This window comes from Astatotilapia calliptera, chromosome 4 (assembly GCF_900246225.1).
Source record: "Astatotilapia calliptera chromosome 4, fAstCal1.2, whole genome shotgun sequence".
Classification (NCBI taxonomy): domain Eukaryota; kingdom Metazoa; phylum Chordata; class Actinopteri; order Cichliformes; family Cichlidae; genus Astatotilapia; species Astatotilapia calliptera.
The window spans coordinates 24,738,149-24,862,710 of NC_039305.1; the positions used below are offsets into that span (position 1 = coordinate 24,738,149).

The 124,562-nt window shown below is 42.3% G+C and overlaps 9 protein-coding genes across 17 annotated transcripts; 7 read left to right on the top strand and 2 right to left on the bottom strand.

Moving 5' to 3' along the window:
* Nucleotides 1-2,727: 2,727 nt before the first annotated feature.
* Nucleotides 2,728-19,290, top strand: LOC113021174 (caspase recruitment domain-containing protein 11). Its single transcript, XM_026165659.1, has 24 exons — nt 2,728-2,918; nt 6,074-6,319; nt 7,444-7,581; nt 8,694-8,880; nt 9,596-9,734; nt 11,298-11,468; nt 11,581-11,700; nt 11,796-11,921; nt 12,040-12,219; nt 12,319-12,423; nt 12,815-12,851; nt 13,015-13,052; nt 13,140-13,228; nt 13,312-13,358; nt 13,481-13,601; nt 14,398-14,575; nt 14,726-14,849; nt 14,975-15,215; nt 15,429-15,498; nt 15,612-15,714; nt 15,831-15,989; nt 16,085-16,197; nt 16,681-16,796; nt 18,419-19,290. Exons 1-24 carry the CDS (start codon nt 2,912-2,914, stop codon nt 18,624-18,626), a joined length of 3,063 nt encoding a protein of 1,020 aa, XP_026021444.1. The 5' UTR covers nt 2,728-2,911; the 3' UTR covers nt 18,627-19,290.
* Nucleotides 19,291-23,189: 3,899 nt separating this feature from the next.
* tnrc6bb.1 (trinucleotide repeat containing adaptor 6Bb.1) lies at nt 23,190-41,761 on the top strand. Of its 6 annotated transcripts, none has more exons than XM_026165665.1 (21): nt 23,190-23,542; nt 24,884-24,971; nt 25,795-25,816; nt 26,070-26,504; nt 26,786-29,587; nt 29,727-29,873; nt 30,074-30,264; nt 30,395-30,457; nt 30,883-31,038; nt 32,379-32,516; nt 34,753-34,944; nt 35,120-35,236; nt 35,508-35,715; nt 36,089-36,241; nt 36,388-36,555; nt 36,821-36,967; nt 37,867-37,959; nt 38,138-38,353; nt 38,469-38,539; nt 40,581-40,720; nt 40,817-41,761. In XM_026165665.1, exons 2-21 carry the CDS (start codon nt 24,915-24,917, stop codon nt 41,388-41,390), a joined length of 6,090 nt encoding a protein of 2,029 aa, XP_026021450.1. In that variant the 5' UTR covers nt 23,190-23,542; nt 24,884-24,914; the 3' UTR covers nt 41,391-41,761. The 6 variants fall into 6 exon arrangements, with proteins under 6 accessions (XP_026021450.1, XP_026021446.1, XP_026021449.1 ...); XM_026165661.1 differs by having other exon boundaries at nt 23,191-23,542; nt 29,721-29,873; XM_026165664.1 differs by having other exon boundaries at nt 23,191-23,542; nt 29,721-29,873; nt 30,077-30,264.
* Nucleotides 41,762-45,260: 3,499 nt separating this feature from the next.
* On the top strand, nt 45,261-59,033 carry LOC113021177 (casein kinase I). Its single transcript, XM_026165669.1, has 11 exons — nt 45,261-45,537; nt 48,033-48,123; nt 48,396-48,506; nt 48,707-48,855; nt 49,622-49,850; nt 55,359-55,529; nt 55,709-55,857; nt 55,970-56,165; nt 56,293-56,432; nt 57,365-57,432; nt 57,531-59,033. Exons 2-10 carry the CDS (start codon nt 48,048-48,050, stop codon nt 57,395-57,397), a joined length of 1,254 nt encoding a protein of 417 aa, XP_026021454.1. The 5' UTR covers nt 45,261-45,537; nt 48,033-48,047; the 3' UTR covers nt 57,398-57,432; nt 57,531-59,033.
* An 822-nt stretch (nt 59,034-59,855) lies between these two features.
* Nucleotides 59,856-75,247, top strand: LOC113021176 (transmembrane protein 184B). Of its 2 annotated transcripts, XM_026165667.1 has the most exons (10): nt 59,856-60,371; nt 62,740-62,973; nt 66,673-66,838; nt 71,421-71,511; nt 71,697-71,772; nt 71,995-72,086; nt 72,200-72,369; nt 73,204-73,398; nt 73,719-73,745; nt 74,260-75,247. In XM_026165667.1, the coding sequence occupies exons 2-10, from the start codon at nt 62,740-62,742 to the stop codon at nt 74,487-74,489; spliced, it is 1,281 nt and encodes a 426-aa protein (XP_026021452.1). In that variant the 5' UTR covers nt 59,856-60,371; the 3' UTR covers nt 74,490-75,247. The 2 variants fall into 2 exon arrangements, with proteins under 2 accessions (XP_026021452.1, XP_026021453.1); XM_026165668.1 differs by lacking the exon at nt 73,719-73,745 and having other exon boundaries at nt 59,859-60,371.
* Nucleotides 75,248-77,113: 1,866 nt separating this feature from the next.
* Nucleotides 77,114-84,493, top strand: LOC113021180 (probable ATP-dependent RNA helicase DDX17). Its single transcript, XM_026165671.1, has 13 exons — nt 77,114-77,507; nt 77,631-77,790; nt 77,887-77,983; nt 78,087-78,220; nt 78,327-78,392; nt 78,534-78,675; nt 78,819-78,979; nt 79,122-79,294; nt 79,424-79,534; nt 79,892-79,953; nt 80,120-80,179; nt 82,894-83,124; nt 83,345-84,493. The coding sequence occupies exons 1-13, from the start codon at nt 77,458-77,460 to the stop codon at nt 83,767-83,769; spliced, it is 1,872 nt and encodes a 623-aa protein (XP_026021456.1). The 5' UTR covers nt 77,114-77,457; the 3' UTR covers nt 83,770-84,493.
* Nucleotides 84,494-84,538: 45 nt separating this feature from the next.
* LOC113021179 (ADP-ribosylation factor-binding protein GGA1-like) lies at nt 84,539-92,064 on the bottom strand. Its single transcript, XM_026165670.1, has 17 exons — nt 91,959-92,064; nt 91,031-91,115; nt 90,601-90,676; nt 90,398-90,496; nt 90,161-90,284; nt 89,821-89,921; nt 89,638-89,718; nt 89,115-89,252; nt 88,926-89,007; nt 88,071-88,184; nt 87,803-87,958; nt 87,608-87,681; nt 87,323-87,510; nt 86,879-87,108; nt 86,601-86,770; nt 86,339-86,449; nt 84,539-85,800 (listed from the first exon to the last, which is right to left on the bottom strand). The coding sequence occupies exons 1-17, from the start codon at nt 91,999-92,001 to the stop codon at nt 85,690-85,692; spliced, it is 1,983 nt and encodes a 660-aa protein (XP_026021455.1). The 5' UTR covers nt 92,002-92,064; the 3' UTR covers nt 84,539-85,689.
* A 2,778-nt stretch (nt 92,065-94,842) lies between these two features.
* Nucleotides 94,843-102,847, top strand: LOC113021181 (MICAL-like protein 1). Of its 2 annotated transcripts, none has more exons than XM_026165672.1 (15): nt 94,843-95,108; nt 95,511-95,559; nt 95,655-95,796; nt 96,036-96,124; nt 96,209-96,351; nt 97,449-97,822; nt 97,968-98,013; nt 98,704-99,319; nt 99,449-99,571; nt 99,806-99,932; nt 100,036-100,126; nt 100,212-100,285; nt 102,054-102,168; nt 102,245-102,288; nt 102,460-102,847. In XM_026165672.1, the coding sequence occupies exons 1-15, from the start codon at nt 94,966-94,968 to the stop codon at nt 102,582-102,584; spliced, it is 2,301 nt and encodes a 766-aa protein (XP_026021457.1). In that variant the 5' UTR covers nt 94,843-94,965; the 3' UTR covers nt 102,585-102,847. The 2 variants fall into 2 exon arrangements, with proteins under 2 accessions (XP_026021457.1, XP_026021459.1); XM_026165674.1 differs by having other exon boundaries at nt 96,039-96,124.
* A 926-nt stretch (nt 102,848-103,773) lies between these two features.
* On the top strand, nt 103,774-107,264 carry polr2f (RNA polymerase II, I and III subunit F). Its single transcript, XM_026163731.1, has 5 exons — nt 103,774-103,936; nt 104,124-104,193; nt 104,327-104,457; nt 105,938-106,009; nt 106,127-107,264. The coding sequence occupies exons 1-5, from the start codon at nt 103,917-103,919 to the stop codon at nt 106,215-106,217; spliced, it is 384 nt and encodes a 127-aa protein (XP_026019516.1). The 5' UTR covers nt 103,774-103,916; the 3' UTR covers nt 106,218-107,264.
* A 2,524-nt stretch (nt 107,265-109,788) lies between these two features.
* sox10 (SRY-box transcription factor 10) lies at nt 109,789-118,236 on the bottom strand. 2 transcript variants are annotated; one of them, XM_026165675.1, is made up of 4 exons: nt 118,079-118,236; nt 115,161-115,986; nt 112,822-112,982; nt 109,789-112,582 (listed from the first exon to the last, which is right to left on the bottom strand). In XM_026165675.1, exons 2-4 carry the CDS (start codon nt 115,595-115,597, stop codon nt 111,786-111,788), a joined length of 1,395 nt encoding a protein of 464 aa, XP_026021460.1. In that variant the 5' UTR covers nt 115,598-115,986; nt 118,079-118,236; the 3' UTR covers nt 109,789-111,785. The 2 variants fall into 2 exon arrangements, with proteins under 2 accessions (XP_026021460.1, XP_026021461.1); XM_026165676.1 differs by having other exon boundaries at nt 112,714-112,982.
* Between the last annotated feature and the right edge of the window lie 6,326 nt (nt 118,237-124,562).

Sequence of the window (124,562 nt, forward strand, 5' to 3'; positions counted from 1 at the left end):
ACTTTTCATAAATTCAACTAAAGAAATGGGAACAAATTATTTTTAACAGGCTGCTAATTACAAAGTGTCTAAAAGTTATATTTTTGATAAGTTGACACAACACTGGTACAAACCTCGATGTGCCACGTCAGGTACAAGGACTGGACTAAAAAAATGAGTGAAAAGCAGCAAATGTCTAAAGAAAACTGTCACAGACTTTCAGGAAACCCAGAGAACTATTGCTCAAGACGCCTTGAATAAAGTATAACAAAGTCTGGCTCCTTGGAAGCTAAATATAAATGATGTGTGGCACAAGACCTTTGAGCAGCACTGTGTATAATAATATTTTACAAAAGCAGGTCAGTTTAAGGCAATTAAAAATACCACCATAACAAGAAGGTTATCAGATGTCATCCCACACATTGTTTTTCTAGGCATGATGTTTGCTTTGCTAAGAATTTCTTCCTTCACTCTGATGTTCTGGTGATTATCGATGTTGATTCCATGCTAAACAGGAAATTGCATATAACTGTGGGATATTTACAAGATCTCATTAAGCTATGCCGGAGTTCCCACATTAGAGGAAAAGCAAGTGTATTTCTTGGTCGTGGGAATCTAATCAGGCTTTTTTTTTTACAAATCTATCTTCCTCTTTACCAGTAGGGAATAGTTGCTACACATCATTTAATATTAACCTAATATTAATTTCTCACTTATAAACTTTATCTTAAAGTATCCCTTATCAGCAGCCTGATCAGTCAGGGGATCTTCTGTCACAATCTTCTGCCTCCAAAGGAAGCATAAATCACATGTCATCAGATTTAAATCTGTCTCCGTTACTCATGCCCCCGCGGCTCGCTTTCTCTGCCTCTGTTTTCTAAAAAAGCCAGAAAAGATGCATTCTTTGTGGACACAAAGGGGTGATTCTGTGCAGCCGCCAGCCTTGAGTCATCGGTGGGGTCAGCTGCCGGGTGAAGAGCCAGGCCTGTTGTGTTCTGAGCAGGAGCGGAGAAGAACAACACAGATGAACCCAACAGAAATCAGCATTTTTGAGATGTTTTCATTCTGTTCTGGGTTCTTATTGCTTTAGCTGAAGTTGTTGGATCAGTACCGCATTCTTGTGGTCACGATAGTGCATTTTGCTTTTCAGATGTTGAAGCATGCACTTTTTTTTTATTCATAAAAGAAAAAGTCAAAGAGAAGAAAAATTAAATATGTGTAGTGAACGTAGGAACTCTACGCAGACTATTTCTGTCTGACTGAACTTCCACAATATCACACATTCCGGCATGAACAAACTGTGGGGTCCGGTGCCGTCATCAATGGCTCCTCTGTGCCGCTGTCACCTCAGAAACAACAGGAATGCTCATTCACTGCAGCCCTCCCTCACGCCGCAGGCCAAGGCCTGAACCGAGAGTTAGGGATTGGGCTGTCTGAAGAAGAAAGCTGATGACAGACAGGAAGGCGAAGTGAAAGAGAAAAGGGAAGAATAGAGAAGATAAAAGAGTGGGCAAGAGGGAGCACAAAAGAGGGGGTCAGGAAGGCAGACAGGCAGAGGCAAGATATGACTTTTTGACCTATAAGTACAGACGGGTGAAACTGAAAGTCAAAGAAAAATGATACACCAGAAGATAGAAAATAGAGGGAGGAAGCTGATTTCCCCACCTAGCTTCCTGTAATGTATGGGTGTATGAATACATATTTTGGTATCTCATTTACAATCCCCTGTCTGCATTAACCCACGCTGTCTCTCAGCAGGACCACAGAGACCCCAAGCCCAGAACTGGGGACGGAAAATAACCTTCTTCTGCCGGCCCCCTGCATTTCCTCTCTGAATTATACTGTAACTGAAGGACTCATTTCACATGACAATCCCTGAGTGAGCCCACTTTAAGTGTTAGCTGCCCTGAAAAAGAAAAGAGTCTATGGGTGGCTTTATAATCATATGTTTTGTTTATGTCATACATGTTAAAGATGTACTTAAATTTAGTTTAAAGGGAAAAATGAACACAGATGTCATAAAGTCTTTTACTGCTCCTCTACTTCCTTATATATGACTGGTAATTGCCACCTATCTACACACTGATTTTCCACACCTCCACACCTTCCACAGGCTTGTTACCTCTTTTCTTCCTGTATGGATGAGTCAGGGTTCCCACTTATTTGAAACCCTGATTCATTAGACTATATTTACTAAGAGATTTGGAAGATACCGAGGACAAGCCCAAACAAAAGTTTGAAAAAAGTCTGAGAATGAAACTGTGCGTCACTGTATTTTGGGCAAAATGCTCTCTCAGGTGTCCCTTGTCTTGGTGACTAACCTGCTGAGCTCCAGGGCAGGGCTTCCTGCAATAACAACCGTCTCCCCTGTAGTTTTAAAAGGTAGCAGGGTTTTTTTCCTTTTACTCTTGTAGCACCTGGCGGTTAATGACTAGTGTTTTCTTTATGACAATTGTGTGGCAACTAACAATTTGACGCAGCAGTGAGAACCTAAGGTAGACTGTCTAATTTTTCCATCTGACAGCCGTGGAAAGTGTGAAATGCGGAGTTTATACGTGACAGCTGTGTGTGTGTGTGTGTGTGTGTGTGTGTGTGTGTGTGTGTGTGTGTGTGTGTGTGTGTGTGTGTGTGTGTGTGTGTGTGGACAAGCATTGGTTGAAAGCGCCATCTAGTGCCTCCGGCCTCTGCTACACTGACATCATAAGTCCCGATAAGGAAATCCGCCGTGATTTGGAGAGGAGTGGGACTTTTCCCTCCTTCCTCTTGCCTGACAATTGGATGTTGTGGTTGAGGGTGGAGGAACTGGAGCAGAGTGCGCAAAGGTGTGCGAGCGTGTATCGTGCGCTCCTCGGCTGTGTTTGTGGACCTGACTGGGATGTAAAGACTGGATCGCAGTGCGGTTTACTGGGACTCAGATTCACAGGAGAAAATTATGAGTGGTAAGTCAACATTTAAGATTAAAGTAACAGATTTTTAGTCGCTGTTTAGCGTAATTTTTAGCTTGATTAGCTTGAACGGTGTTACTAGTAACAGGTTACCAGACTTTTCTAGCAATCATTAACCGAATAAACAGGTGTTACCGGGCAGCAGGAGTGTGCTCCTGTTACTGGGTTATTATCAGTGGTACGCTTTTATGTCTGATTTGTGTAAACAAGCATAACAACTGCTGAAGTAGTAACAGCTGCAGTGACAGTCTCTGCAAGTTTATTATTCTCATTATTTATTTATTTTTGATTTTTTTTTTTTTAAGGCCAGTTTCTTGCAACAAAATAATTTCAGACCATGGTGATTTATGAACACTTCTAGTATATTTTTACTCATTTCAAATACAAACTAAGGATTTCCCCAAAGTCCGACAGAGTCACTCCTTATTGCTTTATGTTTTAATCGGAAAACTGAAAATGGTTACAGCAGTTTAAAAAATATGCAAACATAAATGGAAATACACTATAAGGCAAAAACGGAGTCTGTATAATTATAACATACTTGAAAGTCAATATTTGTTATGACCACCTTTAATCTTTTAGTCAGATTTCTTGACATTTCTTTAAGTTCTTCAAGAATAATTCTCCAGACTAATCCAGACTCAACAGTGTGTTTTTCTATCCATTTACACTTTTACTGTATTGGCAGTCTGTTTGGCATCATTTATTGTTGCCAAAAAATGAAATTGTTTCTAATCAAATGCTTCCAGATAGTACTCCACTATTCTGCATTCATAATTCTATCAATTCAGGGAGGATCACCACTGACTGACAGAGTCTCCACCGTGTTTTACTGATAGATTTATAAACTCACTTTTGTACCTCTTTCCTGATCTTCTCCAAACTTACAGACGATTAGCCAAAAATTTCTAACTTGGATACATCACTTCATAAGACCTGCTTTCATTGCAGTTCTTCTGTAATTTGGCTACCTCGGCCTTTATTCCCCTTCATTAAGAATGACTTTGTTACAGTAAGCCTTCTACTGAGATCATTTTTGGTTAGGCTTCAGCGGTCTGTTACAGTCCATGGAGCAACGGAAGGGCCAGTTGCATCTTTCAGGTCCTGTGTCGGGACTTTTAACAACAGGACTTCCAGGTACTGTTTATCTGCTTTAAATGGTTTTGTAGGCCCGCCAGTTTTTCTTTTTTTATCTACTTCTGAAGTTTTTTATGGACACACTGCACACCACACACAGCACATACTGCCGAGATATCCCAAGTTTCCTAATGGCTCTTTAGCTCTTTAGAGTACTACTACTTGGCTGTCAGACTGTGTTGTCTTTTTGTCTTAGACATTTTCCATAGATTCAAAAAACAAATGGGAACAAATGATGTGGGACATGCTTCTAGTAAAAAGTGCCTTAAGATACAACTTTAAATTGGCTCTTTGCCGAATTTTCTTTTATCTGTAGACACAACAAACACTGTTTCATCCCTCGAGTTAGCCTGAATGCTTCGAAGGTCAGTGCTAAGCAGCTTAACAAACAAAAAAAATATTCCCCTGAAAATTGTCAGGTACAAACACTGGACTGAAAACAAGTGGGAAAAGCAGCCAAAGAAAGAAAGAAAAACTTTGAAAAAGCTTCAGAAAGCTTCAAGAAATATTGATCAAGACTGCTTTTTATATTTACAGGAAAGTCTGACTCCTTGCAAAATATAAAAAATCAGGGTTGACTCAAGACTTTTGCACTTTACAGAAGGTGTGGGGGTGTATCGCATTTCCAAAACAAACAATAAGTGAAATTTACTGAAAGATATGGAGATGAACCCTGTGATAAACAGGTTTCAAGCATAATCTTCTCATTGAACCAAACGATACTTAATTTTATCTTATCGGTGTTACTGTGTGCCGCTGTTTTTATTTACTCTGAATATAAAACAGGTCTTTGGTTAGCAGTGCAGATGAACTACTTCCTACAGCTAATGACTATCCAGTATTTGTTTTCCTTGAGTGTAAGGAGTTGCTTCGTAATCCCATGAAAACAGATCAGCCAAGCCTGCCTCAACCTGCCTGTTACCTCAGACTGCTTTGATCACCTGCACAGAGTGGCAGGAACTCCCATTATCACTCAGGCATCAATATGGGAAAAATAATCTCTCTTTTTTGTAATGGATCAGTTTGTTTGCCTTCCTGGAAATATAAACCCCACTATATTTGCCCCCCAACAAAAATGACATATGTCTGCGATCCATGCAGCTTTTGGGGGCCTTACGGTATATTTTCGTACTTTATAGTTCACTGATAACTGAATCACCGCCCTTTATGTTGTCTCTTCTTTAATATGGAGGAATTCTGTGTGACAGTTTCTATTCACTTTCTCCCCTTGTCTGGTGAAGTGAATCAGGCTGAGAAAGCTTTTGTCTGTGGTCCCCTGGAGTGTTTGTTGATGTGCAATATGAGTCACACCTATCTTTGCATTCCTGTCCTCTGAGCCCATGATTCGGAGTCCTCCCTGCTACTTCAACAGCAGACCCTTTGCTCTACAACAATTTAACTACTTCTGATTTGTTATATTGAAGTTCCTGTTCACTTACTTCATCAAATCAGTTTCTCTTTGTCTCTTTAGTCTTTTTTTGGAGACTCAGTTCCACAACAGACCTGTCAGGCTGTTTTGTAGTGAGTAGACTCTTATAAGTAAAGGAGCCCCATTTCATTTAATCGCTATGCAGCAGATTAATCCAGTAATCCTACCAGGATTTATAGCCTTTCAGTGTTAGGCACAGCGAATTATGGCATGAAATTATATTAAACTTGCTCTCAAAAGGTTTTTGTTATTATTATTTGTTAAAAAACAGATAGTTACTGTTTAGAAAGCGCATAAATGACACAATGTTTGACCTACTTTGATGTTTGAAGGAATTCAGATAAGAGGGGTCAGACAAAAACAAATTCACAAAGGAATTCTGCTTGGGAAAATATTTAGTCTGGGAGTGGACATAGGGCATGTCTGGAAATCTGGCTCGTAAAGTTGAAGTGGGACATGAGCAAGGCCCGAGGCAACAAGCATATTTTCGGTAAATGGAAAAAAAACATGAACTAAGGGACATTGTTTTATCTTTCCAGACCAGGCTCTTTGCTGAACTGATACGTTTTTTGGTCGTGCGCAGGTGTCACCGTCTGGATGGAGGAGGACGACGACATCGCTCAGGAGGAATCACAAGCTTCTCCCTCGTGGTCAGAGGAGCGCTGCGAGGAGCTGTGGGACCGCGTGGAGGGAGTACGACACAAGCTCACGCGGATCCTCAACCCGGCAAAACTCACGCCGTACCTGCGCCAGTGCAAGGTCATCGACGAGCAGGATGAAGATGAGGTGCTCAACTCCACGCAGTACCCCCTGCGCATCAGCAAAGCTGGTGAGAGGAAGAAGAGCTCGGCTGAAAAGTCAAATCAGTGATCAGCACCTACAGATTTATAGAGACATGAGGAAAAGATGGTGCTTCAGAACGATACGAACATGCCATACCACAGGGGTTCAGAAGTGCTGTAGCTTTCAACAGTGCACTCACCCACCAAAACCATCAGCGTACATCCTCCGCAGTCAGTGCGACGCCCAATAACAAGATATGGGTCACATCCCACACTTCCTAGTTTTCTTTCTTAATCCGCTTGTACAGACTTGTACTGCCACAGCTGAAAGTGCAGTAATCCAAGCTTTAGTCACAACCAGCAATGGTCTACTACAGTTCATGGGAGTGTAACATAACACTGGGCCTTTCTCCGTTGCTCAGAGAATTTGGCCTGCTCATTTGGCCCGTTAAATGATTGTAACTGAAATATAAATAAACACATTTAAAGTCTCAGTGCGAGCGACGCCTTGAGGAAATGATTCATAAATTGTCATTTTCAGGTTTTCTTTAGAGTCAAAGTGACATCTGTGCTTCAGCATCGTTTCAATGGTGTCAGAGCACTGAAATTTAAGCAAACACGTGATTACTCATTTGACGCTGAGCTGCAGTCTTAAAAGACTACAAGAAGTGGGTTCTTTGGTGAAACTTCAAGAGGATAAACATTAGATGTGAATGTTTGTCTAACAGTTCATCAGTCAGAAACAGGAAAACTGAATAAATGCTCCAGTGAGAGAAAAGAGCAGGAACTTCATTGCTAAGTCGAGGCAGGCAGAGAGAAGGATGAGGATAAAGATGAAAGGTATGTTGTAAATGAAGAGACACTGAAGGCAAACACCTGGTCCAACCCCCGGAGAATTTTGTTGTTTCAGTCTTTTATCATTGTCGTGTTTGAAATACCAACAGCATGTAACTACAGAGGTAATGACACATACATCAAAGAGGTAGCATTCTTGTGCTGAGACTCTTTAATCTGTTAGTTAAACGTGCTGCTTTACCCTAAGCTGACCTTTTGTCATTGCACCTATCTTTCAGCATTGTCACTGTATAATGTCATGCAACGGAAAGTAAATTATTCCACACTTGCAGTGTTACTCACCTTATGTTTTCTGTTCCCTATTTGTCACAAAAAGGCCGTTTGCTGGACATCCTGCGCGGTCAGGGCCAGCGAGGTCTTCAGGCCTTCATGGAGTCACTGGAGTTTTACCATCCAGAGCAGTACACACAGCTGACCGGGCAACAGCCAACACACCGATGCTCCCTCATACTAGGCAAGCAGAGATTTTTTTGTGGATAGAAAGAAGAATGGCATAGTAGGGGGACTTAACCATCAATTAACCTTAAATTAAAACTTTAAAGTTAAAGTAACTCAGGCTTAAGAAAAATCCCCCAAAGCATTTACGTGACATGGAAAATGTTCCATGTATGGGGATATTCTAGATTTCATGATGAACTTATACACTCAAATTACTGTGGGTGTGTTTTTCTTAATGCATTTTAGCTTAATTCACTATAAATTTTAAAAACAACTGAGTGTTTGTGAAGACTACTAAAGTATTTTGATGATTACATTTAAGGATTTAAGGTTTATACTTAGGCAGTACAATGGTTAGTCTGTCACGTCACAGTCATTCAGTCCCAAGTGTTAACCCACTTATGTTCTACCCGTGATGCATGGGTACTCTGAGTTTCTCCCACAGTCCAAAAACATGCACATTGGGCTGAATGATGATTCTAAACTGTGACTTTGAACTTTAATGGTTGTCTATCTCTCTCTGTTAGCCCTGTGACAGACAGATGTACCTGACATCTAACCCCTATGGCAGCCAGGAACCTATCCCAGCTGTCATAGGGGTTCTCACAGTGGTGCTATGACAGGATAATAACATCGATGGTTGAATACACTCATTTTCACATAATTCAGCTCTGGACTGCAAAAACTAGCCTAGCCCAAAGTGATGAGTTCGATGAGTTCTTCTTTACTGACAACCAAATTAAAGCCAAGACATTTAAATTTAAAAGGGGCCGTATGTGAATCTTAACCGCAAACACATCTAATTTACTTTCATTGCTGACGAACAGAAATGGTTAACAAATAACTGGAACATAAGCGCTTTCTTTGAAAGTGAGCATATGATTATTTTACAAAGCTATTATGTTGCCCAAGAGCAGAGAAAAGAGTGAACACATTTGCACATTTGGCATTAATGTTCTCTTGCGTGCCATTTACTGACAGCCACAACACATAAACATGTATTTGTCCTTTCTCCCCACACATTAAAGCCAGTTTCTCTGGCTCACAATTCAGTTTACAATTTCCATTGATTCACAATACCCTCCTTCCATGATAATGACCTCCACGTGTGATTCTCTTTCTACGCAGATGAGGAAGGTCCAGAGGGTTTGACTCAGTTTCTGCTGCTGGAGGTGCGTAAACTGAGGGAGCAGCTTCGAAACAGCCGCATGTGCGAACGGCGCCTGTCTCAGCGCTGCCGGATGGCGGAGGAGGAGCGAAGCCGCGCTGAGCGTAAAGCTCAGGAGTTACGCCATGACAAACTACAGCTGGAAAGGTTTGGGCTTTTCTAGTTTCCAGTTTCTTCCTTTAAAGCTTTTCTGTCAAAGAATCAAATATGTCATAGAAACCTGTAAATTCACATGGGGTGAATTTACAAGGTGATATTAATAATCCACAAAGGCTGTCAGAGCTACAGGGGTCAGGGCACCATTGTTCCCGCCTACTTTCCCTCTACTTTATATCCCAGTGGGAAGAAACCTGATGTGCTGCTACAGCGTTGGCTCCAGAATGTGTTTCTCTGTCATTAAACAACTTTTGAACAATAAAAAAACACTTTTAAGAACATTTCATGTTACTTTCTTCAAACTGTTTTACTCTCATTCTGCAGAAATCATTTTAAACACTGAGAAAAACAAAAAAAATAAACATGTTGGTTGTGGTGGCATCTTCCTCTGAAACACCATCTCTCCACGAGTCTTCCTCCACTACATCTATGAGCTTCCTCTGTGGACTTCCTCTTGTCCTCCAGCCTGGCACCTCCAGCCTGTGACTTTGTCTTTGCACCACTTAATCTGGTCTGTCCACCTGATGTTCATTTCTAATCTTGTCCATCCTGCTCACTCCAAATTCAAATCTCAACATCTTCACCTCTGCCAATTCCAGAGTTATCTAAAATTGTTGAGCCACGAAAATTCATCTTTACATTTGTAGAAAAACAAGTTGGTAACAAAAAGTGAAAATGTTTGATCTGGATGGTTTTTGATCTCAAGGCTGCGTCAAGACTGGGAGTTAGCCAGTCGAGAGCTGGGAAAGCTGAAAGACCGACACCTGGAGCAGGCTGTGAAGTACTCCAGAGCCTTGGAGGATCAAGGCAAAGCCTCAACCAGAGAGAGAGAACTGCTGAGTCAGGTCAGTTGGTTTGGGTGAAAGAAAAATATATTTTTATATTAATGTTAGTTCTCTTGCATTTTGCATCTGTTTGATTTCACTTTTAAGCTGCTGTTTTAGGTGCTCCATGTCAGCCAGAAAGAGCTTTGTTTGCTTTGATACGACTTCGATACCTCTTGCTGCCATGCATATAACAGAAACAAGCGCTGTTCTCGGAAGTTATGTGGTGTCTGAAGGCATAAAAAAGGGAACAAATAAAAGCACCTGAGGCAACGAAACTTCTTTGGATGGCACGCAGCAAAAGAGATAAATGAAGCGGCTCGAGCCAGCAGGGGCAGATGTTATCAGCCACCCCAGGATTTGTTACAACATGTTGACAGAACCACTGAGGAATGAGCCAGCTGGCTGTAAAAATAAGGCGATATTAATAGCTGCAAGTCAGTGTATGATCTACAGTCTATCTATGATCTTTAAAATCCTATATTTTTATTAGAATAGTTTGAAATCATCATTATTTAGCCCTGGGTTTTTTCTTATTATTTTAAGTCCAAAATGGCAAAACCAAGAGAGGTCCACCCACCCTATAGCCCTTCCTGTCATCTTCTGAAGAGCCATAGTGGACCAGTTGACACCTTATCACGAGTCCCAGCCTCTGAATTCAGATTACTGAAAGATTTTCACAGAAACGTAAACTCTGAAAGAAGCAACTTGTGGAATTCTCTTTGGTTTTTGCATTTAAATGTTCCACCTTAAAGCTTTAAGCTCATTTCCAGCTGTTTACTGAAAGTCATTCTTATCTCAAAGTGGGATCTTTTTGCCAGCGGCTGCTGTCTACTGTCTAAAATGAGCCATTTAAGGTTTCTCTCCTTTGAAGGCCACACACCATTTAAGCCACTTTACTTCTGTTTGCTGTCCCTCGTAAACACAGAGTTTGTTTAGCGGTGGGTGGGGCTTCAGTGCTCCCAGCCTGATCTGTGTGACCATATTAGGTATGCCCGCTTTGACCGACATCATGCTGACCTAAAAGCAGCAACGACTATTTTAAGAACCAAGTGGTTAAAACATTTCAGTGACATCATTCCCTTTTTAATTTTTTTAATTCTCAGTTAGGTCACATCGTTATCTATTTCCCTTCCTGTTTTCCATCCTTCGTGGCTAGATGCCCCACATTATCGTTCTTGATACCCGTTTTTAAATAGCCAATCACCCTGCCTCATATACACACCTCCACCTTTGCACTGCCAATATCATCTTGCATTATATTCATTTTGTCTTCTTTGTGACTTTCCTTGGGTCTCACCTTTTGAACTGGTTGTGGATTACGAGTGTAACAAGTCCCCTTAATGGATAATATTTGTAGACTTAGAGATACTGCTATCAGTGGGACCTTTGTGTTATTGTTCACATATTTGCCTGAAAAACAAAAGATCCCTGGTTCAATATCAGGGGAAAAAACATTTGTCGTGGTAACCCACTGTCAATAAAGGAGCAGCTGATATTAGCTCCTGATATTAAAATATAAAAGAGTCCCACACTAGCAGGTTATTGATATGCTTATTATTTGCTTGTTCTCCATACATGCAGGTAGAGGAGCTTAAGTCCAGGCTGGCAGCAGCAGAGAAAAAAACAAGTGGTGCCCCTGATGCCTCTAAAGCTGTAACTGGTTCTACACCTGCTCTACCAGAAAACCTGCCTAAGAAAACTGAGACTACAGGAAGTCAGATGAAGAACTCGATCCCACCCACTGGAGTCGTTGTATGTTTTTGATTGCATATTGTGTATCATCTGAAATCATGTTTTTTAAGCTGTTATCATTCTTTGTTGTATTTTTTTTTATCTGTGTTCATTTTGTTTTGGTTCACCTCAGGCTCTGATGGATATCCTGAAGCAGGACCGCAGGGAGGCTGCCGAGCAGAGACAGGAGTTCTGCGATATCATCACCAAACTACAGAGCGAGCTCCAAAACACTGAAGAGCAAAGGGACAAGGTGAGAGGTTGTCTGCCATCATATTATATAATACATTATAACATTATAATGACCTTTTCCTTCATGATACTTTCTTTTCTGGACTGTACTTGCAGTTGGAGTCTCAGTGCGAACAGCTACAGCTGAAGGTGAGGACTCTCCAGCTGGACTGGGAGACAGAGCAGAAGAGGAGTGTGTCCTATTTCAACCAAATCATGGAGCTGGAAAAGGAGAGAGACCAGGTTAGTGAGAGCACACTGTCTAACCACAAAGAGTTCATCAGTCACTTTAGCTGCTCTGGCTTATTCTCGCACATCACCAACCTATTCACTTTCTGCACTTCTGTCCTCTCATCTCAAGGCCCTGCGCAGTCGAGACAGCCTGCAGCTTGAGTACACCGACTGTCTGCTGGATAAGAACCGTCTGCGTAAACGCATTGCTGAGCTGCAGGCCAACCTGGAGCAGCAGCAGAGAGAGCTGGACAAAGAGAGGGAGAGGAGCCAGGAGAAAATGGAGCCAAACAGCTCCTGCCTGCACTGTGTGAGTTCAAACACTAAGTCATGAGGGCAGCGCTCACCTTCCCCTGCCTTCTACAGAAACTTTTTAATGCAAATGTTGTCCTCCATCTCTGCCCCCCAGTCCCACCTGTCTCTGTGTAGTGAGGAACAGTGCTTTGGCCCCTGCTGTTCCCCCGGCCTGGATCTGAGCCCGCAGCCGAGAAGAACCAATCTGTTACTAAGAAAGGTCAGTGCTGCGGTTAATACCAGTAGTTTAGTTATTATGATGAGAATGACAATAACAACAGAATCACAACTGCCCTGTTTGATTAAATTAAGATCAGAAGGAATCGAAACAGGCCTTACTGACCTAACTGCTGTGTAATCACCACTTCATTTTATATCATAGGAATTCCCACAGGATAAAAACTTGTTTTTTCATGCTGTTTGTGTGCTATGCAGAGAATGTATCTTTCTGACTGAAACATTTCACTGCAGCTAGACAAGGCAAGGGGTCCTATTATGAGCAGGAAATGTTGCAATGCATTCTTGTGCAACTCTTTGCATGTTCGTGCCTGTACCTTACATCTCATTATCTGCGAGCTCATACTCTGTTGAGCATCTTTTCTGTGTCACAGGTGCCCTCTAGTGGCCCAGCCAATGAAAACTCAGAGGGTAAGTCAACCACACTGGCAGCTGGATGATGCTTATCTAGTGTTTCTTTGTGCAATCCTTTTGCTTTTGTACTTTTCATTTACACAAAGTAGGAAGGTCGGTGGGGGATTTCATCACAAGTGTTTTAGGTTAAAGTAAACGGTGTTTTTCTGCTGATTCACAGATTCTGGTTCAAACTCAGAGGAGAACCTCTTGCTGTCAGTGAGTATCAAAGCCCTGCTTATAATAAAAATAATAAAAATAAGATTCTAAAGATCTGCATCTTTATGTTTACCTCCTCACCCTCAGACAGAAACCAATGAAAAGGAAATAAACCGCCTTTCCACATTCCCCTTTCCTCCTTGCATGAACTCCATCAACCGTCGAGTCAACACAGAGTGAGTTCATATATTTTTCACCCTGCAATTTTCCCCGTTATTCTCACGTTGATTACCATTTTCCTCGTTTTGCTTCCACAAAGGTTTGACTTGGACTCATGGGGCAGTGATGAGAATGACAACATTCCAGGTACATTTGACTCTTGCATTTACAACCATTTTTTTTTAATCAATGTGTTGGTGATTAATCATGTTCAATCTAATAATAACAAAAATGTAAGTGTACATTAAAAGGCTCTCTGGTGTTTTCAGGTGAGCAGAGTGAGCCTTCTTTGTCAGATTCGTGGAGCTCCTTGCAGTCTCATTTTTTCCCCCCTGACCTGGTCAACCTGCCCATAGTCTCTGCACAGCAGCCCAGTCCCAAAGTGCCCAGGTACAAACTTACAGCTTTGATGCCTGTCACTGAAACCAGTAAAAGCTCTGTTAAACTGTCATTTTTCCTCCTTAATTACAAGTAATATTAATTTCTGCAGGGCAATCTCTTAATCTTCGTAGGTGAGAATGATGGTCCTAAAAGGTCGTAACATTAACATTAGTATAGAAGAGCATTAACATTTCTTTTGTCAGAGGTACGTTGTGGGTATTAGGCCACAGACCATTACACAACTCAAAAATAACTTTATTTATTGTAAACAAACAGGCGAGAACAAACCAACAGAGCTAAGAAAAAAAAAGGAAGAGCAGATGTCAATCTACAGCTTCAAAGGAAAAAATCTTTCCAGCACATGAAGTAAAATTTTCAAATTTAAACAATTAAAGAAAAAAACTTCATGGTTTAAATGTTTAGATGTCTTTAAAATGTATCTGGTTTGTCCTTCATTTTATTTTCTCCTGGTGGATTATTATTATTATTATTGTTATTATTATCATTGTTATTGTTATTATTATTGTTGTTATTATTGTTGTTATTATTATTATTATTATTATATATTATTATTATTATTATCTTTTTGGTATTAAAAAATGGAGTTCATTACATAATTACTGTATGATAAAAATTTAAACAGTTTTGAATGTGATTAATATTATATAAGTGCAATTTTCTGTCATAGTGTACAACATAATGTAAAGAGCACAAAAGTGGCACCAAAGCAAAGTGAATGCCATCACAGACTAGTGTTATGTAATTTCATCCTTACTGCTTCTGACGGTCTTCTGCCATCTCTCAGGAACCTACACTGCTCACCATCTCCAAGTCCCCCAACCTCTCCAAAGCACAGGAGACCAAGTCTTGCCGATGACATCACCATCATTGGAGGAAGCCAAACGGGGATATTTGTCAGCCATGTGAGAGCAGGTTCCCCAGCTGAACAATGTGGACTGAAGGAGGGCAGCGAGCTGCTGGAGGTTGGCGTCTGCATATGCGATTAAATCATATATGAGCACTTTTAATGTGTGCATGTGGAAATACGTGTACCACAAGGACAAGTGTGTGCCTTTGCTTCTATGAAAATGAGGCTGTAGAATGACATGCAGTTTTTGTCCTGTTGTTTTTAGCTGGAGCAAGTCCTGTTTGGTGGGGGAAGTGTGCTGCTGAGTCAGTGCACTGCTGAGGTGGCCCACTTTTCTCTGCAGTGGTGGACCGAGCCGTCAACACTTAAATTCCAGAGCAACCCAGAGGGTGAGTCTGTTACTTCAGAGGTTTGAAAAATTCATATGAGGCCGGTCAGTCTGCTCTTGAAATCTCCCCTCGTGGTGCAGAAAGGTGACGCTAAGGTGCCCCCTCTCATGCTTTCTCATCCTCAGGGTACTCAAACCTGTCCTCGCAGGTTTCATCGCCAACTTTTTTGGGTCCTGACTCTTTCTATGTGCGTGTTAATCTCAGCATGGAGCCTCATGGTGACCCGCCATCTTTGGGTGTTTCTTGTGATGACATTATACATGTCACAGATACAAGGTACAATGGAAAATACCAATGGCGCTGCTCCCTGGTGGACCCGAGCACAGCCAAGCATTTGCAGACAGGATCCATGCCCAACTACAACCGGTATGTCAGTCAGACTTTGACGTGACTTTGCTTTATTATTATTTTAAAGGCACAATTCAGTCCTGAAAGTTCCACAAGGCCAGTGTTATTTAGTTCAAGTACATATAAGAGAAGGTAGATATATTTACAAAACTGGCGAATAAATTTAGATTGATAACAAAATAGCTGTGTGACTAGTGTAAATAACTAAGAATATATCGACTTCTCTTTCAGGGCTCAACAGTTGTTACTCATAAGGTTACGAAAAATGTCAGTGGAGCAAAAGGACTCTAAGAAGAAGATGGTAAGTTGATGCATATTTAAATTACATGATCAGCATGCACAACGGCTGTGGTGCCTCATATTACAGTTTTTTCCCGTTTCCTCATTGGAAGATGTATATTTTTCTTTGCGTAGTTCTTAAAGAAAACATCAGGCCGTGTACGATTGGTCAAAGCGGTGGATCCAAACTGCCGTGGGATTGGTTCCACACAACAGGTCCTTTACACGCTCAGCAAACGTAAGTTGAAGCCCTGTCGCTCCCTCAATGAAATAGCATGTTTGTGTCATAAATGAATTGTTTGTGTATGTGCACACTTTGTGTTGATGTATTTGTACTTGTTTTTGCCATGTCAGGCCATGAGGACCACTTAATCCCTTACAGTTTAGTACAGTCAGTGCAGGTTCAGACCAAGCGGCCAGTCATCTTCTCACCGTCTCTGCTGTCCCGTGGTCTGATAGAGAAGCTCCTGCAACCAGCACAGTCTGGATTAAAGTTTAACACCTGCCAGCCAGGTATCTGTGCAACACACAGACCTATCCACTCACAGTGACCCAACAGTGCACAAAGTTTGGTGCTGATTTGTTGATCATACATTAAATATTTTCAGAGCCCATTCCAGCTTCAGAGAGACAAGACAAGAGAATATTCTTGTTGGATTCTTGCAGTCCAGAGAAGGCCCTTGGCATAAGGCTGCAGTCAATACAGGATGTCATCAGCCAGGTAAGGTCAGCGGTGTTTTCTGGGGGTGTGGTTTTCAAAAAGAAGCTTTTGCTTTGCCTGACGAAAATGCAAAAATGTCACCACATTTTGCTTTACAACCATCCTACTAAATGTCTTCCTCAAGGACAATGAAGAATGCTGTTTTTAGGACGATTAAGTAACCAATAAAAGTCAATTACCGACAATCGCGGGGAGAAATTTCCACAGGACTCTGAAATCCTTTAAAAAACTAGGCTCAGTTAGCATGTTAAATGTTAAAGTTCATGAGAGCATGATTTAAAAAAGACTAAACAAGGATGGCTTGTTGTATGACAGCATACATACGGAGATGTTTGGTTATAATGGAAGGCACCACGTTTGTAGAAAACCAAACACAGCGAGTTTTGCAATGGCCCAGGCAAAGTCCTGACCCAACCTGATGGAAATGGTGTGTTGGGACCTTAAACGAGCTGTAGATAAACAGATGCCATCTCTTTGTCTCAGGATAAACACTGCCTGCTCGAGCTGGGCTTGTCCAGTGTTGAAGGCTTATTGAGACTTGGGATTTACCCCATCGTCATCCATATTCGCCCCAAGAACAAAAAACACAAGAAGCTGAGGTAAGTGCACACACAGGCAGTTTTCAGTTCAGTGCTACAGTAAGTTCTGGTCTCACCATAGCAGCACTACTGTACTTTATCCAAGCTTTGTATGTATTTAATGGCAATCCACTTTGTGGAGTAAGGAGCGTTTAACTTCTCTAGAGTGATTATTTCTTACCTTGAAATTAGAGCTGGGCGATAGAACGATAACGATATGTATCGCGATATAACTTTTACTCGATAGAGAAATTAAGCTATCGCGATAGACCTCGCCGCTCTTGTCCTCTTTAAAAAAAAAAAAAAAAAAAAAAAAAAAAAAAAAAAAAGGTCAACCAATCACAGCCGCAGCGTCACGTCGCGTGACTTGTTACGTACAGCACAAGTGCCAAGCCGCACGTGTGTTTGTTTGGGAAGCAGCCAGCAGGTAATGGAGCCAGCGTATAATGGAGGAAATGAGTGTGCCGACTAGAAAAATCAACCGAGCGTGACCGAAGAGAAAACAGACGATGGTTCCAATGCCGGAGAGATTGTCGAACGGAAGAGCCAAAGAAGTTCCGTAGTGTGAAGGTATTTCGGCTATTTCAAGTCTGACAAAAAACAGAGTAGCGTGCACTGTAAATTGTGCCGAAAGCAAGTCTGGAAATACAATAAACTGGTGCATGCGTCACACTGTGCGCCGCGTTATTGTTTCGGTGAAATGAATTTCTACAATACTGTTACTGTTAATTCTACTCTCTGCAGTGTTTAAATGCTTACACATACACACAGTTACTGTCCGTCCACACATACAACTCGGTTCTGCTTCTATGCCGCAGCTTTGTTTACTTTTTCCCACCGAGGCTTCTAGACTTCTGATTGGCCAACATTTCTGCACGGTTAGGAATCTAGCGCCACCTGCTGCTTTGGCATGTTCATAGCAGCGTTTTCCTTCATTTCTGCCTTTATGTGTGGACGGGATTATTTTTTAAAACGAAAACGGAAAATCTCAGTTTTCAAAAATACCCGTGTACGTGTGGACGTAGCCTCAGTCTCTGACTGGAAGCGCTAATTCGTCATTCGGCTTTTGTCAGACTAAAGTAACTGTTAAAACTGTTTGAAAAGCTAAGCTATACAACAAGGAGAGATTGAGAATTTCCTTTTAGTTCTCAGTTTATTTGATATTGACAAAAGTTAGTCAGTTTTGTCTGTTCTTCTGTAAAACAAACTAAGATTTATTTTTAGAATTAATACTTTGTTTCTAAGTGGAATTGACAATTTAGTCTGTTTCATTTGTTCTATTTTGAAACTTAAACGCTTTAGCGGCTGCCTTTTGTGTAGTTTGCAATATTTGCCTTTTATTTATCTGAAAAAGTCTCATGTTCCTTAAGTACATCTACCCTGTTGAACTTATTATGGGAAATAAATATTTAAAAACAAGCTGCTGATTATTTCACATTTTACTTGTGAGCAACGGCACATTTAAATCTTACAAATATAGTTATTTGGCTTATATCGTGATAGATATCGTTATCGCCTGAAATGAAAAAAACATATCGTGATATGAAAAAAATCTCATATCGCCCAGCTCTACTTGAAATACATATATTTGGAAAAGTCATGTCTTAGATACTCGGTGATTATTTATCCATCACTTGAAACAGAAAGTTTTTTCCACGTTGTGGGGAGGACAGTGTGATGGAGGAGCTGTGCCACGCCGAGGAGCTGCAGCTGGAGACACTGCCCATGCTTCACTACACCCTGGAGCCCAACACCTGGAGCTGCACTGATGAGCTGCTGGCTGCTTTACGTACCAACATCCACAGCCAGCAGAGGGCGATGGTCTGGGTTGAACTGGATAGGCTGCAGTAGAAGAGAGAGAGAGAATGTGTGTGGTACCATGTATGACTAGTGCATGTGCCAGTATCTACTAAGAATTTCAAAGGAGCCCACACTAGGCTTGTGTACATACATTTTAACATAATTTTGAAATTCTCATAATTATAGGTCTCTATAATAGCCAAGCTGGACTGGCTAGAATAAATAAAAAAAACTGCAACTTATTTGAGCCGCACAAGGAAGGTACATGTAAGTACAAATGTACTTACCTCATTAAAACTGCAATCTTCCCTTCAACTTACCACACCTAAGGTTTTATTATTATACTTCTGTACTTCAAAACTATATTCAATAACACAAGGAGCCTACTTTTTGGTATTTAGGCCACGGGTCATTTAATTATGTTTTAAGTGAAAAGCTGAAGCTGTGAGAATATTAAGTGTGACAGATGTTGTAGGTTAAGGGAACTGAAGCTTTTTTTCATACAATATTATCTGTGCATTATAGATCTAGGCCAGTGTTTGTTTGGACAGTTACATTTTATGTCAGCCTGTTTTCTTCAGCTTTTTTCATTTGAAGTGAAATAATGAACGCTCCATTAAGGTGTCGAGTTTAGACGGAGTGGATTCATTATTGTATTTCAATCTGAATGTACTGCAAACTGAACTGAATGCAAAGCAAAGAGCCTGAAACAATAGGTTTAGCTGCTCAAATGTCTTCTTTTTTTTTTTTTTTTTTTTTTTTGTGTCCCGTTTGGATCTTTAGCTGTCAGAATTGTTGTCTTGAGGCCAAGAAAGATGCCAAGCGGATTTATTTTACCAAGTGGATCATCATGGCCTTGCCATATTGGTCCATTTGATTGACCTTTATTATAATTATGAATTTATTTTATTTTCAGTTGCTACAAACGGGACAGACATGACTGGGGGATAGGACATGGAGAAAGAATGAAAGAAAGAGAGGGAGAGAAAGAAAACCAAAGGGGAGAAGAGACGGTGAGAAGGGGGGGAAAGAAAAAAAAAAAAGAGAGAAAAACAAACAAAACACCTGGATCACCTGTATGGAGAAAAAAAAACAGAAGAGAAAGCAAACAACAAAGAGCAACATAATAAAAAAACCAGCACCATCACAATAAACTAGCTAGCAGTAGATACTAAATAATAAACGATATTGTGCAGCACGCAAGATAGACAGCGCACAATGTGCTTTGAGGCAGCAGCCAAGAAAGGTGTAGTCCGAGTCTGTGAACACCCGTGTGCACACCTGTGTGGATCAGCATGCTTTTATTCCAAAGGTTTCTCCATGTAATGATCTGCTAGGGAGTGTGGGGAGCCATAGCCCCGTCCACCAGGGTATGAAGTAGGTATGGAGGAGATCCAGGCCCCAGATATCCAGAGGCCCCAGAGTACAAGGACCCGAGGAGGACCACCAAAGGGGGGGGGGAACCGTGCCACCCTCCTGGGAAGAGCTGAGTAGAGCCCCAAAGGAGAGGTCACCCCGCAGCTACGGAGCAGAGGCCAGAGGGGGTTGCAGTGGCGTGCCCGCGGGCTCTGCCGGCAGCTAGCTGTGCCAGAGAGGACCGAGCTTCAGGCCCAGAGGTCTGAGGGCATCCCACCCCCCGGAAGGAGCCCAGCCGGGCCACAGGCGCCCGGCCCTGCCGGTACATACATGAGCGCACAGCCCCAGACGACAAGGACCACCAACACACCAACGTCTGAGGGCATCAGCCACCGGCAGGGAGTGTGGTGAGGGGAGATAGGCCTCCGTACTTTAGAGGACCTGAGATGTACCCAGAGAGGTTGAGTCCAAGACCCAACCTGACATATAGACACAGCCGAACAGGCACACGCGGACACAGACGTGCATTCCCACCCCATATTGGGGGCGACCGTGGCTCAGGGGGTTGGGAATCGCATCTGTAACCGGAAGGTCGCCGGTTCGATCCCTGGGCTCTGTCCGGGTCGTTGTGTCCTTGGGCAAGACACTTTACCCTACTTGCCTACTGGTGTTGGCCAGAGGGGCCGATGGCGCGATATGGCAGCCTCGCTTCTGTCAGTCTGCCCCAGGGCAGCTGTGGCTACAACTGTAGCTTGCCTCCACCAGTGTGTGAATGTGAGAGTGAATGAATAGTGGAATTGTAAAGCGCTTTGAGGTTCTCGAAAAGCGCTATATAAATGCAATCCATTATTATTATTATTATTATTATTATTATTATTATTATTATTATTATTATTATTATTATGCACAACCAAATACTCGGCACTCATCCAACGTGTAGACAGACACAAATAGACACTGCACAGACAGTCGCACTCCCCAAACATACTCTATATCCCAGGTCCAGGTACCCCCGCCCTCAGAGGGGCAAGCCGCACCTAGACCCAGGACATGTAACCCTTCTCTCTGGGGTGGAGGCAAGCGGACCACCTCCTTATCTGCAGTAGCAGGGAGGCCCCGCATCCCAGACCCCAGTCTGACGGCCAGCACCTCCTCCCAGCCCCCCAGCCCTGACGGCTAACAGAACCGGGGTGAGGAAGACCTCAAACCTCCCTACGCCCGCTCATATGTAGTGTTGCTGTGTGCTGTTCTAAAGTGCATTTAAAACTCAGGAGAGCATGGTACTAGCTTCCTCTCAGAGAGCAGCACAGCTCTTCCTGAAAACCCTTAGTGTCTAAATGCATTTAAAATTGAGGGTAGGGCACCAGCGCCAAAGGTGGGCTGGAGTACACCGACCATCCTCTGGATGCTGTAAAACGTGCCCACCCCCAAGGCCCTATATGTATGTGTTATGTGAGAGTGTGAGTAATGTGGATGTCTAGGTTGCCGAATAAAATTGAGGCACAGGCGGCCAGAAGGGGACAGAGGGGGAGTGCCTCCCCTGCACCCTGGTGACATACCTGCACCCCAAGCCATGCGTGTGTGGGTGGGTGTGGTAGAGCGGGAATAGGGAGGCAGCTGAGGATGGGGAGGGAAGAAAGGGAGGGGCAAGCGGCCCCTCCCTGGGGCCAGCTCCCCTGCTGACCCCAGTAGGCACCCCCACACTCTGGAACCCACCAGGGCAAGGGGGCCCAGGCCCATCCGGACCGGGGCCCGCAGCAGCAGCACCGCCCAGCCCCACAGAGTCCGGGGCAGCCCACCCGACTCCACCCCAGAGAAAACTGCACCCACCCCATCATCCAATCATCTCCCAAACTACACAAGACAATAGACACCCAGGTTGAGTTCATTCTCCACCTCTCCTATATCTCTCCCCCCACCTGCAGAGTGAGCTCCTGTAGTGAGGAGACCACCTGCAAAGATATAACAACCTCCCCACCAGTTAGAGAGCCCCCTAGTAGGGCCGATGCACCGGAGGTCCCCTGCACTGGGGCTGAGCCCCCCTGCACCCACCCGCCCACTGCTCCGGCGACACAACAGCCAGGACCCAAGCCCCCAAGGCCCGGCCAGCACCCCAGACCGGGGGGCGGAGCACCCCCAGACCTCAAATGTCTTCTAGCATGGACACTAAACAACTATACATATCATATTTCGGTGTTAAACAATGTGACTTTATGTGAACACATTTTAAAACACAAACTGTGCATTTTTTGATCATTTTAAGTGGATTGTTTTTGACTAGTCAGGGAGTACTGCATTTCTCTGCTATAGTGTACTCCTTTTAACTGCTTTTTGTATCCATTTAAAAAAATAAATGAATTAAATTTCACTCATGTCTAAAGTGATTTGTTTTCTCTTTAATTATTGAAATGCGCATATATATATATATATATATATATATATATATATATATATATATATATATATATATATATATATATATATATATATATATATATATATATATGAGGCACAGGCGGCCAGAGGGGGAGTGCCTCCCCTGCACCATCCAGAGGATGGTCGGTGTACAGTGTGAAACAAATGTAGACAAAGTAATAGAAAGTAAAGGCAGATAATTTACATTTTAATTTCTACTGCAATACATATATATACAATGCCATAAAATGTGACATAATACAGTGTGCAAAATGGTTATAGCGTGGTCAGCACTGTGGGCTCACAGCAAGAGGATCCTGGGTTTTAACCCTGCTGGGGGATCTTTCTGTGTTGAGTTTGTTGACCGTAGGTGTAAATCTGAGCAGTAATGGTTACCTAGAGCTTGTCACATGTGCTATAGAACAGATGTGATTTAAGCTCCGGGCCTCATCCTGAATTCGATGAGTGTAAGAAAATGGATGGGTGGGTTGATGGATAAATGTAGTGTGTCACAGTGTTAACCATTTTAATGTATAGCTCACAGGAATAAGAAAATTCAGTACAAGCTCCAAATAGTACCATATCTTGTACAATATCCTATTACAGTATTAATTAAGTCATTATTAAATACTTACATCTGAGCACATTTATTATTTTATCTAAACTAATTAAATGTCAAACATGGAAAAGGGGGGGGGGGGTGGGAGGCGCTTGCTGTGTTGTTGTTTTTTCAGCACATTTGTTTACTTATTTATGCATGACGTCATGTTCCAGAGTTATCATGTTCCAGAGTTAAAGCGCCCTCTGGTGGACAGTTTAGGCGCGAGCTCTGCTCCTCCTCCCCTCTCTGATCAACAACGAGCCTGGTGATATAATACGCTGCCTAAAAACCTCCACACAGAAGCAAAATGGCCGATAGTAAACTAACCGATCACAGACCGTCTGACAGTAATCAAGGGGTTATGCATGTTTTGTTTACAGCTTGAGAGCTACAGTCGCGCAAAAAAGGATACTCGCCTTTCTTCAGTTTTTCTACGATTAACATTTCGCCTTTCGGTGATGTCATTTCTTATTCAATTTAGCCTTGAAAGCCTCGAAGAACTAGCTCGCTAGGGTAGCTACCTTGCTAACCTGCTAGCGGTAGGTTTGCAAGAATTTTTGCACAGAAGCACTTTATGTCCTGCGTGATTCCCGAGGTGAGTACTAAAACACGGACGTTTGGCCTTCACACAACAGAAGTACCGAGTAGAAACGCGAAGTATTTATTCACTCACACGGCGAGCATTCGAGGTTTCTCGGTTTTTGGAATAGGCTCGCTTGTTAGGCGTTGAAAAGCTGGGGAAACGTCACAGGTTCGTCGTGTGTTTTGGCCCTGTCGACCCCTTGCTACGGACTGGTTTTCGGTGTATTCGCTGACATGTTAGTCCTGGGTTTTGCGCCCGCCGTGACGTTACGAATTATAAGAATAAACCGTGTAAAAGGAGGGGGCAGCGTGTGGAAATAATGGGCCTGACGTGCCTCAGCAGTCAACTTCGCTCAGGTTACGATCGCGCGGAGCCACAGAGGCACCTTCCTCTGTGACAGCTCACCGCCGCGAGCCCGGGCTCTCGGGTCAAAGCGCGAGAGCTCACCTGCCTAGCTGCTTTAAAACCCGCTACCATTAGCCAGTTGCTCTCCCGGTGCCCCTTCGTGACTGCAGGTCTGTTCCCTACCGACCGATATTTACATGAGGTGCAGGTTGTTTGCTCCCAGTACTGCGCAGATGTCCGGCTGTGCTTCTCATCATTACCTGTAATGTCAGCGAGCGACATTAAACAGTGAAGGGTCACGGCTGTAACTTGTCGGGTTAGCATTCAGTAGCGTCTTGTGTCGTGGGGCTAATTATCAACAGCTTGGCTAACAGAATTACTTGGCCTAGTCACATTTACAGCTCTGTAGAAGCTGGGATCCCTTTATGTTTCCCTCTGTGGCCGTTTTTGCTATTTTAATGTCATCTGTTTTGTTGTTAGATGCGAGCTGTGCGTTTGCATATGTCATTTGTTTACTTCTGGCATGGTGAGGAGGTCATAAACAAGTGTCTCCTTCATAACAGTGGACAGGTCGCTATTTCTTTTTCTTTTGTACCCCTTGGGTCATTGCAGCCATTTTACTTCCTACTTTACTGCCTGAAAAAAATCCCAGTTTTTTTTCCCTTTTTTCCCAGAAATGCCGTAGACTATAAAGTCATGTTTGTTTGGCTGCTGCTCTGTTTGTCCACTGGTTGAATTGCAGTTGCTTGCTGGTTAATGAATTATGCAGTGAGAAACAAGACTACCAAGGGCTGTTGTCAAGCTGTCTGCTTCTGGTTAACGTTACAGTTCTTACAACACTGACTGTGTAGGAGTACATTTGGCGGTGATCTCGTGATGGCATGTTATAAATTTCGAGCCAGAATTTATGTGTGTGAAACAATGGTATGCTCTCTTTTTAAGCAACAAGCCAAATTCATTGAGGCTTTAGTTAGATAAATAATTGAACATGTATATTTCTCTTTTCAGACAGGAGAATCAAGAAGGGGAACAGTAGTTCATGGAAGACAAGAAAAAGAAGAAAGAAGATAAAAAGAAAAGGGAAACCTCTCAGAAGGTAAGCTGTGCTCTGTCTAGTTTGCAGAAAGTCTGTTTCTGTATCACTAACTGTTTGTGTTGAACAGGAGTTGATAAAATTTACAGTTTATTTGCCAGATTTTTGAGCCCTAATAACATCATTTGAAATTTTCAGAGCTGAAATTGCTTTAACATGCTGTAACTTGACAAGCTGCCTATCCCACACATTGGTATGACTCTTGAAAGTTTAGCCGAAATGCCCTGTTTAGATAAAAAAGATTTAAAAAAAAAAAAAACACACACACACACACACACAAAGAAATAAACCCCCTCCCAAAAACCAAGCATGCCAAACGATTGTTTTTCTTCCTTTGTGTCATAGACATTGAATTGGTAAATATTTGCTAGTGAAGCTATTATATCCCATTATATATTTTGTTAATGCTGGTCATAGAAAAATGTTGAGTCGACCAGAAATAAGATTTTGGCTTTAGATTGTGACACTTGAAGCAGATATAAAATTGCAGTTTGGTTTATTGTGCACACATGGCCAGCTTCCTGTATTGTAGAGGACTAAAAAAGGCTGGAAAATAACACTCTAAAATCAAAATCAAAAGTTATTTATTTCAAGGGCCTTTACCTCATAAAAGTTTGAGAGTATTGTGGCAGAATCTCCCATATCTTCCATAAATAAACTTAAGGTACTGAACAAAAATCTGAGCTTCTCAGATGGGTATTTTATATGGAATGTCCCCTGTGGACATAGGTAGTCACATGAATGCAAACCTTTTTTTGCATTAAAAAAAATCTAATTATCTCCTGCTTTACATCTCAGTTTCTTTTCTTTCTTTCTTCTTTTTTAGGTGCCAGAACAAAAAATCAAAGGTATGTGTTTTTCATGTCACTCTTCCTTCCTCCATCACTGAGTATTCCACATGTCAGTTTAATGACTTTGTTTCTTCTTCTTAAATATGCTGTAATGAACTTCAGTATGAGGTAACGACGTAGGGAATTTGTTGGATGTGGTTATGCACATGCATACATATATGTTAGACCCATAGTGAATGTTATTAAACTAATCATAAATTGAGTAATGCACCTACAGAGTGATGGTTTCTCTCATTTGTGTCTCTGCCAGTGCCAGAATCAGCCAAGCCCTCCTGTTCCCAGCCACCTGTCACCCCAGGCTCAGTGTCCCCCAGCCCTGGCCCTGTTGCCCCCTCATCCCCCAGTCCTGGTGCAGCTGGGGGTTCTGCCCAAGTTCCTCCTGGTGGTGGGAACAATGCAAAGCAGCGGACTGCTGTGGCCAACGGACAGCCCTCCACCTCACCCTCTGGAAGTCAGACCACCCAGCAGCAGCGATACATGTCTCGCGAGGTTCCACCAAGATTTCGCTGCCAGCAGGACCACAAAGTGCTACTGAAGAGGGGCCAGCCACCGCTGTCCTCCATGCTGCTGGGTGGAGGTGAGGGGGGCTCTGGAGGGGCTGAAGGAGGCAGCGGCTGGGGGGCCGCCCCACCTCTTCCCTCACAGGGAGCAGATAACCCCAATGCAAACACAGCTGGAGGCACAGGTGGGTTAATGTTTCAGAACATACGATCAAGTTTAATAGGTAGTCCAGTAACCCAGTAGTAGTCTTGTCCTACATTAGAACAGAAACTTTGTTTTAAGGTGAATTTTTACAGATAACGCAATGAAGAGAATCAATCAGTGGCCTTTACAATTAATTTATTCATTATAAAGTTGTTCATGACAGTAGTGATATACGTTCACTGTTCTTATTAGTCAGGTAGTGTTAGCAACATGTAGTAAACTCTGAAAGTTTTGAGTGTTGTTCATGATTTTTTTCCGTAGATTCCAACCTGGGTTCATCCTCCCCTTCACCCCCAAACTCCTCCTCATCCTCATTATGTGTCGCTGCTCCGTCGTCTTCTACTACTACTACTTCAACTTATGCAAATTCCACATGGGGGGCAGGCTCTGGCAGCCAGTCCTCTTCTCAGGGCTGCGGGAAGGTGTTTGTGGATGGGACTGACCTGGAGGACTGGCCTACCATTATAGGGGGGGCCAAAGTGAGTTCCGATGGGGCTGGAGGAGGGGTGCAGGACTGCCCCGGAAACAACAACAGTAGTGCCTCATGGAGTGAGATAAGCATCCAGCAGAAGGGAGGAGCAGGGAACATGGACAATCCTTCCCCCCCTCGTTCTTCTCCTCTATCCTCCACTTCCTCACTAAACGAATGTGTTCAGTCAAGTGGTGGTGGTGGTGGCGGCAGTGGTGTATGGGTCTCTCCCACCTCATCTCAGGTGGATGCGGGGCTAGGATTAGCAGCATTTTACAATTCCAAAGTCTCCCATCTTCTTCCTAGCCCTCAGGAGAGCCCTGTAGGTGGCAGCAGCAGCAGTGTCCCTGGTGCCAATTTCAACCCTGACATGAACCCCTCCGCTTGGCCCGCCCTGGTGCAGAGTGGGACATCAACTTCGGCTGGGGACAGTGCTCCACTACACTCATCCGTTACTTCATCTTCCTCATGTTCCGCCAACACCACCCTCATCACCACTCACACTTTTTCATCTGTGAATCAAACTGATCTTTATCAGCAGCACACTGAAACAGCTGCAGGTGCCAGGAGTGGAGAACAGCAGCAGCAGCACTTAGGAAACCCAGGACAGGAGCTGGGTTCAGGCGGGGCGGCACGAGAAGCAGGACCAAATCAAGAAGGTGGCAGTGAGGGGGATTGTGGGGCTGCTAGTGAAGGAGAAGGGAGCAGTAATCTTTCTGGCTCTACGTCTTCCTCCTCTGCCAGCTCTTCTTGGAGATCCATACCCCCAGTGTCCACTGACCTCAGTGCAGGGGCCTCACAGGCAGATGGGTGGGGTGGAGGAGGGACTGGAGCTCAGGGGCAGGAAGGGAATGTTTGGGGCTCTGGTACCCCAGGTAACAAGACGGGGTGGGGCAGGAGAAATGGTGGTGGTTCAACTACCCCAGTGGTATCTCAGGGACCGTGGGAAGGAAGCAGTTCAGATGCAGAGTGGGGTGAAACTGCAGGAAGTGCAAGTTCAAGTAATTTAGCAATAGCCAGTGGAAGAGGAGAAGAGGGGAGCAGCATCAGCAGTAGTGCAGGCAGCCTTGGTGTTGTTGGCAGCAGTTTGGAGGATTCTTCCTCACCAAAGTTTGCAACTATGACAAAAGCTTGGGACAATCAGAAAGGGATTGATACTGGGGACGGGGCAGTTATGGAATGGGGTGGAGGCACTGGAGGTGAAGGACCATCCTCTAGTGGAGGAGGATCCATAGCTGGAAGTGGTGGAGGAGGGAGTGGTAGCGAACAGAAACAAGAGCATTCCTCATCTGGGCACCACCACTCCCATCAGACCTCCAATGCTGAAGTGGCCTTACTTAGCTTGCTCAATCGGCCTGACCTGGACCCCAAGGTTCTGTCAAACACGGGCTGGGGGCAGACCCAGATTCGACAGAATGTGGCCTGGGACCTGGACACCTCATCAGGAGTCGGAAACAGAAATGAAAGAAACACATCATCTTCCTCTGCGTTTTCATCAGCAACCATGAACACTACCACTACTCGCAGTCCTAGGTACCCATCTAACACTGGTTCAGTAACTAATGATACATCTGGTGGCAGCCATGAAACCAGCCTGAACTCTACAGTAAGGGATGGCTGGGATGGTGGCGCTGCACAGTCCACCTGTGGTCCTCATATGCCAAGTAGCACTATAAGGAAGCTGGGATCACCAGAAGAAGATCTAGAGGGCAGCCAGGGGAAGGCAGCTGGAGGCTGGGGTGATCTCCCACCTGAAAGCCAGGGCAAAACATGGGGGGCTGAAGAACAACAATGGGGGGATCAAAGAGGAGGTAACTGGAGAGACATAGGAGAACAGGGTAGTGGGTGGAAAGATGGTCCAGAAAATAAAGGAAAAGGGGGGTGGAAAGGAGGTGGAAGAGGGGAGACAAGTGGTTGGGGGGGAGGAGACTGGAGACAGAGAGATTCTACACCTGGAGGTGGGTGGGGAGATGGGAGGAGTAGAGGTGGGAGCAACTCTGATGAGGGATCTTCCTGGGGTGCATCGGATGAAGGAGGGTCTCAGCGAGGAGGATGGGGAGATGGGGGTGGCGTCAAATCCCACCCGGACTGGGGGAGTACAAAGCCCCATACAGCAGCAGCACAGATACCAAACAGCCAAGCGACACCAATGAAAGCCCCAAATCAGCAGCAGCACCAATCACAGGGTCAGCAACCACCAGGAGGTCCCATACAAGGAGGGTGGAACAGCCGGCCAAATGTTGGAGGTGGAGGTCCACCTTCCAAGAATCAGAACCAAAGTTCAGGCTGGACCTCTGGCCCGATTCCCCAAATCTCCGGAGGTGGCAGTAGTGACACCCTAGAACCCAGCGGCTGGGAAGAGCCCTCCCCTCAGTCCATCAGCCGCAAAATGGAAATCGACGATGGCACATCAGCCTGGGGAGACCCAAACCGCTACAACACCAAGAACGTGAACTTGTGGGACAAGAACAGTGCAATTCCAGGCCAGAGCCACAGTCAGCAGGCCCCACCACCATCCATGCAGCAGCAACAACCACCTAGAAGACAACAGGGGATGCAGTCCAGCAGCACAACTCCTGGCAATGGCGCCATGGGTAAGAAAAAGCTTTTATTTCACAGTGTCAGCCTTGTTAACAACCTTATGGACATTTGCTATTAAAATCATAAACGATTAAGCTTCTTTTACGTAGTACTTTCTTCTAAACAACAATGTCTAATTTTATCAAGGTGCAGGCATGTGGGGAGGAGGTGTACAAACTGTGGATAATGGTACGGCAGCTTGGGGTCAGGCTTCAGATGCAACATCAGGTTGGGTTGATCCAGATGAACCTGGTAAAGCTTCTGGCTGGGGGAATCCTTCACCCAACCCTGGTAAACCTGGTAAGGATTTAAAACAAAAAAAAACAACAAAAAAAACCCCAGCATTTTGTTTTTCATGTGTTGATGATGCCTCAACCACATATCAGACATTTAGCAACATTGCACTTCTTAGTATGACTAGGCTTCATGAATGTTAACTCCACAATCCCCAAATAGAGAAACAGCTGACTTTATCATAACCATCTGTTTTGTTTTCACTGCAGGTGCCAAGTCTATTGAAAACTGGATTGGAAAAGGAGACTCTATTTCAGCTTCCCGTCATCCAAGCTGGGATGAGGAAGAAGATGGTGGTGGCGGAGCCTGGAACAGCACAGGCTCACAGGGAAGCAGTTCTTCCTTCAACTCTGGAGGCTGGGGTCAGACACATGGGGGGAAAAGAGGAAACATGAAGGTGGGGAAGAAAGATTCAAGGACACACAAACGGCTATAAACTACAAATTGAAGTTCATTGTACTGCAACAAAACACTTTGATTTTTGTTTAGCACTTAAAGGGTAATGTTTGGATTTTTTTTCCTTAAAGGCCGGAGGAGGGGACAGTTGGATGAACCCAGTGTCACGCCAGTTTTCAAATATGGGCATTCTGGTAAGATACGAATAAGATAATTATTTAAGAAAAAACATTTTTTTAGCTCTCCTCTCACGCAATTAGTGGAGTTCAGTTAATTGGTAATTCTAAATTGCCCATAGGTGTGAATGTGATTGCGAATGGTTGTCTGTGTGTTAGTCCTGCGACAGACTGGTGACCTGTCCAGGGTGTAACTCGCCTCTTACCCTAAGACAGCTGGGACAGGCTCCACCCACCCTGACTCTGAATTAGATAAGGGAAGAGAGTGGATGGATTTATAGCTTTCATGTATTTAGTGCCATTGCTGCTGTATGATTTGATATGATTTTGTTTCCCCCTCTATCACTAATGTTGTTATAATGGTTACATTATCAGTGAGGGTGCTATCACTGTACTACTAAAGAGTGAGGTCATTTTCTTTTCTTTTTTCTACCTCTCTCTAGGATGATCCAGGTGTCGACAAAAAAATGGAAGGAGACAAGAGAGGAATAACTGACTATAATGGAGAAATGCGGAGGGGAGGAAGAGGTGGAGGTGGTTACCGCATGCCTAGTTCCAAAGATATGGGCCCTGTTGACATGGGGCCCTATGGTGAAAAGGTGTGTTGGGAGTGTTAAGTAGTCTTTAATTATTATAAGAACAAAGGTAGCTGTCAGTTTGAATAATTTGAACTTTAGTACTCACAGTATCGACTGAGTGTTATAAAATATTACCACAAATAAAGTAAGGGTTTTAATGACCAATTAACCCTTTAGAGCCGATCGGAGCGGGCACGCTCTGTTTTGCGTAACTATTTTTAAATCCCGGTAGCACTGCAACCACGTAAGCTAGCGCAAAAATTTTTTTTGCATATGAAACCGGAGGAGTTGTACTTACATCTCATGCCATCAGCTTGTCCTAGGTCACGGTTTCCTTCCACATAAAGCTTTGCAAAAACTGCATAAAAAGCGCTTGCAGGAACAAAAACATAATATTCCAGAAACACGCTTTGCCGATCCGATCAGCTGTTCATAACACTTCCTACGTTGGAATAGACGTCAGCGCGAACTTTTGCATTTCCGCCATTACCTGCCCGAAACCGGAAGTGACGTCATTTTCGCGGAAATGTAGTCTTTTTTACCATCAGGGCCTCAGGGCCTATACTGGTCTTTTTAAAAGTTATCTTTGACTTTATGACTTTCTGTGTCGTTTCTGGGATGCTTAGGACTCATATTGCACTGCTGGAAATAGTTTATTTTGATGCATATGCTGCTTTTTTGCAAATTTGCAGTATAATATTTATTTTCGTTTTTCCTGCATAAATTGGTGTATTTCAAAAATAAAACTATGAAGACACTTAAAATAAATTTCCTGTGGTGGGAAACTATTTTGTGCAACTTTTTTGTATTTACAGTTTTGAGGGATAAGCCTCTTAAATTTCTCTAACTACAAATATATGTTAAAAAAGCAAAAACGATTTTCAATTTTTTTGTAGTTTATTGCACTTTTTTGCAATTTATGTAATTACTATGCACTTAATGAATACATATTATTAAAATCTGGGCTATAATGGTTGTATTGATGTATATCAACTTGAAATGCTCCCAAAAATGGCTCCACAGCATGTAAAAATATAATATAAGCTCTGGCGGACTTGGTTCTATGGTAGGTCTTAAAGGGTTAAGGAAGCTGGAAAGTTTTTAGATGTAAAGTGGCACTTCTACACTTTGGCAAGCTTTATCAGTGCTATGTAGATTTAATCAATTATGGCAGGTAGAACCATGGAGCTGAAATTGAAGAGAAATGCTCCTTTCCTTTTAAAGATAGGATGATATGAATTGTGGATGCTTCGTTTTCTCTTGCTGTGCTCAGGGACTGCACAGAATGTTACCAAGGGCCTCCACTGGCCACACTTCGAGAGCCCTGGCTTTAGTTGTAAATTGTTTCTATTCTGTTCCAGATGGGTGGCCACGGAGTGTTTGTCAGTGGTGGTGGAGGGATGTCTCAGCCTCGAGGGATGCACCAGCCTGGCATGCATTCGATGAACCCCTCCCAGGGGTTACGTGCACAAGTGCCTCATCCGTTCCTGTCTGCTCAGGTTTGTTTCCTGTTGTTATTAATTATGATGAAGCTGTTTGTACAAGGTTTGGTTTGGTTTTTTTGGTATATTGGATATCTTATACAAATGCAGAGCAATGGGTCATCAAGGTCAGCTAACCTCACACATCTGGTGGTCTCACAAGTTTTTTGAGAAGAGTTTATACATAATTATTAAATATATATAATAACATAGTCCATTAAACTTTGTGCCAATTTTATGAAGGTAACTGAAACCTGTACGTGACATTAAGTAAAGAAAACAATTGATTTTCACTATACATGACATAAACAAATTATAGCATTACAGTTGGTTAGTTAATATTAAATTATATATAATATAATTATATTATTTTTAACAACTAATTAAACTTTAGCTTAGTTATTTTACTGACTACTCCCACCACTTATTAAAGTAATTATAATGGCGTCGCCAATAGGGCTGGGCCATATTATACCGTTCACGGTAATACCGGTATAATGTTAGGCAACGATAGGAAAATGAAATATCGCGATAGAATGGGAGTAAAACGCACATGCGCAGTGCCTTTGTTTTCATATGCACATGGCCGATTGTTGAGTGAAACAGATGAACCAGAATTGGTTTGTAAAAATGGTGCAACTTCAGTGATGTGGAACTGGTTTGGTGTTTGTCCGTCAGATACACAACAAAGCACATTTTTTTGCAGAACATGCAAGCGGCCGTTGTTATTGTCATATTTGTCGGACTAAGATGCTCTTAAATCTGGGAGTAATCTGGGTCCTAAACTCCGTAATTCTTCAGGTCAAACGAACACTGCAGCATCACTGAGAGTTAAAAACTGTCTAAATTCTTTCATCTTTAATAAAACGATCAGCATTGCTGCTTTACCAGGTGTAACTATAAAGTTTAACTTCCAGGCATCCATGAAAACAAAAGTTATTACATTTAACGGAGTTAGAAGTTAGCAGGAAGCTAGCGGAAGTTAGCTCGCTAGTTTCGCTAGTTACCTAAGCATGATATAGCTGACGGAGAGATTTCTGAAAAAAATCAAACGTACAGCTCTGCTATCACTTCCAACATAAATGAAGACAGGAAACTAAACAGCAGTGACGTTTGTAGGGTTACTGAAGTTGGGCTAGCTGGTATATAATGATGTGCTACGTGATCGCTAGCGACACAGCTATGTTAGCATAACATAAACAGTGAAGCTGGAGGACGAACACTAACACTTTTCCACTTATAAAAGTTAACGTGAAGGTTCTTCATGGTTAGAGACAAATGCAATCGCATGGCAGGATACTGTAAACGGACCAAACTTCAGTCAGGAGAACAACTGAGATAATCCATCCACAATACGAGGTTAGTCATTAATATACTGCAACAACATGGGAATAGAGCAGCTGCCAGAGAATTCAACATTAATGAATCAATGGTACAGAAGTGGAGGAAGCAAGAAGAATGAGTTTAATAAAGTTTGATTTATCTGACTGCTTTGTTTCGCTTAATGTGCCTTATAATCCCGTGCACCTTATGGTCCGAAAAATACGTACTGCACACTGCAGTTTAATGTTGCAAAGCACCTCTTTTTAACTTCAGTGGATATTATACATGGTTATGCTCAGGATATGTCAGCCCATTTCTACTGGAAATGCCTTTTGGTTAAACTTTCAGCAAGGAATTTGCATTTGCACTGTTACATTTTTATAAAGCTTTAATGTACATAAAAACCAGCTTCTTGTTTAAGTGAAAATAAATGGAAGGTTGTCTTTTTGCGCTAGTAATGTTGTGGAGTTGTATTTTGTCTCGCATCAATTATATCGTCGGTTATATCGTTATCGCAAATTTTCAAATATATATCGTGATAAATATTTTTGGCCATATCGCCCTGCTCTAGTCGCCAACTAATATTTAGTCATATTCTGCAATCACAGACTATAAAAATTTCAGTTTTATCGAACTAGAAGCTGCCTGCCTACAGCGTGCAGAGTCACTGCAGTATGCACTAGCACATGTGATACAGGCACATAATCTGCCTCATGTAAATGTGACACCAATTTGAAATGTTTTTAAACTGAATATCAGTTTTTGACAGGGCTTTCATACATTTCTTGCGTTTGGTTTCGATGCTCCAGCTTATCCTGCACTGCTGGAAACCTGACAGGGCTTATTGATAGAGTGTCCCTGTTTCTCATAACGTGCTTTGCCTGGAGTGTCTTTCAGCACCCATATACTTGTGAATTCTTGTGGCTTGCAGGTGCCGGGTCCTATGCTGAAGCAGATGCCCTCTCCTGGTGGAAGTGTGGGTGGTGTAGTTGGAGGAGTAGGAGGTGTCGGTGGTGTTGGAAGTGTCGGAGGGGTTGGCGGAGGCGTGTTCCCTCCCCAGATTTCCCCACAGCAGCTAGCAATGCTCAGCAACATTTACCCCCCAATGCAGCAGTTCCATCTGGTAAGTGCCTGAATGATACGTCATCGATTGATTGTCAGTAGTTTTTCTTATTAGTTTATAGTGGAAAACATTGATGTCGAAGCAGAAGATGTAGACTAAATAATGTCACTTTGTAATGGATTAAAATGTTTGTGAAAACAGCTGTGTTTTGTTTTGTTTGTCCGCCAACACACAGGCTTGTCAGTTCCTGCTACAACAGCAGCAGCAGCAACAGCAGCAGCAGCAGTTTCTGCAGAACCAGAGGAAGTTCCCTCAGCCTCAGCCTCTCAGGCAGCAGCCAGACCCACAGCAGGTGAGCGTGCATGCCAATAAAATGCCATCAGAGCAGTAACAACACTATAAATAGTACTCTGTAAAATGTGGTCAGAAATACTCAGAAGTTCTGTTAGGCTAATTAGCTGAGGTGTAGTTCAGAACCATCACTTTATTTTTAACCTTTGGTGACAGATGTGACACTAGTGTTTGCTTCAGTCACGTCAGACTAGAATATGTGAAACTATGTAATATAAATATAGATTAGTGGTGACTATTCAACTGTACTTTTTTAAATTTCATCTTGTCAGCTGGCGAGGATTATGGCTATTCTGCAGCAACAGAGACAGCATCAGCAGGGTGGAGTTGGAGGAGCAGCACCAGGAGGGAGTTCCAAACTGTCCCCCTCTCACCTGGGAGGAGGCCTATCCAAACAGGCCATGGTAGACCCTGTTCCACATCCTGGAATTGGGGGAACCTTATCAGACCTTCACACCAAAACACCAGGGATGTACTCTGGTGAGTGCTTGTGGTTAGGTGTAAATTCAGCGCTCCCCGGATTTGCATAATATTCAGTTTTATTTAATTTTTTTATAGCACCAAATATCACAACAGTCACCTAAAGGCGCTTTATATTGTAAGGTGAAGACCCTACAATAATAGACAGAAAATCCCAACAATTGCCTTGGAAAGGCAAATCCATCTGCTGTGACCAGTAGTGGGTGAGGAGAGGGAGACGGGATAAAAGGCACACTGTGGAAGAGAGCCAGAGATTAATAATAACAATGGTTAAATGCAGAGTGGTGTGTAAATATTGAGTGAAGAAGAAATGCTGAAAGCTCAAGGTGACCCAAGCTGACACTTTTTTTTTTTTTTTTTCCCATCTTGCCAGGGCTTACTCCTGGAAGTAACCTGTCAGGACTGGAGCTCGGTCCCATGATGGGAGGGATGAAGGATCTAGGAGGACAGCAGTCCCGCTTTAAATGGATGATGGAGGGACACTCGCCAGCTCCCTCTCCCCCCGACTCAACCATTCACAAGAACGGTAGGTAAACAGATCGTCAGCAACTGGTCTGGTAATCATCTTTGTTCACAGTGTATCTGAATGAGCCGCTGTGAACCAAAATGTTGCGAAACATATTCATGTCAGTCTGTCTGACCTCCTTTCTCTGTCATGTCCCATTTTTAAAGGCCCTTTACCCAGTGCTGTAAAGGTTAGAGGAGGGTCTCCTTACTCCCAGTATGAAATGCTGGGAAGTGATGGTTTGGGGATTCCCCCTCAGGGCTCTGCAGACAGCTGGCACCGGACCCCTGGTAGTAAAATGGGGAACAAATCTGCTACATCAAGCTGGCCTCCAGGTGAGTGGTTTTTTTTCTGTTTTTTTTTTTTTTTTTTTTTTTGTCTGCTACTTACCAAAACAGCTGTTTTTCATCTTAATAACTAAAATAAATAATTTGCTTCTAATGCTGGGGACATCCAGTATGTGTAGTACTTAAGTTGAAGACTTGGAGCCAGCATAGTTAACAAACCCTGCAGGCACACGGTTATTAAGTTGGACTGTTTTGCACGGCATATTTGTTAATCGGGGTTTTGTTTTTTGTTGTATTTCCTCCGTAATTACAGAATTCCAGCCCGGTGTGCCCTGGAAGGGCATACAGAACAGTGGAGACCCAGAGTCTGATCCCTATATGACCCCTGGTAGTGTCCTTGGCTCCCCAGGATCCCCAAGCCTCAACGACTCTGACCACCAGTTACTGCGAGACAACATAGGTATTTGAAGTTTTGACGAGCATAGGTGTTGGTTTTGACTCTGGTATTATGATTTGTATTACAAGAACTCTGCTTCTGTCCCAAATAAAGCCCAGAATAGATTACAGGGACTCACTGTGCTAATGATTAGTCATTTTGAGAATGAACATGAATCTGAAATTCTGCCGTCTAATCTGCTATATCACTAAAGGTGCAGTTGTTAATAGACTGCATTACAATCTAAGTTCCCCTTTGAAGGCTGCAGCTCATCCCTACGAGGATTAAGGCTAAGTACTAAATCTTTTCACCACTTACTGTTATAGCTGTCAGCTGGTGATTATTTTATATGGCAGGCATTTCTTTTGTGTTAGTTCTTACTACAGAGCTGTTAGTTTGGCTCTCTTTCACAGATTTCTACCAACTAAAAACAAAAAATCCCAGAAAACAGGGACTCGGATCTGAAAATGACATTTTTATTTTGTCTGTTTCTCTTGTAGCCTACAGTTGTCTGCTATGCCAAGCTCAGGACCGGATAAAGCAATTTTAAGCATATTGCTGCTTTTTCTTAATCAGTATAAGTTATAGTGGCTGCATCCCCTAAGGTTCCTAGTTCTGCATTTGTCATATACAACAAAAAAAGCTGCACTAGTGCTTTAAACAGTGTCTCACCCTGTATAGTATAAAATAGGAAAAACTACTAATAGTAGAAGAGATGAGAGGAAAAAAATGGAGAAAATAAGCAAATAAAAATTCTCTCACACAAAGGTGGTAATTTGAGGTGGTAGACTATGCTTTAAATATAAAATGAAAGACAATGATTTGGCAATGACAAAGTCACAGCATTCAGGGTGGCGATGGCCTTTGTGTATAAACTTTTCAGAAGTGTAGTGGTGTTTAGATAATATTGTAATGTTTTGTAGGGCCAAATCCTTCTCTCAACACCTCGCTGCCTTCACCTGGTGCCTGGCCCTACAGTGCCTCAGACAGCCCCCTCAGCAATGCACACAGCACAGGTGGGTTTTTGATTGGTGGATATTGTTAAACTGTATTTACATTTTGACTTATTAGCTTCATTATATTGTTTCTGTCATGTGTTAGCACTGTGTTTTACAAGTTAAGAGTTTGTTTGTTTGTTTTTTGTTTTTTTATTTTTTTTATGCCTCTTTCTTCCACTCACCTTTTCCTTCTTAGGAAAGTACTCTGATTACAAGCCCAGCTGGCCTCCAGAGCCCATTGGACAGAACAAGTTGTGGAAGACCAGTCGCAACAGCTCCCAGCTGCCACGCCCCCCTCCTGGCCTAACCAATCAGAAGCAAGCCTCACCCTCGCCATGGGGTACTGGTGGCCCTCGGTTAGCCCGGAGCTGGGGAGGGGGTGGGATTAATCAAGAGTCAAGATTTGGGCAAGGTACCTCTACAGGGACCTTACTTCATAGTTTACAGCTTAACTGTTTATGATGTAGAGGATGAAGTCAGTGTAAATAAAGAAATCTTACATTTGTCATTTTATCCCTAATTTATAGGCTCAGCTTGGAGTGATGGTGCAGCCTCCAGAGGCAGCTGTTGGTTGCTGTTGAGCAACCTGACCCCTCAGGTAAGGAGGAGGAGAAGCAAACACTGAGAAACGACTAAACAAGGCAGTTATTGCCATCTTCAGAAACTGAACTTGTGCGAAAGGGTGATGTAAAATCGTAACAGGACCGTGTTGTATGAGCAGTGTGTCTCACACTTCATGCATTTGTTTGATGATCGCCACGTCATTCATATAATTATGTGAAAAAATAATGATCGACAATTTAATAGCTTGAAGGAATTTGGATGAGCTTTTCTTGTGAAACATAAGAGAAGGAATTTAAAGGGGAGGAGGGGGGGGGGATTTGTGATGGCATTAATGAACACCCCCCCCCCCCCCCCCCCCCCCCCCCGATCAAGCTACAGCTGGAAAACCTTAAAAATCAGTGAAGCAGTCACATGGAAAATTTATTATGATGATTCAGTAATAATCACACTCTAATATAAAAAAATTTGTGTAATTTATATATTTGTGGTTTTTATTACATATTCCAAAAGGAGAGTAACTGTGCCATTACTTTGTTCGCCCCTTATTCTTCTTCTGGCTTTGCAATAAAGGCGTTAACAGGCAGAGAGGTGCTGCTGCTGCTGCTGGTGGTCAGACCAGGACGAGCTTTCCCTGCCATCAGTAGCAGAACTATATCATCCGGTTTAATAAAATGAATGTGATCTTTGCACAACCTTTAAAGGTGCACAGTGAAGCAGACAACAAAGAAGAGAAACGAGTGCAACAGTAAGTGGCACAACAAAGGGTCCTGTTAATTTGAGACTTGTTTTGAGAGTTGATGAAGGAATAGGTTGTTTAAAAAAAACAAAAAAAAAAACCCGAAGTGTATAGACTTGTTTGGTAAGAAAAGAAACCTGGAAGCTATACAGTACTATACCCAAAGCCAGTGTAGCTACTTTCAGCTCTTCCCTTATTTAAAAGCAGGTGTCTGTTTGATTTGGCAAGGGTTTTTTTTTTTTTTTTTTTTTTTTTAAAAACACTGAATAACACTCTTGACAATGATCCCAGTGGGATTTGTCTCCTGGGTTCAAACCAGGGATCTTTGTCTCATTAGGCAGGTATCTAAACCATAGCTGTTTACATATGCAACATGAAAATGTGCACAATTGACTTTGTGTAGTATAAAATAGTCATGAGGAATAATGTACGCTATGATAAAATTATAGATGCGATTCAAATTATTTAAAGTGTTTTTTGTTTTTACCTCGAATGGTTCATTGAAGGCCTCAGTTTTAAAAATCGATTTTCTTAAGTACTTCATGTGTTCACGGGTTAAACCTCTTTGACACAACAGAATTGATCATGGCCATAAATACTTAGACCATATTAACAGCTACATGTACAGATCGGTCAGGGTTTAGGCACTTTAAACTGCTTTTCTCATTCATTTGCATTCCCCTTCACTCTGTCCTATGCAAATTACACGGACCCATGAATGACCCAGCTGTAATTTGATTGCCAAGTTGGATGAGCCATTTAAGCAATTAGAGCTTGTATAAATGACACTTCCACGACTTCCTCTGTGAAAATCATAGAAATTAAAGTGTTTTCCAGAGTAAGACCAAGTTTGTTCTTGTTAGAATCTCCCGTGCAGGCTTGCACAACTTGAAGATCTTACTGTAAATGTAACTTTATTACATGTCATAAAGCCACACCTTACCACTCACATTATTTATTAGTGCACAGTTTTTCATGTACATAATCATTGTTGTGTGGCCTCCTTACCTGACCTTTCTCTGGCCCGATAAGTGATCACTCAAGATAGTGGATAATTGCCCTATGAACGTTACATCACACATCCACGCGTTCTGCTGAGGACATTGGTCGATGTAATATAACTCCTCGCTCCTTACTTTTACCTCTACCATTGCAACAAAGTGACTATCAGTAATCTTTTCTAATCAAAAGTCTTGCGTTATGTTTGGGTTCCTCAGAAATCAAGAGTCTCTTCACAGTAACAGATTTTTCACCAAAATTGGTCCTTCTAAATATGACAAACACCCTCCAGAGTCTAATCCTATACGGTATCTATACAATTATTCCCTCTTCCCTGTAGATTGATGGCTCCACGCTGAGGACTATCTGTATGCAGCATGGCCCCCTGCTGACCTTCCACCTTGGCCTGACCCAGGGCAGTGCTCTGATTCGTTACAGCACCCGGCAGGAAGCAGCCAAGGCCCAGGGTGCACTGCACATGTAAGTTTACCTATACCCTCACTGCTCCGCGTGAAGCAAACGGTAATTCTGCACATACTGACCTGAAGAACCTTGTCTTATAATTTTCTTAAACAGGTGTGTCCTGGGCAACACCACGATCCTGGCGGAGTTTGTGAGCGAAGAAGAGGTTGCTCGCTATGTTGCACATTCCCAGGCCGGAGGGGCAGAGGGAGCCAGCTCAGGAGGGGCAGCGACCGGTGGGGCACAGGGTTCATCCGGAACAGGCACAACTGTGGTGGCCAGCAGTGGAGGAAGTTCTCCGGGGAGCGAGCGGGCAGCTGTGGGGGCAACTTCAGGTGGAAACGGAAATGGCAGTGGAGGAGAGAGTGGAGCAGCAGTTCTAGCTGGAGTTAGGTCCTCTGGCTCTGGCTGGCAGAGTCTTGATGGTACAGGTAGTTCTTCAGAGAGCTCCTCAGCCCAAGGACCCGGGCTGGGGATATTTTCCCAGTGGAGCACCAACGGGGCTGGGGAGGGAGGAGGCGTCGGGGGAGTAGAGTCTGGGAGGTCTGGGCTTTGGGGAGGCATGACTGCAGGATACCCCAGCAGCAGCCTGTGGGGGGCACCGCAGATGGAGGAAAGGCACCAAATGGACAGCCCTGCTGGATTGTTGCCTGGCGACCTACTGGGGGGAGGAACCGATTCCATCTGAGGATTCCCCCCCCGCTTCCATTTGTACGTGTAGGTTTGGACACACTGATACAGCATACACTGGGATTCATATGTACTTACTATGGCACACGCGCACACACACATATACACATACACACACACACGCATTACATGGTATGCATATAAATGTACTACACATATACACACGTGTGCATACGTATACGTAGTATGCAAATTTATGTGCACACACAAAGCAGAAATGTGAGACATGCTTACACACATTCTCGTGGCCAGACTTAAGCTATTATATAAAACAAATGCAGGGACTGTTAGATGTGTATACAGCCTTTTTTCCACAGATGAAGATTTCAACTGCTTAGACTTGAATCCTGAAAAAAAAAAAAAAAAAAAGAATGAAAAGTCAGTTGGTCTGAAAGACTTGACTGGATTGCAATGTGCTTAGTAAATAGGTGACTTTTCAGCAGATTTACATACACATGCACACACCAAATACAGAGAAGCCTTCAGACAGATAGGCACTGTAAACAGCATTACTTTCATCGTAAAAGAGAACTTAAAACTACTACATGATGTGAGGTTTAAAGTGCAGTTTGTATTCACATCCCCTTAAAGATGGAGATCGAATCCAAACCCATGCAAACAGCTCTGATTGACAGCAGAACTGTATCTTACTGTGTATGTTAAGTTTTCTGTTTTGTTTTTGTTTGTATGGTTTTAATTTTTAAACAGTGAAAATACTGAAATGTCATTGTTCTGTTTTCAAAATGCTGACCTCCTACTGTTGTATCTCACGCACTCTTTTTCTCTGTTATTCTCTCTTGAACATGGTTGTTACTGTTGCAGTGATAAATGTTAAATTGCAGGCAGTTTGAGGCTATGATGCATTTCTCCATGTGTTGATACTGTGTGCACGCGTAGTGTCGTACACACTGAGCGTGAGTGAGACTGAGACCAAGTAAGTGGATTAAACCACCGCAGTTGTCATGCGTGAGTGCGCGTGTGCGTGAATGTGAGGATGTGTGTGCATGTTAATGCCTGTCATAATGTGGGCAAGGCTGCTTACTTATACAGAAGGTCTATACAAAAATGTTTTTGAGTGCATTCAGTATACTGCTGACTGTGTGTTAAGAAATATTCGCACTAATGCTTTTCTCTCTCATTTGAAGTTGTTTTTTCTTTTTTTTAAAAGCAGACTTGTCTTTTTTTATTGTCCGACCTGCAATAATAAAAAAAGAACATTTTGATGACACAAAGAGCTGAAGGCATACGCGTCGAGAAAAAAAGATGGACATGCCAAAATCTTATCAAACTGTGTAGAGCGGGAGGGAGGGGTGGGATGGGTTGTTTACAGATGCAGAGTAAGCGTTACCGTACGTTTTTAATGTTCTGTTGTTGTGTATTCGTTTTAAATTAAGACAGGCTTTAACACTCCTGTTCAGTGTTTTCGTTTTGAGATTTTACAAATAAAAAATAAAAAAAATTTATTTAAACAAAATGAGAACAAGATTAATAAAGATGAAAGTATTGGCTTCTAAACTTGTTCTTCTTCTTTGTTATGTCATTTGTGTGTGTGAATTCAGGTGTCTGTCTGCTGTAATCCACACTTGGCTCAGCAGGTGATCATGACTAAAGAAAAAAGGTGTATGGACTGGACCACATGTCAGTCACCCTCTCATCACTATTGACAAACCAATCCTATTTAACACTTGCGTCAGTCTCTGGTAAGCCAGTGCTTACTGAATGAAATTATTTACCCACACTGATAACCTTTATGGGTTCATCCTGTGTTAAACCTGTATGAGGTTGTCCATGTAACCTTTATTATACACCTTAAATTTTATGGCTTGATATAATTTTCAAGTGCCCTTGCATATAGTCCCGATCAAAATTTAAGACCACTTGGAAAAATGGCCAAAAAAAAATCATGTTTTGCATGGTTGGATCTTAACAAGGTTCCAAGTAGAGCTTCAACATGCAACAAGAAGAATTGGGAGTGAGACAAAACATTGTTTTGAGCATGCAATTTATTGAAAACAACACGGAAACAAACAGGCTGATTACAGCTGATCAAAAGTTTAAGACCACATGCCTTTAAAGAGACAAATCTGTGCAAACATGTGGCTTCATTGTAATTTTCTGTCAGGTAGGCACACTGTCATGACAATCTGACAGAAAAGGCAAAATATTTCCCTTTTTAAACGTGGTTGGGTTGTTGAACCTCATAAACGGGGTCTCTCGCAGCACACCATCGCTGGTGAGGTGGGACGCAGTAAGACAGTCATTGGAATTTCTTAAATGATCTTGAGGGTTATGGAACAAAAAACTCAAGTGGAAGACCCCAAAAAATTTCACCAGCACTGAGCTGGAGAATCCAATTGGCTGTCCGTGAAGACATAGGCCGATCTTCTACCCAAATTAAGGCCGTTACTGGTGCCGACTGCAGCACCTTAACCATCGGATGGCATTTGACACTGAAGGGCTTTAAAAACAAAAAACGTCTTCAATGGCCTTGTCTCCTTGAACGCCACAGAACTTACTGTTTGGACTTTCCAAGAGAGCACCAAACATGGGACATTGAAAGGTGGAAGAAAGCTTTATTCTCTGATGAGAAAAAATGTAACCTTGATGGCCCTGATTGTTTCCAACGTTACTGGCATGACAAGTAGATCCCACTACTCAAAACGGCCTACTACGTCAAACAGCCACTGGCTATGTCCAGATGTTGCAGAGAGCATCCCTCATGACTAAGGGCCCTCGTCTGTGTGGTAATGACTGGGTTTTTCAACAGGACAATGCTACAGTAGACAATGCCTGCAGGACGAGGGACTTCTTCCAGGAGAATAACATCACTCTTTTGGACCATCCTGCGTGATCGCCTGATCTAAATCCAATTGAGAACCTTTTCAGATCAATGGCAAGGGAAGTTTACAAAAGTGTACAACAGTTCCAGACCATCTTCCTGTGACCATCTTCACCACTTGCAGAAATGTTCCCACTCACTTCATGGAAATGCTTGCATCAAGCATGCTGCAACAAATTTTTGAAGTGATCAACAATAACAGTGGAGCTACTCATTACTGAGTTCATGTAGGGAACTTGATTTCTGTTTTGGGAGGGTTTACAGGTTTTTTTGGTGGTGTGGTCCTAAAGATCAGCTGTAAAGCAGCCTGTTTCCATTTAAGGGTTGTTTTCAATAAATTGCATGCTCAAATTTTTTTTTTGTCTCATCTCCAATTCTTCTTGTTGCATGTTGAAGCTCTACTTGGAACCTTGTTAAGATCCCACCATGCAAAATAGGATTTTTTTTTTTGCCATTTTTCAAGTGGTCTTAAACTTTTGATTAGGACTGTATGTAGGATGAGCTCACTCTCTCTCTCTTTCCCAACTGGTCCTAGCTGACCCCTCCCTGAGCCTGGTTCTGCTGGAGCCTGGAGGTTTCTTCCTGTTAAAATTGTCACCAAGCGCTTGCGCTAAAGTCTGACTGTTGAGTTTTCTCTGTATTATTTTAGGTTCTTTACCTTACAATACAAGGTTCCTTGAGGCAACTGGTGTTTTGGTGCTATATAAATAAAACTGAATTGAAAATGATTGGATTCAAGAAACGCCCTTTGGCATCAGATTTTAACACATGGAAGGTAGGAACAAGAATAATGGCAAAGTGAAAAACTGTGCAGGGACATAACCAGGGATTTAAAAAAAAACAAAAAAACTCTTGCATAATTAGTAGTAGTACTACATAATTATCTCATTATTAATGCAGGAGTATGCACACACTTGACTATTTACACTAAAAACGAATGACAGTAATAATGGTATTGGATAGTTATTCGTGAATGGTAAATTTGCAGATATAGGAGTCGTTATATGTGGCGTTTTCCTTTAATGGCAGTGCACTGACATTCAGGGAATGACATCATTGCGCTGTGAACACGCACGTCGTTAAGTAACGAGAGGGGGAGACAGACTCGAGCGGAGAACGGCCGTCGTACTGCCGGAGCATCTCAGGGACTATTAACAGGGAGTGCAGTCGACGACTGAGCTAAGAGCTGGGGGTATGAGAGCCACCAGAATCCGCTTCCATCCTCCACTACCCGGGCTCTTGTCCGACTGACAACCATCGGATCAGAACCTTCACCAACCCAGCTCTCGGACGAACCTAATATCGGGTGAGTGCTGGGTCAGGGAACCGGAGAAACCAAGGGGGAAAAGGGGCCAGATTCGGCCGAATCAGACGCTCCTATTCACGGCTTCCAAGAGAGGGGGAGGGGGCGCGTAGTAGGGATCTGCACAGGCTTGTCCAGTGACATACATGGGTGCGGTTATAATATAAAATGTGACGAAGTATAATATTAAATATTATTAGCTTTCTTTATTTTATTTTTTACAGTATTAACGGGGCTACGCGTATCACGGTTCCGTTTACGTATTTATCCTAGCTTACTCTTAGCAGCTAACTCTTAACTAACGTAGCAGCCTAGCGCTGATGTTTTTCACTAACGTTACTCGAAACGTCCTCAAATTATACAGAAACACTCAATAAACACTCAGTAAATACTCAGTAAATCTTAGCAATTTTAAAAAAACGTAACTGAAACTACGGCAGATTTGTTGCTCTTGCCTATTCGCCACTGGCTTGCTACTTGTCAAATTGCAAACAGGAAAGAGAAATGTAGCGTTGCCGTTATAAAAAAAACAAAACAACAACAACATACATTTTTGTTGCAACTTTAGGCGATATTAACACACGCATTCAGCGTGGAGTCTGTAACACGCGAGTTGTTTGTGTAGTAGTGACAGCTGTCCGTGTGCGAGAGGCATAACGTTAGCTCTGTTCTTCGTGTGATTGTGAAATCTTTTGGCTCTGTTACAGTACTTGTTTTGTTTGTTTTAAAAGAGCGATAATCATTTCCAAGTATAGCACTTTTTTAAACATCCATCTAAACGATTACATGTACGGAAAACGCACGATAATTTAACTTCAGATTGAGGTCATTTTAGTGATATATTGTCTGTGTGTGTGATTTTTCAACCACAGTGTACAACATCCTCAGGACATCCTGTCTCAGCAGTCACCACTAAGACTCCCCCCAACCAGCAGATGTGTACTGTACCATCTTAACCAATCCACTCTCGTGTAGACGATTACTACCGTAATAGCACATGGTGTTTTTTCCAGTGCAGTGTGACAGGCTAATTCCACTTGCTTCACTTCACACAAGGCACCTTTGAAACCTCAAATCACAGACTCTTCACGTTACTGCAATAACTGCATTTGCTGTACTAAAGTCTGTCTTAGTCTTTTAGTAGCTCATGAGAAAATATCTCAAATAATATGGGTAGAGTCTTATATTTAGCGTCTTGTGCCACTGTTCCTATATGAAGTAATTAACCATTGGCACTTTCGTTGTACCCTTTAGATGTAACCTTGTGTTAGTGTTCCTCCCTAAATCGGGAGACCTGGCTGCAGCACATGAGACATGAACTCTCACTCTTTAATGACCCAGATCCATCTGCCTCTATCACATCTCCTAGCAGGCTGTCCTCATCAGGTAGAGTTCATCAGGATATGTACGGTATTGTGTATTGTGATGCAGTTGCTGCTGATGAAAAGCAAGGTTCAGTTGATCCATGATGGTGATTCCTGGGTGTTTTTTAGAGCTTGTGTCTGCGTTCCAGCAAAACTAATATGTGGAGTCATTTAAAGTTGGGATTTTATAAAGGTTCTTGAGTTGGCAGATGCAACACAGGGATTGGTGAAGAAGATGCAGGGCGTTCTGTGCTTTGCAAACGTTCGGTTGGAAAGTTGAGGGTTGAAACTCGAAAGCGACAGCATTTTATAAACGAGCGTCAGTGTAATATGATGTTTTGTTGCAGTAGTGTTAAAGGGTGGCGACAGTAGAAATGTCCATGCTGATAAAGTCTGTGCAGCGCTTTGTGGAGTTCATCACACAGAATTGTGTGAGGGCCTTGACATAGATAAAGCCAGTCAGTGGCTGGCTGCTCATGCCTTCACTCGCTTGGCAGTGCCAGCGCAGAACGGCAGAGAGCTTAGTCTTGCTTTTGCAATGGCTGCACAATGTGGCGTGGTGGAGCGAGCACTAAATAAGTGATGATCCTGCTCCGGCATCACGTGCAAATCAGCTCGACACACACGCACACAAAACCCCCCCCAAAAAAGCTGTTTCATTTCCTCGTGTGTGCCAAGTCCGTTGATTCTGGTTCACTCCACTTCCAAGTGGAAACTGGCATTTGTGCATGGCCTCTCTCTCTCTCTCTCTCTCTCTTTTTTTTTTTTCCTGTTTTTCTTTCTCCTCCCTTCCATGTTTTTGCTGATCTCACTGCAGCCGCCTCTCTCTCACCCCTAGCTGCCCTACAAATCTGATCTTGTATTTCTGGGCACCAGACAGCTGTTTGCTGATCAAGTGGCCCTGTTTGGGCCACATTCTGTCTCAAAAACATGTGAACACTTGAGTGCTGAGGGATCGGTACACATCATGTGAGCAGTTGACTGACCCTTGAGGATAAATTCCCTCTTTCTGCCTTTAGGGGAAAGTTCAGGAAATGGTCATGGTTATAGCTGAAGTGGTGAAAGAGGAGCGATGATGCTCAGTTTGTATGTTTGTTGCTTTATTTTAATATCTGTGTTTTCCCACTGTGACAGTGACAAGTTGGAAGCATGGAGCTGAGAGTTGGGAACAAGTACCGGCTCGGGCGAAAGATAGGGAGTGGTTCTTTTGGAGACATTTACCTCGGTAAGTTGAAGCATCCACTTTCTTTTTTCTTTTTTTTTTCTTCAGTTCTTAAACGCTTTACCCAGCTTTCTGCCCGGTGAGGTTCTTTCCACATTAGTGTGTGGAGAGCCTCTCTTTTCAAACTGTGCCATTCCTTTTTTTTCTTTTTTTTTCCTCCTTTATCCGGGGACTGAACTCAGATTTTCCTTTATGCTCATTCGTCTTTGGTCCTCGTACATGCAAAGGTGCAATTGTCTTGACTGCTGTGGGTATTTCTGCACGTGTCTCTTCAGGTGCCAACATCGCCACTGGTGAGGAGGTAGCCATCAAGCTGGAATGTGTGAAGACCAAACACCCACAGCTGCACATTGAAAGCAAGTTCTACAAGATGATGCAAGGAGGAGGTAAGAAATTAGAGCTTGGACATGCTTGTCAAGATTTTTCAACACATTCCTTCTTGAATTTATTGGCCAAGACGGCATAGGAGATGCAAATCCTATGAAATCTGCTAAATGTGTAAAGTGAAGATGACGATAAATGTCCAACCAGCAGTGTGTGCGCCACGATTCGGGGGCTTTGTTCTGATTTGATGTGTCTTCACTAGTGGGCATTCCATCTATAAAGTGGTGTGGCGCAGAGGGAGACTACAATGTGATGGTGATGGAGCTGCTCGGCCCTAGTCTGGAGGACCTCTTCAATTTTTGCTCCCGCAAATTCAGCCTAAAGACTGTCCTGCTTTTGGCTGACCAGATGGTATGCTACGAACCTTTCAGTTAAAGTCAGGGATAATTTTGTGATATGTGTGTTTTGTAATATTGGCCTTTTTGTAGACTGTGCTGGCCTAGATGTTAGATTTTATTGGTGGCTCTCTCTCAAGCACAACTGATCTCACCTTTTGTTCCAGCTGAAGCTTCTCTTTATACATCCTCTGGCACATTTTGCCTTGTTTTCATATCAATGGAATGAGAAAGCCAAGATGTATTGAGGGCACTAAGGGTATGGCTGGCTTTTTAGATGGGATGAGAACACATTTTGTCTACATAGCTTTCATTGCTGGTTGCAGGGATTTTAAAAAAACAAAAAACAAACTCCACAGGAAGTGGTGACGCTCAGTCTGTTGTGGAGATCATTTACACCAGTAGCTTCAGTTAATAGATATTAATTGCATATGCTGGGCAGGAAGTCATAAAGTGTAAAGGACAGCCGGAAGGTGACATGCAGTCTCACGCTGGTTGTTATGACACATTCATAACAACCACAAATTGTGAAATTTTTGGATTCCAGAACTTTTTGTTTTTGCATATTTATATAGTGTTTTGATAGTATATACTCAGAAAAGAAATGGTCATGTGACAATAACTGTTTTTCTGAGTCGGGGAAACTCCACAGGGGCAGTGCTGAACTCATGGGATGTAAAATATAAGATGACTTGTCATGTCCCATTGTAACCTTTGTTTTTACCTAGAGGCTTTTTGTGCTGCTAACATTGTTTCACCACTCTCCCACCTTTCCTCTCCAGATAAGTCGCATTGAGTACATCCATTCCAAGAACTTCATCCATCGAGATGTAAAGCCTGACAACTTCCTGATGGGACTCGGCAAGAAAGGCAACTTGGTGTACATCATTGACTTTGGGCTGGCCAAGAAGTACCGTGATGCCCGCACACACCAGCACATTCCTTACCGGGAGAACAAGAACCTGACGGGCACAGCGCGCTATGCCTCCATCAACACACATCTTGGGATCGGTAAGACTTGGAGGAGACACGTGAGCCTAATTTGCCTGCATTTTAATGAAGGCTTTGGTGTGTTGGATATGAAACCATGGTGTTAAATTTTGCAGAGTACTGCTGTTATTGAGTTATTTAGACATAATCTGAAGCATTTATCTTACAGCTCTGTATTGTGATTAATGTTTCTTACTGATATAGTAGAGAGAGCTTCCCTTAAGCAGAAAGAACTGTATTAAGGTGCCATGTTAGTTCAAGTTCAGAGATTTTCTGATGCACCAGATCTTTCCTTTTAAAATAATCAGTTATATGATTTAAACTGATACAGTCTCTCTGTAATGTTGTTCTTATGCTCGCTGTGGCCCCACAGTGTTTGTGGTCGTGCACCTCTCGAGTACTTAGTGCGCATGCGCCAACCAGCGTGCAGCCTGTTACAGTCGCTCTTGCTTTTCTCTTAGTTTAGCTTTTTTTTTCTACGTATTCTTTTTTTTCCTGACTTGTATTTTCCTCCGTTTTCTATCTCTTACTCAATCATGTGGATTGAGAGAGTTTTTGTTCTTCTGGTGGCCGTGGAACTGTTACTTTTATCAAGGAACGGGACCGCGGCACATCTCCTACACGCACGGACTGTTTACTCCAGAGATCAGCTGATCGCCCTGATGCCGGCCGGTTCGCTGGCCAGGCCCGCAGAAGTACCAGCTGAAATTTGGAGGAAAACACATCGGGGATGCAGAGGTCAAGGACAGAAGAGAAGAAAAAAGGTGACGGTGAGACAGTGGAGGCTCGAAGCGAGGAGGAGGTTTAAACCGTGTCTGCCGTCTATCGTGATGGGTAATGTGCGATCGTTGGCAATTAAAATCGACGAGCTCTCAGCACTGGTACGGAGTCAGAGGGAATACCGAGAGTGTAGCCTGATGTGTTTCACCGAATCATGGATGCACCAGGACATTCCCGATGAGAATGCTTCCGTGGAAGGCTTCCACACTGTTCGGGCGGACAGGGACAGCATCGCTAGCGGTAAGCGGAAAGGAGGTGGGCTTGCTGTTTTAGTTAACCGGTGGTGTAACCCTGCCAACATAACAATCAAAGAAAGGATTTGTTGCCCGGACACTGAACTGTGTGCTGTTGGACTCAGGCCGTATTATTTACCCAGGGAATTCTCTCACGTCATCTTGGTGGCTGTTTATGTTCCCCCCTCTGCTAACCCCACAGCTGCATGTGACACTATCCACTCTGCCATAGCTTGGCTACAGACTCAGCACCCGAGTGCCTTTATTGTGATCTCGGGTGACTTCAACCATGTATCACTGGACAATACACTACCAACATTCAAACAATATGTGGACTGTCCCACCAGGGGAGAGAAAACTTTAGACTTACTGTATGCTAACGTCAAGGATGCATACAGCTCCTCCTCCCTCCCCCCACTTGGTAGGTCAGATCATAACCTGATTCACCTCACCCCCCGCTATGTGCCAATTGTGAGGAGGGAACCTGTGACCACCAGGACTGTCAGGAGGTGGTCAGAGGAGGCCTTAGCAGAACTACAGGGCTGTTTCGAGGTGACCGACTGGGAAACACTCTGTGAGCCTCACGCCGAGGACATCAATGGGCTTACTGAGTGTATCACAAACTACATAACTTTCTGCACCGACTCCATTGTTCCAGCTCAGACTGTTCATTGTTACCCAAATAACAAGCCGTGGGTGACTAAGGACATCAAAGCCCTCCTCAACAACAAGAAGAGGGCTTTCAGAGGGGGCAACAAAGAGGAGGTGAGGAAGATCCAGGTGTTACTAAAGGACAAGATCAGAGAGGCTAAGGACAATTACAGGAGGAAGCTGGAGTGGAAACTCCAGCAGAACAGCATGAGAGAGGTGTGGAGGGGCATGAAGACCATCACTGGATTCAGGCCAACCAACAGCAGGGGAACTGAGGGAGGTGAGAATAGAGCCAATGAGTTGAATCTGTTTTTCAATAGATTCGACACCACAGTGTCTGCTCCCACCCCCACAAGCTCACCTGCAGTCAGCCTGGAATCCAGAACCACACCACTGTGCCAGCCTCTCTCTTCACATGGCGCTGTTGCCTCCTGTGAGATTCCTGACACCCCTCCCCCACCCATCACCTTCACTCAATACCAGGTTGAGATGCAAATGAGGAGACTTCACTCAGGCAAGTCTGCTGGACCAGACGGAGTGAGTCCCCTTGTCCTCAAGACCTGTGCCCCCCAGCTGTGTGGAGTCTTTCATAAACTGTTTATGCTGAGTCTGAGTCTGCAGAGGGTCCCGGTGATGTGGAAGACATCATGCCTCGTCCCTGTACCAAAGACGCCTCGTCCCAGTGGCCCCCAGGATTACAGGCCCGTGGCATTGACCTCCCACATCATGAAGACCCTGGAAAGGCTCATCCTGGACCAGCTGCGACCCATAGTAAGACCACATCTGGATCCCCTTCAGTTCGCTTATCAGCCTCGTCTCGGAACTGAGGACGCCATCATCTACCTGCTCAATCGTGTCTACACCCATCTGGACCAGCCGGCGAGCACTGTGAGGGTCATGTTTTTTGACTTTTCCAGTGCTTTCAACACCATCAGGCCGACCCTCCTGGGTGATAAGTTAGCAGCGATGCAGGTGGATGCTTCTCTGGTGTCCTGGATTGTTGATTACCTGACAGGAAGACCACAATATGTACGTCTCCCACAGTGTGTGTCTGACAAGGTGATCAGCAACACAGGGGCACCACAGGGGACTGTCCTCTCCCCCTTCCTCTTCACCCTCTACACCACAGACTTCAGCCACTGCACAGAGACCTGCCATCTTCAGAAGTTTTCTGATGACTCTGCGGTGGTTGGATGCATCAGCAGGGATGATGAGACAGAGTACCGGGCTGTGGTCGACTCCTTTGTCACGTGGTGTGAGCAGAATCATCTGCAGCTCAACGTGGCAAAGACCAAGGAACTGATCGTGGACTTCAGGAAGACCAGGAAACACTTGACCCCTGTTTCAATTCAGGGGGTCAGTGTTGACATTGTGGAGGACTATAAATACCTTGGAGTACACATTGACAATAAACTGGACTGGGCTAAAAACACCACAGCACTTTACAGGAAGGGCCAGAGTCGTCTCTATTTTTTTGAGGCGACTGAGGTCCTTCAACATCTGCCAGAAAATACTGAGGATTTTCTATGAGTCTGTTGTGGCCAGTGCGATCCTCTATGCTGTTGCATGCTGGGGGAGCAGGCTGAGGGTCGCAGATGCCAACAGACTTAATAAACTAATCCGTAAGGCCAGCAATGTTGTGGGGATGGAGCTGGACTCCCTCAAGGTGGTGTCGGAGAGGCGGATGCTGTCCAAGATAAAGACAATGTTGGATAACACCTCCCACCCACTCCATGACATGCTGGTCAGTCACAGGAGCACGTTCAGTGAGAGACTGAGATTACCGAAAAGCACCACTGAACGACACAGGAAATCTTTCCTGCCTGTGGCCATCTCCCTGTACAACGCATCCACTTAACACACTGTTTGCTGCTACAGCTACACATGTTTCTTTTCCAGCTATTTATTTATGAGTGACTTATGTATGTATGTATGTATGTATGTATATATATGTATATATTGTACTATTCTTAGTTAGTGTATTGTCCGTCTTGTCTTAATGTTGGTTTAAAATGGAGCACTGTAACAAAAAATAATTTCCCCCAGGGATCAATAAAGTATTCTGATTCTGATTTTGTAACCTAGCATGTTGCACTGCAGCCGCTGTAGTATGATCATGTTGATTTTCACTACTATTTTAATGATACTCAAGTACAGAAGCTCAGAGATGCATAGATACACAGGAGCTGTGCAATAGTTTGAAAACTTGAGACTTTGGACAGTGTTCATTGTAAAAAGTTTTCAACAAAGTCCTTGTTTGCAGTTTAACAACTTCTCCCTTATGCTACGGGGCGATCGTGGCTCAAGAGTTGGGAGTTCACCTTGTAATCGGAAGGTTGCCGGTTCGAGCCCCGGCTTGGACAGTCTCAGTCGTTGTGTCCTTGGGCAAGACACTTCACCCGTTGCCTACTGGTGGTGGTCAGAGGGCCCGGTGGCGCCAGTGTCCGGCAGCCTCGCCTCTGTCAGTGCGCCCCAGGGTGGCTGTGGCTACAATGTAGCTTGCCATCACCAGTGTGTGTGAATGGGTGGATGACTGGATGTGCAAAGCGCTTTGGGTCCTTGGGGACTAGTAAAGCGCTTTATAAATACAGGCCATTTTTATGCTATCCAGCTATCTGGTGCTATCGTCTGAGTGGCGATACCTATTGTTCAACAGCTTCCTGTACCCTAATGGAGGGCAAATAGAAATAATTGTGTGATCATGACCAATGGAGACGATATACCTTAAAACGGGTTTATCCTTGTAAATATATTCATCTGCGTACACTTTTTGGTCAGACAGAAGGGAGAGAGGTTCTCACCCATGTGAGATGTGCGGCCATGCACCACTCCAAGATCCTAACTGCGTGCCATTTAAAGCAGATGATGTATGCGACTACCGAATGTTGATTGGTTGACAAGTGGGCAGGAGTATAGTGGGGTGCGACAGTGGAGTTGATCAGGAACGGGAAAATGGCGCAATAAAAAAAAAAAGTAAAAAATCTTTAAGAGTCCTCTGTCCACACTTTAGTATTTTTTTTTTTTCTTCATCTGTTTCACTTCAGCTCATTCAATGCTCTTCTCCGTGGCCGGCTAACGAACCAACAACAACATGAGCAAGAGTGTGTGTGTGTGTGTGTGTGTGTGTGTGTGTGTGTGTGTGTGTGTGTGTCCTCCATCTGACCACAGAGCTCACAGCAGGCAGGTGGGCAGGCTCCACAGTGGAGCTGACAGCAAGTGCACTCTCTCTGTCATAAGGTTTACATTTCATTGAACTGGTGTGACTGTGTTAATGAAGATGTGGTCTCAGTAGCCTTAGACTTGTGACTCAAAGAAATCTCATCAGCTCCACAGCAGATGTAGAGATTTCATCTAAACATTACTTTAAATGTGATTCTTTAGAGCCACTCTATGGCACTCATCTCTTTTTAAACCCTCTAGCACATACCTGGATTTGTGGAATACTTGGAATCTTACAAATTACTATGATCTTTTCCCTTTCACCAAATCGTAACATGATTGAGTTAAAGCACCCAAAAAAAATTTATGTTGTTTGAAGTTCTTCCTTGTGGTTAATATTTCTTCTGTGTAGAAATTTACTGACTCTAGCTCTGTTTTCTGTTTAGTGAAAAGTCCCTCTTATTCAGCCATTTAATTTTGGATGTGCCTCTTCGCTGCGGCATCGTTTTATCATCACTGTATCTGATATATATACAGGCTGTAAAGAAGGAAGAGTTATCTGGGACTGTGGGGATAGGGGGGAAGGGTTCCCGTTGCTTTGTAATTTCATTCTGATGCTCTTTAAACAAATTTACAGGCCTTTTTGTAATGATTGTTATGATGACTAATGATCTTTCTTCCTCTCTCTCATGCGTTCTGTCTACAGAGCAGTCCAGGCGTGATGACCTGGAGTCTCTTGGCTACGTCCTCATGTACTTCAACCTGGGGTCACTCCCGTGGCAGGGCCTCAAGGCTGCCACAAAGAGACAGAAATATGAACGGATCAGCGAGAAGAAAATGTCCACACCCATTGAAGTTCTTTGCAAAGGATACCCATGTAAGTGAGGCTCACAGGGCGCCTCTGCGTACTACACATACCTCTGAAATTATTTTAAGATGTTGTATTGTATTTTCTCAGTATGAAATTGAATGCTAACAATTATCTAATCACACAAAGTTTACCGCTACAGTGAACTTTCTGTTCTACTCTCATTATTTTTATTTACCCTCTTACAGCTGAGTTCTCCACATACCTGAACTTTTGCCGCTCACTCCGTTTTGATGACAAACCAGACTACTCCTACCTTCGACAGCTCTTCAGGAATCTGTTCCACCGACAGGGCTTCTCTTACGATTATGTCTTTGACTGGAACATGCTCAAATTTGTAAGTTTATATCTACAGTTTCTAACTTGAACTTTGATTTGTATTTTCACCACATTATAATACGGCTACCTGTCAGTAGTTAGGCTTGAATGTGGCTTATCTCATCTAAAAGGGTGCCAGTCGGACAGCTGAGGATGGGGATAGGGAGAGGAGGACTGCGGATGAGAGAGATGAGCGGATCGGAGGAGTCCCTAGGGGGTCTGCATCACGAGGCCTCCCTCCAGGTCCAAATCCTGGAGCTCCCAACAGAGTCAGGAACGGCCCTGAGCAAGCCATTTCTAACCCTGCCTCTCGGGTCCAGCAGTCTGGTGAGTTTTCAGCCAACTGCTGCATTACAAGAAAAAAAGAGGAAACAGAATAAGACGGACACCAGAGTATTTTTCTTTTTTCTTGAATATTTTTATCTAATCTAGGCGTTTTTTTATTGTGTTTTAGGTAACACGTCACCACGTGCAATTTCTCGTGCAGAGCGAGAGAGGAAGGTGAGCATGCGGCTCCACCGTGGTGCTCCTGCCAACGTATCATCCTCTGACCTCACAGCCCGCCACGACCAATCGAGAATTTCTACGTCACAGGTGAGAAAAGGCCCTGGGGTTGATCAGGTAACCCACAAGGCTGGTGATGATAATAATTTGTTTTGCTTGTTTTTTTACCTCTACATTTTTATTCTTGAGCCCTACTAAAGTAGCTTTGTTTGATTCTTATACTGGGACTTTTTGCAACATCTGTGTTCATCCACAGTCTGTAATTAGCCATTTTAGTTCCGTTCGGTTAAAGATTTCTTCTTTTAGGCTTAGCTCTGGCATCATAAACCTCTAAGAGTAGATAGCAGAGTGTTTAAAGTAGTCTGAAGCTTGAGCTTTTGACTCAGGCCTGATTATTTAAATAATATATATAATGCCACTTTGTACAGCATTGATTCGTCTAAACTGGAGTCGCCAAACTTCGACATTGAGAGAGACATTTTAGCCCCTCCTACTTAACAGAAGAAAAAACGGCATACAAGGGTGACAGAAGGTTAGACTTTGGGGGTAGGACAGGCAGATAGATGACTGATGTAATTGGGAGAGGATAAATTAATACATGGTATGTAGGGCTGCAAGGATTCGCCCATATATGTTTTTGTAACTGCAATACACTACAGGACGCTATGGTGTAGTATCGCCTATACTGTCTGCCAAGACTGCACTCAATACTAACGAAGAAGAACAGCAAGGACAGAACGAGATTTAAAAAAAATACGAAAGCATTAACATTGTAATTAGCTTGCAAAGTTATCAGTGTTGTTTGAACTGTATCTAATGGGGTTAGGACATGATTCAGTGTGGGATAATTTTGTCGTGTGTGTGTGTGTGTGTGTGTGTGTGTGTGTGTGTGTGTGTGTGTGTGTGTGTGTGTGTGTGTGTGTGTGTGTGTGTGTGTGTGTGTGTGTGTGTGTGTGTGTGTGAAAGAGAAAGAGAGCTGTAATTGCTGACTCTTTATCTTGAATCTGTACTGTCCTCTGCAGGTCAGCGTGCCATTTGAGCACATGGGAAAATAGAATTTTCCAGCTCTGCATGCAAGTAAAACTGACAGGTGAGGTGTAGCGTGGTTTTTGTTTTGTTTAGTTTTTTTAAATATTTGCTATTTATCTGTAAATTTCTTCTTTAATGACAATACATCTCTTGTTTCAGGGCTTCAAGGTATAGTTGTTGCTACAGTTTATTTTCCTTCATTCTTACTTTGTTCTAAGAAAAGATGATTGCAAATGGACACATGGGTCTTTGGAAAAGGACTGTAACTCTTTCAGGATCCAGGAAAATACACGAAGGTATCCAGCAATTTTTTTTATTTTATTTTTTTTTACTTTTTTTTTTTTCTGCTTCTTCCTTCCTTCTCCATGAACTTTCTTTACTGAACCCTGGATTATCACTACCACAATACAAATGACAAAGCTGCACCTTGACAGTTGCTCATACCTGCCCTCCTCTTCCTCAAAACATTCCCTCAGCATTCTGAAAAATGTGAAGAACTGTTGGCATCAAAGGAGCAGAAGGGTATCCGGGACATGCATGTGTTTAATCAAAGGTTGATTATAAGCTGACATTATTTTCCCCCCAAAAAATGTATTTTTCAATTTAGACACAGCAAAAACATCTTTTGATTTTCATAATGACATTGGAGTACTCTCCTGTTCTTAAAGGGGGCCTCTTATGCTCGTTTCCTGCTCCATATTTGAATTCTTTGAGCCTACTAATAGAAGTAGCTTTGCATGATTCACAGTTTATAATAATCCATGTTTGTCTTACACTGGGTCTTGCAGCCTCTTTGTTCATCTCTTCCCTGAACGGCTTCCCCCTCTAAGTCAACTTTTCTGTTTCTGCCAAACATAACAACTTTATTAGGATATGCCCTCTCTATGACATCACAAAGAGCCAAGACTAGAGAGAAACTGTCTGAAATTGGGCATTCAGAGCAGTCTGAAGCCAAAACATTTAGCTCATGGATTACTTATACAGGGAAACTACATACAGACTATGGAAGAAAATGAAGCATAATAGGTCCCCTTTACTGTTTGTTTTTAATAACCTCTTAAATAAATATAAATAAATGGAGACATGTAGGTCAGGTGATAGAAGGCAAAATGAAGAGTAACTTTGAAAAAGGAATAGTAAGTGATGTTTTTAGCTGCTGTAATGTTTCTGGTGAAGTAGCATTTGGTGATTGCTTGTCCTTCATCCCTTTTGTGATTACTTGCTGCCCCTCAAAACGTAGCCATGGAAGTCTTCGCCACCCCTTACTTGCCTGTTTTGAATCTTTTTTTCTTTTAAAAATGTTAGTGGAAATGGTAAAGAATGACGGTAGATGACAAAAAAAATTAAAAAAAATAAAGACAGAACTCTGAAGTCTTGAGGGAAGCTCCTCAGGAAATTTTCAGCAAACTGATTATATTCGACCAGAGACCACAGCTGCCTACTTTGGCTAACAAAAAGTGGCTGCAATTTTTATGATAGTTCTTAACATGACCTTTTTTTATTCTTTTATTATTGAAGGTAATAGGGGGTACTGGGCAGGCTCCTTCAACATTTGGGATCACATTTCAGGGTGCGGTCTGGGAGGGGGGGCATCCAGTAATATACTATAACTATACTTTTTTTTTTTTTTCCCACACCCAAGTTTGTTTACTCCACTGTAAATATTTTTTTATTTCAATGTAAAGCCAAATGTGGTAATTTTTGTTTTAAAGTGTAAAGTAGAAAAATGGAAACTAACAACAGAAATAGGCATTTGAAGTTTGGGTATTTAAAATGCTAAATTGTGGGATGGATTACTGTTGCTGTGCCAGCTGGGTCATCCAACATTTTGTGTATGTGTGAAAGGAAGCGTGATACAGTGAATCCCTGCAAAGAATAATAAATTCCCTTTGTCTTAGTTTGTATGCAGTTTTTTTTAAATAACTGTATTTATGTTAAACTGTCACTCATCATCCTGTAATTTATCGGACGTACCTTCTATGTTTTTTGAATGCCTTTGTTTCTCAGTTGTTCAAAGCCTGTCCACCTTCATCGTTATTCAATACTTAGGGCTTTCAGTATCCTGCAAAAATAAAATGCCAATAGTGTGATGTCACCTTTTGGATTTTTATTTTTTTTTTAACTTCCAGAAACCTTGACGATGTCATTAAGAAGAAAGCTTAACTGATGCAATTTGCAGGGATTTGTAAATAGCAGTGTACTGTGTGTAATTACCTTTGTACAGGCCACCATGACCCAGTGGCATTGTAACTGTTGGGTTGGGGATGGTATGGAGAATGAGCCTATTTGGGGGGATTTCACTTTATGTATTGTGTACTGATATCATGTACAGTTCTTAAACACTCTTTATTTACAGTATTTGTGTATATTTTATGAAGTAATAAAAATTAATAACGTTGCTCACAATTTCTGACTTTTCATCATTTTGTTATCGGGTGCTGGGTGTGGATAGAAAGTTGCGTTATGTTCAATGGCCAAGCACGGAGAACGACAAAGGCGTGACTGCGCATGCGCTGAGCGGAGTCGCTGCTGTTGATACAGAGAACTGCTGCTGCTGATGTGGGTGAAATAACGGCGTTAGTAGTCCATTAGCATTGGATTGGAAATGGCAAGCTAATACCAGTTATTTTCTCAGTTTACACCTCAGCGTCGTGTTTTATTTAAAGCTTTCTAAAACCGTGTTATACGTCTTTGGTTTGTCTCTACTGGAAGAAGTAACTGCTAAGTTTGTGTTAGGCTAGAAAAGGGCTCGCTAACACTGGTTAGCAGCTGAGGTCGGCGTCATTAAAGCTCAGCTGTCGACTCTTCCTGCAGAAGAAGCCAGTTTCCGGAATTGAAAGAAAGATGCAGTGATTACATACGTGGCTTTCCCTCGTTTGAATGCAATAGCTTGGCTCGGTAACTTTTTATACTCCCGAAAGGCTCGAGATTGGATTCGAGACGATGAGCTAAGTTGATGCCTGGATTCAAATCGGCGCACATCAAACAACTGCAGAGGAGGTAAGCAAAGCGGCAGCACGGAGTCATGAGCGCCGATCAGCGGCTGTAATTTTCCGCTTTTATTGTGTCTTTCCTAACACTCATAACGGAATGGCTCAAATACCTTGTCATAAATCAGCATTTGTGTGCTAACTGTTATCCCGCCTGAATTTTTCACCTGTCTGATATTGCATGTATAGCACGGCTGTGTGCACTAATACGAAGGGTTGAAAGCTGGGAAGCTTGACTTCTCGTCCTTTGTGTATTTTCTTTAATCTGCTCTTAACACTATAAAAATGACTTGTAACCACTGCTGAATCCTGTTGTGTTCACTTCATCTGGCTGAACACAGCCTCGGTGCCCTGGTGTGTTACAGTATGTTTCAGACAGCTTTCCTGGCCTGAAGTCTTAATTCTTGTCACAAAGACTGCCAATTCGATTGATGTCGAAGTACAATGCATGTTTTGAAATCTTTCCCCGGGTGCAGTCAGCAGGACTGATGATCTGTCTTGTCTGTGGCCCACTGGGAACCAGCGAGGTGTAAGTGCAAGGTGCTGATCATCTCCATTGCGTATGCACAGCAGTGAGCACAGACTTTAATACGGATAATATGCAGATCATTTGTATGTTTATTTTAACATGGCATGTTTTAACTGATTTACATACTATAAATAAAGTCATTTTCTAACTGTTTACTTACCAGAACATGGCAAAACCAAACATAACATTATCATTTTGGACATAGAAATTCAGCTGTTAAATCAACGTGATCCTGATCACACTGAAACCTCTTTAATTACTCAAATAATAATATTTACTAGTACAACTAAAATCAGTAATAATGCTAATAACAATATTCTACTTGTGTCTTTGTGGTGGTATTAAAAACAAGCAAAGCATTTAGACTGAATTGTCTGTAGGGTTCTAAATTTATTTCTGGGTTTGTTTGTTTTTTGTTTGTTTGTTTTGTTTTCAACTAAAACATATTCTGGTGTGTGTGTGTGTGTGTGTGTGTGTGTGTGTGTGTGTGTGTGTGTGTGTGTGTGTGTGTGTGTGAGAGAGAGAGAGAGAGAGAGAAAGCGACACACTGGCTCATTCCCAGTTGCTGCATTGCCACAAGCTGATTTAGGCTTTGGCAAAGTGGCATGAGTCATCCATGACAACACTGTGCAATCACCCTATATTTAGCTGGTGTTTCAGGAGGCTTTGAAAGTCATTGTGAAATTAGTTTTCACTGCAAACTATTAGATTATTGCCTTCCTGAAAATCTGTGCCAAGACATTGACGTAGGTGGAGAGATGACGGTTGCAGGGAGATGTAATTTGATGATTGGGGGCGGGGGAGTGTAGCAGAGCATCTGTCTCGATGTGTGTGTGATGTTGTGAGTGCCGGTTTGGCCGGTCGCCTGTCTAGTTTTCACTTGTCCTCATCAGTCCTGTGTAATTATGAGATGAATGCCACTTCTGCAGCTCATAATTATGTCATTATGAGCTGCAGAAGTGGTGTACTCAGGCAGCTGTGTGGAGTTTGTGTGCTCCCCCTGTGCCTAAATTGGTTATAGGTGTGAATGAGAGCATGGATGTGTCTGGCCATGTGATGGGCCTGTTCAGGATGCACAGCCTGGATACCCTCCAGCCCCCAAGATTCTGAGGCTGTTCCATTAGCTTTGTGGAATAGAAACTTCAGAACACCTTTATCCATTTTCCTAATGTACATTTGCGTGCAGTTGTTTCCTTTAATTTCTACTGCTTTCAGCTTTCACCAACCACATGCAGCCACAGGCATGATCGTGTTAGTTCTGCGTTTTTTGACTAATTTGTGCAAAGGTGTTTCACTACTCTCATGAGATATGTTTGTGCATAGTGCTATTTCTAGCTGCACTCCACTTCATTCTGCCCAGAGCAGAGCACTGGGAACAAAAAGAGGAGAAACTGGGTCACCAGATCTTACGGATCTGTCACTGTGTGATTTAGGGATTTTTCAGCCCTCTGCTCCATGTCTTGATGTGTGTGTTTTTTGCCCGTTTTCACCAGTGCCTCCTCACCCGCCTACCTTGTGCTTCCTCTTTTCACTCCTTCCATTTGATCTGGCTTCATACGTCTGCCAGCCGTGCAGTGTCATTTGCACTTTTTTGTGCACTGTCCTACTTTGCTCTGCTCTTTATCTTTTGCTGTTTTCTCGTTCCAGCTTCGGCAGATATTGGCATGAGATTTAGGTCGTTGGCCGCACGAGCCCACTGAGATGCATTTACACATCAAGAGTGTTTTATTCAGGCTTTACAAACTGGAACATGTTCTGTTGATCGATGCATGCTATTAAAAATGTCGAGGGTAAATTAAGTGTGATACAAGAAGCATATTTGTTGATGAAGTGTCCTTTCTTCATTCAGATGAGTCAGCTTTGGTGGCGAGTCAAGCGGCTGTCAGAGAGGTTGGAGAATGACTCTCCTAGCGGCCTCACCCTGGGGTCCCCAGCCACTACAGCCCCACAAGGATCCAACACATCATGGGTGCCTAAAACCCCAGTGGTAACACCAGATGAGCCAATTTTCCTCATGACCTCCACTGCCCAAACTATATCAGGGTTTTTTGTTTGGACAGCTCTTCTGATCACATGCCACCAGGTAAGCAGAGTGGTTAAATGGTCAGCGGGTTTAAATGAAATGTTCCACTAACAGCTACCTGTGAGAGGGTAAACTGTGATCTAAGAGGTTAAATAATAATAGTTACAGGGTTTTGAGAGTTCTTTCTACAGTCCAAGGGTATTTGGGAACCTGTTGACTATGTGGTGGTTTCACTAAAGGAATAACCAGGTTATGCTTTTTATTTGGTCAAAATATGTCACTAGGCAAAACTCAAATGCACTCTTTGCTAACATGTTGTTAATGGTTTCATTCAATGTGGTTACATCTGTTTTCCCGTCTTTGCCCATAGCACTTACCCGAAACATTGATCTCAATGTCAGTGTTTTGGGTAAGTGACTCAAAACCCAAATTTGAATCATGATCATGATTGTTTGATTTTATTTAGACTTAATTAAAGGTTGGTTGACTCTTTATGTGGATGTTCACACACCAAGCACATGTAGTGTTATGTGCTTCATATGAGGAAATATTCTTCTTCCAAATATTATGGGATTTTCTGTCTGCAAATTTGTTTTGTTTTTGATGTGAAGGTGATAAATAACATCCCATTCCCATGAATTGGCTACACTGTGTTCGTGAAGAAGTTAAATAAGTACTTATTCTCATCTACAATCTGCTTTCTAAAGGCTCCTACACATGGTGAGATTTCAGCAACATTACAGGTTCATTGCAAGCCAAATTGTGCCACGTGGATCTAATTTGTTGTTGTTTGGAAAACAAGTTTGATGCATCTAGGCTGTATACTGACAATTCCTGCTGAAATGTGGACTGACACAGACAGCTAAACCTACTCTGCTGTTTGTTACCATGCCCAGTTGTGTTAGCTGCAGGAGACATCATATGAAAAAAGCTCCCATTGCCACAGCTCAGAAATATTTACTTCTTTATGGCTTTAATTCCACTGACTTGCGGGGAGCAGGGAGACAGTCATCCTAAATTGCTGACATTGAGTTTTGTCCTAGTCTAGTGTCTTTAGTCACCGAGCCACATTTAAATCTTTAAAGCAGCCTTTAGGAGCCAGGTTTAAGATGGCTGCAAGCATTAAACATTAGAAACAAGTAAAACGAATACGTCTTTGTGTTTTATTTGGGGCTGGCAGTAGTACGATTACATAAGTGCAGTGAAAAAGAGATGGGCAAAACAACATGCTATAAATTTTCCTTGCAGGCTGTAAAAACTTGGAATATTCTAGTTTGTGGCAACCTTGAGCGCGAACACACGAGAGTGCCAAGTTTGATTGACTGAATTTAATCTGGCCCTCTTAAATTTATCCAGCTTGGGACAATTTACGATGGCTGTATGGCAAGACCTCAGCAGTACTAAAAGCCTGTGGAGTGCTGTGTGCGAGCCCTGCAGAGAACTGCAATTCATGGAATAAGAGCAGTTTACCTTGTCAGGTTTCTTTGTTTGTCAGCCCTCATGTTACACTGAAGCATTCAGGTAACATCCCTTTTATGTAAGGGGGATCTATTGTACCTCGAGGCATAGTTGAATGATTTCTCTTCCATTGTTTGCCGATGCTCTTCACACACTCGGTTAAAGAATAGCCTTGTGTCGCTCTGGCAACAGGTGCTCCTGGCTTGAGTATAACACTGTACAGGAGCAGGAGATGTGTGTGCTGAAAGTAGGGTCACCTAACAACGATTGCCTGTGAGTGCACTGTCTGGCCTGGTGTGTTGTCCCCCCCTCCCCTTTCAATGTTTGTTATTTTACCAGAGGTGTGTCTGTTTACAGGCCAGGAAAGGTGATAGGTGTGGACATTGTGTAAGTGGAAAAGAGCCACAGGGCGCAGACAGAGGTGCTGGTGACAGCAGCCCACCCTGTCCTTCCTGCCATCTGCTTCTCTGAAAAGGAGTGATAAAAGCTCAGTATCAGTTACCCCCATCAAGCACACACTCACAACACACACCCTGCAAACTCACTCTATTCCAGTATCAGACTCTGGCAAGTGTATACTGACTGCACACATGCAGGTTTCATGAGGTAGCCATTACTTTGGGCCACCCTGATTACCTAGCACATTTTGAACTGTGGTTTTGCAGTGAGAAAACTGATCCATGTTGATCTCATGTTGTGCTTTTAGTTGTTTTTTGTTTCTTTGTTGTTGTTTTTTAATGTGACAACTACTAACCCGTTTTTTTTCAGTTACAATTTTTGGCTTCAATTATTATAAAAACAAGAAAATCAAGATAAAACAATTATTGGGTCACATTTCATTTTTGCATTGACGCTTTTATTTGGTCAGTACCAGCACGCCCTTTTCCATGACACTGATAGCTTTTGTCTCACTCTATGTGCAGGCCCCAAACACGCTCCCTGCCAGACTTTACCATGTTTTAGTTTAGGTCCTATTTTTTTTTTAAACTAAACTTTAAATAAAGTTTAGGAAATTTAATCATTATATAGGCAAGTTTAAATACAGTATGTTTGCATTTTAAAAATTAGAAATATTACGTGGTACATTAGGTTGTTGGTGGAAACCTGATACCATTTTCCTTCTTTGTTTATGCAGCCCATACATATGTCAACAGGGTTTTTCATTATCTCTGTTTTTATAGGTGTAGATGCTCTCATGAGCAGGTTTAAATTTACTGACCATTTTGTTCGGTACACGTTGCTAATACCTGGTTGGACCTGCTTTTGCCGTCAGAATTGCCTGAATTCTTCATGGCATTGATTTTTAGCAGAGATTTTGGTCAACATTGACATGACATCACACAATTGGTGCAGATTTGTCAGCTCCACATCCATGATGTGAATTTTACATTTCACCACATCCCAAAGGAGCTCTATTTGATTGAAATCTGGTGACTGTGGAGACCATTTCAGTACGGTGATCTTATCATGTTCACGAAACCATTTTGAGATGATTTGAGCTTTGCAACGTGGTGCGTTATCCTGCTGGAAGCAGTCATTAAAAGATCGATATACTGTAGGCTTTCACCTTTAAATGATGCGCAGTTGGTGGTCCAAAGTATGTCAAGAAAATAACCCTGAATACCTTTACACCACCACCACCAGCCTTAAACTTTGATACAAGGCAGGATAGGTCCATCCATGTTGTGTGGACCTACTATCTGAATGTTGCATCAGATCAAGCATTGTTTTTCCAATTTGCTCTAGCTCATCAAGGTCGACCGTATTGTGCCTTGGCTGTAACAAGTAGTTATTTGAGTTACTGTTGTGTTCCAATCAGCTGAAAGTAACCTGATCATTCTTCTCGGTCTTCTCTGACATTAACAGGGCATTTTCACAGGATGTTTTCTCTTTTTCAGACCATTCTCTGTAAACCCTACAGATGGTTGTGTGGGAAAATCCCAATAGATCAGCACTTTGTGAAATACTCAGCCCATCTGGCCTTAACAACCATGCTAAGTTTAAAGTCACATAATTTACATTTCTTCTTCGTTCTCATGCTCAATTCGAACTTCAGCAACTACCTAACTTCAGTAACTAATCAAATGGGTGGTGAGTGTAGATACACCTTTGCCAGTGCTGCACAATATTTACTTGCTCGTTTAATTTTGTCTTTAAGTTATGGAGGCTTTTTCCAGCATATGGAGCTCCTTGTTAGATGATGGTGTCTTTTATAGGAGCAGTTTAATCTTAGATTTCTAAATAAATGACTTTATATGTTTAGATGAACTTATGTTTCTCTAACCTCTTTTTCTTTTTCAGATCTACATGCACCTACGTTACTACAGCTCTCCAAACGAGCAGCGGCACATAGTTAGGATCCTCTTCATAGTTCCCATCTATGCCTTTGACTCCTGGCTCAGCCTGCTTTTCTTCACCAACGAGGAGTATTACGTGTACTTCGACACAGTCCGAGACTGCTATGAAGGTGAGTGGACAAAGTAACAGAGTCAAATTAAATACACTAGCCTATTATGTTGCACGCAGGAATATACGCTGCCACATGTGCCATCACAGTATGGTCAGCATTTAACACAACAATGAGAGTAAGTGTGAGGGTGTAAGAATTTATGTGCTGTGCCCACTAACAGAGGGCCTTTACAGTGTGTTCATTTACAAAGGTTGCCATCTTTGTTCTCATGTCTCCATGGCCTGTTGGGATTGCAGGGAGGGGGGACAGGTATCCTAGCAACTGAGTGGAAAAAGAGCAAATGCTTGAGAAGGCATCTCACTTCTAAGCAGATAAATCATGATGTATCCCACCATTATTCAAAGTGCTTTTTGGTATTTTCTGTCATTTATAGTATATTGTTGGTAACTAGTAGTGGATGCTTATAATAAACATAAACAGAGTTTTAGGTTAGGATGTCGGTGTACGTGCACGTAACCCCAGTGAGACAGAAGCTCAGATTTCAAACTGCTCTAAGGACTCCATGTCAGTTTTTTTGTACCCTTTATGATGATGACATTGTGATCTAGGCACAAAAGCCCAACCCACCCACTGTTCAAACCTTAGGTTTACGTGGAGAAGCCATTCAAAAGAATATTAGCTTCTTCGTATGTTCTTGTTTCAGAGTTAAAACATACTGTATCTGTAATTATGCAGTACTGAAAAACCCAGGACCCAATTGTCGTCCATGTGCTGCAATCACAGGCTTACTTTTAAGCTCAGCAGCTTTCAACTGTAAAGAAAGCTGAGGCAGCAGGGAGCCTGAGTCTGTGGATTACCCTTAGATTAGCCGACAAACACCTGGGCCAGCAGGAAAACTGCGATCACTGTGCAGCCCAGTCAGTTTTTTTAAATTGCGTGTTACTCCTCAGCAAAATAGAAAGTAAACCACTGACCACCGCACAGAATACAGTGGGGCAAAAAAGTATTTAGTCAGCCACCGATTGTGCAAGTTCCCCCACTTAAAATGATGACAGAGGTCAGTAATTTGCACCAGAGGTACACTTCAACTGTGAGAGACAGAATGTGAAAAAAAAAATCCATGAATCCACATGGTAGGATTTGTAAATTATTTATTCGTAAATCAGGGTGGAAAATAAGTATTTGGTCACCTCAAACAAGGAAAATCTCTGGCTCTCACAGACCTGTAACGTCTTCTGTAAGACGCTTTTCTGTCCCCCACTCGTTACCTGTATGAATGGCACCTGTTTGAACTCATCATCTGTATAAAAGACACCTGTCCACAGCCTCAAACAGTCAGACTCCAAACGCCGCCATGGCCAAGACCAAAGAGCTTTCGAAGGACACCAGGAAAAGTATTGTAGACCTGCACCAGACTGGGAAGAGTGAATCTACAATAGGCAAGCAGCTTGGTGTGAAAAAATCAACTGTGGGAGCAATCATCAGAAAATGGAAGACATACAAGACCACTGATAATCTCCCTCGATCTGGGGCTCCACGCAAGATCTTATCCCGTGGGGTCAAAATGATCATGAGAACGGTGAGCAAAGATCCCAGAACCACACGGGGGGACCTGGTGAATGACCTGCAGAGAGCTGGGACCAAAGTAACAAAGGTCACCATCAGTAACACACTACAACGGCAGGGAATCAAATCCCGCAGTGCCAGACGTGTTCCGCTGCTGAAGCCAGTGCATGTCCAGGCCCGTCTGAAGTTTGCCAGAGAGCACATGGATGATACAGCAGAGGATTGGGAGAATGTCATGTGGTCAGATGAAACCAAAGTAGAACTTTTTGGTATAAACTCAACTCGTCGTGTTTGGAGGAAGAAGAATACTGAGTTGCATCCCAAGAACACCATACCTACTGTGAAGCATGGGGGTGGAAACATCATGCTATGGGGCTGTTTTTCTGCCAAGGGGACAGGACGACTGATCCGTGTTAAGGACAGAATGAATGGGGCCATGTATCGTGAGATTTTGAGCCAAAACCTCCTTCCATCAGTGAGAACTTTGAAGATGAAACGAGGCTGGGTCTTCCAACATGACAATGATCCAAAACACACCGCCCGGGCAACAAAGGAGTGGCTCCGTAAGAAGCATTTGAAAGTTCTGGAGTGGCCTAGCCAGTCTCCAGACCTCAACCCCATAGAAAATCTGTGGCGGGAGTTGAAAGTCCGTGTTGCTCGGCGACAGCCCCAAAACATCACTGCTCTCGAGAAGATCTGCATGGAGGAATGGGCCAAAATACCATCTACTGTGTGTGCAAACCTGGTAAAGACCTATAGTAAACGTTTGACCTCTGTTATTGCCAACAAAGGTTATGTTACAAAGTATTGAGTTGTATTTTTGTTATTGACCAAATACTTATTTTCCACCCTGATTTACGAATAAATTCTTTACAAATCCTACCATGTGGATTCATGGATTTTTTTTTTCACATTCTGTCTCTCACAGTTGAAGTGTACCTCTGGTGCAAATTACTGACCTCTGTCATCATTTTAGGTGGGGGAACTTGCACAATCGGTGGCTGACTAAATACTTTTTTGCCCCACTGTATGATGCAACTGCCCTATATGCTTTGTTGAGATTTTTCTAAAAATATTTAGATTTTTAAAGAATAATGGATATTAAATCCAGGAGAATGTTTTTACATTTTTGATATCAGATAATGATGAATTACACAATGGTCTACATATATAACTGTAAATTGTTTTTTTGTTTTTTTTTTAATTTCTGGCAAAAAAATGTTCTCTCTCAGTCAGATGGGCAGTAACGCGTTACTGTAACCCAATTACTTTTTTCAAGTAACGAATAAAGTAAGGGATTACTATTGCAAAAACGGTAATTAGATTACCGTTACTTTCACGTAGGAACACTGCGTTACTAAAACCATGATTTATTTTTTATTTTTTATTTTTTGCGAGAATGTCTCATGACAGTGACGTAAGCAAGTGCGACGTTTGTGACAACAGTTGCGTGCAGATCAACAATGGATCATATATCGAGTGCAGGAGAGAGTATGAGCGTGCAGAGTTTAAAGCGTGGAAGTACTGACCTTTGAGTTTGATTCCATAAAAAGTGACAAAAACATTAGCGTCCGTTGTGCGTGGGAAGAAAACTTCTTTTTACAGCGAAAAAAACCCTTAAACTTCCGAGCAAGCATTGAGTGCGCAACGACGTAATGGGAAACTCACAGAGAAACTCGCGGATTCTTCAACTGACCGCGGCTCACCTGCACCAGGGTAAACCTCCGCCTACCCCACTCCTGCTTTACAGGTGAAAATAGAGCAACAGGACCGCTAGTCTTTGACTCTATTTATTGTCTGTTGTGTTTTACTTGCATCTATTTGAAAGAGTGAATGTAAACACAAAAAAAAAAAAAAAAAAAAAAAAAAAAAATATATATATATATATATATATATATATATATTTATTTATTTATTTTATGTGCTGGAATGTGCAGAAAATAGGTTTAAATATTAAACAAATTTCTTCCAGTCAGAGAATGTTGCATATAATTAAATTTTTGCTTGATGCATAAAGTTAAAAGATTAAAACTAATAAAACAAGTTTTAAAAAGAGACTTTTCCATTTGATTACATTCTGTATGATGGATTATGTAGAAAAAGTAGAATTGGGCTGAAAGATCTATCACTTTATCACCTATTCAGGTTGTAAATCGTGTTTTTAAAAAGTAACTAAGTAATTAATTACTTTTGGAAATAAGTAATCAGTAAAGTAACGGGATTACTTTTTTGGGGAAGTAATCAGTAATTAGGTATTACTTGACCAACACTGCTCTCAGTAAGCGTTTACTGTCACAAGCTTTTACTGTTGCAGGGTGTTTTTTGCTGCATAGAAGAATTACTGTGCCTGGATGCACAGTCAAAGGCTCGTTCTGTGTTTGCTAGTCATTCATAAGACTACTGATAAGTTTCCCTTCCTGTCTAGAAATGGCAGTCTCAGCAGTTCTGAAATAGAGTCAGCAAAATCTAACTGTTACTATTAGAGTTACACAGAGTTATTAAAGCATAGTAATTCCTTTACTAGTGTGATAGATGGACTGATTCTTATATCTCACTAAATGAGCACTCAGAGTGCTTTACAACTTGCCTCGTTCACCCATTCACACAAGTACTTTTTTCTATGTCTTTCCTGTGTAAGTGTTTTCTACCTAACATTCACACACAATCATACTCTGCTGGATAACAAATTGGGGTTAGTAGTATGTTGCCCGTGCAGACTGGAGCAGCAACCACCAACCTTCTGATTAGTAGGTGAGCTACTCTACTGCCTGAGCTCTACCACTGTGTGTTGATCACATTGTATATCTGTCATTTCAGTGTATTTTTTTAGCTTGTTTGCTTAGTTTTTGGAGTTCTAAATCCTGCAAGATTATGAAGGTTGCGGTTTCTCTTCCTGTCATATCACTGATATGCAGTTCCTTAGTTTGATGACGCAGTTTCTCATTTGTGCTTTCTGATGCAGCTTAACTCCAGTTAAAAAAAAATAAAAAAAAATTAAATCTGGCAATTGTTTTCCAGATGCAGAGAGCCACTTTGGAAAACTGTAACCTTTTCTCTGTGTCATCCTCTCCAGCTTTTGTCATCTACAACTTCCTGAGTTTGTGTTACGAGTATCTGGGAGGAGAGAGCGCCATAATGGCTGAAATCAGAGGGAAACCCATCGAGTAAGTCTGATTCCTTTTCATAGTATAACTGCCCATATAATTGGTTACTTCAGTTGTTTCATGTTAAGAGTGTGTGTGTGTGTGTGTGTGTGTGTGTGTGTGTGTGTGTGTGTGTGTGTGTGTGTGTGTGTGTGTGTGTGTGTGTGTGTGTGTGTGTGTGTGTGTGTGTGTGTATGTCACTTTAGGTCAAGCTGTATGTATGGGACATGCTGTCTGTGGGGCAGGACCTACTCCATTGGCTTCCTCAGGTTTTGCAAACAGGTATGAGTGTTTTAGTTTGGGTGGAGGTTTAGGTTGTACTGACTCTGTTTGAGTGTTGTGGTGTCCACTGTGACAGACAAGTATTAATACATGTTTTCTCCATTTACTAAAAGTGTAACGTGTTCGTAAGCATACCCAAAATATCTACTTGCAAATATTTTAAGCTTGAATGACTGTAGGTATCACACATCACCAACTGTTATGTCTTTCACTTCTGTGCAGGCAACTCTCCAGTTCTGCGTGGTAAAACCACTGATGGCAGTGATCACTGTCATCCTTCAGGCCTTTGGGAAATACAGAGATGGAGACTTCAAGTATGTTTCCACAGCACTGTCAACCAGAGCATCAGCATCTTAGTGTTTAGCTTTAGTTGAAATGACTGTTTGATTTTGCATTTATATAATCTTTTTTTTTCTGTCTCCTCCAGTGTGGCTAGTGGCTACTTGTATATCACAATTATCTACAACATCTCTGTGAGTCTGTCCCTCTACGCTCTCTTCCTCTTCTACTTTGCCACACGTGAGCTGCTCGTCCCGTATAACCCAGTGCTCAAGTTCTTCATGGTCAAGTCAGTCATCTTTCTCTCCTTCTGGCAGGGTAAGTGTGTGTGTATTAACTTTATACATCCTCTCTTAATTCACCTTGGAAGTAGCTTGTTATACACAACTGGAAACCTAGCAAAGGTGACCAATGTAAACTCAGACTTGAAGAGTTGCGAGTTGGAACAAGGAAGACTGCTCATTCTAGTCACTATACTGTAGATACTGTAGAAACAGTCCCAGTGAGAGGTGATCTCTTCAGTCCCCGGCTCCCTAGCCTAGGCTGTATATAACAGATGGATATAGCCACTGGTTCTCTTACATTTTGAAGCCTTGATTCTTGCATCATTTCTGTTGCCGCTGTGCTTTTGCCAGAATGGACAATTTTGGATGATGTGGTGGAGTGCAAATTTTTCATCTAACCCTACCAAGCTTGGTTAGACTCCATGAAGGGTTCATACCAACACAGATACCTGCTATTTTGTGCTAAAAACAACCCACCAAAACTGGAGCACAGAATTCTTTGATGGGTTGTTTGAAGAATTAATCACAGAGGAAACTACAATATATGTCATATAAGGAACTGCAACCTCAAACATAGTGACTTTAATTAATGGAAAAGAACCCCAGTAGACAGCTGCTCATTTTGTCTCTCAGTATTCACTAATCGGTGTGGCTCTGGCGCTAACATTGAAAGAGTTTTTACTGTTTAAAGCAACCTGTCTGTTAGCTTTACAGACCAAAAAGGTTTTTTGTGCCAGGTCCAAATATGTTTATTTTAGTGCCAGTTTTGGGCATTTCCATGCACAGATTCAAATGTTGCTGAACTCTCATGGAGTAATACATCAGTGTTTTGATTTATGTTTTCATATCTTATCTTTGTATATTTCAGGGATGTTGCTGGCCATCCTGGAGAAGTGTGGCGCTATCCCCCAGATCAACTCTGCTGATTTCTCTGTGGGGGAAGGAACAGTTGCTGCTGGCTACCAAAACTTCATCATCTGCATTGAGATGTTCTTTGCTGCTATTGCTTTGCGCCATGCTTTTACTTACAAGGTCTACATGGACAAAAGGCTGGATTCATATGGTAAGCGGCATGTTTATGTGTGTGCGTTGATGTCTGGTTGTGGTAGAGAGTGAAATGTTCAAAGAGCAACTAACAGTATTATAGTATTGTTATTATGTGATTAACAGAGGGTTCTTGATGAAGTCTTTCAAAGCTAATCTGACCTCACTCTTTGTGTCCCTTCCTCTTTACTTTGATTCCTATCTTCAACAATCTGTTTATTTTTGAGTTGTTCTCTTTTCATCTGCCCTCTTTTCTATTCTTTTATTTTCATCTTGACCTTCTTGTGTTTCTTATCTCTTTCTCTCCTTTTCCTCCTCCTTCACTCTGCGGCACTCAAGGCTCATTTCCTATCTATGGACAGTACGGTACGTCTGATGTTAGCTATGTTTTGTCTGTATGTGACTCAGTTGTTTATGTTAAAATGGAATTTGATGTCTTTTTTTTCTCCTTGATTGTGGTTTAAAAAAATATTGCATTTCCATCGCTTGTGTTATGTGTTTCAGTTCAGTGTTTCATTTTCAGCATTGTATAGAAAATACAGATATTTATGTTTCCATTAGATTTTGAAATGATGGATATTTCGCTGTGTTGTTTTGTGTTCTCTCATTTATTTTGCAGTCAGCTAATTCCACCTTCCCACTTTGTTCAGTCTGTGGTCCTACCCTTGTCGTAAACCCTTGCCTTGATAATAAATATGCCAGATGGAGGGATAATATTTATCTTAATATATTTTATATTCTTTGCAACAATGCTTAGGTTTATTTGGACAATCCAGCTGGCAGTTGGGATGGAAACTTAGTTTCTTTCCTTTTTCGCTCATGTATTGCTTCCATTCAGTGTCTCTTTTTAATATTTACCACCTTCCCATCACACCTCCAGGTCGCTGTGCCCCAATGAAGAGCATTTCCAGCAGCCTGAAGGAGACGATGAATCCAGGAGACATGGTCCAGGACGCCATCCACAACTTCTCCCCAGCTTATCAGCAGTACACCCAGCAGTCTACGTTAGAGCGAAGTGGAGGGCCACCGCTCTCCCGCAGTCACAGTAACATCAGCACCCGCGGGGACAATGAAAAGACCCTTCTACTCAGCTCTGATGATGAGTTCTGAGACTCAAACACACACTCAGAGGCTAACCCTTACTCCTGTAGCCCTTCTCAAGTTTTTAGCAGCCACGGAAGAATCGGATCTTTTTTCCCCGACCTCAACATGGAAGTTCAGGCTGTGGTTCTGGTTATTTCACATTTAGATAACAGTGAAAGATCAGATTTATGTCACATGGTTGCCAGATTGCTGAAACCGAGGCAGGGCAGAGTTCTTTCTAAGGAAAAAGGAAATGTTTGCTACAGCACGGAAATGAGGAGCGTGAAAAGAATGTAGATGTTACAAATAAAGTGAGGGAGGAGTGAGGTTGATTCTTTAACTGTCCAAGCTATTATTTGTGTTGTTTTAGTTGTGATTTTAGGCCATCGCTGAAAGAAATGCATTTTTTGTATTCACCCGTGGAAAATGGATTCGTACAGATAACCGTGCCTGCATTATACCATCTTAATCCTGCACTAATGACACTATGGCATTAAAAAAGTTAGATATGAGCTGGAGAAAATAAGTGCCATTTTCTTCTGAGACACGTGGCCTCTTTATTCTTTACTCTTTACACTGATTCATAATCAATATCAATATTCCTCCTCACCTCTCTGCTAGCGCTCTCGCTCTTTGTAATTATATATTGCCAAATAGCACCCTTTGCTCCAAATAACAAGACACTGTCTTAAAGTTTAGGTTTGTTGTTTTTTTCAAGTGACCTTTGAATTGCAGGGGTTATTTTTAATATATGACTTCAATGACAAATAAATATTTTATCTAAATGTTGTTTGAGCTCGAAGGTGTATGTTATTGTTATCCTAGAAATTTTATGAGTTTACTGTGGATGTCATCATTATGTAATGTAATGGCATTCCAGCTGTTGGCCAGACTCTATATTGTTTGCGGAGAAGCACGGTAACAGCTGTAGGAGAGATTTTTAGCGTAGGCAGGAGGACTGACGGAAGGACAACGCCCACACAGATTACAGATTACTGATGGAGCAGCACTTTCCTGCATAGTCGGCCCAGCTGTGATGCGCCCTGGATTGTGATCTCATAATTAATGGCATTACGTGCTGCACAGATCGGCCCTGCCTCTGCTGGTGTCATTTGCAATGGCATCACTACGACAGCAGCGGCAAATAAGTCACGTTGTTAGCCGCTACAGATAGAGAATGCAAAGATATGCTGGTGAAAACAAGGCTTTAAATCAGATTGAAATCACATTTGTACTTGAATATATTGAGCATTTTAAAATTGGTTGTCAGTACATTTACAGGGACACGAAAAGTGACTAAACTCCTTCGGGCTGGCCAGAAATCCTCTGGTTGGCATTATGTTTTCTTTTTCCAAAAGATGGCTGGAACTGTTTAAGTTATGCATTCATATTTTATCCAATTATGTTTAATATGCTGGTATGGTATGAAACTTGCATGTGGTTTGTGGCTCTAAATGTTTGAATGGCAGAGCACAGCTGTATAAAAGCTGAGATTCTGTTTACGTTGAGTGTATATTGATTTAACAGACTGGAGTTAGTGACTGCGGGTCGACACATAGTACATCACAGCCCAACCTTTTGTGAGAAAAGGAGTCAAACCAGCCAAAGTGATGTGTGCGTTTTCAGTTTGTCCTAATGAGAAAATCATATTCAGCCAATAGAAGGTGGGTGAAAGTGTTTGGATTCCATCTGTGACCCACATCCCATCCAGCCGCCTCCTGCCCCAGTGACCGCATTACTTGTGTATCTTTCTACTAAACCTGCATTGCTTCAGTTAAAATCAAGGTCGAGTGTGTTTGTTCTGAGCGTTTCATACTTGAGCATTTTCTTCAAAACACTGTCAGATCATAGTTTTGCAAAGCTTATTGTATTTTAATCCAGAAAATACTATATCCAAATGGAAGGAACGCTGTAAATAAAGTCAAACTTAGTGCTGCAAAACCTTTATGACGACGACTGGGACGCCATTGCTTGGTATAGTGCTCTGTTTGAATATATTTGTGTTTTAATGGTTTCATTTCATATATACTCCTGTTTTATTTTTAATTTTGTGTTGTATGATATTTTTTTGTTTGTATATTGGTAATATGACATGTTTTGATGCTATATCGATTTGTGTTGATGTTTCAAAAATAAATAAAAGATGAATAGTAAAATAAAAAGACATTTCTGGCAGTTTTTGCAGGCTTGTAGACTCCATCATTGTCATTAGCAGAATATTAGAACCCCTGCAAACACCATTGACAGAAAGACGATTGTTCAAGTAATGTTTTGGACAGTTTTTGTTTTTTACTCAACTTTTGGTATTTAGTAGTTATGCCCCCCTCCCTCTCTTTCTCAGACCATTCTCTGTAAACCCTAGAGACGGTGATGTGGGAAAAACGTAATATTTCACTATTTTCTGATATACTCAGATTAGCCCGACTGGAAGCAACAACCATGTCATCTTCCAAGTCACTTAAATTGCCTTCAATTCTAAAGCTCGGTTTGTAGTTCAGCGGCTCATCTTGATGGCCTGTTTGTTTTAAGGAGCAGCTGACCACGTGAACTGGCCAGTGAGTGTATTGCATTAAGTTTCCAAAGCTGTTTAATAAATGGCCAAGTAAGTAAACAGACGTACGCGTGCCATGAATATGTCACTCACAGTATGGGGGCGGGGCTTATCCAGCCGCCAGCCAGTCACAGCAGCTTCCGGTTCTGTGTTAAGCTAACAACAACACAACCATCTCCTGCGTCTTATTACTATTGCAACCCTAACGACGCTTGTCACAACGGAAATATGGCGGGTTGTGCTACTTAACTTTTCAGCAGGCATTTACGAAGACGACATTTTAATTTATTTTTGATTTAGTCAGTTTTCCAAGCTAATTCACGGTCTCGCCGAGTGAAGCTTCTGGAGTTTTCAAGCAAGGCCAGAAAAAGTATCTGTAAGCAAAAGCCGTACAACCTGTAGAAGATAAAGGTCCATTAGCAAAACTTAATAAGAGCCCTCAAAATGAGAGGTTCTTACGGAGACAGAGACCGAGACCGTGGTCGTGACAGAGGGTAAGAGGACTGCTAAGTTAGCTTGTCAGCTAATGCTAGTTAGTTATCATAAAACCCTATTATATGTTTTTATTGTGACTAGCAGCGGTTGCATTGACCTTACAGTTCGTTGTCATATTCCAGCAATCCCCGATTCGGATCAAGCAGAGGAGGACCACCCCCGGGTAAGAAGTTTCGGAATCCTGGGGAACGCTTACGAAAGAAGAGATGGGACCTGAATGAGCTTCCTAAATTTGAGAAAAACTTCTATAATGAAAATTCCGAAGTGCAGCGAATGAGCCAGGTATTATGTCCGTCATGTCACAGTCTGACCTTCAGCTGCACCTGTTGTGTTGTTTTGTCTGTCTTCACTTGTTGCTTTTCTTCTCTTTGCTCTCAGTATGATGTTGAGGAGTATCGCAGAAAGAAAGAAATCACAGTCCGAGGCTCAGGCTGCCCAAAACCTGTCACCAGCTTCCATCATGCACAGTTTCCTCGTAAGCACATGCACTCATGGATACACTTGCAGCACTGTGGACAGTTTGCAGACATACATAACCAGATACTTTATCGTCCCTTATTTTTGCTTCTTCCGACTAGAATATGTAATGGATGTACTGATGCAGCAAAACTTCAAGGAACCAACAGCCATTCAGGCTCAAGGTTTCCCTCTGGCACTCAGTGGGAGAGACATGGTGGGCATTGCTCAGACGGGTTCTGGGAAGACTTTATCGGTGAGATGTGTCTTCCTCTTCACCTGTACGCACCACACAGATGAATTTCACAGGTGAAAGATGTGAAAGAAGACTGAACCAGTCTTCCATATTTTTCTTCTTTCAGTATCTCCTGCCTGCAATCGTGCACATCAATCATCAGCCCTACTTGGAGCGTGGAGATGGACCCATTGTACGTGAAGAGAAAAGGAGAGCACTAATCACTGAGTAGTCTGCCTTGGAATAACCTAATTATATTAAAGACCTCAAAGCACAACGTAAAACTAAAACACTAAAGAGAGGATTGATGTGGCTTTATATATGTGCTGTGCAGTGCTTGGTGTTGGCCCCCACGAGAGAACTAGCTCAGCAGGTCCAGCAGGTGGCATATGACTATGGAAAGTCATCACGCATCAAAAGCACTTGTGTGTACGGCGGTGCTCCCAAGGGACCTCAAATACGAGACTTGGAGAGAGGTGAAGACTACTAAGACTACTAGAGCATGCAACCATACAGTTGTGTCCTTTTGGGAACCACTTTCGATTAGTCTGTAACTTATTTATTTTCAGTTTAACTGATTATATTACATACTGAAACATGCTAACATTGTCTTGTCCAGGCGTTGAGATCTGCATCGCCACTCCGGGTCGTCTCATTGACTTCCTAGAAGCTGGAAAGACCAACCTGCGGCGCTGCACATACCTAGTTCTGGATGAGGCTGACCGCATGCTGGACATGGGTTTCGAACCACAGATACGCAAAATTGTGGATCAGATCAGGGTAAAAGCTAATACTCAAAGGCTGTATCTCTGTCTTTTTGGTTTTTTTTCTTTGTTTTTCTGTTTTCTGCTGCTTACTCTTATGTTTGAAGTCAAAGCTGTTTTAGTGTATAGTTTTTTATTTGGTGGGTTCTCTTGCCCAGCCGGACAGACAGACTCTGATGTGGAGCGCTACCTGGCCTAAAGAAGTTCGCCAACTGGCAGAGGACTTCCTGAAGGACTATGTCCAGATCAATGTTGGAGCTCTGGAGCTCAGCGCTAACCACAACATCCTTCAAATTGTTGACGTTTGCGTGGAGAGCGAAAAGGACCAAAAGTAAGAGTTTGGTGATCTGGTCACATAGGAATTAACTTCTCACGTTAATAATAACAGCATCTGCTGTGTTTGGTGTGTGCGTTTACATCCCTTTAATTATAATGCATTTGCTTCTTTTGCTTTTCTCAGGCTTATCCAGCTGATGGAAGAGATTATGGCTGAGAAGGAAAACAAGACCATCATCTTCGTTGAGACCAAGAAACGGTGTGATGACCTGACACGTAGGATGAGACGTGACGGGTGAGTATACCAACTCATCCCAGCATCCGTTTTAACTGCAGACTGTAATAAAGAATGGACACCATGATGTCACCCAGTCGTATGATCTATGCTGAAGTTGGGCAGTTTAACACTGGAGTGTGTATATGGACTGGAGCTATTGGAGCTTTTTAAGCTATTCCACAGCCTTAGCTAAGCACAGTCATTTAGGAGCAATAATTGAAGACTTGTCAAATTGGTCCACTGTAAATATTGAATTGTACTTTTGCTTGAATTGCCCATCACTGGTTTGTAGTACATCAGATGAGTGGTTGTAGAGAAAATCAAAAGAGCAGAGACACACAGACGCACTGTTAAAGTTGCTGATTTGTCTTCTAGGTGGCCAGCGATGTGTATTCATGGTGACAAGAGTCAGCCAGAGAGAGACTGGGTATTATCAGGTACAATAAACACACTCACTGACATTTCATTGTACGACAGTTCTTTGTACTGTTGTGTTGTGCTGCCCTGAACCATGTGTTGGCTCTCCTTGCATAATTATACAAACTGAACTGAATTAAATTAATTAGCTGATCCTAATCACCTCTTATTCATCTCATGTTGCAGAGTTTCGGAGTGGCAAAGCACCCATCCTCATAGCTACTGACGTCGCCTCACGTGGGCTTGGTATGTCATGTGTGCTCAAGTATAAAGCAAGTAATTTCCTAAGTATAGCCCCACATACATGCAATATATTTCCCTCTTCAGTATTTAGAATGATAATGATCAGTATATATTGATCTGGCTGTTGTCTGCATTTTTATTCACAGTAAATTTATCAAAGGCCAACCACAAACACATGCGCTGCTTCTCAGATAAAGTGTGTATCTAAGAAGTATGTCATTGAAGCAGGCTTTCCTCCAGACACTGAAGTCTCTTTGCTTTATTAAAGAAACACTAAGAAAGCCGAACGAAGGATTGATGTTGAATGAAGTGTGACGATGTAAGGGGAGAGGCTAGCCAAGCAGCCCCTTACAGCACAACAGTCCAACTTTGAACCTAATTCTGTGTTCATTTGTTTTCTTTTCATTTTGTTTATTTGTGTTGTTTTTGTTTCAAGTCTCTCTTCTGGCAACTAGAAGCACACAGGCTCTCGGGAGCCTGCAGCCGGACCTAGGCATGACAAATCGAAAGCTGTCTTGGGGAGAAAGACAGCCTGATTAATCTGATTCCCAGACACGGCCGTCTCTGCTGAAAACTTAACAAAGAGCCCGCTAATGAAGCTCTCCCCCCGCCTTCCAGGACACTGGCAGCCTGGGTGATGACGGGCGGGGAGGGAGTGGCAAGCGCAGGGTGCCGCTGGGCTTCCAAAATTTGATCGTATGCTCGAGGGCGAAGAAGGGGGCGTGGAGGAGGCTGGACTCTTATTTGGCATGCCATCAACAGAGGGATGAACCCAAAGCACTTGCTGATAACATTCACTCATATTCACAGCCGGTATTCAATCTAACGGCTGTAACGGATTAAGAAAACTTTCCCGTAAAGTCCTCGAGGAGATTCAAGTCCATTCAATAACAAACTCATAAAATTGTGCCTAAATTTGAACTTTCAGCTAATGCACTTAAATAGAAAACAGTTTTGTGAAGATGTGCTGCAGTGGTGTGTCACAAGACGATAAAGACAGAAACACCTGCCAGGAAATGAGGGTGGAAAGCAGCCGAGCCGGGCACGGGCGGCTATTCTGGAGACTTTCCCTCTGAACTGCCCCCTGATGCCAGCCCCCAACACCACCCCCACCACTGGCTGTCCAGGCCAACCTCTCCCTCTGAGGACGTCATGTCTGGTCCTGGCTGGCAGGAGTCCTGGAGGAGCCACCTCACTGTGATCAGTCTCCCTCCTTTTCACTCTCCTTCCTTTTTATTCTGTCTTTCTTAATTTGTCTGCCTGTTTCTCTCTCATCCCTCCTTCTCTTCTTCTTTTTTTCACTACCCCCCCCCCTCTCATTTTGGTCTCTTATTTATCTATTTGTTTGCCTTTAAACATTTCTGACTTGTCCGTTTTTGTCCCTTTCACCTCTATCCCTGAACCCACAGCTTTCACTTTCCCCTTTGTCTTGAACTCCTTGGCCTGTTGTCTTTGTATACATCACACCAGATCACCAGGTCAGACTTTCTAAATACCATCATAAGAACTAGAGCACATTCCCTGGCAGAGCCCACTCCCAAATCTCTCTTAAAGAGAACGTCCTCCCTCCTTTAGTGTCTGTTTCTTGTTACGAAAATTGAAAAGCTGGGCTCGGTAATACCACTGCCCTTTGACGTGACCTAGGAGGCATTTGGAGCAAGCAGCACTAGTCAAAGCCCGTTCGAAAAAATCTACTTCTTTCACTAACCAATCTCTTAATTAGAAGTTAGTATCACCACTTCTTTGTAATCTAAAAAATGGCAAGGATACGAGATCCTTGAAGTTGACATAAAAGAATCTAGAAGGCCTCTCCACTGACCTCTTCCTCTAGAAACATACATAAGCCCAGCAGTAATGGTTCCAGGCCGATCACGGCTAGGACACACGAAGAAGCACAGTTAGGAGTAGGGTAAGACCGCAACCCAGCACAGTCCAGCTGGAGCTCTGGCCCAGACAGCTTCCAGCTTTGGGAGGGTTGTGGAGGAGTGGCGAGGTTGGAGAAGGGACTGCATTTGTCCGGTGCGCTCTCCTCCTACCCCTGCAGACCTCCCATGACTGGTGATGGGTGGGGGGACAGAGAGGGAAATCCCTAAATCTCTGATTACAGGGTAAGTACTGTACCTAACCCTTCCCCCTTCCCTATTTTTCCTCCTCCGCCAGTCTTTGTCATTATGCTTCCAAAACAAGACGTCCATTTTCTCTAATCAGCAGCGTTTTCTGAGCCCTTCATCAACTGTAATGAGAAACAGACCTCTTAACTTTGAGTTAATCTTTTCTGTCAGAAATTTCTCTACATCATATATTTAATTTTAGGGTCACAGCCTTTGAAAATTTGTTTCTTTTTTAATGTTTATCCAAATTCTCATACTGCAACTTTTTCCTTATTTTTGCAGCTTATATTTGACTGCATGTAACCTGTTTTCATGTGTGCACATACTTTATTTCTCTGCTACATTATTTGTTTTTCTAATTGGCACGTTAGGTCATTTTCTAAATGCGTGCAGAGTACAAATAGCCGATGATTTGACTGGTAAGTGATGCTTTCAGAGGACGATGGGTGTCTTGCAGTTATTGTCTGTGTGACTGTTCCCATTTTAAAAGACAAAATTAATGAACACTCAAAATAATGTAAAAGTCAATTAGCGTTAGTTTTGATCTGACTTCTGTTTGCATCTTTTCCCTCCCTGTTACTGACCTCTTCTCCCCTGCTGCCAAAGATGTGGAGGATGTCAAGTTTGTCATCAACTATGACTACCCTAACTCATCCGAGGATTATATCCACCGCATCGGGCGTACAGCTCGCAGCACTAACAAAGGCACCGCTTACACCTTTTTCACTCCGGGGAACCTCCGGCAGGCCCGAGAGCTGATCCGGGTCCTGGAGGAAGCCCGGCAGGCGATCAATCCCAAACTGCTGCAGCTGGCCGACAGTGGACGCAGCGGAGGAGGTGAGGAACGGTTTAAGCATCATGTGTTGCTTAAACCGTTTAACTGCTGAGCTCTCTGCACCACAGAAGAGTCTTTATTGATTTGCCTAAATGGGGATGAGCTTTGGTAGTATGTGAAGGATAGATTGACTGTATTTAAGGGTGCAAGTGATTGATCACATAAACAAATGCTTGGGTAAATGAATGAGCTAGCAGTTTCATTACAACTTTTAATTCCCAGGTGGCCGTTCCCGTTTCCGCAACTCCAATTCAAACAATCCCAACATGATGTACCAGGATGAGTGTGATCGTCGGATGCGTTCTGCTGGTGGGGGCAGCAGCTCAAAGGATGGCCGTGGCAGCAGCTACAGCCGCGGCGGAAACAGCCGGGATGGGGATCAATCTTCTTCTTACAGAGATCGCAGCAGCAGGGATGGAGGACGTAGTTATAGCTCCGGCTCCTATGACCAGTACCAGAATAACAGCAGCTCCAGAGGTGGCTCCAGCTCAGCAGGCAGCGCTGCGGGGAATGCCCCACCTCCTTCATCAGGCCCTCAGCCTCTAATGGCTCAGCAGTTCAACCCTCCACAGCCTATGATGGGTTTGATGGGGCACTCGCCATTCCAGTTTGCGCCTCCTCCGGCATCTCTGTCTGGGAGGAAATGATGTCGTATGTGCATCAGTGTTACACAGCACAACACAAACTACACCCGGGCAGATTTGTGTTGAATTTTTCATTTTATCGCTCTTCCAACATTCCAGTTAAAAGCATGTTTTAGTTGACTGAGAGATCTTCATTTCTTCAACATTAGTTTTCGACTGGCTTCAGGTGTTTGCGTGGAAAACTTTTTTTTTTCAGCTTAAAGTTGGTTTAAAGCAATTCTGTGTTCGTTTAGCTTAGTTTGTTGCAGCTGTATTGGATGGAAAAAAGCAAAGCTGCTGTTTTGTATTGTGAATCTCTTTGTGAGCTACTTCCAAGAGGTTGATAGTGTTATTTTCTGTGTAGGTATGGCAAAGGTAGGTGTTGAAGTTAATTTTGTTTTTTCTGTTTCAGATCATTGTTGGAAGCCAAAAAAATCCTTCTGAAATATTAAAAACAGATCCTGATGTGATTTAAAAAAAAAAAAAGTGGGTTAAAAACCTTTACCACATTGGAGTGTTTTTCTTTGAGCTTTACCTCGATCTCATTATGTAGGTGCAAATTGAGGCCTTACCAACTAGTGATTTCTAAGTTTGTATTTACTAACAAATCTCCTGAGGCTTACCTGTTTAGAGGATCACCAGTGTGGTCTGGTCTTTGCAGCAGTGATGAATGAGATTTCCTAGCAAACAGTAAGTCCCCTTTTTAAATTTGTTTTTCATGTTTAATAAAGTTCTTTGGTGTACAGGACATGTTTGTGTGTTTCTGTAAACACTTGAACACTTCTTTTGATCACCAAGAATAAATTTTATTTCCCCATTTTACCAGTGTTATGCTCTCACACATTTCAAATGTACATAACAGAACTGCTATATCTGGCATTTAACAAAGCAGTCTTACTGGAAATTAGTGCAGTGGAATGTGATCGGGATCCTGTGGGAGGAAGTGTTCAGCATGGCTGTCATGCATCGCAGATTGTAGAAACGATCTGAACACGTCTGAGACGGACACCGCGCTCAGAGCACCGGAGTGCAGCTCAGTTTGCATATGCTCAAGTTTTCCATTTTTCCGAATAAATGCTTACACAACAACTCAAATGTCAAACTAATCTCAAAATTGAACTCATAGCGTATTAAAGATGACTATATTAATACGTATCTGAATCTGCACGCCTCAGATGACAAACATGTAACAGATGAGAAAAAGAAAACTGAACTTTAAATAATATTAGAACTGCAAAATAGGCACATATGGCAGAAAATACACAGCTTTGATGTTAACAGTAAATTTTGTTCATTACACAAGATTCGAGGGGTCAGCTAGAAAAACAAAAGTGTTAAAACAATCATTCTCTGTGATCACAAAGTGCACTCAGTCAATGTGAAAGAAAAGCAATCAACGTAAACAGACACCACAACAAGTTGATTCAGTTCAGCCTCGTTTTGCAAACTTAAGAGTCGCTTTGTGTTGACGTTGGGTTTTGCAAGCACTGTGTCCCATTTTTCACCGACCGCAGCATGCTGATGTGAAGGTAAACGGCTGATAATGGATTTCGACTGCCTGAGGTGAAAAATAAAGTACACCAAATAACCTAATATGCACACAGTTGTTGTAGTTTACTTCCTTTGTAGCACTGTGTTTAAAAAAAACAAAGAAAGAAAAAAAAACAACTGCAACAACTATGAAGCAGCTGTTGCAGGTTTGTTTAAGCAACCACATACAGCAGACTAGACCTAGACACGTGACTTGTTATAGCAAAGCGTACACACATTACACTGACTGCGCATGAGTGTAATCAGAGGAACACAATCAATACCAGTCAAAGAAAGTACAACATGACTGCAAAGGAAAAAGGTTTCAGCAGGCCTCCAGCCCAGGAGTCAGTTTAGGGGGTGGGGGCGAGTCTGAGAGCAGAAAGTCTGTCAGGTTGTGGTTGTGTTTAAATGCTATAGGTTCCCCCATTTCTCCGGAGGCGGAAACTGTTCTAGACTGCCGCTCTCGCTGTGCTCCTGCTCTCCCATGGTGAAGGTTAATCTGTACTGCAGCTTCACTTTCTCCTGAGACACAAACACATGCAGAGAGAGGCTAAGTATGACAGCTTGGATTAATGCTCTGGGACAAGAGGAATGACAGGCTCCTTGACCTTCCCATCAGATGACGGGATTCAAATGGACCCATTATGCTTTTCCTTATTTTCTGTCACATCTGTAGTTTTTGTTAAAATTCATTAATCATGGGCATGAATGTCAAAATAATTTTGGGATAGGAATTTCTTTTAACTTCTTGTTTTTAAAAGGCTAAAAAGTGGAATGCTGTACAAAAAGAACAGTCCAAAGAAATAATTAAATGGGGTACAGCCCAGTGCAGAGTTGCTTTCAAGCTTGTGTTTAATTCTGCTTTCTCATTAAATTAAGTTGGGGCTTCATTTTTCTAGATCTGTAATTCTTTTTTCCAACCTTGGCCAAGATAATCAGCACTGAAAATATGCTGCACTTATCTATTGCTGAACAGTTTAAAGGCTCTTTTTTTCTGGCCTTTGCTCAGCCAGACATCACAAGGACATTTCTATCTATTCTGTGAAATATCCGGACCTACCTTGTTTGGATTTGCTAGCAGCAAGATCTGTGTGACAGCAGCAGGAGGGAGGATGGGGTTAAAAGCGGGGAGCTCCGTCCCTGACGGGGGCTGCAGCTTCACGGCCATCGTCTGCAGTTGATAAATAAAAACAACATTAGGTTTTGTTTTGTTTCTCTCTCTTTTTTTTTTTTTTTAACTGAGACACTAAATCAGCAGCTGTGGATCTCATTTACTCCATCTGACAGAGGGGACAAAGGCCTTGGACTATATCAGTGCTGACCTTTGGAGCAGTAGTCTGGAAGTTTATGTTGGTGACAGGCACAGGGGCTGACGAAAGCATGGAGATAATCACCACCAGAACATCGGGTCGAGACAGAGGAGAGTCGCGAGCGAAGTGAAAGAGAACCCGCAGACTGTGGCTGTCAAACACAGTTACAGGTAACAGACTACCTGCAGAAAGACAGGAAAGAAAGGAAATTAGTTCATCATATACCCAAAACACTCAAAACCAAACAAGCTTCCTTGGTATAAAACCAATAAGTGATCTCGTTTACTTACTGGGCTTAATGGATTCTAAGGGTACAAAAACGTCAGTCAGAGAAACGTCTGCAGAAGAAGCCTCAGTGTGAGAGGGAGACACATCCAGCAGTGTGGCTTTAAGGCTGGGCTGGGAGTTGGGAACAGGTGCAGGAGGTTCAGCGGTAAAAGCTGGAATTGGATTTGGAGCGATGTTTGTCCCGGTCTTGTTCTGGAGGTCTCTCAGAGTCGGTTTAGACTGCTGCTTGTCCCTTAGAGAAGAAGAATGAGCAACTCTGCGTCAACTTTTGCTCTGAGCTCTTAAATGATTTTGATCTGCTTTTTCCAGAAACGGTAGTTTAACCAACTCCTGACTCAATGTTGATGCTGTCCAAACTACAAAACTACAAAAGTATTATGGCCATCTAGAAGCCTTTTCCTATGAATTCAGCAAAAATGTGATCGTGCTCAAATCCTGTTAGGTACCATTTGACCTGCAGGCCCTCTGGAGGTAGAGACTGCTGCAGCAGGGTTTTTCCCAGCAGGTCCAGTTCATCCAAGGCAGAGTTCCCAGGAGTGGAGCCAGATGAAAGAGGCTGAGAGTGGGGAGGCGGATCTGGACTCAAAAGGAGACTGGGCGCAGTTGCGATATCTGTATCTATGCTGTCAGAGGACTGAAAGTTTAAAAAAATAAATAAATAGAAAAAATGAGTACAGGAAAAAAATATGAGAGCTTCACAGATGCAATAATAGATTTTCTCCACCGCTCACCTGGAACGAGTCCCATGCGGTGGAGTCCTCAGGCTGTGAGGCGGGGTTAGAGGTGTGTGTTCCTTCACTTAAACCTGTGTGAGGTGCAAAGTGTTGTAGTATTTAGGAACAAAAGTTTTCTTTCCCTCAGTTTCCATTCAGGACTCTGAGATTTAAGTTGTATGCTACATACGCCTGTCTGACGTGTTTTATTACCAAGCGACATGAGTTCGTCATCAAGGAGACTAATCCCCATGTCCCCATGTGAGGGAGGGTTTAGGCTGTCTGTGGGAGTGGGAAACTCTGGGAAGGAAGGCGGCGACTGTGGTGACGTGTCCAATCCTGACAGATCTAGCAGCGCTGTGCCTCCTCCTGTGAGAAATCCATCAGTACTGTTGATCCGTCACTAAAAGATTCTTTTAGACAGCTCATTGTAACACAGTAAAATCTTTTTGGCTTCTTTAGTGTTCAAAGCTTCACCCACCGGTTTGTTTCTGTGTGTTTAATGTGTTGTTTCCATTTACAATCTCCCCTTTCACCTGCTGCTTGTACAGGTTGATGACTTGAGTCAGGCTGTCGTTGGCCTGCAGGATCTCCGCTGAGGAAAGATGACAAAGTGCTCATCCTTATCACTGGATTTAATCAGAATCGCCTGCCTCTGTTAGAAAGACTGCTCATAAACTGTTGAACCAAAAAAGAAAAATAAATTCATGCGCTAATAGAAACCATCACTTTATTTCTTTAAAAAAAAGAAATACTATGAGAGAGATTTTTTTAGACCATCTATAGGTCACCCTTGTTCTTGAAAAAGCAAGAACACTTCTCCATTCCTCTGAGATCCGACCTCACTGTCCAGGGTTGTGTGGTCAAAAACTCCACTTCTCTCTTTCCTAGACATCTCTACACCTCCACAATTATGTCATCTGGACCAACTCTTCATAGTTGCCCTCACTTCCTCCTCTCTGTCTCCCATTTTCTACATTCATCAGCTCCTCAAAGTACTCCTTCCATCTTCTCAACACACTCTTCACTTGTTAGGACATTTCCCCTAACCTGACTCACACCCTTTCCAGGTCGATCGCTCCGTCCAGTCAGTCGGTACAAACCTTTTTTCTCATTCCACAGTGTCCAGCCTCTTATACAACTCACTACAAACATTTGTCCCTGTGTCTACTTTCCTCACTTTTTCTTTGGTAGCTTCCTTTGAAAAATTTCCCTTACTTCCTCATTCCATCACCATTCCCTCACTTTTCATTCCATCCATCACTTGAGTGATATGATAGTGGAAAAAAAGGAGAGAGCTCCTATTCAGTGGCAGATGAATAATAACTAAGCTCACCCAGAGCCTCGTCGTTGTCCTCCGTGTCACTTGCCAGTCTGAACAGTGTTGGCCTCATTTTCTCACAGCGCTGATACAGGTCCTGACCACACAGCACACACGCCACGTTAAAAAATACTTTAAATGGAGATGGCTTCAGGTTGATTTACAGTGTGATCTTTTGATTTAAAGCATCTGTCTTTTTCTCACCTGAATGAGTTCAGCATTGCTCTGATCCGTAGCCGTGCTGTCGTAGTCCTGCAGAAGCTGGGTCAGTAAAGTGACGCTCTCCTTTACCTCCTGAATGGCATTCACCCGCTTTGACACCTTCTCTGCACGCCTCTGATCCTAAAACCAACGAGACACAAACTCACAAACTGCACACATACCGGGTTTTGGCCAAAAGCAAGTGCACATGTAGGAAACAGTCATGAACAGACCAAACTGTGGTGACCTGTAACACAACAAACACAGCCAGAGGCAGTAAAGCAAGAGCGCAGCAAGGTCAGGGAGAAATCAGTTCAGGTTCATGGATGAGAGCAAAGACTAATTCCTGTTAGACATGAAATGAGTACAAAAGACGGAAACACCCACAGGGCAATTTCCCAATTTCCTCTTTCAGTTATTGCTCCGCTCTGAGTGCACCATTTTACTCCTGTTCCTAAAAATCACACATCGCTGCACCGAATGAATGTGGTGAAGAAAATAGGAAGGAAAAGGAAAGAGTGTTTACCTCTTGGACCATTTCCTTAATGAGTTTGTTGGCGGCTTTGAGGTCTTCGGGGTGCGAGCTGTTCAATAGGCGAGACAACATCTGACAAAGTAGAAAGTCAGAGTTCACATGAGGAAGAACATCAGATGCTAGTTCATCACATCTACATAACTCATTCATATATTTTAGTACGAAAGTCCTTACTTTGGATTTCTCTTCATCTTCAAAAATAGCATTCTTGGGTCTGGGTGGAGGAAGGTTGAGTAGCTTGTCAGGTGGCAGCTCAGGATCTTGTTTAACAATACCTGATTAACAAGCAGAGAACATGAAGGTTTTGAGTTATTTAAATGTGTCTAATCATTTTCATTAGTTGATTTACCTCATCTGTTACAACGTAAGGCATTTTATCCACGTGGGCCTATTACTTTAATTTTCAGCTCCAAATGTTCAACTCTATTACAGCATCTTCATCTTCAAGTTCAGCATAATTACTCTTTAAAAATGGGTTTTGACAGGATTCATCAAATGACAGATCGACTCTTACCTTGTTTTTTCAGCATTTGATAAGCGTCTGAAATCTTGGCTTCATCTGGTAACGCCAAAGTCCAGCTATAGATCAACTCCAAAACTTTTATCTTAACTGGCTCAGGGGACCGTGTTCCAAGGTACTAAATTGGAGATGAAACCCAGGTCATTTGCACAAAAAGCTCAACAACAAGAGAGAAGGAAAAAAAAGACCTGTATCAAAGAGGCACAGACACAAAGAGACCTAAAGTCCTACCTTGGGAGAAACAACTTTGATGAGTTCATTGAGAAAACGGAATTTGCCCACTTCACTGTGAAACCTTTTCCCGCAGTTTTTCATACAAGTCTCCAGGACCTTGAAATTGAAGGGTAGGAAAAAAAAAAATCTAAAAATGGCAAAAGCTGAAACTAAAGCATCTGAAAATAACTGAACAGATCCTGATTCTGATCTGAACTTACAAGTAATGCCTGCATGGCCTCCCACTCTTGTGGAGACTGGATCTTGTGGGCCAGGAGCCTGGTGGCCAGCTGCGGTCTATGAACATGTCACATTTTTGGGGGTGGTTTATTTAAAATAAATGATGCATAAAATTATTCAAAATTCTAAAATGACTGCTGACAAAAGCTCTTTCCTAAACAAACAAAAACAACAACAACAAAAAAAAAAAATCTGTGCTCAATTTCTATTACCCTTGCCATTTTCAAAAACAACTAGAAATTGGCATAATATATGTGTTGATATAGCTACAGTTACCAATGTTGTAGAAGAAAAACTGTCCTTTTGTAGAAAAGATGAACATATCTCTGAAGACATGATCACAAGGCTCAGTAAGACTATAATTATGTAATGATGTGTAAATAATGTCTTGGCCCTGGGGCCAGCTCTTACCCCTCCAACTCATTGTTGAGCTGGTCACAGAAGGCATGGATGCTACTCCAGTCTGTGTCTCTGTTTAGTGGATTTGTGGCTCTGTCTGAAATGGGATATCACATAAAAATGTATAAATGTTACCAACCTTTCCGAATCTTATTATTTTTTATGCTTAAATGCTTATGTTTTCGGATTTTGTTACTGCGAGTTGTTATAATGTCCTAGTATCTTCCTTCAGTTAATTACACCCATATAAAACTAATGAAATATAAGCACAGCGACACAGCCTATATATAGCCGCCAAAATGCCTCTAAAACGCTTCTTTGTGGCAGTTTAAGTAAACATTACAACCTTTATTAATCATTTTTGGACGTTTATGCTATGTTCATAAAAGAACTACAAATATTTAACATACTGGCCACGGAGTGCATGAGGTCTTTCACTAAACATAAAGGTTGTCTTGTCGAAATATAATGTACAAAACTTGGACTAAGCAGGCTAGAAGTGTATCCCAGCATGTCATCAAGCAGACTACATGGGACAGGTGCTAACTGAGTGTAAGGTTAGCTAGCTTGCTGTCGACAGTCACAGTCGTGACAGTGTCTTCTCGAGCTTTTCCACGAAGTCACAGGTTTGCTTTAATCACAGTCTATCCTATGTGAATGCAAATTCTGGGTCCCACGATCTTGCCCCCAGCATCCCGGTTTAGCTATAGAGTCGTAAATCCAAAGCCAGCATGTCTGTGCTGTGTTGACAGCTGGAAGGTAGAGCTCCGCAGCTAGGTTAGCATCCTGGGTGTTACGGCGGGGTCCGAGTCCCCTCTAACGGGACAAACGCAGCTACGGTGAGTTTTCATGTCATCTACAACAACTCACGGATAGTAACTTCTCAGTGTCGGGGTCCCCGGACAACACGGGCGCAGGAGAATAAGTTTAAAACACTCACTGATACGTGACTCCAAACTCTCTGCATCGGGAGGCGCAGCCATAACTGCGAGATTTATGTGGTGCCTCGATCTCGCGAGAAGTGGATGGACACGTAGAAAACAGAGTTGAATGACATAGAAAGCACTACGATATTTGTAATACATCAAGTAAAGGATCTATCTCATCTGTATTATATATATATATATATATATATATATATATATATATATATATATATATATATATATATATATATATATATATATATATAGTAAAATTAATAATATTTGGTATGCAATACATAATTCTGACTACAGTGGGGCAAAAAAGTATTTAGTCAGCTACCGATTGTGCAAGTTCCCCCACCTAAAATGATGACTGAGGTCAGTAATTTGCACCAGAGGTACACTTCAACTGTGAGAGACAGAATGTGGAAAAAAAATAAAAAATAAAAAAAAAAAATAAAAAAAAAAATCCATGAATCCACATGGTAGGATTTGTAAAGAATTTATTCGTAAATCAGGGTGGAAAATAAGTATTTGGTCAATAACAAAAATACAACTCAATACTTTGTAACATAACCTTTGTTGGCAATAACAGAGGTCAAACGTTTACTATAGGTCTTTACCAGGTTTGCACACACAGTAGCTGGTATTTTGGCCCATTCCTCCATGCAGATCTTCTCGAGAGCAGTGATGTTTTGGGGCTGTCGCCGAGCAACACGGACTTTCAACTCCCGCCACAGATTTTCTATGGGGTTGAGGTCTGGAGACTGGCTAGGCCACTCCAGGACTTTCAAATGCTTCTTACGGAGCCACTCCTTTGTTGCCCGGGCGGTGTGTTTTGGATCATTGTCATGTTGGAAGACCCAGCCTCGTTTCATCTTCAAAGTTCTCACTGATGGAAGGAGGTTTTGGCTCAAAATCTCACGATACATGGCCCCATTCATTCTGTCCTTAACACGGATCAGTCGTCCTGTCCCCTTGGCAGAAAAACAGCCCCATAGCATGATGTTTCCACCCCCATGCTTCACAGTAGGTATGGTGTTCTTGGGATGCAACTCAGTATTTGTCTTCCTCCAAACACGACGAGTTGAGTTTATACCAAAAAGTTCTACTTTGGTTTCATCTGACCACATGACATTCTCCCAATCCTCTGCTGTATCATCCATGTGCTCTCTGGCAAACTTCAGACGGGCCTGGACATGCACTGGCTTCAGCAGCGGAACACGTCTGGCACTGCGGGATTTGATTCCCTGCCGTTGTAGTGTGTTACTGATGGTGACCTTTGTTACTTTGGTCCCAGCTCTCTGCAGGTCATTCACCAGGTCCCCCCGTGTGGTTCTGGGATCTTTGCTCACCGTTCTCATGATCATTTTGACCCCACGGGATGAGATCTTGCGTGGAGCCCCAGATCGAGGGAGATTATCAGTGGTCTTGTATGTCTTCCATTTTCTGATGATTGCTCCCACAGTTGATTTTTTCACACCAAGCTGCTTGCCTATTGTAGATTCACTCTTCCCAGTCTGGTGCAGGTCTACAATACTTTTCCTGGTGTCCTTCGAAAGCTCTTTGGTCTTGGCCATGGCGGCGTTTGGAGTCTGACTGTTTGAGGCTGTGGACAGGTGTCTTTTATACAGATGATGAGTTCAAACAGGTGCCATTCATACAGGTAACGAGTGGGGGACAGAAAAGCTTCTTACAGAAGACGTTACAGGTCTGTGAGAGCCAGAGATTTTCCTTGTTTGAGGTGACCAAATACTTATTTTCCACCCTGATTTACGAATAAATAATTTACAAATCCTACCATGTGGATTCATGGATTTTTTTTTTCACATTCTGTCTCTCACAGTTGAAGTGTACCTCTGGTGCAAATTACTGACCTCTGTCATCATTTTAAGTGGGGGAACTTGCACAATCGGTGGCTGACTAAATACTTTTTTGCCCCACTGTTTATCAAATAATTCATATATTAAAATATTGCTCTATTTCACATCAAAACGTCCGTTCAAACACAATAAATTAAAATTTTCACTTTATTTCTGAATGAAATTACAAAGTCTATTTGCATAATAGATTGTATCAAAGTATTTTAAAATATTTTTTATAATTTGAATACGAACCTTTCTAGTAAAGTAATTTTCATAGGACAAAGAGCTCGTGTGAAGAACATACCGGAAGTTGCGTTCCCTCAAACCAAAGCATTAAAAAAAATAAGCCTAACCTTTCACTTAGATGTTTATTTATTTATTTACGTTAGGTTTACACACTTTTCCTCTTACTTTCTTTTTTTCAACAATACCAACTCATGTGACTGAGTATCTATTTGTGGTCCGAGACTAAGGAAAGCTTCTCTTCCATAAAAAAAATTGGGGCGGGGAAAGTAGTAAAAGTGGATTGGAATAAGCAAAAAAAGGCACGGCCATTTTTGAATCGTTCTGTCAAGTTTGCACCCGGACAATAAACTTATAATTACAAACCTTTTCTTCCTAATTATAGAGTGGCGGCAAGAACAGCTCTGTGTCTCCCTCCAGTGGCAGCTATTAGGCATTTCATAGATTGTGTAGCACAACTGCAGAGCTAATAACTGGACTAAGTTTAAAATATCAGCCCCGTGTAACAGACCAGAGGTCTGGCAGTGTTTCTCTAACAGTTCGCTTCACTTCAGGGGCTCGGTGCATCTTTGCGGTGGAGGAAATAGCATCGAGCTGAAACGAGTAGGAGACTTGTGGTCGTGGTTTGAAACGCTGGAGCAATGCGCGGTCGCTTTACTTGCCTTTGTTTATATTTGACAAAAACAACACGAAAGGGGGGGAAAACATAAACTTCCTTCCTTCCTGCTCTTGCTGCTTCGCCACCACGACGTGCAAGTCTGGCCGCAGAGAAATAGTTGCAAAGGTAGATGCTTTGCTTCCTGTTTCCTCCGAAAAAAAAAAGCCAGACCTGCACCACTTGTATCTGATCTCTCCGACTCTGACACGGTGCCATGTTCTGCTCCCTGCCCACTTGTGAAAAGTTGCACGAGAAATGGCATCACCGAGAGTTTTGCTGGAGTGGTGCCGCGTCACATGCGCCACTTATCCCGACGTGGAAATAACTAACATGTCAACCTCATTCACAGATGGACTTGCGTTCTGTGCTATCATCCACAAACACCGCCCTGACCTCATGTGAGTAATGCCATATGTTAACAGAGCTGTCATGGCTGTGCGGAGTGAAGTGTGCCTTGCTTCTGACTTTCTAACTCCAGTTTACCCCTATCTGTTTCTGTTTAATCAGAAACAGAGGGGCTCGTGTGCACTTTGGTTAATCTGCATCTCTTTTTAACCCTTTTTTTGTCCAGTCTCATTGGCCTGAAATCGGTTAATTTGGTTTATTTGACACTGAACCACTCCTCTGGAATCATCTCATCTCTGATCTTTTAATGCTTTTTGCTTCTATTGTATTTAGAAAAGTTCATTATGTAGTTAATCATCAACTTTGTCGCTCATTTATTGTTTTTGGGGTTTTTTTTGTTTGTTTGTTTGTTTTGTTTTTAATTGAATCTCTCCAATTTCTTCACTTTACTCCAGAGACTTCAGGTCCCTCTCCAAAGATAATGCTTATGAAAATAACAAGCTGGTGAGTTTCTGATTGGAAACAAGAACGAAAGCATCCCGCATCTTTGTTTCGGTTTATTCACTTTCATTCCCTGTTTCTCGCCTGTGGGCCTGCAGGCGTTTGAGATAGCAGAAACAAAGCTGGGTATCCCTGCCTTCCTGCATCCGAAGGATATGATTTCCACCAAGGCGCCCGATCGTTTAAGCGTCATCTCCTACCTTGCTCAGTACTACTGCTTCTTCAATGGGAAGTCTTCGGGTGCGTTTAAGATAATCTGCCTGTTGTAGCCCTTAATTTTATGTTGTTGTTTTTATAGATGCTAGCATAAATTTTCAGGCTGAGGTTTGCTGTCCTGCTCAAACATATACAGTTGAATTAATATTTTGGATGCAGTGTTATCCCTCACTCTTCAGGTCAGGTGAATGAAATCAGACTGGCCCGTCCTCAAAGAAACAGTGCATGCACGGTGATTTGCGTGTCTTATCTTGACTTTACAGCAGGTCCTGCCAAATTGTGGTCATTGCACGGCACTTCCTCACACAGCCTCTCGAAGAGCAAAACTTACCATCATCCAAAGAGCATGAAGGTGAATGTTCACAGGCTATTTTGGTTCTGATTTAGTCATCTCTGTGGTTGTCACTTGAGCGACTGGTTTCTCTTCTGTTTTCAGAGCTTGACTGACAGCAAAACCAGTCGAGAGGAAAATGTTTCTGATGCGAGGCCGCAGACTGTGTGCAGTTTGTGTTTGAAGCCCGTGCACCTAATACAGAGGCATTTAATAGATGGAAAAGTTTACCACCGCAGCTGTTTCAGGTAACAGAAGGTCACAATGCTGTGCAAAAGTGTTAAGCCACCTCGAGGTTTCTTTATATTTTGTTTCCATGGAGCCAGAATTTCTTGTCACTTTTTAAAAGTGGTCTTGAGCAATAGTTTTTCAGTTTCTTTGGTCATTGGCTGCTTTTTCGCTCATTTTTAGTAAAGTCCTTGTAGCTGTTTTTCTTTTTTGTTTTTTTTAATTTCATGGTTAAACTGCTCAACACTGGCCTATGAGTCATTCCAGCATAAAAACTCCACCCAAATTAACAGATGAAACAGTGTTGTGTTTGCACATCACACACTACTTGGTGAAGAACCAGTTTTAAATTGTATATTTAGGCACTTTGTTACTAGCATCCTGTGGCAAAGGTACGTCATTATTTCCCATTTATTTAGCTGAATCTACCAACAACAACAAAATGCCAGAGATAGAAAAGTTTGCAGGCATGAAATAGTATTTTTGCACAGTTTAGAAAGAGTTATTAGTTGAAAACTAGACATATCTCGGCATGGTGTGCAGTAGGTTTGAGGAAACTGGACAGGTGTGTGACATAAAAAATACATTAAAGACCCAATAAACTATCTACAGTATGAAAAGTATCTAAAAGCCATGGACTTCAGAAATGGGGAAAAAATCCATCCACCTGAAACAGGATCTGAGACATACTTTTGGACCTTCAGTTGCTCCATCTAATGCTCCGTAAAGCTTCATCACAAATGGTCTCGGTGGACGAGTATCTGTCAAAAAGCCATTCTTAAGGAAGGATAGAAAAACAAACAATAGAACACTAACAGTCATGGATTGGCCTCCCAGAGCCTGGACCTCAACATTATTGAAGCAGTGCAGGATCATCTTGACAGAGAACTGAACAAAAGAAGAGCTTTGAATGTCCTTGAGAAAGCCTGGAGCACTATTCCTGTTTGCATGTTCCAATAAATCTCACTGCCTGTTTCCCACTTTCCTAGCAAAATATGAAGAAATGAGATCAGGCTCAATTCTTCTGAAAAGTACTGTAATACAGTAATATCTGATCATATTTGACACTCTTGATTCAGTAGATCTGGTAGATTTAGATTTCTCTTTTGTATTTCAGGTGCAAAGTGTGCCATGCAACTCTTTTACCACAGTCTTACACGCAGGGAAGTGACGCTGGCTCCTTGATCTGCGCTTACCATGCGACAAACAGTAAAGGTACTCACGTCGACGTCAGCAGGCAAACTGGATCTCAAAGTAAACTTCAGACAGTTTGTTATTCTCTGGGTGGACAGCCTATCACCAGCGTCCCTAACTACACAAAGAAAACCGAGTCACAGGACACACTGAGTTGCAAGACAGCAGAAACAGGCGGGACAGAAAGGATAGATGGAAGGACTCGTCCTGTTCCAGCACCAAGGCGGATTTCTGTAGGCCCTGTTCCTGCAGCCAGGATCAGAAGTTCACAGACTGTAAATAGCTCCCCTGCTGCAGGTAAACGGGCACACTTGTTTTCTTGTAGCTGTTCAGTCGTAATTATTACATTCCTGCTTTCTGCGTGTATTCTGGTCATACATCTGTTTCTCTGTTAAGACATAATTATTATGTGTTTTGTTTTCCTCACTCTTTCTCTCTGCAGGTGGTTTATCCAGTCCAAGCAAATGTGCAGCCAGTCCGCCTCAAGGGTAAGTGTGACAAAAACAACCTGTTCATCGCTTCCTTTTGGCACGCACTTGTCTTTTCTCATGCATCTTTTCTGATTTGTATCTAATTATTTATTAAATGCTGAAAAACGAATTGTCACATTTGCCAATAAAAATATGAACCCAGACCTGATTTAATATTGGCCAGGGTGCTTTTCAAGGTTCTTACCTTGGAGCTCTTTAGCATTTTGGGAAAGAAGAGGAAGTTCCAGGAGGCTAAATTGAGCGAGCAGTGAGCGTTAGTGTGGCCACATTAGTAAAAGTTTGCACTGACCTGGATTTGATCCTGGGTTACAAATTCTCAATGCACAAATCCGTCTGAAACGTGTCAGTCTCACAAAAACGTTGATGTTCCGGCTCTACACAGGTTTGAGGTATGTTCTGACATCACAGACACTCTTGGCTTAGGATCTAAAAACAACTACAATAGAGAGGCTTGAACAGATGACCTTGAAGGGGAGATGGGCCAAATTTGAATCAGATGTTTTCTTCCCTTTGTGGCCAAAGTCAACAGACTTAACAGCACATCGTGTGTTTTGAAATATAGGTGCAAAGTTTCTGTGGTGGAATTCAAATAAATAAAAGAAAATGCCCATTCATAAAATGGAACAAGAGATAAGGTCTTAATAACTGACTTTCTTCAATGTGTTTTTATATTCCAATACTCTATAGCACCAGCCCAGTCAGCGCTAGATCTAAAATGAAAAGCAGCCATCCATGGATGGCCCTCGTGCATCCGGGACCTTGGACACAGCTGCCTCCAGCTCCACCTCCACTTCCCACTTTTCGATCCAAATCTGCTTCTAACTTAGATGGGTCGTCCAAAAGACCCAAAGTTCCTGCTCCAAATCCTTTTGAAGATGTGCAGGAGGACGACTCTCAAAGCGAGGTTGCTAAATCTGAATCTGAAGACCAAAATAAGCCTTTTTTGGGAGCTACCCAATCAGAGTGCAGCACCTTGGCATCGCAGGAGGCTGAAGAAAAAAATGCTCTCCCACAGAAGAGCCCGGATCTCAGAGGGCGTGTTGACGTTGCAGAACCTGACCCAGTAAAAGAATTGACTGCAGATACTAACATAGAGAGACCTTGTGGTGAAAGAGGTGGAGATGGCGGTCAGATTGCTCCGTCAGATGTGACAGAAGCAGCAGGTCCGCGTCCCATTCCTGCATCAAGACAGAGTCGCATTTTACCCAGAAGTCTTTCTGTGCCAGCCATTGCGTCTGACCCTCGTTCTGCACCTGTCGGTGAAGCACAGACGGATGAAGCTGCCACATCGTGGCGAAGTAAGGTACGACAAGAGATCAGAGTTAACCAATAAAGGCCAAACATTAATGCGCGTTTCACGTTCTACCAGAGGACAGTCTCATATGGCGTTTCTTACAGTTTTCCATATTATATATTTTTTTTTTATTTTCAGCCTTCCTGTGAAAACGATCCTAAGGCTCAAAGACCCACATTATCCAAATCAAATACCGTTCAGGACCTCTCGCCTTGTCGGGGCCCCGCACCTGGCCATGGATTCCCACTCATCAAGAGAAAGGTACAACAGCTGGATTTAAAACAAACTCAAAGGCCACAAAATCTAATTCTGAGTCATTTCTAGATGTGCCTTTGTGTCATGTAGATGCAGACTCATTAAGATGAGACGTTTTGAGCAAACTGAGTAGTTTACCCAGAATAACAAGGTTTAGTCACTTTTTTTGGTGTGTGATTTATTTAAGAAATTATTTCTTTTTTGAAGTCTTCAGTTTTGGTGATATTTGTTGCTTGACAGGTGCAGACAGATCAGTGCACTTCCCCAGAAGAGCTGCAGGTGCAGATGAGAGAAGTGGATCAACATCTGGAGACACTGGAGGGAAAAGGAGTGGAACTGGAGAGGAACCTGAGAGGCTGCAAAAATGGTTCGTACTAAATAAAATAATTTATTGGCACAAAATTCTCAATATTGTGAAGCCGCTTTGTGTAAATACCATTACATTGACACTTCCTGCTTTTTTATTTCAGATAAACAGGAGGAACAAATGCTAATGGAGTGGTTCTGTCTTATCCACGAGCGGCATGTTCTGATGTGCCACGACACGGAGCTGGTTCATCTGTAAGCGTTTTTTCACTTGTGCGGCTTTTCTTTTTTTCCGTGTTTTCTGAGCATCGTAAACACATGTGTAATTTTTATTTCTCAGGACAAAGCAGAAAAAGCTGGAGGACAGGCAGACCGACGTGGAGTACGACCTCCGGTGTCTCTTTAATAAACCGGGTTAGTATGTAGCTCTGTGCATTGTTCAGTCACTTTTATCACCCACTGTATTTGACATTAACGGGAATTACTGATCTGTAAATAATTCAGGGATCAATATTATTTTATCCAAGGTTCTGTAGGCGTGATGAAAGGTCTTTAGCAGAAAGTTGACATAACTGCCATCAGACTTTTGCGTGTCAGGGGTGATTTGTGACAGCATGGCTGAAAGGGTGAAAAGGAATGTTTACAAGCCGAGACCTGCTGCAACACGGTTCAGAGATATAGTTAGAGGGTTTAGACGTGTAGAATCTTTATGATCATGTAAGAAAAGTACAGTGAAATTGTATGCAGTCCTATTTAGTGCACAGAAGGCAATCTAACTATCTCAATCAGTGTGTGTTTGAATGTGTATGTATGTCTGTGTGTGTCATTATTATTGCACTGTTGTTCACAGCTGTGAATACTGGTTGCACGGGTTAGTGAAAGGAGGCAAACTCTTCAGTGTTCATTTATTAGTTCTGGGAGATGTGCTGTTTTTCAAGTCTGTTTGCCTTGTTCCAACTGCACCGCCTCCCTGAGGGTAACAGCCAGGATGTGTGATGTGCCCATCAGGATACTGTGGGCTTTACTGTGGCACCAGGACCTGTAGAGGTCCTAGAGAGAGGAGCACAGCCGGTGATTTTCCGTGCTGCGCTGATGACCCTCTGGAGTGTTTCCTGAGCAGCGCAGCTTGCAAACCACACCAGGAAACAGTTCCGCCTGTACACTTTAAGCTCCTTGGCTAGGGAATTGTTTTTCAGGAAACCTCAGGGAGTGAAGTCGCCACTGTGCCGTCTTGATCAGCACAGTTGTGTAGGTTTTCCAGGTTAAATCATCATCCAGATGCAGGCGCAGAAACTTCAGTCACTACACAGTCCCTGCTGATGTGATAGGCTAAGGGTCTGTTTCTCCAGAAGTCCATTATTTCCTTAGTTTTTGTGGTGTTGAGGAGCACTTTGTTTTTCCACAGAGAGGACAAAGACTGATGGTCTAAGAAGAAGACCACAGACAAAATTCATGGGTGTAGTGAAGGAAGAAATGAGTGTTAATGAGGCAGATGAGACACTGCGGTGCTAAAGGGAGCAGCTGGAAAGAAGAATAGATGATGATCCTAAAAGAAGGAAAGAAGACCCAGTTAAACAAACGTGACATAGTAATAGACTTGGTCATTTATTGGTTTGGGAAAGTGATCTAGTTTTGGCCACTGTGAGGGAACAGAGTCTGAGATTTCACTAACCTTTGTTCCTCTGTGACCTCCCGCGCTACAACACACCCACTGCTGTGGAGGGTAACAATGCTCCAGCATTTCCTCCATTTGAAAACTCGCTACTGTAAGTCTAGACTGGTGGAAGTCCAAACAGTTTAGAGATGGTTTTGTGAACTTTTCAAGCCTGATGAGAAACAGAAACACCAGCTCACACTTGACTGTTACGTCTGTCACTGAAAACACTTGTTTCTAATCACATATTTGAATTACCAGTTAATCTTAGAGGGTCACATACTTTTGCCATTCACAGACTGGTAAGTAACACTGGATCCTGACATGCTTTTTGATTCTAAATGGTGCAACAAGAACAAGAAACACTACAAGAAGGCTCTGAGTTGACTCTTAAAAGGCACTGAAATGAATTAATGTTTCTATAAGAATATTGTTGCTATCCTATCAGTGGAATCCAATGGAGATCGCTGATTTGTTAAATGAAATCTCATTGTGTTGAACTTTCATTGTCATCATCTGCACACACAGACAAGAACTGGAGTCAGGAGGATCGAGATAAAGAGAAGAAGCTGATGGATGAGCTGGTCACCATCATTGAACAGAGGAACCACATCATCAGCTGCCTGGATCAGGACAGACAGAGGTACTTAAGGAAAAAAAATCAATTATGCTTTTGCATTGTACATTTTATCTGAGTGCAACTTTGTTTTTCTGATTAGGGAGAGAGAAAATAACGTGCTTTGGGAAGATGTAATGAACAAAGGTAAGATAACGAGCCTTCTAATAAAAGCTCTTTGGTACTGTTTTGTATCTTCTGTTTTGCCTGTATGACGAAGGCAGAAAGAAATTGATTCGTTGGATCACAAATAATGCTCTATGTCAATGTTTGCTTACTGCTTAATGTTTGTTTTGCTGCTCTTTCGTCTCTTCTCAGACTTCCAGAAAGAAGGATTAAAAGAGCTAAGGAAGCCCAAAAAAGATTTCAAGCCTACAAAAGTACTAAAAATCCTGAACCACAAAGAAGAAAGCACGAAGAACTCTGTGGATAAAAAGAGTTGAAGAAGTGTCAGAAGCTCTCATTGTTCATGTGTGAACAGTATGAAATATGCACTTATTAAGTACATGCTTACTAATTATGTGTTAAAGCCCAGCTCAGTAACATCACCAAACAATTTGTATTGTTCTCAGTTGGCACGATATATGCATTATTATTAATGTGTTTTTTCACTCTAAAAATTATCATCATCTTATTTTTTATGGTATTGTATGATCACATACTCGTGGGGTTTTTTAAGTGTGCAATAAATCTCATGTGTTAAGTACTGTCTGTAGTGCATTTGAATTCAAAACAACAGACAAAAAATATTTAATATACATGCACAATGTACCTGTTAACACACCAGTAATGTAGGATTATGTTCATTCTCAATTTTGCAGTGTTTTTTTTTTCTTCACTATGATTTTAAGTAAAAGGAAAATAATAAAGAGCAGAGGCTGAAAATACTTGGTGACTCAAAATATGAGTCTTAATTTGTGGTTCTAGTAGATCTTATTCTGAAAGTTTGTTTGACGTCTGAAAATTAATGAAAAAGGGAGAAAAACGTGTTGGCTGTCAAGTCTAAACGAAACCCAGGTTAAATTGCATTTAATCAGAATCAGAATACTTTATTGATCCCTGGGGGAAATTATTTTTTGTTGTGCTCCATTATAAACCAACATAAACATAAACCAACATTAAGACAAGATAGACAATATGCTAACTAAGAATAGTACAATATATACATACATAAGTCACTCATAAATAAATAGCTGGAAAAGAAACGTGTAGTTGTAGCAGTAACCAGTGTGTTAAGTGGATGCGTTGTACAGGGAGATGGCCACAGGCAGGAAAGATTTCCTGTGTCGTTCAGTGGTGCTGAACGACAGCAGCTGCATTTATGTTAACAAAGAAAATTATCTGTTTCTCATAGTTTCAAACAAAAAGAATGTTTTCCTGTATTAATACTGTTGTATTTTATTTCGCAGTAAAATTAAGGGTCATAAAAAGCTACAGGCTCATTGACAGGACTGCAAAAAATAAAGAGAGAAAAAGACAGAAATACCGCTCGTACGACAAATGGCGAATTTTATTTATTTATTTAAATTACAACAATCAACTTTTTTTGTTGTTTGTTTTTTGGGGATTTAAAAACAATAAATAAATGTAATTGTACTGGAGTACAAGTGGAAAGAAAGTTCCTTTTCCTGTTTTTCATCCGGAATATTTTCCAGCGCACCAAACCACCGGAAGTTTAAGCTTCGTAGCGTTCATGTGGGTCCGTGTTAACAACAAAGTGTGTTGACTTTCTTCTACGGTTTGAGTAATATTTTACGTAAATTTTAGGTTAAAACATGTCCGACAACGAAGATAAGTAAGTAATGATGACACTTTGATGAAATTCATATTAAAATGCTTGTTTCTTTATTATAACTCGGCGCGAAATAGCATTGTAGCTAACGCGGTTAGCCACACTGCTAAGTGCTCTGTATATTGACAATTTGCTGTCTTTAGAATCTATTTATTGTCTTTAAAAACAAAACTTTGTGTCAAATTTGCAGCTTCGATGATGGAGATTTTGATGATGCCGAGGAGGATGAGGGATTAGATGATCTCGAAAACGCGGAAGACGTAAGTTGATGATTCTCTTAACTGGACAGCACAGACACTGCTTTGCTTTTGTTGTTTGTCGTCAGTTTTATTTTAGCACTACTGATCGCTGCCTTTGTATCATGTTTATTGTCGGTTGTTTTCTGGTGAATAGGATGACCAGGAGAACGTGCAGATCCTGCCCGCGGGAGAGGGCCAGCAGGCAAACCAGAAGAGGATCACAACTCCGTACATGACCAAATACGAGAGGGCCAGAGTGCTGGGGACACGAGCCCTCCAGATAGCGTGAGTGTTTCTTCATTGTCATTTACGGCTTCACGGTTAGGTTTAAGGTTAATCATGCTGGAGGTGTTGACGTTCCACGTCCAACTGATACAGAGGTTATGTTTCCCACACCAGTCTGCCGATATTCAAGAAAACCTGACATAGGAGTTTCCACTTTTGTGTTTATGAGAGCAAAGCATTTCATAACTGTCAGAGTGGGTCGTAAGGCACCACAGTCGGTGAGAGTGAGATGTTGAAAATATTCGTCCACACTTCTTTGGTCCTTTTGTCAAGTTTTGTCATTGAATATAGAACTATGCTGAAAGGTAATGTAAAAGAGTACTGCAGTATTTGAGTGCATCTGACTTTCTGGTATAGTACATTGTGTTACTTTGTCTTTTGTAGGAGCAAAGGTAAGGACTATGAATAATTGAGTGAAGCTGGTGCACTTAATGTCATGTTAATATAAAATTATTTAGCACCAGAAATATCAGTTTACCTGTGATTAGAGTTCATGTTTTACAGATGATAGTTGGATTCACGTGAGCACCTTCTGATCTTAACCTTAGTGAGATTAATGGGTTAGCAAGGTAAGACGAGGCTAAAGCCAGCGTTTTCAGTGTCACAAAGATGGCTTTCCTTTGACCTGGCCAGATCACCACAGTAACTTCTGCTAAATACACAACCTGGTCAGCAACATGTTGTGGTTAAAGTTTTAGTTTAAAATCTTATTTATTTATTTATTTTATTATTTATTTATTTATTGTCATTGTCAAGAACAATGAAATTGCGTTTGGGGCTTCCATACAACCCAAAAAAAGAAGAAAATAATAAATACCCCTTAAAACCCAAGTGTACATATTTAACCCAGTGTGACTTCAATGCAATAAGACAATCCTTAGCAATAATCATTCAGAAGTGCCACATTTTTACTGATTTTTTTTTATTTTTTATTTCCAGTAGCCTGTAAATGTGATATAGATTCTCTGCTGAAGTGAGATGTTTTGTAAATGCTACCTGTAGAACTTAAAAATGTCTCTAATGCTCACTCGACCCATTCTGCGCTAAAGGAGAGTCAAACATCGTGTCAGACGCCCCCTTTCTTATATGTGAGCACACAAAGAGCCTGAGTTAACAAAAACAGTTCTGTGATGACACCTGTCATCTTTGACTGGGGTTTTAGGTTTTGTCAAGCCAGATAGTGCAGGGAAACCTAGCTATGTTGAACTTAATTTGTAGTATATGCCTCTCATTTACCTTCTACAAACCATTTCAATTTTTAAAAAAGAAAAAGGAAACTCTGCGGCACAAAGTAAAGCACAATCAAAAATGACTTGCTTCCTCTTAAGGCACTTCCACCTGTCAGTGATTAATCCAGACTTCCTTAAATACTAACCCTCAATTATCTAAAAGAAGAAAACATGGTGTTTGTAGACTGAGCATTGAAAAAAGGCTCTAACACTGTACTGATGTGGTTTACCTGCTGACTTGTCTCCAACAGGATGTGTGCTCCAGTTATGGTGGAGCTGGAGGGAGAAACAGACCCGCTGCAGATAGCTATGAAAGAACTAAAGTAAGCCATAATTTTCTTTGATGACTTTTTGTCATTTCTCTTTTTCATGTGTGAGTGACATTATTTAAAGAGCAGGTGACTGTAACAGTATCTCTGTCTTTTTGTCCTCACTGACAGGAGCAGAAAGATCCCCATCATCATCCGCAGGTACCTTCCCGATGGGAGTTACGAGGACTGGGGTTGCGACGAGCTCATCATAACTGATTAAACATCTTATGAAGCAGTCTACGCTGACAGATCAGCCTAAGCTGCTTCACAGCCACCACCCTAACTGGTTTTACAGCTACACAAACCCAGTGGAGGAGTCTCCTTCACGCCCACTCCCAGATCCAGTCGCTGTAATTCTCCAGTGACTGTAAACATGAGGTGTACTGCATAAGACTACTTAAAGACTCAAAATAATGCAAAACAAATTAGTATGCTGTTTATAGTTCATAATCCTGTGAACTTACTTATTGTTTTCCCCTCTAACTATTTGTTTAGTGTTCATCACAACCCAGCTCATTTTTTCGTCTTTCTTTTATCTGGTACCCACTGAACTCAATTGTTTTAGCGGCTGCAATGCTTCTAAGAGCCACAAGGGGGAGATATATCTCAGTCAAACACTTAAGTTTTATAAAGGAATCCTGTATTATGAAGTATTTGTGTTTTTGAAAAGAGGTGATTGTAGTGAAATTACAGTTTTATTGTTATAAATAAAGATTTTTGTATAAAGAGTTTGATTTATGTTACTTACACTATGAAATGTAAACAGAGGTTTACAATGAGGGTGAAGTTACACTCTCTGGGTTCATAAGTCATAAAGACTTAGGAATCCTACTGCAACAAGCACTAAATGCACACATTACTGTAGTAGATCGATAGATAACAGTAAGAATCCTCACTTCCGACAGTGGGTGTTGATGTTTACACGGAGAAGTATTGTCACAGTCATGATGTATGGTGTGTGTGGCTCCCCCCGCCCCACTCCATAAACACAAAGCAGCCAAACAGTCAGTGTATTGTTTTAGGAGAAATGGGTTGTTGCCCGGGCAGAGAGACCGCGAGTGAATGCGGGAAGACAGAGAGAAAGTTTGTGAGAAAGCAGATTAAAGGATTTCTTGTAGGAGGCAGTGTGTGATGATACTCTAGTAAATAGGCGAGCGGATTATATGTTGCTTGTGTGTGTTTGTGGGAGCTCCGTGACATGTATGTAAAGACAGAACTGATTTGAAAGGAAAAAAAAATGCAGCTGGTAATAAAACTGATGAAGAAACTCGTCTTTTTTCTTCTGTAGTCGACTTAAAGCAAAGGCGTGTCGGTCACTGTGACCTCTGAGCATCAGCAGGCAGGAGCCAGTTGGCGCTGGTATTAGTAATTATGTGTAAAATGTGTGAAAAACTGCTTTAATCTATGAGTCTTTTGATTGGAGGAGACGGCGCCTCGGGGTGATGCTGCGCTTCTTTCATGGGCTGGAGAGGGTGGCTCGTGATGCTCACCAGCACCAACACAGGGAGGCCAATATCAGGTCGCCTCCAGCAGAGGGAATGACTACAATCTCCCGAGACCTTCGCTGGATCAGGAACTTCCACCTCCTACTTGATTTGTTTGTCATTTGTCTGATTTGTTTTTCAGTCCTTTACAACATGACTTCTCTTATTGCTTTCCTAGATATACGCTGACTGGCCACTGTATTAGGTACACTTGTTCACCTGCTCATTATCACAAATATTGAATCAGCCAATCACATGGCAGCAACTCATTGCATTCAGGCATGCAGATGTGGTGAAGATGACCTGCTGGAGTTCAAACTCAGCTTCAGAATGAGGACGAAAGGTGATGTAAGTGACTTTGAGTGAGGCGTGGTTGTTGGCGTTAGGCAGGCTGGTCTGAGTATTTCAGAAACTGTTGATCTGCTGGGATTTTCCCACGCACCCATCTCTAGGGGATACAGAGGAGAATGGCCAGAGGTGAGAGGCAAGCTGAGAGGAATGTGGCAAAAGCTAAAAAAACACTTAACCAACTAAAGTCTGAATGCACACCAGAAGACCACACCTGTGCCACTAGTCTCAACTTAGAAAAGAAAACTGAGGCTACAATTTGCACAGCTCATAAAAAAGTGTTTCCTGATTTCTCCTGTGATATTCTGATTGGATGATCAGAATTTGATATAATAAAAAAAATATAAAAAGAACATTTAAAAAAGGTGATGTAATCGCATGGTGGTTATTTTCTTTGCAGCTTTTAGGCCCGTTTGAGCACTAAGCCTACCTGAGTAGTGTTGCTGAACATTTCCTTTCCTTTGTGGATGGAGATAAAAGGATTGGACATGTTATCATGACAGGATAATATACCATGTCAAAAAGCTCAAATCATCTTGATGGTTTCTGAGTTTATAAGATACCTTTATTAGTCCCACGAGTGGGAAATTTCATGTTAAATATGTACTTAAATGGCCTCCTCAGTCAACAGATCACCATCCAGTATAGCTTCGTTTGGATGTGGTGAAACAGGAGATTCACATTATGGATGTGCAGCTGACACATCTGCCGCAGCTGTGTGATGCTGTCATGTCAACATGGACCAGAATCTCAGAGGAACATCTCAGGAAGGTCCAACCCTGTACTAACAAATTGAACTGCATTTTACTTCCTTTGATCAGCAGTGGTCATCTCATAGCTGCAACACAACTGAGTCTCATCTCTCTTTCTTTCACCTGTTGCACCCTCCCAAACTTTCATTTGATTCTCTATAATTGATTTCTTTTATACTTGATCAGTAGATTGGATTATCACAGGCTGATCTATTACTGCACTCTGGAGTTTCTCCTCTGGTTCTTCATTTGCGTTTGTCAGTTTGGTCGTATCAGCACAGAGCCTTTGTTCTATTTTTTCATGGATCATCAGAGCGGACCGTGCCACCTCCTTTCACATCTCAGGCGAAGGAGATTATGAACAGAATGTGCTCAGCTAACGTTTCATTGCCTGCGAGAATCAAATGAAGCCTTTTGAGCAGTATCTCAACAGTCACCTGTCTGACACCTGCTTTGACATTCATTTGACACAAAATCCCATAACTCTGTCTATATCTTCTCCTTTTCATTATTTGAATCCCATTTCAGCTTCTATCTGATTTTTTTTTTTTTGTACTAGGATGGGGTGAGTGTTGGGGACGCTTAGATAGCGAGGGTTGCTGGGTCTCTGCATGGAGTGTAGGAGTCCCTTTGTATCCTGCTGAAGCGGCAGGCCAGGCAGTTATGGGTACGCTCCCTCATTGCCCATGTTTCCCTCCTCCCCCTAGATCCCTTTCAATGGCCCTCTTTGTCTTTGCAAAGTATCACACAGCCGATTAAAAAGAGGGAATTAAAAGTCAGGCTTAACCCACAACACGCACACACATACACACACAATATAAGGAACCTGAAATATGCATGCATAACCAACCCTGCCCCCCGAGGCTGCATTACTTTAAGTTTATGTAAAGGAAGGTAGCTGCATCACAGTCTCATTCATCGCCCTCCACATGCACGTCACTATCAGCCGTGTCCAGCTTACCTCTACCAGTGGCCAGATTGAGCATCAGCCAGCCAAAGTGAATTATCCAGTAGCTGAAGAGATTATGTTGGGAATGTGAGCAGCATGGGCTGAGTCATTAGATGCCCCAAAGACGTGAGCTTTTGTTTGTTTTTTTTCCACTGCAGTTTGTAGCCAGAAGAGAAGAGTTTTTGTGGTCTTCACAACCAAAAGGAACCTTTTTTCATCATTTGTAGTATTTATGACTTTTCAAGAGGCAAGCTTGTATTCAAGCAGAAATAACAAAGCTTTATTTCACGTCAGAATACAAAGTCATCATCATCATCATCGTGTTCAGGCTTTCACACCTGCTGTTATTCAGACGCAGTTACACAAGAAATGTGAAATGCTCAAATGAGAAATTGAAAGAAAGGATGTGCACGCAAACATGAAACCAAATCATAAATAAATGTGGAATTAAAAACATTACCCATAGCTCACACACACATATATAGTAGCAATGAGAATGTAAGCTTAACTCTTATGCTGGAGGTAATTGGTTAAAGTAAAACTGACTTTGAGCTCTGCCTGAGCTGTGGTGCATGCATATGGTCCACATGTGTGCAGTACCGATATACATTACGTATAAAACAAAGAAATTCAGTTTAGCTCTTTTGCAGATATAGGTTAAGATATTTAAAATGCAGATATATTTGAGAAGCAGTGAAGAAGAATGCGGGATGTAGGGAAGAGAAATAACAGGTATAACGTGTAAATAAAGATGGTAAGTAATCATCAAAAGGTAAGTACTGATACAAAAGCTGTTAGTAGTAAAGTCATAATTAGGACAAGGCACATTTTCTATTTGACATCAGGCTGCGTTAAAACATTCAGTGCCTGGAAATTGTTTCTCAGTGTTGGCATTATTTACAATGTAACTTTTTAAACTATAATCAAAAGATCATTTTGTCTCACACTCAACCAAAAAAAACAACAGACAAAGGCAGTGCTGTAGACCTTCAGTGGATAACAATGGCAAAAAGTCATTTTAAACAGTACAGTAAACACAGCACGTTGTTAAAACAACAAGTACGTTTCTGTTAAGGATTTTGTCATGAAACACTGAGTGATAATGGATTATCAGCAGATGAATAGAACTGCCTTTCATTGTGAGTCAGTGCCTTTGTGCTACAAACTTAAAGGAAGTTTTTGACACGATTGCATTTTGAATTGAGTCAAAGCTAAGAAAAAAAAAACAAAAAAACAAAACACTAATTGGCCACAAAATGTAAGGTAGCTTTGAATGTTATGTTGGGAGAAACTTTCTTTTAAAAGAACAGTTTCTTCTTTATAAAAAGTACAGGTTTTGGTCTCAAAACTTTGGTCATGTTTGTGTGTATCGACATAAGTACATTTGCAACTTCAAGTACACCCAATAAGCTAAATATACACTTCAGTTAACAAAAGCACAGCATGGATTTATGGCATTTTTTCCCCTCCGTGCCCATTTGTCGAGTGTACAAAGGCATTTTAAGTGAACACAGCATAAACAAATTGAATTCAAAAAGGGACGACTGTGGCTCTGAGAGGACAGTATGTCATGAGTATTTGTTGTGTTGACTTTCGAAAGGAATACAAGGCTAACGTTTGTTTGACAAAAGGTCAGTCAAGCCTGAGAAGTGAAAGGCCGGCAAATAGTTTGGCACTCCGTTCTCCTGGCGTTAAAACAAACATCTCGGGTAAAATGAATTTGTCTCCTTTGTCGCGCTCACAGATCGAAGTCTTGCTTTTTTCTCGCTGTGTCCCTGTCACCTCTGACCCCTCCGTTTGCCCGTGGCGTTGTGGACTGCTGCGATACACGATGACAAGTACGTGATCTCATACCACCCATGAACACAGCCAGAAGTGCCAAAGGCTTTGCTGTGGTGCTGCTGGTGGCGTTGGGTGGGTGATTTTTATTTTATTTTACTTATTTGCATTATCGATGTATTGAACTCTGACTCCTCCACCGAGTGCCGCAAATGATCGACCGCTCCTCAAAAGCACCACGCTCCAAGCTCATCCTCAGGCTGTGACAGCATGTTTTCATCTGGGCAAGAGCAGAATGGTGTTTCCCCCCTTCTGCCTCCCCAGACGCATCCCCCAGTGCCTGCCCACTCCCCCCAGACCAGATCTCGTTCGACTCTGACACCACCAGCGCGACTCTTGCTGCTGCTGCTGTCTCTGCTCCTCTGGTCTGACGTTGGGGCTGAACCTGCACCGGCACGCTCTGGTCTCGTTATCTGTCATGGCCGCGACAGCGTTGTGTAGACAGGCTGTTCCCAGTGTGTGGGGCTGTGCGACTGCGATACGCTGGCTGAGTCAGTGATGGCAGTGTACAAAGGCCTCTGGGAAGGCCCCATGTAAGAAAAGGCGGAGTACAACCCCGGAGCCTGGCTCGAATGGGCGTAGTATGACCCCGAGCCCTGGTGGTCGGCGTATTCTGCAAACTGAGCTCTTGAGGCCAACGAGGGGAAGGCAGAGCTGTAGTGAGGAAGGCTGAGGGGGGTGTAAGTGACGTGGGAACCTGCTGAAGCTGCTTCCACAAAGTGACCCGCAGCACCTCCGGCCTCACTCTTAATCTGGGCTTTGGAGGGATCTGAGCTCAGAGGGGAGCCATGGTGTTGCTGTGGCGGCTGCTGCTGCTGCTTGGAGAGCCAGGCTGCTGAGTGTCCACTGGCCGCTGCCAGAGCTGAGGAGATCCCATAGGCGTACGGAGAGGCCGGAGTAGCTGTTGTGGTTCCTGCAGCCCCCGCACTCGGCCCAACCCCTGGGTGCCCATTAGGGGGAAGGTACTGATCAAACTCATTGACATCAAACGGCTCCATATTAGCCATTACCTCATGACTCATCTCACCAATGTCCACGTTACCAAAGTCGATATGAGGTTTCCCAGACCCCGCAGCACCTGAGCTTCCTTCCGCTCCCATTGTACCACGAGAAGTCCCGTTCCCGGCTCCCTCCCTCTTACCATCTCCTGCCTTTGCAGACTGAGGCTCGGTCTTGGGAGTAGTGGGAGGTGTTGGAGGACTGTGGCTCTGACCTGTGGCAAAAGAGAAAGCAGTTACAGCTCGTTTGCCCTGCAGATTCACAGACAATTACCTAAGCGTGTGTCATCATGTTCAGTGGACTCAGGCATAACAGTGGAGTAGCGGGCGGGAGCCGGCAGCCCACCTACAGCATAAGGGTGATGCCCATTTGCCAGAGGGGACCCGGCTCCCCCACTGTAGGCCACTTCCAGGTGGGTGCCTTTGTAGTGGTACTGGCTGTAGATGACCTCACCCTCCAAATGGCCTTCAGCCTCGCTTCCTGACCCAGAACCAATCTTCCCATTCTTGCGGCGTCGCGGCTGATACTTGTAGTCAGGGTAGTCCTTTTTGTGCTGCTTCCTCAGCCTCTCTGCCTCCTCAATGAAGGGTCGCTTGTCACTGTCATTAAGAAGCCTCAGGGGGGGAAAAATGGTAAATTTGATCGTTTAAGTTACGAAGATCCATAGTCACTTTTTTTCCTGTTGAATACAGTACATATTCTACAGGATGGTGCAAAAAGACCATAGAATAAAAAAGAATAAACCTTTATGACTGGCAGTGATTTGCAAATGATTAAAACCTTAGATTTATTTGAAATGTGTAGAAAGACAGTATGATAAATGCTGAAAGGGTAAAATATTTGGATTTTGAAGAATACGCTCATTTTGAATGAGCCAGCAACAGAAATAATTTACTGGTTTGCTTTGTTACCTCATCTTTGATTTAAGCACTTCACACTCCCGTGAAGCTGGATGACCGAGCACCTCAGAGAACACACCTCATCTCTGACCAACACTTTGTAAGAATTAGAAACCGAGGAGACTGATTGTTCCAGTTTTGGAACCTGAATGTTTTCCAATTCTTCCTTGGTGTAGGATTTCAGATGCTGAAGAGTTTCGGGGCTTTTTTTCTTTCTTTCTTTTTTTTTTTGTTTTCCATTTCAATTTCATAACGAGATAAATCTGGATTTCTGAACCTTAAATCAGTTCATGTTTCACTGTGAACTGATTTAAGGTTGATTAAGAGTTAAAGGAATGAATTTGATCCCAGAGTAGGAAGAAGTGATTCCAAAAGCCTCTCTTTACTCCTCTGAAATGCTCTTTAACACCCAATAATGTTACCACTTTCTGTCTTATAAAAACATTAACAATACTTTTTTGTTTTTTGTTTGTTTGGGTTTTTGGTTTCCTTTTTTTGGGGGGGGGGGGGGGGGGGGGGGGGGCATGTTGTCTGTCCCCTATCTTCAGTTATGTGTTTAAATAATTCCTAATCCTTCATATCATATTTCTATCAACCCTGCCAGGATGACATATTTTCCTTTGTTAGCAGCAATAGTTTCATTTGCTACATCTCCACAGCTGCATCTAATGTCACTCCTGCCAGCGGCTTCTGACTGCCAAACTCTAATGAAATGATACAGCCCAAAGTTGCATCCTGTCTGCAACATGGGACTGAGCTCCTACTATTACACCCCTGACAGGAGTGGCATGAGAAAACCCTGACCCTCCTCAGCCTCCCTGTTCATCGTGTTTGTGGGTCAATTAACTACTACTGACTGAGCCCAAGGTCAAGTCTTTATCAAATTAATATGATCCCTGCAAGGTAATGCATTTAACCTTTTCTGTCCTTCTTGGTAAGAAATAATGAGCAATCTGAAGAAGTCAGCAACCAAGAAGGAAAGACTCTCCAGTGCCTGCCTGACAGAAGGTTGAAATGAAAGAAGTGCAGGTTTTCTGTAAGCAAATGAAGCAATGAAAGACTCAGAATATTAGGGAACTGTAAGTTTATTAACTATAAAAAAGGCTAGATCATTCTTCTTCTTAAACTTTGAATGTACTTTAAATGAACTTTGCCAGGGGGGAACTCCTTCCAGCTAATGTTTCCCAGGAATTAAAACAGTGAATTGAATTAGCCAGGATTCAGAAACATGTGACCAGGGCGCACTCACTGCACCAAAAAACAAGAGCTGCTCAACTGGTGAACTGTGGCCTAAAGCGGGAAAGAAGACTGAGCTGCCTCCTAATAGTCTAAAAATACTTCTTTTTTTTTCAGGAAACATATCACAGATAATATCACGTGTAAAACAGAGCGAGGCATTTTTTTCAAACACGTTATAACTGTGTTGGCTTTCATTGTATTCGACTTTAAGAACATTAAGTGGAGGGTGTGCACTAAATCACACGAGTCAAAGTGGTGAATATACTGTACAGTGGCCTCTCTGTGAGCCTGCAGAAGCTGAAATAGAAACGTGTGTTTGATGTGTTTGAGCTGATATGTTTCGGTTTATTGAGATGATGCCTCTGTAACTATAACTAACGTGTGTGTGCGCGCGCGCGCGTGTTCATTTTTGATAAAAAGTCTTCAGTGTCTGATTCAATTATTCCTGGAGTAGCTACTTAAGCTGTGACCCTTGAGCGGTGGTGTTCATGTGGCTGTTTATTTTAATCTGTCAAAGCTTAATCGTCTCTTTCTTGTTTGGTGGAACGAGAATTCACCTAAATTTATTATTCAATTTACTGTGTGTGAGAGCCAGACGTTTTCGGGATTTTAAAGTGGGCCTTAAGACGGACTATAAGCAACCGGCCTGCTCACCTCCAGAGCTTCCCCAGGGTCTTGCTGAGCTCCGCGTTGTGCAGGTGCGGGTGTTGGTCGGCCAGTTTCCTCCGCGCCGCCTGCGCCCACACCATGAAGGCGTTCATTGGCCTCTTCACGTGCTGTTTGTTCTTGCTTCCGCTGCTTACGCGAACGGGCATGGGCACGAGGGTCCAGTCGTAGCACTTGAGCACCTGGCTCACAGCGTCGCGGATTCCCGCGGGGAAGCGGTCGTCCTCGTCGTCGGATTTGACGGAGGAGCAACCCGCCGACGCGTCGTCCAGCCCGACCAGCTGCGGCTGATGCTGCTGCCCGTGGAGAGGCGAGTCCCCAGCAACAGCGGCCCCGGAGGAATGACCCGGTGACAGGGAGCGGCTGTCGTCAGACATCCCTGGGCTGAGCTCAACCTCTGAAAAGCTCTGCTCCTCTCTGGACATCGTCCTTCACACAAGCCTCCAGGCGCGCAGAGGATGTAAAAAGCTGTTCTTAAATGCTCAGCTCTACCTGTCTGGTTCTTGTTTCTGTGTAGCTCTGCAGTTTACGCACGGAGGGTCGGCTGTCTCTCTGGCCTCATCTAAGTTATAATATAAACTGCCAGTCTGTCTCTACTCTCAGCCTCCGTTGCAAAACTCTGTGAGGATTCCACATTAAAGTTCTTTCCATCCGTGTTGTTGGTATCATAGGCGGCTCGATGCGCACCTTGGACCCCAGTTTACCTGCTATTGCGCAACTCTCTCCGCCAAACTCACCCGCTCTTACTTCCCTCCTGACTACACCTTCCTTCTCTCCTCCGTTTATCCCGCGATCGAGATCCAACAGCGAGGACCTGAAACAGCAGAGGGATGAGGAGCATCAGCTTAATAAATCAGAGGTAGAGCGGCAGCGGATTTGGGTACGGTTGGCCACGATTTAGCAAAACTTTCTGTTCTTTTCGAATCCAGCATTAAGATGCTAAACGTCCCGAATCTGAAAGCATTAACCCCACATAAATACTCAACACGATATCACGATATGTGAAACCATGCCTATATGTGTATATTTGTGGCCCTCTATAGCGCACATCCCCCCTGCAGGTCCGGGCCTCGGCTCCCAAAACAAGCTACTGTTTTACAGTTATTGCAAGCTCCCCGGAGAAAATGTGTTGGAATGATAGGAGACCACAGCAGCACAAAAGTCGGATTTATACCGCGTGGTTCTTGAATAAATACATCATGCCGCTGGAAACATAACCCCCCCCCCCCCTTGTGTGTGTGTGTGTGTGTGTGTGTGTGTGTGTGTGTGTGTGTGTGTGTGTGTGTGTATGGGCACTCCTGTAAATTAGCTTGTTAAACAGGGGCAGGTTTAAAGTTGTCCTCGTTTTGTCCATTAAATCAACAGCCTGTCTGGAAGTTTGCGTCCTAAACTTCATGGAAAAGAGCAACACGCAGTCCGATTATTTGTTTTCTATTTAGAAAATCGCTCTGGTCGTTTTTGTTTTTGTTTTTTTTAAAGGTTGGCCTCTCAACGCCCCGCTTCCCTCATATTTCTTTTTTAATACGTTTACAGTTTTTTGTAATCATGCAGCACACTACATGTCCGAATCAATGTTCTGCATTTCCTGGCGGTTCGTTTGCTGTGCGCAATTATAATTAATTAACCAAATCTATAATTTTACAAACGGCACAGGAGTTCAAATTACATTTGTGAGCGCTGTGACTCTAAATACATGTTTCCAACACCAGCTTTTAATTAGCCTAACATCTAATTGGATGTTAGGAATTGTATTCGTTTCCAACAGAGCGGCTGGTGCAGCTTCCCCATCTGTCCGAAGCGTATTTTGATGCTCGGTTGCCACCTGGTCTGCAAGGGCACGTCGCGGGCTGTCATCACATCTCTAAAGGTCTGTGTGCGTAAACTGTTGAGGAAAGCGCATTTACGCGCGCGTCTCTTGTGTTTGTAGTACATGCTGCTTGTTTCATTCTTACGAAACAACGAACACCATCGGTGCCTTTTCGTTGTTTCTTAAGAATGAAACAAGCAGCGTCACCTGACCGGGCGGGGATCATTTGCTTTCGCCACCGAGCAATTGGTTAAGTATGTTTTTTCTTTAGCAGATCAAACCAAGATCAAATCAGTGGAAAAGCCAATAAAAAAATCAACTGGACCCATCTACCGATGTGCAGCAGAACAACAGATATCGCTGAATTTATTTGATAACAGCTTAACTGCGTTCGACCCACCCTTTAGATAACGCGTGTTATTACATTACTGAGGATATTTACTGTGGGCTACCCACTGAACTAACACTCAACACCCGACTTGCCAGAAATCTGGCTTTCATTTGGTTTTGAAAAAAAGGGCCTGTTGTTCATAATCTAAAGATTAAGTGTCTGCCAGATACCGAAATATAACTCGATTAAATATGGGGGATAATCGGACTTTTTAATACGTGTGTAAAAGTGTAGAGTCATAAATCGCCTTTAGTTCTGGCAGTCTCCTTTGTTGCGCTTGTTGTGCACTTTTCTTTAATTAATGATGAAATCCTGAAGAAAATAAAGGGGGAAAACACTTGAAGACCAAATAAATTATGACGATCGGCACATGAAACTTTAACCACAACACAAATCGGCTGGAAAACTTCGCAGCACTTGTTGAAAAGAGGAGAGGTGATATTACTGTAGCCCTACAACATCGTTAACTTTTGGCAGCAGGACTATTCTCACATGGTTTAACAGAATCATTGTGGTGGCTAAAATAACAAACAAAAAACAAAAAAAAACCCCCACCATAAATAACTAAACAATGATCCATGTTTATGAAAGGTAAGAGTGCATGATATGTCTGAGTTTCGGACTCTGACGAAAAGAAATAATCAAACGGCAGAGTGAGAGCAGCAGCAGCTGTAGAGAGGAAAGAGTTGGAAATGCTAAGCGCCTTACTTCAGTAATGAGGAAAAGGAGGTCGTCGGTTTAGCACGAGAATCCGTGAGTTCCCGTCCGAGTTTCCAAAGTGACGCTCGCTCCCCAGCCCCCTCGCTCGCGCCGCCCGAGTATGAATGCTTGCTCTGTGTGTCTGTACCAGGGCTTAAAGAGCTCCTTGTACGCGCCCGAGAGAAAAAAATGAAAAAGATGCGGAGGAGAGATCTTAAAGGACCAGCGCACATATACTGGCGCAGACTCTGAGCTCTCTGATTGGCCGGGGACTCTCTCTCTCTCTAGCTCCTTAACATCCTCTCCCTCTATCTGTCTATCTATCCAGACCCATCGCACCATTTGTATTTTTTTATTACGTTAAACAGAGTAATTGGGTACATGAGCACCCATTTCTAATTATTTTACTTTGGGAGATGCATAGTTTCATCACACCAATAATGATAAGACGATAAAGGTGAAATTGGGCTATCTGTGTTTGGGTATTAATTTTGGCAGGGAAACCAGCTTTATTATTATTATTATTATTATTATTATTATTATTATTATTATTATCATTATCTAAAAAAGAATCTTTAATTTACTGTCTGAAACATCTACATTGAAGCCTCAATCCTGTACATTGCTTTTTTCGGGGAAAAGGAGTGAGAGAAAATTTCCTCCTTTATATAACACAGTGGCTATGGAGAAGGGGTTTTTCATTTCAGAACATGCTCACAGACAGCACTGACAGATCCGAGTCCGGATTATTTACTAAGAGAAGAAATGGGCGTCAGTCTTGGCCTTGTGAACAGAAAGAGACCCGGTACTTAAACGCGCTCTGCGATGCAGGCCTCAAATAAGTTTGGAAATGGCAGGTTTTACGCACCAGTTGCGCACTTGGTTTAGAAAGAAAGAAATATAGCAATATTCTCTGACTTTTACTTCAACGCATAGGGAGCTTACGTTTACAAACACAAATTAACCCACAACACAATCAGGCATGTCTTATGAAACGGATATAAAATGGGCACCTTTTTGGCCTAGTATAAAACGATCCAAACCGCTTAACATGTTTAATTTTAGCCAGATTGAGTCACAGGTGTTAGCGCCAATTTCAGAGCTCGTGCAGTTTGTGCTGCATCTCGTGTGGATTTCATAATTGCATCAGCGCCTCTAACTGAGAGAGAGCGCGCGTTTCAAACCAAACAGTGCTGGTAAGCAGAAAGGAGAGACGGCGAGGGGACGTAACTGGCCGCACGGATACAACCACCAGCGCTGTTCCTCGCAACAATGACCCCTTGTATCCCCGCCATGCGACACACCGGCCCCCAGTCCAAAAATCACCACTTTTTTTCATTATCCATGAATGCTGACTGTGATAAGGGAATCCTAACCACGAGTGAATCTCTGTGTTGCCTCTTTCATTCCCCCGGTTCCCCTCCTTTCTTTGCTCCCTTTGTTTTCTTCTTCTTCTTCTTTTTTTCTATCTCAGGTGAATTGTAATCATGTGATCAAAACGAGCACCCTCTTCTCCCTTAAATTAAAAAAAAGAACTGTGGGACAAAAAGCAGTTCTGTGTCTATAAAAAAAAAAAGAAAAGAAAATTGTGGAAAACGCTTGTGTCTCCCCCATCTACCGCCACTCTTTGTCCGAGTCTCAGTCTGTGGCATATAAGGGAAAAAATGCTCCAGGAGCGCCGAGGACACAACCCGGGGAGCTGTGCTGGGACTTCCCGGCTCCTGAAGCTGTAAATCGAGGACCTGCGGAGAGAGACACTCCGGGATTCCCCCCCCCCTCCTGTGCAGCTGAGGATTTGCGGCCCGGCCTCGGGTTGACGTGAGTGCTTTGGCTTGTGTTTGTGAAATGATGCTAATGGGGGCGAAGAGCCCCAAAATATAGCCCCTTTCTCTACAAGAGCTAAATACTTCTGTGTGAGACCATAAACGTCAATTTATGTAATTTCTGGAAGAGAGATGGTTGTGAAAATGCGCTGGTTTCTGAAATTTGCGTCATTTTTTTAATGTTTGAACCACAATTTTGATTCTGAAGCAATAAAGAACAAAAGGCAGCTACATAATTTTGATATACAAATTTTTTAAGAACTATTTTGTGTTGGCGTCTTTCTGGGAAAAGATGAGACTAGTTTTTATTTTCTCGTACGAAAATGTTGCCCTTCCAGCGCTTCGGATAGCCTGGTGATGGATGGCTTGACATTATGCGCACTTCGTTTAGAGAGAAATTCAATTAAGCAAAGAAATAGATTAAGCATTCAGAAAAACAAGACATTCATTGTGCGATACACATATGCACCGAGTCTTTCTAAACAGACTGCCTTGGGAGAGCTCATTGTGGCTTTTTCATAACCATCATGAATTCTTCTCTTACATGTATTTACTGTCCAAGGCTTCGTCTTGGAGACGGTTAATATTTTCTTATTGGAAAACGTCAAAGGTTAAATAATTAAAATAACATTTTAAAATGAAAGAATTATTTATATCATAATAATTGTAATACTTTATTTGTATTATTTAAATTGTTTTCGTAAGTAATATATTTTATTAAAGTAGTTAAAAAGTAAGTCATATTAGATTTAAAAACTTTATTAGGGCAATTTTTGCTGAATAACATCCTGAAATCTGTTAGAAAAATATTTTAAAAGCTTTCTAGTGAACTGAAACGATCCCCTATAGAATGTCGAGATTCTTACACCGAAAACGCCACAGTGGAAACACTGTTGTTTCTGGAATGTACATTTCATGATGGCTCATCTTTTATTCTTATTCTTAGGGATGTCGTTTTACTGCATTTTAGCAGTTTCTTGTACTTTCCTGCACTGAAGCAGTCAGTGGGCGATTCATATTTCCCAACATGAATGTATACCCAAACAGGCCCAAATGATAAAAGTCCTTTTGTCATGTGAAGATGTTTTTCGAAGTCAAACTTGGAGATACAAACACATGAAAACATCTCTTAGGATGACAGCTAAAGGTCGGCAGTTAGTGGGTTGGCAGTGTCAAAAGAGAAGTCTCGGTGCAGTCCTGTGACCATGGCAGTGTGTGTGTGTGTGTGTGTGTGTGTGTGTGTGTGTGTGTGTGTGTGTGTGTGTGTGTGTGTTGGTGGGGGCTCACCCCCATCAGAGCCGCAGGGTCATGCTATCCTCTCACAGCCGACCATCGTCTCTAAGACTCAACTTGGCTTTGTACAGCGGTGTTAAACATACTTTAGAGGACAAAGCAAATGATAAATGGAGAAAATACATTTAATTTAGAATTTTTAAAGTAGTAGGAACTAAATTATTAAGCATTGTTATCACACAGAGATATTTCATCTTTAGTGTCAGGTTATTTCTATATGTCTATAACCTAGTATATCACTACGCAGAAATAGCACAAAAGTTATATATAAGGTTTTAAAAATTATATGAAGACACATTCAAACCTTCAGAATCGTCTATATTTCTGCAGTTTTTCATTTCGCAATCAATGAGGTCAATAAAATGTAAAATAATATTAAAGAGACTAATGCTGTCAGTCTAATCATCTGTTTTTTTTAATTATTAAATTCGAAATGAAAATACATTTTGGTGTAACGTTAAAGCTCTCGTTCAAAAACATATCAGGAGAGCAAATACACAATTATACACATTATTATCATATATACAAAAATGACACAATAATCATAGTTCATGCTTAAATATCAATGTTGTGATGACATCCCCACTGAATGAATATGACATAAAACATCCTAAAAGTCATTAAATGTTGATACAAATGAAACTAAAATTTAAATCAAGACAGATTTACTTACATTTAGAGGTTCACAGGGATATCAAATGTTAGATCATTTTCTTTAATAAATAAGTTCACCATATCTATTTTGGGAGTTGTGTGAACTGAACTGACTTTGCACCAGGCTATTTGCACCAGTTAATAAAGGCTTTATTAGCTGTATTAAGGTAGTCAACTAAATCACAAAGATTACATATTTAACATATTTAAATATGTATTTAAATAAATTTTTTGTATTTTTTCGTATTTAAATAGATACTTAAAAATCTTTTTTCATGCATGTTACTTGGTGCACTTTACCTTTATCTAAAACTATATTACTGTTTCTTTTGTTTTCTAAAAGGCTCATTTAAACAAAAAACAATGCAAAAAATCTGGTTGTTTAGATTTATTTAACATGTCCTGAGGTCTCTGAAAGATGTTACAGCCACTGTTGGAGAAGAGTAACACACTCAGTAAGTCTCCAGGTCTCAGATGCTGAGAACGTTACCTAACCCTAATCACGTTTTCTCTTTATTTTGTGCACCTGTGCAGCAAACGGCAGGTGTTTCAGTGTCCCCCTGTTGAAGTAGGTCAGTGAACCTTGCAGAAGGATCCGGTGCAAAGTTAATAGTGCAGTTATTAAGTCATTACAAATGTAATCAACTCGTTTTTTTTTCATATATTTTTTGACAAATTCACTCAAGTCTGAGTAATAGAGAGTATAATACCAAGATACTGATGGATTCCTCTTTAATTCCCCTAAAGAGGTCAGGGTCCGGCAGACAGTGGCGCAGCTGGAATCGGTAAGGATTCAGAGGCTTTCCCAAGAACTTTGTGGGAGTTTATCCTGATTTCATTATCATTATTCATTCTGCACATTAGATCGTTTCTCCAAATTAAAACTAGCCTGTAGTAATCCCACATCACAGCCAAACACTGTAAATAATGGAACTTTTACAATTTATGTTTATTTTATAGGAGTGATGCATATCAGTTACATCCAATTTATACTATCAAGAGATCTTCAAATAGATAATAAAAAATTATTTAATCTATCATTCTTCCTCGTGTTTTCCTTTCATCTATCATTCTTAAATTCCTGCAGCTGTGTTTCGTTTAAATCGTCTCCCTTTGGCCACCAGTGAATCCAATCTTTGTGCCTATACCACCAAAGCGCCTGTTCTCTCTACCAGTTTGTAAGGCTGGATGGGTTGGGGGGACTTTTACTGCAGCTGGGGAGTGAGGTGGGATGCTGTGTGAGTGTGTAATATGTGGGTACAATGTGTTTACATGAAAGTCTATGTGCTTAAAGTTTGTGTGTTTGTGTGTGTTGTTACCTAAATGAATAGGCCATTGTGTGTTCTGCTTCATCTCTCCACCGCCCGCAAAAAGGCAAGACTCTAGTTACTCCAATTGTGTGAGGGGGAACATCTAAAGGAAATTGATATATGGGGGTTGAGGTGGGGGGTGTGGGTCGAAATGCAGTGCTGGTGTTGGAGTGGGTGGGGGTAATGGGTAAGGGCCCCAGGTGAGATGGAGAGAGGGACCGTTTAGTTATCTGTGGCTGTTCTTTGTTGGGATTCTTTAATCCTCATTCCACTTGTTTGTGAACCAGGACATATTTTAGATTTTCACTTGCAAAAGGCGAGTGGGATCTATGCAGTGGCAGGCCACCACACTGGTCCAAATTCCCACACCTAAATATTTTTTAGGCACAGTCGTGATCCAGCCACTCACTCCTTAAAGCGAGGTCAAACAAATGTAATTCAGCTGTCACATGACTCTCAGAGGGGAAATGTTGTGTTAACCGAGGCACAGAAAGAAACACTCTTCTTATCTGACAGAGTCAGGCTAATGGCGAGAAGCTGCTGTGCAGTAAACTGCACCAACTGCAAAAATGAGGGATATTCAGAGGTGACCGCATGCTTTAAAAACAAATGTCTTCACAGCGATCTGATCATGTTTCACAAAACTACTGCACATGCTGACAAAGTGCATATACTGTTCTATGAAAAACTAAGTGCACCCCAGTAGATCTTAGAAACACTTTTAGCAGCAATAACTTGAAGTAATAATTTTCTGCATGATTTTATCAGTTTGGGCCCACTCTTCTGTACCGGCTGGCAGGTCATTTGTCTACAGCTCTCTAAGGTGCAACTGCAGCTTTTTAATTGGGTTGAGGCCTGGATTTTGGGTCATTGCAACACTTTGACTCTTTTCTTTTTCAACCATTCTGTTGTAGTATTGCTGCTCTGCTTAGGATCATTCTCCTGTTATGCCAAGCGTCCCTACTTTGTTATACAGAAGAATTTGTAGTTGACTCTGAATGCAAGGTGCTCGGGTACTGTGGCTGCAAAAAAGCCCAAATCATCATGCCTCCACAGTATGACAGTATAAGAGGGGTTTGTGTTGAAACATGGTGCTGTGCATTTTGGACAAACATTTTTATTGATGCTCTAAGAAAGATTTGTTTTGCAGTTGATTGAGCAGGCATCCATTCTCTTCAGATACCAAAAACAGAGACTGGAGAATACTCACAGAGACATGACAAGAAAAGAAAAAGGAGATCAGAGAGAATGCTACAGGCGTCACTAAAACAGCAACGTTAAAAACATAATAAATTAACAGATTAACTGTGAAAAAGTATTTGTCCTCTTCCTGATTTCTTATTTTTTTGCATATTTGTCTCACTTACATATTAGACAAAGATAACCAATGGAAATACAAAATGCTGTTTTTGA

What these genes read in the sequence shown, in the direction of transcription:
- LOC113021181 (XM_026165672.1), top strand. Translation starts at nt 94,966, where the DNA reads ATGGCATCACCGAGAGTTTTGCTGGAGTGGTGCCGCGTCACATGCGCC. An exon ending in ATCATCCAAAGAGCATGAAG is followed by an intron (nt 96,125 to 96,208) that starts GTGAATGTTCAC and finishes TTCTGTTTTCAG; the next exon opens with AGCTTGACTGACAGCAAAAC. An exon ending in GACACGGAGCTGGTTCATCT is followed by an intron (nt 100,127 to 100,211) that starts GTAAGCGTTTTT and finishes TTTATTTCTCAG; the next exon opens with GACAAAGCAGAAAAAGCTGG.
- LOC113021176 (XM_026165667.1), top strand. Translation starts at nt 62,740, where the DNA reads ATGAGTCAGCTTTGGTGGCGAGTCAAGCGGCTGTCAGAGAGGTTGGAG. An exon ending in AGTCCGAGACTGCTATGAAG is followed by an intron (nt 66,839 to 71,420) that starts GTGAGTGGACAA and finishes CATCCTCTCCAG; the next exon opens with CTTTTGTCATCTACAACTTC. An exon ending in TCCTATCTATGGACAGTACG is followed by an intron (nt 73,746 to 74,259) that starts GTACGTCTGATG and finishes TCACACCTCCAG; the next exon opens with GTCGCTGTGCCCCAATGAAG.
- LOC113021174 (XM_026165659.1), top strand. An exon ending in CCGATGCTCCCTCATACTAG is followed by an intron (nt 7,582 to 8,693) that starts GCAAGCAGAGAT and finishes CTTTCTACGCAG; the next exon opens with ATGAGGAAGGTCCAGAGGGT. An exon ending in GACAAACTACAGCTGGAAAG is followed by an intron (nt 8,881 to 9,595) that starts GTTTGGGCTTTT and finishes TTTGATCTCAAG; the next exon opens with GCTGCGTCAAGACTGGGAGT.
- LOC113021179 (XM_026165670.1), bottom strand. Translation starts at nt 92,001, where the DNA reads ATGGCTGCGCCTCCCGATGCAGAGAGTTTGGAGTCACGTATCA. An exon ending in TCAAAGTTGTTTCTCCCAAG is followed by an intron (nt 90,285 to 90,397) that starts GTAGGACTTTAG and finishes TCTCCAATTTAG; the next exon opens with TACCTTGGAACACGGTCCCC. An exon ending in CCGCATGGGACTCGTTCCAG is followed by an intron (nt 87,511 to 87,607) that starts GTGAGCGGTGGA and finishes TTAAACTTTCAG; the next exon opens with TCCTCTGACAGCATAGATAC.
- tnrc6bb.1 (XM_026165661.1), top strand. Translation starts at nt 24,915, where the DNA reads ATGGAAGACAAGAAAAAGAAGAAAGAAGATAAAAAGAAAAGGGAAACC. An exon ending in AAAGGGAAACCTCTCAGAAG is followed by an intron (nt 24,972 to 25,794) that starts GTAAGCTGTGCT and finishes CTTCTTTTTTAG; the next exon opens with GTGCCAGAACAAAAAATCAA. An exon ending in AGCAGCCAGACCCACAGCAG is followed by an intron (nt 35,237 to 35,507) that starts GTGAGCGTGCAT and finishes TCATCTTGTCAG; the next exon opens with CTGGCGAGGATTATGGCTAT.
- LOC113021180 (XM_026165671.1), top strand. Translation starts at nt 77,458, where the DNA reads ATGAGAGGTTCTTACGGAGACAGAGACCGAGACCGTGGTCGTGACAGA. An exon ending in AATACGAGACTTGGAGAGAG is followed by an intron (nt 78,676 to 78,818) that starts GTGAAGACTACT and finishes TGTCTTGTCCAG; the next exon opens with GCGTTGAGATCTGCATCGCC. An exon ending in GAGAGCGAAAAGGACCAAAA is followed by an intron (nt 79,295 to 79,423) that starts GTAAGAGTTTGG and finishes TGCTTTTCTCAG; the next exon opens with GCTTATCCAGCTGATGGAAG.
- polr2f (XM_026163731.1), top strand. Translation starts at nt 103,917, where the DNA reads ATGTCCGACAACGAAGATAA. An exon ending in ATCTCGAAAACGCGGAAGAC is followed by an intron (nt 104,194 to 104,326) that starts GTAAGTTGATGA and finishes TCTGGTGAATAG; the next exon opens with GATGACCAGGAGAACGTGCA. An exon ending in ATAGCTATGAAAGAACTAAA is followed by an intron (nt 106,010 to 106,126) that starts GTAAGCCATAAT and finishes CCTCACTGACAG; the next exon opens with GAGCAGAAAGATCCCCATCA.
- LOC113021177 (XM_026165669.1), top strand. Translation starts at nt 48,048, where the DNA reads ATGGAGCTGAGAGTTGGGAACAAGTACCGGCTCGGGCGAAAGATAGGG. An exon ending in ACTGGAACATGCTCAAATTT is followed by an intron (nt 55,858 to 55,969) that starts GTAAGTTTATAT and finishes CTCATCTAAAAG; the next exon opens with GGTGCCAGTCGGACAGCTGA. An exon ending in CTCTCGGGTCCAGCAGTCTG is followed by an intron (nt 56,166 to 56,292) that starts GTGAGTTTTCAG and finishes ATTGTGTTTTAG; the next exon opens with GTAACACGTCACCACGTGCA.
- sox10 (XM_026165676.1), bottom strand. Translation starts at nt 115,597, where the DNA reads ATGTCCAGAGAGGAGCAGAGCTTTTCAGAGGTTGAGCTCAGCCCAGGG. An exon ending in ACCCTGGGGAAGCTCTGGAG is followed by an intron (nt 112,983 to 115,160) that starts GTGAGCAGGCCG and finishes TCCCCCCCTGAG; the next exon opens with GCTTCTTAATGACAGTGACA. An exon ending in GCATCACCCTTATGCTGTAG is followed by an intron (nt 112,583 to 112,713) that starts GTGGGCTGCCGG and finishes CTTTTGCCACAG; the next exon opens with GTCAGAGCCACAGTCCTCCA.